The sequence below is a fragment of the Dysidea avara genome, chromosome 6, assembly GCF_963678975.1.
Source record: "Dysidea avara chromosome 6, odDysAvar1.4, whole genome shotgun sequence".
Taxonomy (NCBI): domain Eukaryota; kingdom Metazoa; phylum Porifera; class Demospongiae; order Dictyoceratida; family Dysideidae; genus Dysidea; species Dysidea avara.
In genome coordinates, this window is record NC_089277.1 from 30,901,587 (window position 1) to 31,045,765 (window position 144,179).

The 144,179-nt window shown below is 37.5% G+C and overlaps 5 protein-coding genes, 3 long non-coding RNA genes and 1 pseudogene across 23 annotated transcripts; 5 read left to right on the top strand and 4 right to left on the bottom strand.

The window, feature by feature from the left end:
• The first annotated feature begins 10,675 nt into the window (after positions 1-10,675).
• LOC136259398 (26S proteasome non-ATPase regulatory subunit 10-like) lies at positions 10,676-21,612 on the top strand. Its single transcript, XM_066052887.1, has 5 exons — positions 10,676-10,840; positions 13,015-13,113; positions 17,900-17,998; positions 19,610-19,690; positions 21,518-21,612. Exons 1-5 carry the CDS (start codon positions 10,676-10,678, stop codon positions 21,572-21,574), a joined length of 501 nt encoding a protein of 166 aa, XP_065908959.1. The 3' UTR covers positions 21,575-21,612.
• LOC136258356 (zinc finger BED domain-containing protein 4-like) lies at positions 13,822-15,490 on the top strand (annotated as a pseudogene).
• Positions 21,613-30,524: 8,912 nt separating the features above from the next.
• On the top strand, positions 30,525-67,286 carry LOC136258477 (uncharacterized). Its single transcript, XM_066051787.1, has 9 exons — positions 30,525-30,662; positions 34,298-34,384; positions 34,536-34,874; positions 37,894-37,980; positions 38,131-38,469; positions 42,037-42,123; positions 42,274-42,612; positions 57,280-57,619; positions 66,774-67,286. The coding sequence occupies exons 1-9, from the start codon at positions 30,542-30,544 to the stop codon at positions 67,096-67,098; spliced, it is 2,064 nt and encodes a 687-aa protein (XP_065907859.1). The 5' UTR covers positions 30,525-30,541; the 3' UTR covers positions 67,099-67,286.
• A 7,605-nt stretch (positions 67,287-74,891) lies between these two features.
• LOC136259154 (uncharacterized) lies at positions 74,892-78,805 on the bottom strand. The gene is made up of 3 exons (XR_010703229.1): positions 78,779-78,805; positions 77,852-77,943; positions 74,892-75,086 (listed from the first exon to the last, which is right to left on the bottom strand). It is a non-coding gene; the product is annotated as an uncharacterized lncRNA (long non-coding RNA).
• Positions 78,806-79,863: 1,058 nt separating this feature from the next.
• LOC136257869 (uncharacterized) lies at positions 79,864-83,542 on the bottom strand. 12 transcript variants are annotated; one of them, XR_010702235.1, is made up of 18 exons: positions 83,261-83,542; positions 83,005-83,207; positions 82,800-82,947; positions 82,609-82,707; positions 82,487-82,556; positions 82,352-82,419; positions 81,982-82,033; positions 81,758-81,914; positions 81,350-81,701; positions 81,243-81,307; positions 81,136-81,191; positions 81,017-81,083; positions 80,908-80,972; positions 80,793-80,856; positions 80,671-80,737; positions 80,204-80,281; positions 80,072-80,156; positions 79,864-80,023 (listed from the first exon to the last, which is right to left on the bottom strand). It is a non-coding gene; the product is annotated as an uncharacterized lncRNA (long non-coding RNA). The 12 variants fall into 12 exon arrangements; XR_010702238.1 differs by having other exon boundaries at positions 81,758-81,939; XR_010702241.1 differs by having other exon boundaries at positions 80,908-80,964; positions 81,982-82,099.
• A 203-nt stretch (positions 83,543-83,745) lies between these two features.
• LOC136257870 (uncharacterized) lies at positions 83,746-85,291 on the bottom strand. Its single transcript, XM_066051187.1, has 7 exons — positions 85,157-85,291; positions 85,024-85,101; positions 84,628-84,964; positions 84,519-84,580; positions 84,377-84,459; positions 84,221-84,318; positions 83,746-84,173 (listed from the first exon to the last, which is right to left on the bottom strand). Exons 1-7 carry the CDS (start codon positions 85,249-85,251, stop codon positions 83,814-83,816), a joined length of 1,113 nt encoding a protein of 370 aa, XP_065907259.1. The 5' UTR covers positions 85,252-85,291; the 3' UTR covers positions 83,746-83,813.
• A 2,196-nt stretch (positions 85,292-87,487) lies between these two features.
• Positions 87,488-99,800, bottom strand: LOC136258592 (uncharacterized). 5 transcript variants are annotated; one of them, XR_010702871.1, is made up of 5 exons: positions 99,671-99,800; positions 98,978-99,261; positions 89,832-90,298; positions 89,601-89,738; positions 87,488-89,551 (listed from the first exon to the last, which is right to left on the bottom strand). It is a non-coding gene; the product is annotated as an uncharacterized lncRNA (long non-coding RNA). The 5 variants fall into 5 exon arrangements; XR_010702870.1 differs by having other exon boundaries at positions 87,488-87,707; positions 88,066-89,551; positions 89,601-90,298; XR_010702868.1 differs by having other exon boundaries at positions 89,601-90,298.
• Positions 99,801-125,681: 25,881 nt separating this feature from the next.
• On the top strand, positions 125,682-127,477 carry LOC136258518 (probable serine/threonine-protein kinase pats1). Its single transcript, XM_066051834.1, has 2 exons — positions 125,682-127,381; positions 127,435-127,477. The coding sequence occupies exon 1, from the start codon at positions 126,017-126,019 to the stop codon at positions 127,370-127,372; it is 1,356 nt and encodes a 451-aa protein (XP_065907906.1). The 5' UTR covers positions 125,682-126,016; the 3' UTR covers positions 127,373-127,381; positions 127,435-127,477.
• On the top strand, positions 127,399-136,508 carry LOC136259399 (uncharacterized). Its single transcript, XM_066052889.1, has 5 exons — positions 127,399-127,477; positions 128,086-128,412; positions 128,472-128,549; positions 130,762-131,100; positions 136,337-136,508. Exons 1-5 carry the CDS (start codon positions 127,399-127,401, stop codon positions 136,384-136,386), a joined length of 873 nt encoding a protein of 290 aa, XP_065908961.1. The 3' UTR covers positions 136,387-136,508.
• Positions 136,509-144,179: the final 7,671 nt, after the last annotated feature.

The following is a 144,179-nucleotide window of genomic DNA, read 5'->3' on the forward strand; positions in this document are numbered from 1 at the left end:
ACTATTATGTGCTGTTTAGAAATATTTTAATGTTTTATGATTCTTCAATTATATTCACGAACAACTTTATCTTTACTTGTTTTCTCTGTTAGTGTATCTATATTGCCAAGTATGAGAGATTGTTCTATTAAGGTGTTTCATATTCATATTGTTTTGATTGTTCTATTAGAGTACTTCAAAGTTACAACAACTAACTTCATGACTATTCTATTAGAGTATGATCTTACAATGTACAGATCTACAAAAAGTGTGGCTTTATGATGATGTATTTAATACTTTTACCGGTGTATGTATCACATTATGTTGAGATAGTTTTATTTGGTATTAAACCTGTTAGTACAGATCACATGATATCTGTACAGTGTGTATGTACTATTACTATCAGTGTGATACATTGTAGACTACATACAAAAGAGATGAAACCAGAAACTAGAAACAACTTTACAAGCCCTCTATTATCTTTGGTACCACTCCTCCAGCTTAATCCATTGCATAACTGAGTAGTGAGATTGAGATACTCTAATACAGCATTCACAACAACAGTGTATTTTATAGCTATGATCTAACAAAAAGAGTTAACAAATTAGTACAACAAAATTTAATATAATAATGAAGTAGGGTTCTAGTGATTAAAGTAGTAGTGTAACAAGAGATGATGATAAATATGAGGGAAAATCCCTACTTGGTATTGTAGTTCCACATTGCTACACCATGTAGAGGTTTTCACTCATAGCTACCGACATCTCTACTGTTTATCACTGAAACCCTACTTCATTTTTAATTTAAGATTTTTTTGTTATACTAGTTTATAAACTTTTTCATAGACGGATCTAGGAGATACTGCTACAAGGGATGAGGGGGGGGGGGGGGGGGGAAGATAGAACAGTGTTTATTCCATTATGAGAATAATGGAACTCTAGTGCACAAGTTAACTTAGAGTCGGGTTGTTAAGCTCAAGCACTTATAATTTCCATAGTAAAAATAATACTATCTTGTAAGGGATGTACGCCTAATACCGTATAGAGGGAAACTTTGGCGGGGTTAAACTTTGGCGAAATGCCACCAGAAATCCATTTGGCGAAATAAACTTTGGCGAATTCACAGATCACACACGCTGGATTTTGATCGCGTTGAATTTCCGTATACGGGATCCATATTATGCACGAGTGCAACCCGTCGCGCATTAATAATAATCATAATCATAATATTTTAAAATACCTGTAAATCGCCAAGTGACCTGGACTAATATAGCCGAACATACATTAACATTTTGTTGTATTAACGATTTTTATACGACAGTATAATAACATGTTGGTCACGTGCTGCACTGAAGGATCGTGCACTGCTTTACTGGTACCGCACGTACGAGTTTCCGTAAAACATTATTTTGTTCTAATTGTTTCAATCGGCTTGTCGTTAACGATCTTGAAGGTGTTCATGATGTCTGTCTTCAGATTTTCTATTAATTCGAAGATTCGTGGATACCATGTTTATCAGACTATATGGAGCAATCTATATATCGGGAAAGAACTGAACTGTAAACGTGAGCCAGGAAATTCACACGATCCCCATGCGGTGGCCATGACGAAAGTAATTTCTGGAGTCTCAACTGTTGTAGGACACGTCCCTATTGACATGTTCAATATTTATTAGACGAGGTGGATCAATAATTAGCCACGTAAATGGCAGCCGCCGTCATTCCTCAGATTTGGAACAAGGTGGTCTCGAGATTCCATGTAAATTAGATTTTTCTATTGAAAGTGAAAAGGAAGCAAAAAAGACAAGAAAGCGTCTCGAAGCAACCTTATCCATTGTTGTTGCAATGGATACACTTTCAATTAGGGATACCATTGACCCTGCTACTGAAGATCAAGCTGTTGAGATCCAAGACAAATTTACTACTGACAACCAAGTTGTAGAGTTCCAAGACAGAGCTACTGAGGATCAAATTGTAGTCCACAGCAGAGCTGAGTTAACACCTGTGGTAGATTTATCCTTGGATTTGTCAGGTCAAGCCACTGAGCATGATGTGTCTCCACAAAAGAAAAGATTGAAGCTTATAGACTCAGAACATATTATAATGGGAGAAGAATTAACTGACACAGAGATCAATTTGGCACAGCAATTATTGAAAAAACAGTTTCCCAATCTGAATGGGTTTACATCTACACTGCTTCAAGACAAAAAGCGTGCACTAACGGAGAAAACAGTCAGAGATAAGGTGCAGATAATCTTCTGTAAAGGTAGACATCATTGGGTTGTTGCCTCAACTAAAAATTGCACCATTGGCCACGTAAAAGTGTATGATTCCTTGTTTACCTACCCTGATAAGGAAATGGAAAGAGTCCTCGTGAATTTATTCCAGTGGAATTCTACAGAAGTAGTTGTGAAGTTTGCCCGTTGTCAAAAGCAAAAGGGAGGTGCTGATTGTGGCCTATTTGCTATTGCGTTTGCTACTGCCATAGCATTTGGGAAACAGCCAGGCAAAATAAAGTTTGTTCAAGAAGAGCTAAGGAGCCATTTAGTCACCTGCCTAAATAAAGGAGAAATGTCTTTATTCCCTTGCAAATGAAGGGAACAAAACTAGACACTCTATCCCATAAGATAATATATACGAACTCTTTGCATCATATATGTATCGATCACATATTTTCAATGATTTGTAAATAATACAATAATAATATAACCAATCAATAAAATATTGTTCAAAGGCAGTCAAAAATCCCAGCTTCCTTAAATCCATTCCGCACCATATCAGAGTTTTTCTTGATATGGCTATGGAATGCTACCATCCATTCTGCACCCAAACGCTTCATAGTGCTGAGCCTTAAATCAACACCTTCACTCTGGTTTCCTTCATCTAGCTGTGAGCAAACTTGTTTCGCGTACCAGCTTTCAAATTGCTTACGAAGGAAATTTTTTGCTGGCTTATTAATACTGAGGTCTAGCGGTGTAACCGGTCAGCGCAGTTTGCAGGAATTAGGGCTACATTGATATTGTGGCTATCCAGTAGTGTTAAAATGGTTGACGTACACTGTGCTTTGAAGTTATCAAAGATTTAAAAGTGCACCCTGTTCATCAGGAAGCTTCAGATCTTCTTTAATTTTCCTGATGTATGGAAAAATGACCATCTCCATATATTCCTTCATTGTTTCTTCATTCGACCAGTGATTGGCTGAATAAGTAATGTTCCACGTTGAGGGAAAACTGTAAGTTGGAAGGCATCGTGTTGTCTTTCCTTCGTATACAAGCTGAAGTGGCAGGAAGTCACCTGAAAGGGATGCACCAAAAACTGCTGTTATCTGTCTCTTGTCATCTATCCCCATCATTTCTACCCTCTTTGCTCCTTCCTTCTCCATTGTCCAAGATGGTGTGGGGACATAATTGATTGCTGTCTGATCAAAATTTATGACCAACTGTGGTGGAATTTTGTCCATGCTTACAATGTTTGTAATATACATCAAAAATATTCTTTTCAATTCTTCAAAATGCTCCACATCAATTTTTGCCTTGCTACATGCTCTCCTTTTGACATAGCCCATTCTCTTCAGTAAGGATTTTGCCCATTCTTCAGTCAACTTGATCCCACCATTTTCACGCAGAATATTAGCATCTTTATTCATAATAATTCCCTCAGCAGCAGCAATCACTACACTACTACTCACTGCTGTTCCACGACTACGCAATTCTTTGATATACTCTTGTACCTGGCCATCTAATTCATCCCGCAACAATAAAGGCCTGCCACTTTTCATACGAGGCAACTCGTGAACTACACAATCAGGATTGTCGGTTGTATCTTGGGCACTGGAAGCCTGAGCTTTTTTAACTTCATCAAGTTTCTTCTTGACTGCTTCCTTATAAAGGTTTTTAAACCTTCTTACACTGGTTTCTGTTAGTGGAAGGCGTGGATACTTGTTCGCGTAATACTGAAGTGACGCGGTAACTCCATGTGCAGCTGCTCGTTTGCCAATCTCACATCGTTGGGTTGATGTTAACATCAAATATCCATTTGATCTTGGTTTACCACTGTAATTGCTGGCCGTTGCGCTCGAAATACCTAGTTTAAGGACTCCATCATTTGCCATTCTTATCGCTGAAGACCTCGCTGAGGACGGAACGCTCTTACTCAAAGTCCCATTAGGATCTGGTAAATTGTGGCCGATATCTTCCGATGACTTCGACGTCGATATCTGAGTTGATGTCACTTTCGATCCAGGCTTGAGTTTGTAGTACTTGAGAATAGACATCTTACGTGCGCAACGTGGCTCTGAACGTGAGGAAAATTTTCTTTGTTGCTGAGTAATTGGCGAATTTAAACTTTGGCAAATTTTTGCAATTCGCCAATTTCGCCAAAGTTTACCCCCGCCAAAGTTTCCCTCTATGCGGTAAATAATTATGTTGTTTTTAACACTGAATCACTACGTTGTAATAGAGTACACTGTAGTTCATGGTAACTGTGCTAGTGCATAAGAATATTTGACTCCATTTCTAGGTGAAATCCATGGTGATGACAAGAATTATCACAATTCAGAAGACTGATTTGTTGTATACAAAGCCAGAGACATAAGCACTCAAAGAGAGATTACTTTTCCAGCATTCTTCCTGTGTATAGCTTTGTCACATGTAAGCCTCGCATTGGGCCATGTGCACTTATCAGTCATGGTTATTCACAAGAAATATGTATGAGCTTAACAAATAATGTGCACTTAATAGACACATGCACTTAACAATCCAACTCTATGGTATATTCATTTGCATAACTTTGTCTGGTATAGCTAGCTGGATGAATGAAAGGAATACACTTTCTAAGACTCTAGTTGGATATCTTCTGAGAAAAAGTTTAAAATTAGCCCTCCTATGCTTGAATTCAGGAGCATTTTTGATAGCTATTTAGCTAACATAATGCATGCTTTACAAGGCATACAAAATTGATTATATCAAGCTGTTTGATGGTAGAGTGTACTAAACAAAATAAGGTAGTAGCTACTGTTACAAAAATTGTCAGTTAATAGCATTAGAATTGTGTTTGTTCTATTAAAGTGGTGATTGCTCTATTATTAGAGTATCTCAATCCTTAGCACAAAAAAACATTAAATTTATTTATCTTATTTTCTTCACAGTGTACAGTTTATAACTATTAAGTTGCTTTATATAACTGTTTTCTTCTATTTGCTTGTTGGCTTTCTGTACTTCTGAATATGGTGTGAATACATGATTCTTGTTTCTAGTGCCAATACAGTCTTGTAAGTACAAGGAGGGCAAGAGAAGGACCAGAGGAGCAAAGCTCTCTTTGGCCCCCTCAAGTCCACCACTTATGACCTTTTTGTTAGAACATAGCTATAAAATACACTGTTGCCATGACTGCTATATTAGAGCATCTTGATGTCACTACTCAGTTGCACAGTAGATTAAGTTTGGGGCATGGTACCACAGATAATAAAGGGTGTGTGAAGTTGTTTACTATGTTTGGTGGTATCTTTTCTATGGAACTAGATCATTTAGGGGTGTAACCTCAACAAGAGGTGTCATGAAGTGTTCTGATCATTTCAGGGGGCATGGTCTAATGCTATTATTACAGTATATCAGCTACTATGGTACTTTGTGTCTATATACACTCCTTCAAGTAAATTGTTGATACAGAAATTACTGCCTTTGTATGGTTTCCTGGTATGAAGAAGTAGATGACAATTTAATTGAGAATAGCAAAGTCACAAAAGTTAGATATTGACTGTTACCACCACAAAAGGTGCATCCCACCCATGAGTTTTTTGTTGTGACTTAAAGTGGTGGTGGGTGTGAGCTGCTTCATATGGTCTGTAGTTTTGTGAATGTGGTTATGCAGTGAGGCAGTCAGTTGGAGGTAGTCAACACTCTACTAAGTAGTGGAGCTAACATACGTGACTGGATCTGCAAGAACCCCATGTTAGTGCATTTTTCGAATTCCGTTTTATTACATTTTCTTTATCTAGATAGCCAAAGAGATGGTCAACCAAAGTTTCAGCTCTAGAAGGCAAGAACCTTCAAAGTTACAGTGCTACAAAGCGGCAACAACAGAAGTTGATTTATACAGTGCCAATATGGAAAATAAACTATAGGTGCTTAAGTAAACAAATATAACTTCCAATTACAGTCTCTACCAAAATGTAACTTTCATCATTGGGTTCTCCATGAACAGGTGAATCCATTGCTGCCTTTTCCATGACCAGGGCAAAGCAAAAACGTGAGAAGAAATGACCGTGAACCATTCATCCAACACAAGGCAGACTGACACAAAACAAAGATTTTGGAACTTCTCTTGCTTTATGCTAGCATTTATCACTTTCCTTCAGTGTGAAAAAGTGCTTAAAATTTACGGAAATATTATTTTATGATTTCATAAATACTACATTTTTTTTTGCATTCTACTATAAAATTATGCTTGTGCGAACATATGGGATTCTTGCAGATCCAGTCACATTATCAGCTGCTACTCCTGTAGGTAGTACAGTAATCACTATAATCACTGCTTGATGTTTGGTCAACAACTGTCACTTAATTACCACAAGACACTACATTCTTATCACCCAAAGCGAAAGTTGAAAAACTGAAATTGAAAAGCTGAAATCGGGTAAATCTTGTAGAATAGGTACTAGTGTTCACCTCTGGTTAATTGAGATGTCTATGAGACTAACATATAACTATGATTTGGTCTCAGTTAATGAGATCTTTACTTGATGTACACTGTTTAGATCTTTTTATGGCCAAATTCTGTATAATGAAGTGGGATGTTATTAACAAAATTATAGTATGTACGTGTTGAGCTGAATCCTCAAAAATGATTAATAACTCACGATTGTTACATTGCATGTGTTTCCTATATTGCTCGTTAGGTAGCACCTCTCAATCAGCTAAGAATGTATTAAAGGTGCTTCATTTGAATGTAAGAAACTCCAGTTATGACACTGTAAGATTATGGGAAGCCTCTAAAGTGCAGCCCTTTGGTGTTCATGTTGACACATGTTTGTGGTGAACTCAGATGTCACACTCCCGCACTCAACACACATGATTTCACTATCTGTTATGTAAGAGGCTGTAATACACTTTTGCAAGAAAATAAACCAGTTTTTGTGTGTGTAAAACAGAGTTGCATGAGTAGAAGAGCTGGGGCCACTGTTACATTGTATTTAGAAGATAAATGGCCTACTTATGTTCAGGGAAAAAACTTCTTCAGCCTTTCAAGAGGAAAACTCCAAATAATAACAGCTCAAAATCTGTTATGCAGCATTGGTGTACCTGCAAGTGAGCCGAGCGACATGTATTTTACTTCACATTTACAACAAAGCTGCCCATCATCTTCTACTCCCATTTAGTGAATTTGTCGTTTTAATCCTTTTCTCATCACTTCGTCACAGATGTACACAATTTTTCCAGCCAGCATTTTGTTTTTGAAGTCACATTCCCACAAAACTCTAAAAGTTTCAACAAACGAAATAACACTGTTTGTATGAATTTGGGCTGATAGTACCAATAGTGACTTCCAAACACTCCTGCACTGATCAAATCTACAAGGGATAGTATGTTCAACTTCTGTTAGCATAGTAAAGCAATAATATTTTTTTTTATCAAAGTGCACACACTTACACTTCATCTGTATTTTCATGTACTTCACAGAGTTTTATCCCAGTTACCTGAGGCATCATCAAGTTGCAACACCATTGCTGCAAATATCAAACAATCTTACATCATATGAAGTAAGGTCAGAAGACTTGGACCCACTGCTGCTGCTAGTAGAAGAGTCATCGCTATCACTGTTGATTTGGATGAGGAATTGCTCTAGAAGTTCTTCATTACCCAAGTCTTATCCAAGTACACAACTGGTCTTCCTTCGGTTCTGTTGCACTTCATTCATGTTAAATATTTATGACGCTGATGGACTATGCAGGGCTGCTCATAGTATACCCTGTGTATATGTGTAGTGACATAAAGCACAAACTGTTGCAATGCTAACCTCTTGTCATTAATCGTCTTGTACTTCAATCCCATATCACTCAACACTCTTTTAAGCTATGTTCTACCCCCAGAGAAAACACCATCATTCTTAAGTTTGGCCTAAGACGGAGTATGTGACAAAGTTCCAGGGTTCAAAATTTAACTTACCAAAATCTTTCAGAGTGATAGATTTTCCTTCCTTCCTAAAATGAATGGATCTTCCATCTGATGGCATCTCGGTTGAAACTGTCTGCATCAACACAGACTTGTGAATATTTGTACCTGTCGATTCAATTGAGCAGACTTGTGCAAAGTGCTTTTTGTACCTTTACTTGGCATAGATAAGCCGCCTTTCTTGTTGTACTCCATTCTAACCCTTACAATGGATATCTTTGAAATCCCTTTGTGGCATAATGTATGCCAAAACCCAGCAAAGAAGATATTATTGGTGACCTCTGAGATTCTCTCCTTGATGTTGGCAGAAAATTTACACTTCTTTGCTCCTTGTTTAAGGTACTCCCATAGTTTCATAAGTAGATGCTTCGTTTGGCTGTTTAACCTCTTTCCAAAGGGGTTTAATTCGCACTCGCTGATGCTGCACTGGATGCCATATTCTCAACACTTAAGTGTGAACCTGTAACATGAGCTTACAAATAAATACATCACGAACATCATGTTTAAAGCCTATGATCTTGTATGGCTTCTTAACCAACAACCCAGAACTCATCTCAAATCGTACGTACTATAGCTAGCTAGCTAGCTATCTTATCATAGCAAAGAAATGACTAGCACGAAGCTAATCCACCAGACCCTTTAACCAACAAGATAGCCATGTGAGGCTATGTACATTAATGTAATTAACTAGATATCCTCATGAGTCAGTATGACGGTCCCAAAACACACTTTATGGTCTTGTAAATTGTGACCATGTGCTGTTTTCATTGGTGTTTCTGCAATGTATGTACTACACATCAATTCATGAAATTAAAGAACGTCAGCCCCATGAAGTATTTTTTTAAATTATCTATCCAGACTAATCATCGAGATTGTTTTATATGTGGTCATGATTCTTAGAAGTGGTCTTAATATAATGGTGGTCCTTGTAAAGAGGTACTCATTATTAGTAATTTATACGCTTTGACCCCGCAATTTCATTTTTCAATTTCTAGTGCTTCAAATAGTCCTTTCAATGTCCCACACATACATCAATTGATAAGTACCTGTCTATTCATGTATATGTGTCTGATAGCACCAAAACACTATAGATAAAACATTTTATGTGCGGTACATTATTAAACATGTGAAATAAACTACTGCAATTTGCTTTATTTTTGTGCAAAAGTATATATTTTTGTATAATAACAAGTGCTCTATTAGAGTTGTTTGATCTTGTGTAAAAATTTTGGTGCAAGAGATTTTCAGACAAATTTTTCATCCAAAAATTATTTTACAATTGAAAAAAAGTAAATTACGGTAACACTTAATGGTACTTAGTGCTTAATATGTAAGGAGGTACTGATTAGATAAGGTTTGGACCAATTTCAGTTTTAAATTTCCAATGTTTACACTTCTCCAAGACAAGTTATAAAACACACAGTATTGTACATACAGTACTGTATGTACTTTTCTTGTGTTTACATGTGTCATTAGCTTTCTTGTACATATATAGCTAATCAATTAATTGGAATAAGAATAAAGTAGGCTTGCATTGATTATGTCGGCATCATTTTGGGCATAATAGGTGATGAAAAGCATGAATTAATTACCTAGCATAATGGAGCATAATTGGGAAAATTTCTGTGACATTATGTATATAACTCCTGCTAACCTGTTTTGGACAGTGAAGTGATTCCTGATGAGTAGTAAGAATGCACTACAGTATTAGGAATAATGTTACTCTCGACAAAATGAATGTTTTTCTAGGGTCAGACATGCAGCTATTACAATGTTTAGTACTATGTATAAAGTGTTATAGCAAAATAACAATTATAGCTAGAGTTTGTGAGTTCTGAACTGTTAATATTACAGAGTAGGGCTGGGACGAATATTGAAATTTACCTTCAAATATTCGCTAATAAAATGTTCGAACATTCGAAGTTTCGGTGCTGGCTTTCAAGTTACAGGTTTCCTTGTATTTATGCACATCCTTCTTAAGTTTTACCTATTTAATAAGTTTGTAATCTCTTCATTGGTTTTGTTCAGTATGTGAATCTACAATGCTCACTAAGCTCTCAAATTCCAAAAGTAAATCACCTGGCCCTCAAGGTATTACTAATGAATGTGAGGTTGCTAATACCATAATTAATGGAATAACAGAACCACTTAAGAACATGATGGAAGACTTAGTAAAGCCAATTATTGAGAGTCTTGAACTATTAAGAGGGCCTTCAAGACCTGCACAAGCTGACACACCAATGGAGACGAATACAACGTCTGGTGATGCCAGACCTTCAGTAATGAAAGACACTCCTGCACAAATCATTGATGAATATATAGATCGAGAACATAGAAAATGTAATGTTATTGTTCATAATATGGGTGAAGAGTCTTCCACTAAGGATCACGAAAAGCTTCATTCGCTATTTGAGAATTCAATGTACCAAAGTCAAGTGTAACTAATGTGCTGCGGCTTGGAAAGCCAGGTGGTAGTAAAGCAAGATTACTTTTAGTAACACTAAGTGATGAGCACCACAAGTGCTTAGTTATGAAACAGGCTTCTAAACTCCGAGCAACTGAAAGATGGAATAACATCTATGTAACACCAGATTTAACAATTAAGGAGCGGGAAACCAATAAGGCACTTAAAGAAGAACTAAAACGACCCAAGGACAACGGCGAAAAGAACCTAATAATCAAGAGGGGAAGAATAGTAACAAAGAATGGTGCTTCCCAGTCTTCCAATTGACTAGATAGCAACAGTAATAATATAGCTAATCATAACTTAGAAATTCTTGATTTATGCCTCCAAGTAATTTCCACTAATGATCATAACCACTCATGTATTAAAATTACAAAGTCTAATAAGTGCAGATCTCTTAACATACTATCACCCAATCATCACCCAATCATTTAACGAAGGGATCCTTCCTAGTAACTGGCTCCAAGCTAATATCGTACCTGTTTATAAGAAAGGGGATTGATCCATGCCAGTAAATTATAGACCCATCTCACTGACATCTGTATGCTGTAAGGTGATGGAACACATAATTTTCCATTCTATAATGTCACACCTAGAGAAAAATAACATACTTAACTCTTTCCAACATGGATTCAGATCAGGATACTCATGCACTACCCAGCTGCTTACCATTATTGAAGAATTAGCTAATAGTATAGATAGCCACGAACAAGTTGATGTACTTTTCTTAGATTTTGCTAAGACTTTCGACACTGTACCCCACCAACGCCTGCTTAAGAAATTGCAATATTATGGAATTAACGACAGGATACATTGCTGGATTTCTGAATAGTTGACAAAACAAACACAAAGAGTACTGATGAATGGTAACGAATCTGATTTTGTTTCAGTTATTTCTGGTGTCCCACAAGGTACTGTATTAGGGCCTCCTTTGTTCTTACTATATATAAACGATATTAACAGTAACATCTTGTCATCTATTCGACTTTTTGCGGATGATTGTGTTGTCTGCCGAACAATTAGTAATGAAGATGACGTGGTTCTGTTGCAGAAAGATATTGATGAAATTTCTAGGTGGACACAGAGGTGGCAGATGAAGTTTAATATCAACAAATGTGTCTTACTGAGATTTACGAGACGTCATCTACCTCTCATAAAATAACTATACTTTAAACAACCAGGCCATCAAATCCAACAGCACATATAAGTATTTAGGGATACTTCTAGACAATTCACTCTCATGGGCACCTCACATTAATAACATTACAAACAAAGCCACCGGGATGCTGAATTTTATAAAAAGAAATCTTAAGTAAATGTAACAGTAAGGTTAAATCAGACGCTTACACAACACTTGTGCGACCAATTCTTGAATATGCCACTCAAGTCTGGGGATCCACATCAACAGAACTTAATTTACAAACTTGAAACGGTTCAGGGGAGAGCAGCGAGGTGGGTGCAGTCAGATTACAGTTTTAAGAGTAGTGTAACAACAATGTTAGATAATCTTAATTGGACCACACTGGAACAGAGACGTGAAGCATCTAGATTATCTTTATTTCACAGAATTACTCACCAGCAGGAGCCAGCATTACAAATACCCAATTATTTTCTGCCACAATCCACCAGCACAAGACAATACCACTCACTCAGACTCATACTGCCAGCAGCCAACACCAACAAATACCAAATTAATTATTTTTACAGAACTATTAAAGAATGGAACAATCTACCCTCCTTATGCTATGACAAAGACTTTGTAATAAATGCACACACTCTAGCTAGTTATCTGTAAATATCCCCAAACCATTTTTATATCTCTTTTCTTTTATTGGATGTAATCAGCATTTTGCTGCCTTCCAATTATCATAATCATAAGCATTGGAAAGTGCATAGCAGCAGTACTGAATGACGCGATCGATCGATTGCAAATGGGCGTGTCTGCTACACTGCAATCTTGCATAGGTAAACACCGAGTAATGGCTAAAAGTACGCTTTCCGTGCATTATCTATCACTTTATAAGGTGTTTTAAGGCTGCAAATATGGTAGCAAGCTGAACTGCGATGGTTTTAAAAGTGGGCGTGGCACATGAAGATCGATCGCGAAGAGACGAACATTGATCACGCAAGAGGATTAAGCAGCTGCAATAAAGAAGACGACGTCTATTTGTAATTCTTTCGTAGACTATGAGTGCATTACGAAGCTTCGAAGGATACTTTTATAATTCGAAGTTTACTTAACCTTCGAACCCACGAAGCATTCGAAGCTTCGTCCCAGCCCTATTATAGAGTACTATAATATCGAACTTTAAAGATTCTTTCAACCTTACTGTGATGTTACACTAGTATAGAGTATGTTATGACATGTTGTGATTATACTACGTAATTGTTATCATTTTTTCTAGTATGGATGGACTGCACTACATCTTGCTAGTAATTCTGGATACCTAGAGGTGGTCAACACTCTACTAAGTAGTGGAGCTAACATATTAGCTACTAATGATGTAAGTATAGTACAGTTACCACCAGTATTATTATGTACTTCTCACATGATCACTACTTCATTATTTTGTTGCTAACTGTCACTACATTACCAGAGGACACTACATTCTTATCACCCAAGTTGGATAGAGTGAAAATTGAACTTGAAAAGCTGAAATTGGGTAAATCTTGTAGAATAGGTACTAGTGCTCACCTCTGGTTATCTGAGATGTCTATGAGACAAACATATTATGGTTTGGTCTCAATTAATGAGATCTTGACCAGGCATGGGGCGAAGTACTTTGGTACTTGTACTTAAGTGTACTTAAGCACACCTTTTAGAGTACTTGTACTTATACTTAAATACTTTTTGTACAAATGTAATGTACTTGTATTTATACTTAAGTTCCAAGCAATGTACTTAATGTACTTAGAAGTACTTATAAGTACTTGAAGTACTTTGAAGTACAATGAAGTACATTTACATGTATACAAACCATGCAAGTGAATAAGTTGTATATTGGCTCAAAGATAATAATTATGTTCCTGGATATGGGATTTTAACATGGTCAGCTTTTGCTTGAAGTTACCTGCCACTTGCTGAGTTTGCTTTGAAACAGTATTTAAAAGGTTTTCCATCCAGCCTTCCCCCATCATTTCTCTGATGATCTTGGAAATAGTGGGACTGCTGTTGGACTGTCATAGTTAATTTTATTAAGAAGCAGGCAGCTATGGCAGTTATGTCAGCTAAGAAGAAGGTTCCAGCTGTGCTCAAGCACTATGAAGTACCTAAAGTCTTGCCAGCAGAGAATTTTAAGGCTAAGTGCAAGTATTACACCAAGGAAATCACTGGATCTGTTAGGACTACTACAAATTGGTGGAAGCATATGCTAAGAATGCTGTTTATTGTACTTGCCCATTTTAAAATCTTTTAATAGAGACGAGTACACGCAACTCTCTTGAAAGAACAACAGGATGAAGATGAATTACAGTCAAATTCACAGCAAACATTGACACATTTACTGCAGCCCCAAAGAAAATACAGCTCACAACACCCAAAGCAGATTTTAGTAACTGATGCAGTAGTCGATTTCGTTGCAGATGACCTCATTCCTCTGTCTGTAGTAGAGAACAAGCGATTCAAATCACTGTTAAGGATCTTAGATTCTCAGTACCAGGTGCCAAGCCGTAAACAATTGTCCACAGTTTGTTGAAGAAGAAATATGATAAGTTAAAAAGTAGTGTACTAGACAAGCTGAAGAAGACTGATACCATCAACCTAACAATTGATCTCTGGTCAAATCGACAAATGCGATCTTATTTGGGCATTACTGGGCACTATATTTCAGATGACTGGAACCTTGAGTCAGTTATGCTTGCATGCAATCAAGTCAGTGGAAGACATATTGGTGATAACATTATGATGTGGTATGATGAAATCTTTTCTGATTTTGGTGTGAGGGAAAAAGTGAAGCACATAATCACTGACAGTGCATCCAATGTAAAGAAGGCGTTTTTGACTCTTCCAGGTTATGAAGATGTTGAAGATCATACAGCCAGTGATGATAGTGAGGCTGAAGGCGAGTCAGAGTTTGAGAGGTGTGATAATGTTTCCATTGATGAGAGCCAAGTCTTATTTGAACATCATGTCTGTTTTGCACATGTGTTGCAGCTAGTGGTAAAGATGGTATGGCAAAGGCAGGTCAGATCAACACAGTCATCAAAAGGTGCTCTAGTTTGGTATCATTTGTGCACAGGTCAACAGTAGCAGCTGATGTCCTTAAGGATGAAACTAGGCTACAAGCTGATAATACAACTAGATGGAATTCTCAGCTTAAAATGATACGATCAGTGCTTGCTGTTTCAGATTCGGTGTTGTCACAACTTGAAAATGCTCCCAAGTTAACTACTCATGAAAAAAACCTGCTTCAAGATATAGTGGAAATTCTAACTCCTTTTGAAGAGGCAACAGAATTTGTTCAGGTTGGTTGTGTTCCATCTGCAGGTTATGTTTTACCCTGTATTCGAGGATTATATCATCACATTGAAAACATGGTGTCCAAATACCACTCTGGATTAGTTCGTGGACTTAAACAATCATTACATAGGCGTATGCCATATCACGAGGAAAATGAAACATACATTGTAGCTTGTATCCTAGACCCCCGTTTCAAGCTTAGGTGGTGTTCTGATGATGCTGAAAGAGAAAGATCTTTGGATTTGCTTAAAGCAGCGTTAGAAAGATTATCTCCTGCTGCGTCAACTGTAGCTGTCCTTATGTATATTCTAGACATCATGTGCCCACAACATGTGACAAATAAACTAAACATTCATCAGATAAATATTCATCAACTCAAGCATCATCTATTCACAGTGTGTGCTAACCCAACACATGTATAACACAACCACTCAAGAATATCGCAGCTGCTTCCTTGTAATAAACCTCAACCTATACAGTCCTTCACCATTTCCACCATGCATCATGTGCACAATTAATCACATGATGCAATACTGGTTATTTGATTGCTGTAATGCGTGTGACTCTCAGTAGTATAAATTGCTTCACATTACTTCACATTGTGAGGTGCATTGGAAGTTCGTGCTCATGGTGCACACTAAGGAAAGTATATTATACAAACTGACCAGGGAATTAGTAATTCTCTGCATGCCCATCATTATGTTTCAGTCTTATAGCTCATGGTTACATATTAAACCATAGCCAGGGTCAATTACTTGAATGTGCTACTCAGGAAAAGAAACTACAGTAGAACCTGTATTAACAGTCACCTGAATTAAGCAGTCAGCCATGGTTACAAGGTCTCAAATATTTAGCCATACACAAATGTATGCATGTGTTTTAAGTCTAACGTGTGTAATGGCCAGAAACAACTAGTACCAGTGTTGAAACTGGGTCACTACTGCTGACCCGGATGACCCACTGACCCGGATAGCAATCCGGGTCAGACCCGGATTTACCCAGATGATAATTATAGCTGAGGCGTGTGATAAGATCTATGTTCCTGTTGAGTAAACGAACAGTTATGTGATAACTAAACCAGTATAAGTTTTAATATAATTTAAATCAGTCAGTGGGTTTGGTTCCACGTAGCTACTGTGAGTTTACAGACAGCAATTGGGTGTGGCTTCATGCATACCTAGTATTACAATTTCCCGATATATTAAAATGGTGTGGCTCGAAAAAGTACTTATCCTGCTGTAAGGCTAGGCTATATGCAATTCATACAACAATCGATTAGTGGGCATGGCTCCACGTAAGCTTGCAGACAGCAACGGACACATTTCCACATCGTGAAATGAATAATTTCGTTTCTCACGTTATCCAATCCGGGTCAGGCCCGGATGACCCTGAGAAAATGTGACCCGAATGACCCGACCCTGTTTCAACACTGACTGGTACAACAGGAGCATCAATGCATTAGAATTGAGTCTCATACAGTGGTCAGAATATACATAACTAGCTACAGTATCTGCACAGAAGAGCTCTTTTTAGTTTTAAAACATGCATTCGATGTCCAAATCTTTAAGGAATTTCTAGTACAATTCCTGCACCATTATTGTAATGTTCTTCTGTTATAATATTTCACAATATGTTACATCTTCATCGTGGTAAAAAGCCATTCTTGAAGATATTGTTTGGTACATGACCAGCAGTGCAGCCATCTTGATGATATCAACTACATGTTTGTCATGACAATTATTCTGCTCCTGTTTAACAACCAACACTTCACCAATGCTAGGTATCCATAGATGTTGATTTGCATGGTAACCACAAGAAACTGAACTAAAATGAATGATTTGCTTGTACTGACAATCCATATTGTCCAGTCACGAGAAATACAGCTGCTAATAACGAGATGGTAGACTCATTTACTTTACAGCTAAGAGAAGAAACTGTTTGTCATTGAAGGACATGGATGTACTTAGACTACGTACTAAAATATCACATAAAGTAGACATCTAGAGAATTAGCAAAAGCGTTCAATTGTGCAAAGACAAAGGATGAAAAACTAAGGATTACAAGTGAAATGAATACAACCATCCTCAGGCTAAGGCCTGACACTCCACATACAGATCACCACTGGCTTGGGAAAAGTAGCCAGCAAAATCAGACCACTCAAGTCTAGCTGATTTTGATTGTGAAATTAGTTAGTTTATTCATGTAACTTTGTGTTCTTGGTCAAAAAAATTGAATCTGCTGACATGGGCAATAAGACCAGTTTTCCCAGATCCAGTCACATTGGTGACTGACAGTAAATGTAGTACTCTAATGAATGCAAGGACATCAGAGTAGGCATGACCAATGAGGCCAGCACTTCACCACTTCTTTGATCAGTATCCAGTTTTATTATTAAGCACCTAGCTAACTAGCTAACAATAGCTCGTACTTTGCACAGCCCAAAATTAGTATATCAAAAGTAATTCTCAAAATTTCCTTGATGCCGTACCCTCAGATCCTCCTACACTAAGCCTTATTTACTACTTTCACTTTTACTCTGATGCCCTTAAATGAATGTAATAACTGTTCATATTATTGTTATATAGCTCTCTGATAATATGTTTCACCTGCTCAATAACTGTACAATACACAGTCCTAGTAGTGTAACAACTATTTTGTGTACTGTTGTAGTTGAAACATTAATTGAAATATTTCACCACATGTCATAAGGTATCTGGTATAGTTACATATCAGTGTACAACATTAGGTGGTTATGATTATGTACTCTATACCAGTATACAGTATCAAGTGTGGTAGTTAGTGGTACATGTGATAATTGTTTATTGTTATAGGTTGGGGATACTCCACTACACTTGGCTGCTTTCCATAATCAGTATGATGTGTGTTTAGTACTGCTACAAGATGGTGCCAGTGTGAAAATGAAGAACAAAGTAATTAATGTGTTAGTTTGTTACATTTTTCACTGTGTGACCTTATTTATGACATCATTAGTTTCTTCTAATTAATTAATGTGTTGAAATTAATTTTTAAACAATGTGCTTACCTGCACTCAGTACTGATAATAGTGTCATTATTGAACAAAACAATATAAAAATAATTTAGGATTGTATGTTTAGCATGTATCTCACTAATCATAAAAGGAGATATAACATGTTTGAAGCCAATGAAGAGGTAATAAACATGTTTCTAGTAAATTTGTCAACTTGGAAGTCTTGTGGGTTTGTTATTGTTGAGAGCCTTAGCATGAGATATGTAGTCTAGTAGCTGCTGTAGTACTGAACTTCTGTATTTTATTTATTTATCTCTTTATTTTTCTGTAATTGTTTGCAATAGAAATACACGATACAAAGTGTTGTGCAATTAGTTGGATGATGTAATGCAGCAAAAGCTATGTAGCTGTTGTACAATCCACTACATGTGAGGAGTTGTTTGATCTGGTGAACATTATTGTTGTTCAGCAACACTAGTAGCCTTACAAAAGCAGTGGAATTTAGTATTAAAATTTTAATTAAGGATGGTTTGTGGTGGCCATACAAGCAATCTTTCAGTGCTAGCCTACATGTGCTTGTCAGTTATGAAAGTGCAAAATGTATTTATAATCATGTTTTGCCAGTATTATATTTGACGTGAGGGATGAATGAAGCTTTATTAATAGCTTAAAGCATCTGTTTTACTGCTGTATGTACATACTTGAGTAGAAACAGTGTGTACATTGTGTTATGACATTGTAACCTTCTTTTGTGTTCGTGCATTACCCTGGTGTATAGTTCGAGCTAAAAAAATCTGATCAGTTACAATTGTGATAAGAATAGTGAAGCATCTGAGTACACAATACAATGTGAAATTTAAAAAAAATTAATGAGTAAGGTAAAAGGATGAGTTAGGCCAAGTTCTATTCAGGCCTCAAGACTAGCTAAAATAAAAGGAAATCCACAGCACAGGTCTTTATTCAACACCGTTGAGTTGTGTGGTCACATACAGCCACTGACCAGAGCTCAATTATGGCCCCAGACCACATGTATGGATTACTACTATGCTTGGAAAAAGCAGACCATTCATGTTTAGCTGATTTTAATAATGAAATGTCATAATTTAGTCATGTGGCTTTGTGTTCTCTTGGTGAAAAAAAGCAAATCTGTTGTCATGGGCGATATCCAGTTGCAATGGCCTACACATCATGATCTAGATATATCTCCACCACAGTCAATTTACCTGAAAAATAAACACCTTCTCTATATCTAAATATTATTTTCAAAATAATCTATGCATATTTGTAATACACGTGAGGTATACCATGAGCATGCATATCACCTAGTTATAACTTATGTGTAACTACATCAGTTTCAATTCGGCTTCTGGAAAACATCATTGAATGACAGTCAATGTGTCACTGTACTAAGTGTGTAAATATGAAGATGAATGTATCATAATGTAATTTATTTAGGAATGTCTCAATATGTAGCCATGATTCTGAACCAGAAATAGTGTGCATATATATCTGTTGATGTGCAATAAATGTCCATCTCTATTTCATAATGTAGTTCAACAAAACACCACTTGATGATGCTAAAACTAAAGGACATCATGAGGTGGTACAGTTGTTGGAGTCATATTCACAAAAGGTTTGTACAGCACAATCATATACTGTATACAACTGAACCTCCGATCTTTTCATTTGGACATCTCTGTTGTCCAGTCAGCTCAAATTAATAATTGGCTGACCCTGACAGTAATAAAGTTTGGATTAGATCAAAGCACAAGGAGGAAGCCTAAAGGGTGCTGTTTACCTGTTAGGTGGCTTGTTTATTTAATTACTAACATTTGATTGCTGGGTGATGACACAGTACACTTTACAGCTCAAAGGAGTGTGACCACAAATGTTTTGTAGTAACTTTCACACTGCCTAGTAAAGTGCATAGCACTAACTGAGAGTGATATACTTATAGTCTGTTCACGTTCACCTGAGCCCTCGTTTCTTGTTAATAACTCTTATTACATTAGCCAGCTGCCCAAACATTTAGTAGTGTTGTGAAGCTACTGGAACTGTTAATCAAAAAAGTGGTTGGAGAACAAGTGAGTTATGAGACTTTAAAAATATCCCATAATTTAGTATGGACGATTCAGGCACACAAACATGTTTACAACATGGAAACATGTTTGTTCCAGTACAAAACTATTGGGAGTGAACACATGTTCACCTCTTTGATATTACTATAATTGGTGGGCACAGGTGACAGGTGAATGCGTACTGACTATAGTGTACAGTATTTAGCATGTATGTCTTAGTTATGGACATTTTTGAGGTGTAGACTACAACAATGAGAGAGGTTCCACTATATACATGTGATCCTTGTGCTGTGTGTCTGACACTTGATGTTGTAATAATTATGTATTTGTTTAAACCATGTTCATATATTATGTGTCTATCTTGGCAAAAGTTTACACCACTTCTGAATTTCTTTACATATTTTATCTATTGTGTCCAAAGAATAGATCACTAAAGTTTCAACTTGTTGAGATACACTGTTAGTGGTTTTGAATTATAGTGCTAGACAGTAGGAAGAGCAACAAAATCAATTTGTACTGTGACTATACTTAAAATAACCTACAGGCACTTACATTCATAGCTGTAACTTCTAGTCTACAGCATTGGGGTGGATTGGCGGACAAAAAAAGTTTAGTTTTAGCCTCTACGTAGTCACTGGTGCATATACATTATGAGGGCTTTTCTTTGAAGAAATACGTGACAATCTGTTTATGTTTATCCAAATGCATGTGAAATGTATATCATTACTGCTATATACAAAACAATTTAAAACAAAGCTTTTTGAGCTGTCAATGAGCAGGTAAATAAGATGGTGTACTGTACATGTTATTCTGGGATATAATTGCTCAAACATGGAAAGATACCAACCTACCCAATTTGGGATATTTTGCACATGCATTGCAGTTTGTTGTGTGTGATGGTGTGCTGTCTCAAAGAGCTGTAATTGATGTCCTTACCATATGTGACCGGGCCTGCAAAAACAGGGCATGTGGGCACAAACTATACCCTGTCTCATATCAGGTCATATCTCAGTACTGGAGAAGAATATTTGTATTCTGTAACTTGCATCATAAAGCCAATTAAATGCTTACTAAGACCTAAAAATTGCTTTGCCATAGCATAATGATATAAAAAGATCTGAGTAATGGAAGCTTGCAAAATAGGCACAAATCATGTTCCCACATGCCCTATTATTGCAGGCCCAGTCACATATGTAGAAGCACTGCTGGCCAATTATTAAGAATTTAGGCTTGAGCCAATTACACATCGAAAATATCATTCTTTTAGCAGTGCTGGCATACCCTATCACAGCCACCTGCAGATGAGATAGAAGGAAATAAACTATGGCTTTTAGCTCTAAGTGATGGTGTTGGTAGTAAGTCATCAGTATAATTACTGGTAGGTGTCCATGAATCATGAAATTTGTCCAAGAATACAGGACTTCAAGCAGCGACTTTGATCCGGTCTAGTACAACAACCATTAAGGCACAAACTTGGGAGATTAGTTGGGTTTCATGCCAGATATTTCTACACCAATTTTCACATGATTCCACTTAGAAGTTTATGAGAATGAGTGTCCGAGTATGCATGATGTCAAAGAATGGATAGTTTACTTTACTAGTGAACTAGTGAATAAATTTAAGCTATGCATGATGTACTCAGCAGGGGCGGATCCAGGGGGGGGCACAGGGGGCACGTGCCCCCCCTCCCTCCCTTAAAAAAATGTATATAAGATTGAGATACTCTAATAGAGCAGTCAATCACCAATCACTCTAATAAAGCAGTCACAGTGTTCATGGGGAAGTGTAGCTTACTTAGGAAGCTATAAATAGGATTTTATTTTACATAACATACGTGATATAATATATTTGGTAAAGGATAACTAGCTATTATTGTTGTGACCTTTTTTTTTTGTTTTTTTTTTCTCTTCAACTTTTTTTCAGCAAGGTGCCCCCCTCTCTTTCCAGACTCTGGATCCGCCCCTGCTCAGATATGACATGTGCAAAGTGTGTTATCTCGTGTATACTGTTACCTGTGTTTTGCTGTTTTCTTGTATGTACACTAGCTTGTTACTGACCACACTCAGCCATTATTTTTCCACGGCACTTCAATAATAGCTGTTCTGTATTGTGATCATTTCCTAGGAAAAAATGGTTAAAGAGAGAAGTAAAAAAAATTGGCTGAGCCCCGAAATTAAACAGGACATAAAATTCTTCTTCTTTTCCAAACTTTCATGACTCATAAGTTTATAGCTACATATGCCATCTTGCTATGGTAATTTATTTCAGCCCTTATCTAACTCTTAATAAGCCTCACAATGCAAACTACAGGATACAAATACTCTAACCCAACACTGTGATATGACCTGTTGTGTGACAGTGTGCACGTGTAGTTTGTACTCATGTATCCTGTTTTTGTAGCTCTAATCATAAACAAGCATTGACTCTTTCCTTCCACAAGAAACTGCACTTGTCTATTGACCAAACTATAAAAAAGTTCAGTAAAACTCAAGTATAATTCTTGTGTTGCACCGATATCCAAATTAGTCGATTATTCCAATAACCAGTATTAAGCAACAGAATTAGCTGATACCAATAACCGATCCAATATACACTAACACTCATCCTCATCATTATTAAATGACTCATATTAGTGACATAAGTATTGATATACAGCTCATTCTAGGCTAAAATGTAAAGTTAGATGTATACCACAAGTAAACATTACTCATGATAAACAGGGACATTTTACTACTGCTATACAGCTGAGACAAGTGGCTGGTACTAAAACCTCAGTTTACTGTTGAGCATGGCCTAAACCCTGACAGTTTATTATGGGCATCGCTTGTAGTCACCACTAAACCATCAACACATAACTTAATTAAAATGTCAAATAACTTATGTGTAGCCTACTCCACATCATTATACTACACAGTGCAGTGGAAATTAACATCATCTTTGATTTAATCAGAACTGATTAATCAGCTAGTAGCCAATATCAGATACGCAGATACAGATACAATTATCAGTGCACAACTAATAATTCTAAAGTACCATTCATGTTGAAAATTATTCTCTTGACTTTTGGCTTTAACCGAGTATAAATATTGGAGTAAAAGTTAGTAGACATACAAACACTAAACCCACCTTAATTGCATTTATGTAATAAATTTTTCTATGCTTGTACTTTATAATTCACAGTAGATAGCCAAATCACTCTTATTCTATCATGGTGCCTTGCATGATGCCTGAATTATAAACTACTCTGAAAAAGCACTTCATGTACTGCTTAGCATAGGTCACTCATTCTGCAGCTGGTGGTATTAATCAAGGGCATGGCTTGACATGATGCATGAAGTGAGGCATGTAGTCTGTTTGTCAAGCTACTGGTGTAACGTGCATAAATTACTTCACTAAAACTATTTCCCTAGAATACTTGCTTGCACAAAGTCTCTGAACTTTAGTAGCTAGGCCACTTATATTAGACTAGTGTGATCATTGTACAGCACCAGTGGCCTAATACATGTAATGTAGTTAGTTGTAGACAATGTTATAGAGGAGTTTATAATTCTAATTAATAGAAACATCATGTAAGGCACACCATGATGGAGAAATCTTTGCAGGACTAGTTGCTGTAACATGCAGAGATGTCCAGTTCAAGTATAGTATGTACAAACATCATAAAGTACATAATTCCATGAGACGTTGGATCCCAGTTACAGTGGCGCATCCAGAGGGCACATGCTCCCCCCCACCCTCCCAATCCCTTTCAAAAAAACTGCATATAAGATCGAGATACTCTAATAGAGCAGTCAATCACTTTAATAAAGCAGTCACAGTGTTCACAAGGCAGTGTAACTTACTTAGCTATGAACAAGGATCTGAATAAGGTTCTTTATATACTTTATAGTATACTAGCATTGGTACCTGCCCTACGTGCAGGACACTTTCACATTAACCACCATCATGTAAGCTTATTAATTTAAACACTGAACAGCAGATTTGCATGTAAGCTAAACCAATAATTATCCCAATTATGTGGTGCTGTCCTATCAGGCAGGCATTGTAATAACATGTTGAGTATTTAAAGTAGCACTAATAATTTTCTCGTAGCTATACTGCAAGCAAAGGTTTGAGCAAAATTAACAGTTGCACATTTACTGGCTATAATTTAGGCAAGTAGTTATTATAGCATCACAAAGAATTGGAGTTACAAAGAGAAGGCACTTACTCTAATAAAACACACAGAGAAACGAACATTCACCCAATTGGCCTGCTAATGCCTACCCTATATCTATCAAATGTGCTACGGTATACTTTTCCGACAGTTCATATAGAATTACCCAGTTGCAAAGAACTACAGCATACCACACCTTGATCCTGAATCTAATGGAATACCCATCTCTTTTGCATACAGTTGCATAAATATATTTTCTTCTTCACAATACAGTTATAAAATGCAAAGGTAATTGATGAATGTCATACCAATCTCCTTCTGTGAGGTCCCTGGGGTTCATCTGAAGGCTGAAAATAAGTTCAAAACAATTGTTTAGAATGTAGAAACCTTACAAATATCTACTGTGTCTAGTTGATAGTATGTCAGTAGTAGAGCTGACAGATAATCTAAGTAATAAACACTGTATGTGATTATTGTTTGCACTTTATTGTTGGTACATGTTTCTTCTCCATCCAATAAACCTTGTGAACAAGTATTATTTCTATACATTTCTGATGCAGGCAGGCTATAAATGTATGTGTATCATACAGTATGATAGTACTGTATAATAGGGATCATGGAGAATAGGGGTTTTTGCCCAATTATTTCAACCCAAAACCAGCCTCACTTAACGTTCATAACAGCTTGGCAGTATTGGTTAGATGTAGCAAGCCCAAAAATGTTTTCAGACACACTCTAAACCCTTCCAGCATAGTTCTACAAAAATTTTAAAATATTGTATTTAACAGAATTTTCTACTAACTGACTAACTGCCAATGCCTTCAGCCAAGCATAACTCGACTTTGGTTAGAGCTACGAGCTTGATTTCTTCACTATTCGATATTGCTTCTTCCCAAGATGTGCCTTTTCGCCAACCACTGTAGCTACAATGAGTGCATCATGGACTAACCTTTGTCCTCCTTTGTGTCCCAATTCTTTTCACTGACACCACAAGGTGTCAATTCACAGTAGCACACTATGGCTTCTCAATAGTTTGCTATGCAAAAAATTGTCTGTATTTTCCGTAGCGAGTGGATTACTCGTAGAGGCAGTTGTCGTACTGTTCTACTAGAAATGCTGTGTAATGTGCTCAACATAGCTTGAAACAAAACATAACAGCTACTTCACTATTCATTAATTGATAGTTGGGGCATGCATCAATTTTTCTTAGTGAGTGATCGTGCTTGTAGAGGCAGTTGTCATACTCTTCTTCATTCAAAATGCTGTGTACCGTGCTGAACATCGCTTGACACAAAGCGTAACAGCTACTTTACTTTTCCTTAATAATGCTGATAGTAGGGGCATGCGTCTAGACATTATTCATAATGTCAGGCGCCATTCATTCTTTTGATATGGTATGCGCAGGTGAGCCAGTCATAATTATGTTACAAAAAAGTTTACAAACAAGTACAATGAAAAATTAGGAATTTCAAGTTCGATTAGGGATCATAGAAATAAGAAGTAAGGAAACAAGGGAGGTTGCCTATACCTGCAGGTATGCAATTGGATATTTAATCCCTAATTCAGTTATGGGTGTACAGGGTGAATTAGAGTAAATGTCCACTTGTATACTGAGGCAGCTTTAGAGGAGTTTCTGGGGTTTACAGAAACCCCCTCTGAAATAATGCTCACCCCTATGATTCGTCTGGGTGATAAAAATTACAAAGAGTTACACATACTGAATTATATTATGGCCTTTTCTATTGGCAAAACTTCATACTTTTCCCTTTGAAATCACCTTCACAGCATTCAAAACCACTTAGCGAACTTCTTTTCTTTTGCTCTTCAACTTGCAGCTAGGCTGAAGTTACAATTCCAGAGAACCTAAAACCTCCTCTGAAAATATCTAGATCCGCCATTGGTATACCTGCAACCTCCCTTGTTTCTTTACTTTTTATTTCTATGATCCCTAATCAAACTTGAAATTCCTAATTAATTTTTCATTGCACTTGTAGTGTTATAATACACACTGGGCTGTGATTTTCATGCCCCTCCACAGCTATAACTTTCAGTCTGGTACAACTTTGGTGAAAGGATGGTGCAGATGTGCAGACAGCGTCTCTCAGTGCCACAGGGGACAGTTGAATACTATCTTTGTACATTGGCATAGGCCTTCACAATAAACAAAAGCAATTGTCATGATGTATTAGCGATAGTATGTATTCTAGCTGCTAAAGGCTGAAAAGTGTCCCAAAAAGATAGAGGAGTTTATTCTACTTACAAAACCATGCATTGTTAATACAACAACCGCATGCCATATGCTTACCTGTTTTCCTGGACAATTTGTAACTCTATAAGAGTTTTGTTGTGCTCGAGTAGAAGGCAGCAATTACATTGTCATTTGTAAATTTGCACTCACTCCGCAGTCTTCGCCATAGTACAAGAGTTTCTGTGGACAAATATATTTTTTGCTTTTACACTATCCCATGTGCCCTGTTGCTCATGAGGCCTGTCGGCATGCATGGTGATACACTTCATATATAAGTATGCAGACACGAATAAACTAAAATTACAGTACGTTATGATTTCACAGACTGTGAAATCAATAAATTCTTAAATGGCTTCAACTTAGTTGCATTGTCCTTTTACTTAAGTAAACAAAAATTACTGGTTCTATTTTGTAGCTGTATGGTTACGTAGCATAATTTTTATATGTTGGCCAGTTTTTGAAACACATATTTGAATTTGGCTACTGTGAGTTAAGGCTACAAATTCAATACAAATACTATCTCAGTTAATTTTTCAGATATTTGTGTTACAAAATCCCCTCTTGTTTTAGAGAAAATCACTGCTGCAAAAAATAAATGAGGCAAAGAAAAAACATGGAACAATTGCAGTACGTTTTATAAAAATATTGTTTACTGGATCAGGAGCTGCTGGAAAAACAAGTTTTGGTCAACTCCTACTTAACAGAAAAATAAACCAAGAACATCACAGTACTAACATGGTACATACTAGTCATGCTGTGTCACTAAAAAAAGCTGCTTTTCATAAAGATGCATCTGACAAACGTAAAGTAGTTTGGGTAGAAATGGATTCCAACCTTGAAATAAAACACTTGCATACTGTGTTACTTTCTGAATCCAAAAGATCGACACCTGAGCATCACAAACAAACTGATGAGAAATCTGATGGAAACTTACCACATGACACTCAGCCAAAAGCTAAAGATTATAAACTACAACCGCTCTTTACTGCTGAACCCATACAGAAGCAAACCTCCCTGACTACAGTAGCTAAACACTGGTTTTCTGGACTATTTACTAAATCTGTCAATGTAAAAAACCTGTCTGTTTTCCAGCCAATCTTGACTGACAGTGTGGAATCTTCCAATGATTCACCAACTATGCACCAACCGGGCGATGTCCTGAACATTGTCACATTGTTGGATACTGGAGGACAGCCACAGTACATACACTTGTTGCCCACTGTCAATATCTATCCCACTATCAACTTTGTGATCCATGACTTATCCAAGGATCTCAATGATCCAGTGCTAGTGGAACATAGTCAACATGGCAAGCACATGTTTCAACTTTATCATCTCAGTTACACAAATCTTGACATGATTAAGCTACTAATGTCTAGCAATAATGATTGTTTGGAAAGGCCATCTCTAGCCCCAAATCTACTAACCCATCCCGGTACAGATAAAAATTCTTATTTGTGTTTTGTTGGAACTCATGTAGATAAAGTTAGCAAAGAAACTGTTCAAAAAACTGACAATACACTAACAGCTTTAGTAAACAAAGCCAGTAGTAAAGCATCAGTTTTACAACATGAAGGAAATGTGCTTTTTCCAGTTAACAACACCACTGCAGGAAATGAAAAGACTGAGGATCCTATTGCTGACGTCATCAGAAATAAAATTGAAAAATTAGCTGAAAATAAAAATGTTTATGAATTACCCATTACATGGATGCTCCTAGAACTCGAAATCAGACAAGTTTGTACTAAAAATATGAGCTATTACATCTCTTTCAAGGAGTGTGTTGCCCTAGCTAAGGCAAGCCGGTTAATGTCTAATCCAGAAGAAGTCAAGAATGCTCTAATATACCACCACCTGTTAGGTGTTCTACTTTTCTTCGATGACATCCCTGGTTTAAAAGAGTATGTCATTGTTGACCACCAGTGGTGGTTTGATAAGCTTAGCAACATCATCAGTTTCACATTTCAGGATGACTCCCTTTGTCTCAGTAAAGTCCTCAAGTTGAAGCACAAAGGCATACTATGTAGGGAAGTACTTCAAAAGGTTGAATGGGACAGCAGCATTAAGGAAGAGTATTTCTTGTCACTATTGGTTCATCTTAAAATTATTGCACCATTGTCGAGTAAAGGAAAGAGTATAGATGAATATTTTATACCATGTATTTTGCCAACATGTTCTGCTCAACAAAAAGATGAGATTACCCACAGATATGGGTACCTTCAAGGGGAACCGCTGTTGATACAATTTCAGTCTGGCCTCCTGCCAAGAGGCTTATTCTGTTGTTTAGTTGTTTACCTTTTGCAGAATCCACCATTAAACTGGCACCCTCATTTTACTACAAGTGATATTGATAGTGCTGTTCACCACACTTTCAGCAATTTGATTACTTATAGCCTACCCAATGGTTTTTCTTTGTTGCTTTTTGACAGTGTCACTCACTTGGAAGTACAAATAAGACACCCAGACCTCACAGATGTTTCTTCTAAAACACATTGCACCATTTTCCTAGAGATCCTTCATTCCTTAGAATTAGTTTGCAAGCAGTTAACTTTTAGCCCCCAAAGATTGCAAGTTGGATTTTATTGCAACTGTGGTGAAAGTTCTGAGCCCCATCTTGCTGTTTTACCTGAAATAACTTCTTCAGTTCTTTATGGAAGGTGTAGCAGTAATAGTGTAAAGCTAATGAAACTGACATCTTCTCACCTTGTGTGGTTCAATAAAGATGAACCATTTACTACAGTTGGTAAGATTTATGCTTGCACAACATGATATACAGTATATCTTTGACTTACTGTATTTACTGTATGATATTTAGAATGTTAAACATAACTATTATGTGGTTCAGGCATTTGTGTTGTGATATATAGGACACCATAACATCTATAGCTCATGCAGTAACTTTGTTATTAGTGTTAATTATGATCTGTGCCAATTCATGTGTATTAGCATCTTTCTACAACATGTTACTTGGAATGTGTAACCTGCACAACAATAGAAAATCACAAGCTTGTGATTTTTAAATTGTGTTATTATCAGTTTCTATGGAAAGAATATTTAAATATTAAATAACATAATGCATAGTGTAGAAAGTAATTATATGCAAGTATTGGAAAATTAGGTAGTGCATTAGCCGGCACATCAAATATTTTATTTCACAAATATGGTACATATGTAATGTTGATGGGTTTGCCTAATTTTGTGTATCAGACCTAGTATTAGTGCTGAGCAATAGTAAAAATTTTACTATCATGATAGCTACTCATTGAATATCATGATAGTGACTACTATCCCGATAGTTTATGAAACACTTTGCTCTTAAGAAAGTCTTAGTTGTATAGCTATGATTTGCAGTCATATAGAAAATTATTTTGCATGCACTGTACGTTTGTTTATTATTGGCGTGGGCAGCCGATGAATATGGACTTGTGGTATAGATTTTACAGGCCACTCCTTTGTACAAAAGCTAACTGTAAAACAGTATAGAAGGGCTGTTAATACCATTTTAATGCAGATCTGAGCTTATCATAACTATCGCGATAGTGATATCCCTACTATTGATATTGCGACAGTGATTTACTATAGTGATATATCACACTATGGATACTATTGCTCAGCCCTAATCAGACCATACAATCACCATCCACAAAAAAGATTCTGCTTTAAACAGTAGCACAAATGAATATTTGTTTCAGGAACAACCAGAGAGTTGTCAACCAATTCTGTGACCTGTCACACATAATTGGTATTATGTTAATGCCTGTATAATACAGTTTGCTACATTGAGTAGTTTTGCATTCAGCTATAGGTAACAGTAAAAATCCATCGGAGCTCAGAGTGTTCATACAGTTTTACAGCAAGTTGGTGGAGTGTTTACCTACCAAAGAGTTGTCACACTCTTTGATGTCTCAAGGTTTAATCACTCTGATGGACTATGAATATATCACATGTCCTACTACTTCACATCGTGGAGCAGCAATATTGCTTCTAAATAGAGTTTCTACCATGTTGAAAGAAGGCAGTGTAGTACCGTTTCAGATGCTACTAGATGTCATGCAGAAACATGGTAATGATGCCATTGTTAGTTTATCAAGTGAAATTCAAAGACTACTGAACAAACACGATGGTAAGAACCAAACTCTTTGGTCAAATGTTTGATGCGTGTGTGCATGCATTCATAAGCATAACTGCATTATTGTGCTAGTGCTACAGTACTTTAACACACTCAACATTTTCATGGCTGAATTTCCCAACACACTGAATCATGTAGTATAAGCCTCACTGAACACTAATCACTTAGTTATCACACTTCTAAATAAAAGCTATAAACTAACCGTCTCGACTACATTGTTTCTGTTTATGTAAATGGAATCACGATGTAATTATAAGACAAAAACTACAAAATAATTATGCTAAAAGCTAACAAATAGTCAGCCACAAATAAACTACCATATAGCAGGAAATTTTTGAAAGGTTAAATTTTCAAAAAAGAGTGCTTGATTGGAAATTCGAAAAAATATTTTCTAAACAATGCCTCTTTACTGCACTGCACCATAGATAATTAATTCATGGAGGAGCTAACAGTAGTTGCATTGATCACATACATAGCTAGAATTTGCTGCTTTGATTGTTCAGTATATAGCTAGATAAACGCCTTATCTGGTTTTGATAGAATCTCGTCTAGCTATCCTAGGGTCTTCCTTCATAAGTTGAACGGCCATGTTGCTTGGTGGATTTCGCAAGGGCTAATAAAAGGGGCTAGTTGTGGCCAAAAAGCTAGTTGTAAATGACTTTTGGCTAGTTGTAAATGGTGATTTGGCCAGTTGTAAAAGTCATACTAAATAGCAAGCTGCACCACAGAAAAGAAGAAATTCAAAAATTACATACATGTGCTGTGCATATTTACAGGGATTTGACAAAAGTACTTCAAGATCCAGTCTTGAGATTGCCATTTTCAAAAATTTTTCGCTATGGTCCACTAATTTAAAAATTGCAACTTATAGTTATGGTCATTTTCACAGTTCACTATTGATATAAAAATTGCCTTAAAATCTTATAAAACAATAAAGAATTGACTTGTACGTCACTGTAAGTTTGTTTGCTATATCCTAGTTCCAGATCTCAGTCACTTATATCTCAAATTGCTTCCAGATTCAATCTCACCACAATTATGTTTCAACTAGGTAAATATGTTCCCACACTCCCCTGAAATCCCTTCAATTATTCCCTTCAGTGACATTTTGCTACACAACAATCGTGACAATATAGAGCACAAAATACAAAATATGTGATTGAAACACAAAGAAAATTTTGTTAATATGTACTACCCCCCTCCCCCCCGTCTCAGGTTTAGGCTAGTTGTAAAAAATAGTCTTTTTAGCCACTGGGATTTTGCCTCAGTATCCTGTGGATCGAGCTATAGCTAAGTACATGGCATTTTTTAGCCCATATAGCTAGATGTTTGCTGATAATTATAGTCTTTCCTAGTAATTTCTGGTCTCTCGAGCTCTTATAGGCTTCAAGACTTGTGTGTCATTCGTGCTCACTCATATGTGCATGCGTCGTAGCTATAGCTATATGGCTAGCTACTTGTGTGTGGCCCAGTACCTAGCTATAAAATACATTAGGCCTATAGCTAACTGATATTAGTAGAAACTATGCATGCGTGCACTCGCAAAAATCATTTATATATACCTAGCTATACTTTCTTTGATTGTCACTTCAAAGCTGGGATGTACTATCTTTGACAACACATAATATATAGTTATTTTGAAATTTTTCAAAAATTTAAGCTTTCAAAAATTTCCCGCTATACGGTATATATAAACAGGTGTTACAATGCATGAAAATAATTTATAATGACTTCTTACTGAGCAATCATTTTCACTGCTGGTTTCTTCAAGTTTTGTCATAATTCCTGTATCACACATGTACATGAGTAATGAATCATACCACATGTCTGAAAAGCCACCAGCAGTCATTGTCGGTTGACTTAACATACCTATAATTATGTTGTTCAAAATGTAACTTTAAAGTCCATTATTAAGAAACATTCCTACTTCCCTATTGTAAAGAAACCTTTTACTGGGTTATGCAATAAACCTGCAATAGTGTGCAAGCAATCCAATTACCCAGAATCCCTGTGAATATACCAATTTCAGGGTAGACACATCATACTATGAAATATATAGGTACCAGCCGATTATGCCAGCATAATTTAAAGCATAATAGGTGACCAAAAGCATCAAGCATAATGCCGGCATAATAGAGACAATATTTGAAAATTTTATTAAAATGTGCAATACTCATGCCTGAAAGAAAGCAAATATTCACTTCCAATAGTATTATTAGTACATTTCATGTTTAAAAACATGTAATATAACTTATTAAACTGTTTCTTTGTTGGTTATTCATATTTTGCAGAAATAAAGATCGAGATACTCTAATAGAGCAGTCACTTACTCTAATACAGCAGTCAGGAAAAGCTGAAATAATCTAATAAAACAGTCAGTTCTAGAGCACAATTTTGATTTTGAAAGCATAATTTTGAGCATAATAGGCTTAATTTTTGAGCAATGCTCAAAAGCATAATAGTTAAACTTTTGGGCATAATAGGCCGTAGCCTAGAAATATAGAATAGAAAAGCTAGAGTGTTAGAATTGTACTTAGTACTGGTCTTATACATAGAATCATACTGGTGAATGGATTTAACTTGTATCATACAGTATGGTAATACTGTATAAATAAGACCATGGAAATTTGGGTTTTTCTAGCTCAAAAAATCACCAGCTTCACGATACTATCCTGACACCTTGGCAGTACTGGTTTGGTATGTATATCCAAACGAAAAAGTGCCTTCAGTTATGACCCTAAATGCTTTCAATTTTTATTCACTACAATTTTCTACTGCCTGCCTGCCTGCCTGGCCTGGCCTGCCTGCCTGCCTGCCTGTCTGCCTGCCTGTCTGCCTGCCTGCCTGTCTGCCTGCCTGCCTGTCTGCCTGCCTGCCTGCCTGTCTGCCTGCCTGCCTGCCTGATACTCAATGCTTTTGGACAAGCATAACTCGATAATAATTAAGGCTACGGGCTTGATTTTTTCACTGTTCAACATTGCTTCATCTCAACAGGTGCATACCACAGTACATACAGCACATGCATCCAGGACACTTCACTTTCAAGTCAGTAATTGATAGTTGCTACAAGCTTTCGTTCAAAAACATTACCTCTGGAGCGATCCTTTCTTTTGATGCAGTAGGTGCACATTCTCCAGTCATAATAATTTTACGCAATTAAGTATAAAGAAAAATTAAGAATTTTAAAGTCAATTAGGGGTCATAGTAAAGTAGAGAAACAAGGAAAGTTGCCTACACCTGCAGATATATTGTAAGCGTTCCAACATTAATCGCATGGCTGCAGGTCCGAGGTTGCCCAGGTCCAGTCATGCATTTTTCTCCTTTCTCCACCTTTTCAAACATACTTTCTGTAACAACTTTAAACAGGCTGTGAGACCAGGTGTCCTAGAGACCTTCAGCACTTGTGCTGTAAGGCCTTTATAAATATACTAGTGCTAATTGAGTCATGGTTATAGACTGAATCAGGGTACTAAATGCCCACTAGTATATCTGCAGATGTAGTTGACCTTCCTTGTTTCCCTATTATACTTTTCTATGACCCCTAATCGAACTTAAAATTCTTGATTGTCCTTATATTTGTTATAATGTGTATAATAATACCATAATTATACTATCTGTGTTTTCCTAAGAATGTACTGTAGATGCAGTATACCCTGCTACATCAGAACCAGTTTTACCAATGAATTTGATTAAGACTTCTGAGCCAGAATGTATCAGTAAGTTGATAGGATGCACCATCTTTTAGTTTACATATTGTGGAATACTTACTGTACAAACTTTCTGGGTTACAGTATGCATAGAAAGCAATGCAGTTCCTTTGCTGTTGTACCTAAACATTTACAAATCTAAATGTTATGTCACTGTTAGGTTGCCAATCAACAGAGTACACTGTTTTACTTGAATACTACAGCAAATTAGTTGATGTATTGCAAGTACAGTCTCTTGCACCATATTTGATAGAAGGACATGTGTTTACACCACAAGATGGGGAAAATGTAGGAACAATTACTTCAAGAAAACAAGCTGCTGAATTTTTACTTGCCAAAATATCAGCTCAATTGAAAGCGGGTTTTGAAAATTGCTCTGTTAGTTTTTATAAATTTTTGGATATTGCTAAGCAACATGGAAGTGCTGACGCTGTACAGTTATGTGGTGATATTGAGGAAAGGCTTGTAAAAATGAAATTGAATGAAAGTCCAAAAAAAGGTATAATATTGAAACCTATATTACATGTGCATGCTTGTGTTGAGTGTATACCATATTAATCCATAGTTATATCTATTATAAATATACTAGTGCTAATTGAGTCATGGTTATAGAATGAATCAGGGTACTAAATGTCCACTAGTATATCTGCAGATGTAGGTGACCTCCCATTTTTCCCTATCAAGACACTGTGTCGTGCGGCTCAAGAAGCCGGCGCTTTGAGTGAAATTGCTTCAGGCGTTCCAGAGATATGCGACTTCAAAACTTGGCTTAGTTTCTTCCTTTTTTTTCCTTCCTCTTTTCGCACACTTACAAAAACTGCTATAAAACGCGAACGCCTAATCCAATTGCCTTGAAATGTGGCACACAGAAAGGGGATATAAAGGCGCATCTCGGAACCAACTTTGGTTAGAATACCATATAAAGGCAAGGAGTTATGAGCGATTATTCACGAAAAATAACACTAATATGTTGTCACGCCTACAGGGTAAACCGCGTATGGGAAGAAGCTAAAAATCGGTGGGTGAATAGTTTAACTATTGAACCTCAAACCTTTTGTTGTTTGAAAGAAATCGAGCTAAAAACCAGGAAGATACAACGAAAAAACCAACAGTGTGTAACAATTACGCAACCGAGATTAGCTAATAAAAAACCACTACTTTCCACGCCTACCAGATAAACCGCTTGGGGTAATGCTTTGAAATTCGCTGTGCAGATGGAGTAATCATCTTAGAAAGGCTCATCAATGGTGTAGAAGAATCAGACTTAGAGCCACGGAGTTATAATACGAAATCCAACTTGGTGTAGCAAGTGCGAGATCGAGATACTCTAATAGAGCAGTCATCCTAATAGAGCAGTCACCCTGAACAAAATTCAAGAGATCAGTTAGAAACAAGTAACCTGTATAGAGATCAGCTACAAACAAATCACCCTGTAGAGAGTTCAGCTACAAACAATTCACTCTGTAGAGAGATCAGATAGAAGAAGTTACCTTGTAGAGAGTTCAGCTACAAAGAAACTATCATGTAGAGAATTCAGCCGCAAACAAATCACCTGTAGAGAGTTCAGCTACAAACAAATCTCCCTGTAGAGAGATCAGCTAGACGAAGTTTCCTTGTAGAGAGTTCAGCTACAAACAAATCACCCTGTAGAAAGATCAGCTAGAAGAAATCACCTTGTAGAGACTTCAGCTACAAAGAAACAATCATGTGAGAGTTCAGCTACAAACAAATTGCCCTGTAGAGAGATCAGCCATCTTGTAGCGAGTTCAGCTACAAAGAAACCATCATGTAGAGAGTTCAGCTACAAACAAATCACCCTGTAGAAAGATCAGCTATCGAAGAAATCACCTCGTAGAGAGTTCAGCTACAAAGAAGCCATCATGTAAAGAGTTCAGCTACAAACAAATCGTCCTGTAGAGAGATCAGCTAGAAGAGGTTACCTTGTAAAGAGTTCAGCTATAAAGAAACCATCATGTAGAGAGCTCAGCTGCAAACAAATCACCTACAGAGAGTTCAGCTACAAACAAATCTCCCTGTAGAGAGATCAGCTAGAAGAAGTCACCTTGTAGGGAGTTCAGTTACAAAGAAACCACCATGTAGAGAGTTCAGCTACAAACTGGTGACCTTGTAGAGACATCAGCTGGAAGAAGTTACCTTGTAGAGAGTTCAGCTACAAACAATTCACCCTGTTCAGAGATCAGTTAGAAGTTTTCTTGTAGAGAGTTTAGTTACAAACAAATCACCCTGTAGTAAGATCAACTAGAAGAAGTCACCTTGTAGATAGTTCAGCTACATAGAAACCACCGTGTAGAGAATTCAGCTACAAACTAGTGACCCTGTAGATACATCAGCTGGAAGAAGTTACCTTGTAGAGAGTTCAGCTACAAAGAAACCATTCTGTAAAGAGCTCAGCTGCAAACAAATCACCTATACAGAATTCAGCTACAAACAAATCACCCTGTAGAGAGATCAGCTAGAAGAAGTTACCTTGTAGATAGTTCAGCTACAAACAAATCATCCTGTAGAGAGATCAGTTTGAAGAGATTTCCTTGTAGAGAGTTCAGCTACAAACAAATCACCCTGTAGAGAGATCAGTTAGAAGAAGTTACCTTGTAGATCATTCAGCTACAAACAATTCACCTTGTAGAGAGATCAGCTAGAAGAAGTTACCTTGTAGATCGTTCAGCTACAATCAATTCACTCTGTAGAGAGATCAGCTAGAAGAAGTTACCTTGTAGATCGTTCAGCTACAAACAATTCACTCTGTAGAGAGATCAGCTAGAAGAAGTTACCTTGTAGATAGTTCAGCTACAAACAATTCACCCTGTAGAGATAGAAGCTAGAAGAAGTCACCTTGTAGATTGTTCAGTTACACAGAAACCACCATGGAGAGTTCTGTAATAAATATATGTGTAACTTATTATATATATATGTATAATTTGTACATTTACTAATAAAATCAGAAATACTTAAAGTACATCTGCTTCATCTATTCTTCTCCCTGTGGTAAAGAAAAAAAGATATGTTTAAAAAGTCCCAAAGCTGGCGGTAGGCCAGCTTTGGGGTATACAAATACAAAAAGAAGTGAAATCTAATCCAAAACAGCCAAGCTTTAAAAAAAAGAGTGCGGCCCTCAAAAAGGCTACGGTGAAAAAAGATGTGAAATCCAAGGTGGCGGCTAAGAAATGGCTATGATGGTAGGTTAATGGTAAAAATTTTAATAACGACAATTCAGGTGAATTTTGTGCCAATTGACCAAGCAGCACCAAAATTCACCTGAATTGTCGTTATTAAAATTTTTACCATTAACCTACCATCATAGCCATTTCTTGGCCGCCACCTTGGATTTCATATCTTTTTTCACCATAGCCTTTTTGAGGGCCGCACTCTTTTTTTTACTGCTTGGCTGTTTTGGATTAGATAATGACCCCTAATCAAACTTAAAATTCTTGATTGTCCTTATATTTGTTATAATATGTATAATAATACCATAATTATGCTGTCTGTGTTTTCCTAAGAATGTACTGTAGATGCAGTATACCCTGCTACATCAGAACCAGTTTTACCAATGAATTTGATGAAGACTTCTGAGCCAGAATGTATCAGTAAGTTGATAGGATGCACCATCTTTTAGTTTACATATTGTGGAATACTTACTGTACAAACTTTCTGGGTTACAGTATGCATAGAAAGCAATGCAGTTCCTTTGCTGTTGTACCTAAACATTTACAAATCTAATGTTATGTCACTGTTAGGTTGCCAATCAACAGAGTACACTGTTTTACTTGAATACTACAGCAAATTAGTTGATGTATTGCAAGTACAGTCTCTTGCACCATATTTGATAGAAGGACATGTGTTTACACCACAAGATGGGGAAAATGTAGGAACAATTACTTCAAGAAAACAAGCTGCTGAATTTTTACTTGCTAAAATATCAGCTCAATTGAAAGCAGGTTTTGAAAATTGCTCTGTTAGTTTTTATAAATTTTTGGATATTGCTAAGCAACATGGAAATGCTGACACTGTACAGTTATGTGGTGATATTGAGGAAAGGCTTGTAAAAATGAAATTGAATGAAAGTCCAAAAGAAGGTATAATATTGAAACCTATGTTACATGTGCATGCTTGTGTTGAGTGTATACCATATTAATCCATAGTTATATCTATTATAAATATACTAGTGCTAATTGAGTCTAGGGCTGAGCGATACTGCCATTTTAGTATCACGATCGATAATAAAGCCACTATTCACGATACTGAATAGTTCACGATACTTACAAATAAGTCAATCATAGCTGGTGTCACATAATGTATTGCTTAGCATTCTTGCAGGAATTCCTTATAGGTGATAGCAAACTAGCCACTATCATCCTTGTTTACAGTAACAGTTATTGTAACACATGCTGTGAGGTTGTTATGGTGTTCACACCTCTCTGCAGGGGAAACCAGATGGGTGGTCTTTATCATTTACAAGGATTCTTAGCCAACTACTGTATAACAAACGGTTTTTAATGATAATAATGTACAAGCATGGTATCACGATAGTTAATAACAAAATGTCGCGATATCGATACTTTCAGAATATTGCGTTATATCGCTAAAAAGGTAGTATCGCTCAGCCCTAATTGAGTCATGGTTATAGAATGAATCAGGGTACTAAATGTCCACTAGTATGTCTGCAGATGTAGGTGATCTCCCTTTTTCCCTATCAAGACACTGTGTCGTGCGGCCCAAGAAGCCGGCGCTTTGAGCGAAATCGCTTCAGGCGTTCCCGAGATATGCGACTTCAAAACTTGGCTTAGTTTCTTCTTTTTTTTTTCTTCTTTTTTTTCTTCCTCTTTTTGCACACTTACAAAAACTGCTATAAAACGCGAACGCCTTATCCGATTGCCTTGAAATTTAGCACACAGAAGGGGGGGTATAAAGGCGCATCTCGGTACCAACTTTGGCTGGAATACCATAAAAAGGCAAGGAGTTATGAGCGTGTAATCACGAAAAATAACACTAATATGTTGTCACGCCTACAGGGTAAACCGCGTATGGGAAGAAGCTGAAAATTGGTGGGTGAATAGGTTAACTATTGAACCTCAAACCTTTTGTGGTTTGAAAGAAATTGAGGTAAAAACCAGGAAGATACAATGAATAAACCAACAGTGTGTAACAATTACGCAACCGAGATTAGCTAATAAAAAACCACTACTTTCCATGCCTACCAGATAAACCGCTTGGAGTAATGCTTTGAAATTCGCTGTACAGATGGAGTAATCATCTTAGAAAGGCTCATCAATGGTGTAGAAGAATCATACTTAGAGCCACGGAGTTATAATACGAAATCCAACTTGGTGTAGCAAGTGCGAGATCGAGATACTCTAATAGAGCAGTCATCCTAATAGAGCAGTCACCCTGAACAAAATTCAAGAGATCAGTTAGAAACAAGTAACCTGTATAGAGATCAGCTACAAACAAATCACCCTGTAGAGAGTTCAGCTACAAACAATTCACCCTGTAGAGAGATCAGCTAGAAGAACTTACCTTGTAGAGAGTTCAGCTACAAAGAAATTATCATGTAGAGAATTCAGCTGCAAACAAATCACCTGTAAAGAGTTCAGCTACAAACAAATCTCCCTGTAGAGAGATCAGCTAGAAGAAGTTTCTTTGTAGAAAGTTCAGCTACAAACAAATCACCCTGTAGAAAGATCAGCTAGAAGAAATCACCTTGTAGAGAGTTCAGCTACAAACAAATTGCCCTGTAGAGAGATCAGCTATCTTGTAGAGAGTTCAGCTACAAAGAAACCAACATGTAGAGAGTTCAGCTACAAACAAATCACCCTGTAGAAAGATCAGCTATAGAAGAAATCACCTTGTAGAGAGTTCAGCTACAAAGAAACCATCATGTAAAGAGTTCAGCTACAAAGAAACCATCATGTAGAGAGTTCAGCTACAAACAAATCACCCTGTAGAAAGATCAGCTATCGAAGAAATCACCTCGTAGAGAGTTCAGCTACAAAGAAGCCGTCATGTAAAGAGTTCAGCTACAAACAAATCGTCCTGTAGAGAGATCAGCTAGAAGAGGTTACCTTGTAAAGAGTTCAGCTATAAAGAAACCATCATGTAGAGAGCTCAGCTGCAAACAAATCACCTACAGAGAGTTCAGCTACAAACAAATCTCCCTGTAGAGAGATCAGCTAGAAGAAGTCACCTTGTAGGGAGTTCAGTTACAAAGAAACCACCATGTAGAGAGTTCAGCTACAAACTGGTGACCTTGTAGAGACATCAGCTGGAAGAAGTTACCTTGTAGAGAGTTCAGCTACAAACAATTCACCCTGTTCAGAGATCAGTTAAAAGTTTTCTTGTAGAGAGTTCAGCTACAAACAATTCACCCTGTTCAGAGATCAGTTAGAAGTTTTCTTGTAGAGAGTTCAGTTACAAACAAATCACCCTGTAGTAAGATCAACTAGAAGAAGTCACCTTGTAGATAGTTCAGCTACATAGAAACCACCGTGTAGAGAATTCAGCTACAAACTAGTGACCCTGTAGATACATCAGCTGGAAGAAGTTACCTTGTAGAGAGTTCAGCTACAAAGAAACCATTCTGTAAAGAGCTCAGCTGCAAACAAATCACCTATACAGAATTCAGCCACAAACAAATCACCCTGTAGAGAGATCAGCTAGAAGAAGTTACCTTGTAGATAGTTCAGCTACAAACAAATCATCCTGTAGAGAGATCAGTTTGAAGAGATTTCCTTGTAGAGAGTTCAGCTACAAACAAATCACCCTGTAGAGAGATCAGTTAGAAGAAGTTACCTTGTAGATCATTCAGCTACAAACAATTCACCTTGTAGAGAGATCAGCTAGAAGAAGTTACCTTGTAGATCGTTCAGCTACAATCAATTCACTCTGTAGAGAGATCAGCTAGAAGAAGTTACCTTGTAGATCGTTCAGCTACAAACAATTCACCCTGTAGAGAGAGAAGCTAGAAGAAGTCACCTTGTAGATTGTTCAGTTACACAGAAACCACCTTGGAGAGTTCTGTAATAAATATATGTGTAACGTATTATATATATATATGATTTGTACATTTACTAATAAAATCAGAAATAGTTAAAGTACATTTGCTTCATCTTTTCTTCTCCCTGTGGTAAAGAAAAAAAGATATGTTTAAAAAGTCCCAAAGCTGGCGGTAGGCCAGCTTTGGGGTATACATATACAAAAAGAAGTGAAATCTAATCCAAAACAGCCAAGCTGTAAAAAAAGAGTGCGGCCCTCAAAAAGGCTATGGTGAAAAAAGATGTGAAATCCAAGGTGGCGGCCAAGAAATGGCTATGATGGTAGGTTAATGGTAAAAATTTTAATAACGACAATTCAGGTGAATTTTGTGCCAATTGACCAAGCGGCACCAAAATTCACCTGAATTGTCGTTATTAAAATTTTTACCATTAACCTACCATCATAGCCATTTCTTGGCCGCCACCTTGGATTTCACATCTTTTTTCACCATAGCCTTTTTGAGGGCCGCACTCTTTTTTTACAGCTTAGCTGTTTTGGATTAGATAATACTTTTCTACGACCCCTAATCAAACTTAAAATTCTTGATTGTCCTTATATTTGTTATGATGTGTATAATAATACCATAATTATACTATCTGTGTTTTCCTAAGAATGTACTGTAGATGCAGTATACCCTGCTACATCAGAACCAGTTTTACCAATGAATTTGATGAAGACTTCTGAGCCAGAATGTATCAGTAAGTTGATAGGATGCACCATCTTTTAGTTTACATATTGTGGAATACTTACTGTACAAAATTTATGGGTTACAGTATGCATAGAAAGCAATGCAGTTCCTTTGCTGTTGTACCTAAACATTTACAAATCTAATGTTATGTCACTGTTAGGTTGCCAATCAACAGAGTACACTGTTTTACTTGAATACTACAGCAAATTAGTTGATGTATTGCAAGTAAAGTGTCTTGCACCATATTTGATAGAAGGACATGTGTTTACACCACAAGATGGGGAAAATGTAGGAACAATTGCTTCAAGAAAACAAGCTGCTGAATTTTTACTTGCTAAAATATCAGCTCAATTGAAAGCAGGTTTTGAAAATTGCTCTGTTAGTTTTTATAAATTTTTGGATATTGCTAAGCAACATGGAAATGCTGACACTGTACAGTTATGTGGTGATATTGAGGAAAGGCTTGTAAAAATGAAATTGAATGGAAGTCCAAAAGAAGGTATAATATTGAAACCTTTGTTATATGTGCATGCTTGTGTTGAGTGTATACCATATTAATCCATAGTTATATCTATTATAGACACCTGGCACTTATTACTTGTAAACCACTAGAAACATCAGCAGCTGTTGTTGACATCCTTTTGACAAGATGTGGGATTCATTACTTGTACTAAGTCTAGTTCTACAAATTAGACTATGGTAATTTCTTAGCTGCCCTTACTGGCCATTTAGGACCAAGCATTTATTTGAACCTGGATTTAAGTTATAATAAAGCATTGCTGCATAGAAAGCACAGCATGAGGGGATATGTTAAAAGGCAAATACTGCACATGGCTAAGCTGAGTGCTGCATGTACCTCGAGACTCCCCCTGAATGCAGTATTTTTTGTACACGCAAGCATAAGTGAGCTTAAGTGCTATATGGTACTTCCTGGTCATTTTGCATGGGGTTATCACCATTGAGTGACAGAACCGCTTCAAGTTTCAGTGATCAGGTTATCAGTAAGTGTCCATATAATCTATTTCCAGTTGTAGAGCCAACTGGCAGGATTACTCTGGCAATAGTTTCAGCAGTTTTACAATGTCACGCATGTGATCAATTGTGTTGTAACATCTTACATAACTGTTCTGCATAACTGTACTGTACAATGTATTTTCCCAAGAGTCCTGTTTTATCCTATAATCCACATAGCTAACTGTACTCTATTTGTCTAAATGCATAAATATATTGTATGACACATACAGTACCATTAACTAGCTACTTGATAATGTCTGGAAAATACAGTTATGGAAGCACTTTCCACGCAAAGTAAGATGTGGTCAAATGCAGGGCACAACAATTATGACTTTGTCAAAGTAAAATTAGTAACTGAGTTAATCATGGGGAAACATGCATGTTTTGAAATTAAAATCCTTCAAAATTTCAATTTTGTGTCTTGTGCAAAATTTTCTGCTCTAAAAATAACCCGCTTTACGGTATTGTCGGACATTGAATCTTACATCAAATACATTAAAGATTTACCACTAACACCATCTGTTAGGGCTATTCATTAGTTATCAGCAGAGCCATGGTTTATTTCTATCTCATTTGCAGGAAGCTGTTTTCAGAAATGTGTGAGCATGTCACCACCTCTATTCTTGGACACGAGCTATCAGCTGGTTCTTGTACACGGTTAAACCAAATCATATGAAAATCATTGTGGACATACTTTACACCTAGCCTATCTACACCTCTAAGTTTGAGCCAAAAAGCTTTTATGGTTAGCTAAATAGAGTGGATTAATGTTCATTGGCTATCAGCAGAGCCATGGTTTGTTTCTTTCCATCCCCTTTATGGATAGTTATGATCAGAAATATGAGGTATGTAATTACCTCTATTCTCAAGCACATTGATTCTGTGCTGTCTGATTGAATCTTCGCTACAGCTATTTCTGGTGGTACAAAAATGTAGTTCACTGGCATTATATGTGACCCTATTTTGGAAAACCATACATTTGGGCACATTGGCCAATTTTCTTTTTTATAGCTACAATGAAGCACTGAGTGGTTATCTATCTTGTGTGAAAATTTTGTGATGATACGTTGAAGCATTCCAAAGATATGGCCAATTACCTGTCTAATACGTTACAAACTAACATTTTATTATCATTTTATAGAACTGTATAGTGATCAGATGCGACAAATTGATGACAAATCACTTTGTTGACAAAGATCACCATTCTTACAATCTAAAATTAATGAAAAGAGATCTTTGAGAGTTTAATCATGTGTTCTTTGTGCTTTTCCTCAATTAAATCACTTGTATTATTGTCTAAAGACAAGAAAATGTTTGGTTTTGGGAATGCACAAATCACCCAATTTGTAAGTTAATTGTTGTCCCACGCATTGTGAAACTACTACATGGTCTGATATAATTGAGTATATCTCCTGATAAAAGAAGCTATGGGTGTGAAATTTCACAGCAAGAAGGCTTAATAGTTGCTTTATCAGAATATGCAAAAAGTTAATTTTAAAAAATCACTGAAATTTTCAATTGAGAATTCCCACAAATTTTGCATGTGCCCAGATGTATGGTTTTCCAAAATAGGGTCACATGTGCTATTTAAAGTAGTTAAAGTCATTGAAAAGTACAACATTTTCACCAGAAATAGCTGGAGCCAAGATTCAACCAGACAGCACAGATCAATGTGCCTGAGAATAGAGGTAAGTACATACCTGCATATTTCCAATCATAGCTATCCATAAAGGTGATGGAAAGAAATAAAAAAACTATAATTCCGTGTACTGCTACAGGGCTGTATAGTGTAACACACATCAAAAAGTTGTTGTAAAAGGAACAAAAGCCTGGTCACCTGATCAATTATGGTAATTGGTAGGACCAGAAACTTATAATTAACTTTGCACAGCCTAAGTAGCAAGTTTTATCTGTTCCTTGCTGTGGAGCATGAAATTTTAAACATAAATAGACGCGAAATACTAAGATCAATATTTCTGTGAAGTCAACAATCATGCCTCTGGTTTCATGGTGGATCTAGCAATGGGATACTACAATGAACATCCCACAATGGGTGGGGAGTGAACTTGTAAAAGTAGATTTCAGACCCTAACTATATCCATTTCTTGTTAATGCATTCTAAGCATCCTCTCTCAGAAATCACCAGATTTCTTTGATGAACCGTGTTGTCTCCTTTGCATTAATATATTGACACTTTATAGAATCATTTGTGGGTTTTGGTTTTATAAAGGTGAGCCACAGGTAACCTGTGGTCTTGGAAAAGAGTGTTTTATTGAATGAAAAGTACCACATTTTAGTTAGCTACTGTATTGCTATTTTGATTGACAATAATACATGTGGTGCAATGTTACGAATAGCACTGGCTGTGGTGTTTGGCAATTAGCATTGTTTATCTATCGCTAATAAATTTATTCAATTATCTTAAACAATGTCTTGTTGTTCTTACGTAGGCTATTCACAATCAAAATTGACATGGTCACTTGCAAAGCATGTCTGCAATTTCTCACACTTGCATGTGAGTCACTCAAGTAGAACATGGCCACTTTGTGACTTGCCTGAAATATAGCCATGTGCACTTGAACCTAGTGGCCCTCATACTTGTGCATATATAATTTTAGGCAAATTACTCATGTACATGTTGCAACTATTAATTATATATGTAGGTTACTGAAGTTTGCTATGCTACAGTTTGTGCATATACTCAGGTATTTGAACCTTTTGGGAGCCATCGAAGACTAAGAACTGTGTGCAAAATTAATAGCAATTTATGGTTTTTTACAATGCTAATAGTACACTCTTACATCATTAATTGAGAACCTGTATGGGAAAACTAATTTGTCGCCTATTTTAAAGTATCAAGAAATGGCGATTTTAAGTCTTTAGTGTGTTATAGCTCACCAATCGTTTGAGCTACGTGTACCAAACTATTAGCACTAAAATGAATATTCTAAATGTCAGCAAAACAAATTGTTTTAAAAAGAACGATTTTTATAAATATTCACAAACGCCTGCAATTATGTTTTCTAGGGAATAAAACTTCATTTGTGCTGGTCTGTTGGTACAACTATCACAAGCCCAATTTTTATAAGAAAATGACAAAATATTTCATAAAGTTTTAAAGTCTATTTCTTTACAATTGTAAAGTATGTCTACAGAATGTCAAATCTACCCTCACAGCATCGAATATTTGATTTAGAATAAATAATGAACTATTCAAATTCTTTGTTTTAGCCATACAAATTTTCACTCGTTTTACACTAATTCCTTACCTTCCATTGTAGGGAAGGGGAGATGACGCTTCACGTTGATGTGATGTACAGGAGCAGGAGGAGTTGACGGACTACTAACACTACACCAGCACGTGTTGACTCTTCTATTCTTCACGTGACCCAAAACTCAACCCCACAAGCGAAAACACAAACAATTATACAATACATGCCTAGGCCTAATACAATGCTAATAATAATAGTATTATATGGGTTGTAGTTAGTCAATCATCGACATCCTCCGGGGCCACGGTTAATTGATTAGTCCAACTCTTAATTCGTACGCGAGCCCTTGCAGCAGCATCTCTGGTTGGTCTCTGGTGACAGGCTCAGAACTAACATCGTGATCATTGTCCTTATCAGTATCTCTGTTGTCATCACATGTTGTAGGCTCACATGGGGAACTCAACTCAAGAGGGTACAACTTGGCAATTGGTCGGTTTGTTCTCCCTGTGCTTGTCCTTATTTTGGCTGCTCGAGCATATCCATCAAGGCCTTCCATCAATTCTTCGATCACAGCCAAACGCCATTGTAGTCTGGGTATATCATCATGCACCAGAACGACGTCCCCCACTTTCACTGATTGTTTAGAAGTACCTGTAGCCTTGTATGCCTCTCGGAGGGAAGTTAAATATTCTCTCTGCCATCTCCTCTGAAAATGATTCAACAATAGTGTTTGTCTGTTGACCTTGTCACGCAGTGATGTACTGGATAAAAAGGTAGGGTCATGTTGTTCCTCTTCTACGGCTGGGTAAGGTAACATAGTCATGCGTCGTCCATAGAGCAGGTGCGATGGTGTCAATGGCTCAGGGTCAGTCACATCTGCTGATAGATAGGTCAGGGGGCGATCATTTAGTACTGCTTCAACTTCAACTATTAAGGTTTGTAGTACCTCCAATGTAATAAATGACTTTCCCAAGACTTTCCTCAATACCGTCTTCGTAATACCAATCAACCTTTCCCAAAACCCCCCGTACCAAGGGGCACGTTTGGGGATAAACTTCCATCTCACGCCCTTGGCATTCAGGGATTCTCCTAGCTTATCTGAGGTAAAAATCTGTTCCAACTCCTTACTCGCAGACACATATGTAGACGCATTATCGGATATCATCACTTGGGGCAGTGACTTACGTGACACAAATCGGCGGAATGCTCTCAGAAAGGTTTCAACACTCAGATCACAAACTACTTCTAAATGGACTGCCCTAGACAGACCGCACGTAAATAAACAGATATATACCTTCTCTTCAGTTCCATTGTTCTTCACGTGCAGGGCTCCGGTGAAATCTACACCCGTAACATCAAACGGCTTACCCTCCTTAACTCTATCAAGTGGCAATGGCGGTGGTTCTGGTACCATGTAGGGTTTTCCTGATACCTTACGGCAGGAGACACACTTTCTGATTAGTTGCCTTACTAACTGTCGAGCCGAGGGGATCCAGTATCCTTGTCTTATAGACGTAACTGTTCCAGTTACACCTGCATGAAGTTGCTCCTTATGAACAGCCAACACTATCAGCTTTGTCAAGGGATGATGTTTAGGTAGTAGGATAGGAAACTTGGTGTCAGAATCTACATGCGCGTTATGGATCCTCCCGCCACAACGTAAATAATCAGAGCTGTCCATGAACAAACGTAGTTGTCTCACGAGAGGTAATCTCTTTCCACGTTTAGCCCTAATGTTCAAAATTTCCTTGTGGAAGGTGGTGTGCTGACAACTGTGGATCCAGAGAGTAAGTGCCTTGTTAGTTTCATCCACGGACAGTGGACCAATATGTCGCTTGGTGGGATTCCTAGCATTATGGACAAATCTGTAAACATGAGCTGACACTCTTAATACTTTCATCAGTGAACTATACTTTGTAAGTTCAATAAGGTTGTGAATACCTGAGGTTACTGTGTTAGGTAGGTCAGTAGCACTGGTATTTGTCTCCATGACATCGTCATCCACTTGTAGGTGTAGGATCTCACTATGATTCCAAGCAGGCCAACGAGTTTCATCTGTGAGCCACGGTGGGCCTTGTTGCCACAAACACGATGAGTTTAGCTGAGCAGCACTCAATCCCCTTGTTAGTAAATCTGCCGGGTTGTCATTGGTTGGGCAGTAGAGCCAAGGAATATCTGGGAATGTCTTATTAATCTCTTGAACTCGGTTTGAAATGAACTGTTTTAAGCGTTTCTTACTGTACAACCAATGAAGCACAATTTGGCTGTCACTCCACAGCTTAACTGCGTATTTCTGAAGTAGGTGAGGAAGAGATGAAACAACGAATTGAGCCAGTCTTGATGCGACAACAGCAGCCATCAATTCAAGTCGCGGAAGTGTGTGTGGCTTGAGCGGTACCACACGTGATCTGGCCAATACAAAGCAGGTGTGCTCACCAGTTCTAAGAAATGCAATGGCACCATAGGCCTTCATACTGGCATCTGCAAACACATGTAATTCTACTGGCTGGGAGTATGTTGGTCCAAAGTAAAATCTAGGTATTGTAATCTTACTGGTATCTTGTAGATCCTCAGCTATCTTCCACCATCTGTTTGTGTGTTCTGGGAACAATGGGTCATCCCAAGCGATACCTGATCTCCATAGATCCTGCATTAAAATCTTTGCTTGAATTGTGACCGGTGACAAAATTCCTAAAGGATCATATACCTTTGATGAAAGTTGGAGTACTAAACGTTTAGTGACAGGTAGTGGTACTTCTGTGTTGGATAGAAACTGTTTAGGGGTGAAGCTAATGGTGTCAGTAGCTGTGTTCCACAACAATCCTAATAGGTTTACAGTAACATCACAATCAGCTGTTCCCTCAGCCACTGTAACAGCTTGCAGTTGTGAGCTGTTAGATGCCCATGATCTCAAATTGAATTGGGCTTGTGTCATTATGAATCGGGCTTCTCTGTAATACTTAATAGCTTCTGCTTCGGTACTACATCCACTAATGACGTTATCCACGTAGAGATTCTGCTTCATGTCCTGAGCTACTGGGCTATCCCAAGAATTCAGATGATGATGTAGTGTGGCCATAAGCATAAATGGGGAGCTGGTAGAGCCAAACAAGACAGTTTTAAATCGATAAATTTCAAGGTCACTTTCTGGATCAGATGGTGATGATAACCAGAAGAATCTGGTGTTGTCACGGTCGGACTCATCCAGCCTAACATGTAAAAAGGCCTTCTCTAAATCTGTAGAAATTCCAATGGCATGGGAACGGAAGCGTAGGAGGATAGAGCACATGTCTGTTGTGAAGGATGGACCAGTTAGCAAGCAATCATTAAGACTGGGGTGTCTAGCCTGACGGTAGCTACAATTGTACACGATTCTGATCGGTGTTGTCGAGGAAGCTTTACTAACCGGGTGATGTGGTATATAGTGGACATCCTTGGTAAGGTCTGGTGCAGTTACCTTCTCGATGAAACCTCTTTGTTCTTGTTCCATAATAATTTTCCCATATAGGTGCAGCAGTTCAGGAGTGTGGCTGAGTTTGCGAGCTAAAGAGCGGGTCTTGTTTTTGCAAACTGCATAGTTTGAAGGGAGGGGTGGATATTCTTGTTTCCAAGGAAACTTCACACGGTATGCACCATCCTCTTCTCGCCTGATGCAAGATTGTTGGTATCTCTCCAGAAATTCGTTCTCTACTTCTGCTGTCTCAGGCTGTGTGACATTAGCAGATTCCATCATCCAAAAGGTCGGAGCATTGTTACAGTCAGTAGCTGGTGTGGAAACATGAAACATACTGGCGTTAGTAGTAGGAGCTGGTGGAACAACAAGTGGTCCAGACAGAAGGTAACCTAGTTTGGACTGCATTGCAGTAGGTCCATTACCTCGCACAATGTGGTCACCCACGAACTGCCAGTAATAATCAGCACCAATCAATAATGAGATGTAAAAGTTACTGGATGTTGACACTGGGTTGGCTAGCTGAAGTCCCTGTAAGTGTTCTATGTTTATCAAGTGAGTATGATACCTGTTCTGTAGGGGTGCCGCAATGACTGGGACCAGTAGAACTGATATTGGAATAGATTCACCTGTCAGTGTCTCAACGTTGACTGTAGCATTGTCCAACTGTTTGGTCAGGGTTGGTTCTCCTCCAAAGGTAGAGATATTGATGTGTTCAGTTTGTTGAGGAGATATCATTAGCTTCTTGGCTAGTTGGTTAGACATGAAGGATCTCTGGGCCCCTTCATCGAACAGAATGTGTGCTTCCACTCGGATGCCATTCACACTAACTTGAGCAACTGCAGTTTTCAATAAGCACATAGAATTTGTACGTGTGGCGGGCTCTGGGGGAATAATGGCAGCATTCATTGCAGTGGATGATGGTGTAGTGGTTTCTGTTGTCTGAGATTGTACTGTTGACTGAGGTTGTACTGTTGTTTGGGGTTGAACAGAAGTGTGAGGTTGCACTCTCTCTGTTGTGATAGATGCCTGTGTAGTGACTGGAGTGGTATTAGACTCAGATGGCTTGGTAAATGCACCGCATAAGCTAGTATGGTGCTTCTGTCTGCACAATTTGCATCTCCACTTTGAAGGACACTGTGAAGCCCTATGGTGCCCCAAACAATTAAAGCAGTGTTTCCCCTTCTTAACTAATTCAAAGCGTTTTTGGGGATCCTTAACAACATCACAGCGACCACAAAAATGTGGACCCTTACAAAATACACAGGTGTTCTTACTAGTACCTGAATTAGCAGGTTGGGATTGACGTCCACTTGCACCGGTATGTAGAGTGGTAGTCATTGTAGACTGGTAGGGTTCCATTGTCTTGCACTTGTTGGACAATGATCCACATTCTAAAATAGTGATTTCCTTCCAAATGGCATCTCTTAACTCTGCGATGGTCCATGCCCCAACGCCGTGTTCTCGAACAAGGTTCTTATGTACATCACTTGGTAGCTTTCCCAGAATGATAGGCACTAGCATTGATTCATACGAGTCTTCTGTTTTGCCAAGTGCAGTCAATCCTCTTATGTGGGCTTCTATTGTGTCGTAGAACAACTGCAGACTGGACAAGGACGAGGTGGGACAGTTGGTTTGTGACAGAGCTTGCATGTGTGCCTGTTCGATCTTATGAGACTGACCATATCTCTGTGTAAGAAGGGCTATGGCATGGTCATAGTTAGCATCAGTGAGTTGTAGTCCAGCTATGGCCCTCAGTGCATCACCCTGCAACTGCGCTCTCAAGTAGTTGAACTTCTGCACTTTGCTTAGGGAAGGAGAGTTGTGTACGGCTGCATCAAACGAGTCTTTGAAGACTTGCCACATCAAGGTATCCCCCGAAAAGTGGGGTAAGCTTAACTTAGGTAACCGGCTTACCGGTTCTCTGGTTACTGGTGGTGGCAACGTGGGTACAAACTCTGGAGCTGTTACACTGAGAGTGCGTGCAGGTTCTCTAGTTTTCTCAAGGCGGTGTTTAATCAGACTCATATACTCAATGATGGTGTCCTGTATTTCTTCTGCTTCAAGAATCTCAGTTTCTAATTCCTCTGATGTCTGTATTGATGAGGCGATCTGCCCGTTCAGCTGTTGTAATGTATCCTTCTTCTGGGTTAACTGTTCTAAATTGCTGGTGAGTTTGGCGACTTGAGTGTCCGTCAATGGGGTTTCCGTCTCTAGATTCTCGTCTACTTTCTTAAATATACGAGTAACATGTGCGCGATACGCCGCACGTGATCCCTTTGCACGTTGAGTCTCCTCCATCTCCGTGAATGTTTTCTACAAGGAAAACGACACAAAACAAATGAACACTGTAGGTGAAGCGCTTGCCTTCCGGGGTACCGTTTAAGAAATGCTACGGTACCAAGCGTTTTCGCGAGGGGTTACAAGGTCCGGAAGTAGCTCGTTTGACGAAACGACTCCAGCGTCACAGCACCATGTAGGGAAGGGGAGATGACGCTTCACGTTGATGTGATGTACAGGAGCAGGAGGAGTTGACGGACTACTAACACTACACCAGCACGTGTTGACTCTTCTATTCTTCACGTGACCCAAAACTCAACCCCACAAGCGAAAACACAAACAATTATACAATACATGCCTAGGCCTAATACAATGCTAATAATAATAGTATTATATGGGTTGTAGTTAGTCAATCATCGACATCCATCCATCCACTCAACAAGTAGCCAACAACTAAGTTTCTTGCCATTTTAGGTTTTAAACCAAGGTTGATTCTATCAGCCAAGTTATGAAGTTTACTTGATTTTGATGTTGTAATTTAATTGTTTGGCTTTGTGTTCTCAGTGAAAAATCAAATCTGCTGTCATGGGTCAGCCTTGAAACCGGGTTGGGTCATCTGGGTCATCCAGGTCACATTTTCTCCGGGTCATCCAAGTTCGACCCGGTTTACAAATTATCTGGGTCTGACCGGATTAGATCGCGTGAGAAGTGAAATTGTTTGTTTGACGATGTGGAAACTTACTAATACCATCGCGTAGCTCTTTCATGAGCCACTCCCAGTTATCGCATTACAAACATATGCTCAGCCATGCCTATTTAGGCCACATCAAGACACACGATAGTGTGTCGTGCGGCCCAAGAAGCCGGCGCGCCACACCGTGAGTATATTAACAGGAAGAAAGAAAACGCAATTTTCACACCTATGAAGCTCTGTGATCCCTTATCCGATTGAAACCAAATTTGCTAGAGACGTGCCGACCAGCTAGGGGAGTCTACATACCAAATTTGAAGAAAATCGGTCCAGCCATTTCCGAGATACGAGCGAACAAAATTTCGTTTTAATTTCTTCGTTTTCTTCTTCTTCATTTCGCACACTTGGCAAAATTCGCCATAAAACACGAATGCGTGCTCGGATTGGGCTGAAATTAGGCACACTTAAAGGGCTCATTAAGGCGGATCACCGTACCAACTTTGGTAGGAATCTGATGAACATTCACGGAGTTATTACCGATTATTTGCGTAAAATAAGGTCGAAGGTCTGTCACACCTACAGGGTAAACCCCTTGGAGGAATCAGTTGAAAAATGATATGTAGATGGAGCAACCATCGTAGGAGTGCCTTTTTGTGGTTTGAAAGGAATCGGGATAAAGACCATGGAGATATGACACAAAACCCAACCTGTGTCAAAATTACGCGATCGATTTTTATGAATAAAAAAACTATAAGTTTTCGTGTCTACCAGGCAAACCGCTTAGAGCAATGAACTGAAAATCAGTATGTAGCTGGAATAATCATCATAGAAAGTTTTTGCAGTAGTACAGAAGAATCGGATCACAAATCACTGAGTTATGATTCGAAAGGCAACTACGTGCAGCAAATGCGAGATGGAGATACTCTAATAGAACAGTCACCCTAATAAAGCATTCAGCTGCATGTATAATTTACACAGTTATATTACATTGCAAGTTATTCTGTAGGGAATTCAGCTACAAACAAGTCACCCTGTAGTCAGATCAGCTAGAAGAAGGTACCTAATAGAGAGTTCAGCTACAAAGAAGCCATCATGTAGAGAGTTCAGCTCAAATAAATCACCCTGTAGAGAATTCAGCTACAAACAAATTGCCCTGTAGTGAGATCAGCTAGAAGAAGTTACTTTGTAGAGAGTTCAGTTACAAAGAAACAATCATGCAAAGAGTTTAGCTGCAAACAAATCACCCAGTAGAAAGTTCCGCTATGAACAGATCACACTATAGAGAGTTCAGTTAGAAACAAGTCATCCTGTAGAGAGATCAGCTAGAAGAAGTCACATTGTAGAGAGTTCAGTTACAAACAAACAATCATGTAGAGAGTTCAGCTACAAACAAATCACCCTGTAGAGAGTTCAGCTAGAAACAAGTTACCCTGTAGAGAGTTCAGCTAGAAGAAGTTACATTGTAGAGAGTTCAGCTACAAAGAAACTACCATGTAGAGAGTTCAGCTGCAAACAAATTTCCCTGTAGAGACAAACAAATCACCCTGTAGAAAGATCAGCTAGAAGAAGTTACCTTGTAGAGAGTACAGCTACAAACAAATCACCCTGTAGAGGGTTCAACTACAAACAAGTCATACTGTATAGAGTTCAGCTAGAAGAAGGTACATTGTAGAGAGTTCAGCTACAAAGAAACTACCATGTAGAGAGTTCAGCTGCAAACAAATTGCCCTGTAGAGAATTCAGCTACAAACAAATCACCCTGTAGAAAGATCAGCTAGAAGAAGTTACCTTGTAGAGAATTCAGCTACAAACAAATCAACCTGTAGAGAGTTCAGCTAGAAACAAGTTACACTGTAGAGAGATCAGCTAGAAACAAGTCACCCTGTAGAGAGTTCAGCTAGAAGAAGTCACATTGTAGAGAGTTCAGCTACAAAGAAACTACCATGTAGAGAGTTCAGCTGCAAACAAATTGCCCTGTAGAGAATTCAGCTACAAACAAATCACCCTGTAGAAAGATCAGCTAGAAGAAGTTACCTTGTAGAGAGTTCAGCTACAAACAAATCACCCTGTAGAGAGTTCAGCTAGAAACAAGTTACACTGTAGAGAGTTCAGCTACAAAGAAACTACCATGTAGAGAGTTCAGCTGCAAACAAATTTCCCTGTAGAGACAAACAAATCACCCTGTAGAAAGATCAGCTACCTTGTAGAGAGTTCAGCTACAAACAAATCACCCTGTAGAGAGTTCAGCTAGAAACAAGTTACCCTGTAGAGAGTTCAGCTAGAAGAAGTTACATTGTAGAGAGTTCAGCTACAAAGAAACTACCATGTAGAGAGTTCAGCTGCAAACAAATTGCCCTGTAGAGACAAACAAATCACCCTGTAGAAAGATCAGCTAGAAGAAGTTACCTTGTAGAGAGTTCAGCTACAAACAAATCACCCTGTAGAGAGTTCAGCTACAAGCAAGTCATCCGGTAGAGAGATCAGCTAGAATAATCACCTTGCAGAGAGGTCAGCTACAAAGGAATCATCCTGCTTCATCTTTTCTTCTTCCTGTAGTAAAGAAAAAATGACAGGTTAAAAAGCCCTAAAGCCAGCCATAGGCCGGCTTTGGGGTATACAAATACAAAAAGAAGTGGAATCTAATCCAAAACAGCCAAGCTGTAAAAAAAGAGTGCGGCCCTCAAAAAGGCTATGGTGAAAAAAGATGTGAAATCCAAGGTGGCGGCCAAGAAATGGCTGTGATGGTAGGTTAATGGTAAAAATTTTAATAACAATAATTCAGGTGAATTTGGTGCCGCTTGGTCTTGGCACAAAATTCACCTGAATTGTCGTTATTAAAACTTTTACCATTAACCTACCATCACAGCCATTTCTTGGCCGCCACCTTGGATTTCACATCTTTTTTCACCATAGCCTTTCTCAGGGCCGCACTCTTTTTTTACAGCTTGGCTGTTTTGGATTAGATAAACTTACTTATTAGTTTCTCATCCCTGCCCACATCACCATTTTTCTTTCCTCATCAAGGATTTTTTTGCACCACTGGTGGCAAAGGGAAGCCAATTAGCACCTTATATAGTTGGTTGGTGCCTAGCTAGAGCTGTCTAAGAAAATTACATTTCGAGTCATTTTAGCTAGCTAATTCAGCTATTTAGTTAGTAAAAAAAGAAAAAAATTAAAATCCGCCCTCCCGCACTGCTATTTTGAGTACAGGAGGATGAGAAACTAATAATTAAGTTTATGTGGCCTTAATAGAGTGCAATCTGTAGCACGAAACTGTGTTGGTTGGCTTACATGGAGCTATGCCCACTAATCGATTATTGTAAGAGTTGTATATAGTCAAGCCTTGCAGCAAGATAAGTACTTTTGTGAGCCACACCCACTTCAATATATTGGGAAATTGTAATACTGGGTATGCAAGAAGCCACACCCAATTGCTGTCTGTAAACTCGCAGTAGCTACATGGAACAAAAACCCACTGACTGATTTTAAATTATAGACTTACCGGCTTAGTTATCACATAACTACTCGTTTACTCAACATGAATCGAATGCTCAACATGAAGTGTCGCTCGCTCGAGACTACCCGAAACATAGCTCTTATCGCACGCCTTGGCTTTTAATTAATCCGGGTCACATCTGGGTCTGACCCTGATTGCTATCCAGGTCAGTGGGTCATCCAGGTCAGCAGTAGTGACCCGGTTTCAATGCTGTCATGGGTGATAAGACCAGTTTTCTCAGATCTAATGACACTACTATAATTTAAAATTATATGTAACCCAGTCTGGGTAAACTGGGCTTATCACCTATTTAAAAGTATCGGGAAATGCCGGTTTTAAGTAATTAGTGTGTTGTAGCTTGCTAATGGTTGAAGCTATGTGTACCAAATTTTCACACGTTTTACACCAATTCCTTACCTTCCACAGCACCTACTGTGCAAGTAGCCAACAACTAAGTTTCGTGCTATTTTAGATAGTTTCTAAACTGAGGTTGACTGTATCAGGTGAGCTGCAAAATGGGTGGGAGGAGGGGGGCCTGGATGGCAGGCAAGATGGTGTTCAAAAATTGAAAAGGAAAGCGTAGGGATGAATTAGGCCAAATTTTGGGCCATTGAGGTCTCAAAATTGGCTAAAATAAAAGGAAATTCACAGCAGAGGTACTTATTCAACACCACAGAGCTGTACAGCCACATACAGTCATCCCCAGGCTGACCAGAGCTCCATTACGGCCCCACACTGCATGTACAGATCACCACTGGGCTTGGGAAAAGCATCCATTAAAACCAGGCCACTCAAATCTAGCTGATTTTGATTGTTGAATTAGATAGTTTATTTATGTAGCTTTGTGTCCTGGGTGAAAAATTGAATCTGCTTACATGGACAATAAGACCCGCTTTCTCAGACTGGGTCACATATAACAGGTGTTCTTGATTATAGTTATGTACATTGTAGAAGCTGTTGGCTCCTTTGTTACTGAATGTTAACATCTACTGATCTCGTGGGCTGTTTTTCTTCTTCTGTAGGTTTCCAATCAGCAGAGTACACTGTTTTGCTGGAATTTTACAGCAAATTGCTTGATATATTGCAAGTTAAGGCACTTGCACCTTACTTGGCAGAAGGACATGTGCTGTCACCACCAGATAAAGAACATATAGACACGATTTCTTCACAAAAGAAAGCAGCTGATTTCTTACTTGCTAAAATATTAGCTCTACTGAAAAGTGGCTTTGTGAACCATTCTGTTAGTTTTTATAAACTATTGGATATAGCAAAGAAACATGGAAACAATGAGACGGCACAGTTGTGTAGTGAAATTGAGGTACAGATTATTATGATCAGATCAGGAAATCAAGGGAATAGAAGGTACGTGTGTTAGGCATTGTACATATAACATTGTACATATACCATATGTTAAATGCACTAATGATGCTATTACAAAATGTGACCTGGCCTGCAGAAACAGGTCATGTGGGCACAAACTATACTCCGTCACACTAAAGATCATATCTCAGTATTGGAACAGAATAAATGCATTCTGTAACTAGCATCATAAAGCCAATTAACTGCTTACTACATGCTATAAATTTAATTGCCATAGGATATTGTTATAAAAAGTTATGAGTCAAGGAAATGCAAAAAAGTAGGCAAAAATCATGTGCCAATGCCCTGTTTTTGCAGGCCCAGTCACAAATAACTATGTTGGAAAATCCCAACTTTGGTAGTGAATAATCATAATAATATCTAAGTACGGAGTTTCCGTGTAATACCATTCATCATTCTCTTGTTTCACTACTTTTTTACCTGTTTCCCTTTTAAATGAACAAGTACATGGAATTATAAGTTCCATTAGGGATCATAGAAAAAGATTAAGCAAAGGGTGGTAATTTACACTTCAAGATAATTATACTAGTGGACATTTAACCCCTACTTCATCTATAGCCATGACTGAATTAGAGATTAAACCTCCTCTAGTAATACATCAGCAGTTGTAGGAGGTCCTCTTGTTCTGCTACATTCTTGATGATCCCTAAGAATCCTAATATTTTCTGTTGTGCTTGTATTTTTGAACATTATGATGACTGGTGAAACCACGAATACAGTATTGAAAGAAAGAATGGTGTGAGACATAATCATAGTTAGTTTTGCACATGAAGGTGCAGTTGTGCACCCCAACCATCAATAACTGAAAGTAAAGTGGTCATTATGCTTCATTTTCAGATATTACACAGCTTTGTAAATGAAAAATTGTATGAGAAGTACCTCTGCAATAAATCCAGTCAAATGTGTACAATTTATAATGTGCTGAGCTGAACCCTTAAAAACATTTAATAACTCATGAATAAAATTACACAATTTTTGATACTTGGCTCATTTTTAGTACCTAATAAAACTATTCAAAATCTTCTCATTCAAATATCTGACATAATATTTACAAATATTTTGCCATGTATTTTCTGTGGGGAAAGTGCACAGTCTGTTATGGACTTTCCTAACTTGCAATGGATCCAAACTGCACATATCTGCTCTTGACACTTTTACTGTCACCACTAATCATCTTAGCTAAAATGTTAATTTTCTTGAGAAAAAAATCCATATTTATTTTCAGCTGTTTTATCAGGGTTCAACTCAAAAGAAACCATTTCCTGGTAAAAATCAACAATTTGAGCTTTTAATGAAAAGGAATACTGTAATATGCTTTACTTTCGTATAAAGAAATTTGCAATAAATTTCATGTAAAAGTTTGATTTATGTGAGTGACTGCTCTATTACAGTATCTCAATCTTCCCCAAAGTTCTAACGTGCTAGAAATTTTTGTTCAACTTTTACATACGAAAAATTATTTTACAGCAAAAATCTAATTATGGTAGGTCACAAAAGAGCACACAGGTAAGTCCATGTACATAGGTATACTGCAGCATGCTAAAAGACTCTTGTAGAGGTGATGTGACACTTGACTAGATCAAGCTCATACCGTTAGCCATTATTGAGTTGGAAAGCTTCAGTGAGTCAATCAGTCAGTTGGCCAGTCAAACAGTCAACAGAAATTTCCATTGCATTGAAAAATCATTTAAAAGTAGCTACCTACTTGAAGTTTTTTGGGTTACAATGAAGGCATTTTTGGGCATAATTATGCCTACTGTAGCCTACACTTCCAAGGTGCCATGGATGTCTGATTTGTTGTCAATATTTTGTGAGAGATGGTGCAAGCCTTTGTAATCCTTGGTATACAGTACTGTGTGATTATGTTTGAAATACACTGGTACGTATACAAGTTTTGGCAATTGAATTCATCACTTTGGAAAATGAATTTGTTCCCTTGGTAATTGAATTTGTCATTTTTGGAAATTGATACCATCACTTTAGCTGGTCGTGTTTGCACAAGAATTCATCATAAATTGCATTCAAGAAAGCAACTATAGTAGGACCTCAATTATTTGGATCTTGATTATTCAAATGTTCGATTATCCGAACTAGTATAAGTGACTGCTCTATTAGAATATTTCATCATTAGGTGAACGTTCTATTAGAATAAGTGCATGTTCTATCAGAGTAGTTGAACAGAACTCTGTATATAAAGTCAGTGGGCTTCATTTATCCAAAAAAATTTACTTATCTGAACACATTTATGATTTAACTGGCACACAGGTGTTTGGATAAATATATAAATGGAGGTTCTACTGTACTCACCACAACATGAATCATTTTCACCATACACTTGAGGCACTATATAGAAAGTAATAAGCTGGTTGTACACAAACTTGATTGCTGTTTGGCAAGTTAATTAGGTTGTTCACAAGTGACCGCACCCATCACTATGATGAAGTACAGTAACGAATGTTGCTGAAGAAGTTGTAGTGGATAAATTATCTCGTTATAAGAATCATTTTCTACAATTGTACCTGGACAATTTCTTGTAACAACTGATCTTGTTCACTTGTTTTCTCCAACTAGTAATCTTGTTACAGATGAATTCTAATGTCAAAGTGACAAATTTTGTCGGGGTATGATACTTCTACAAATTACATACACCCTTCCACTATCAAATCACAGATCAACAAATCTCGAGCAATTTTGTCATGCAAATAAATAAACTGCTTGAAAACTTGTCTCATAAACCTATTTCTAAACAACACAAGCTCACAGTGATACAATACTAGTTTTTAATCATGAACTATTGTCCTTCACACCCAGTAATAACCGCTCAAATCACACTACGGTAATCACACATGAAGTTGCAAATCAAGTTTCAAATCACAAATCAGGTTTCAAATCAAGAAATGATTTCATATCATGTAAACATTGCAAAGTGTCACACCCCTCGAATTCAATTGCTAAAGTGACGAGTTGTCAACAAGATGAATTCAATTGCAAATATTATTTTTGATTTCTTCTGGCTATGCCCTTAATGCCAGAATAACATAAGTACTTGTGATCTACCGGCCACAAATCTATTCATGGCACATGTGATAGAAAATATTAATTTTACTGCATTTGTTAATTTTCACTGCATTCCAATCAGAATATGTAATAATATTGTCAAACACTTTTAGTAAGGCAGCTAAGACCTTTTTTGTGCACTTTTGGATAAAAGCATGAAACTTGGCACATAGTTTGTATTCATCATAAAAGTCAATTTTCAGTAGGGAGCCACCTCATATTTGACCTTTTGTGACCTCTACAGGTCAATTAAGCCCACGAAAATACATTATCTTGCATTAACACCAGTTCCACAAATAATAAACCTTAAGTGTTGGGTATCAAATGAAAGCTGAGATTTCAGGGAGTGTAATGAAACCAAAATTACACCTGTAGCACGTACCAAATCATAGATATGTTTTTTACTGCCTATTTTTTAATTTTAAACATGACCTGTGTGAAGGTATTTCAATAGCACAACCTTCTCTTGACTTGATTTTTCATGCCTGCCTGATTTTTCATGCCTGCCTGATTTTTCATGCCTGCCTGATTTTTCATGCCTGTCATTCTAAACATTCCAACACCATAGTCTTCAAAAATTTTAAGAGTGGATTCTGTAAAGTTGTGCTCTACTAAGTCAGGTAAGGTATGTATTGTATGTAAGTTAACAATATTGCAACATACACTCTTAATACAGGATATGGCCTCTAAAAAGTATTAATAATGCTCTGTAATGGCAAACACCATGTGTTAGTGGATATTGAGACTCCCACACCAAAAGAATTGATACAGGGGGCATTAATTGGGAGTTTTGTATACTGTGCCAAGAGAAAAGGGACAGGACTGCAGTGTCCATATGCAGTTAAAAATAAGAAGATGATTACTGGTAGTGGCTATAGGTCTTTAGCGGAACAGCTAATTAGCTTTAATGAGCTTGGTCACATGCCAAACAGCTGGATGATGGTGGTGGTATTGAAGCCACATTGGCAAGGAACCGCGCTGGATGACATAAGTCCTGTCATCTGAAATTTAACCAGACAAAGTTAGAACGACTAAAGAAACAACAAAATAATGAGAAAGTTAGTACACCTCCATCTGTACACACACGTTCAAGTCACAGATCTATTGACCTTAAAGATGACAAGTGTTTTCTGTGCGATAATCCTGGTGGATCTGAAGATCTACACAATGCTTCAACATACAACATTGATGCAAAAGTACGCAAATGTGCCATAGCTTTGAAAGACACTACCCTTCTAGCCAAGCTTGAACCTGGGGACATGATTGCTCTAGAAGCCAAGTATCATTGGAAATGTCTTGTGGATCTATACAACAGAGCTAAGGCACTGGTCAAGAAAAAGATTGTGAGGCTCATTTACATGGAATTGCTTTAGCAGACTTAGTTGCATTTATGGAAGACCTTCGGAAGGAAGATATTGCACCAGTTTTCAATTGACAGATCTTACACAGATGTACAAGAATGGACTTGAACAGCTTGGTGCTGTTGTTGAAGGTTGCATACATTCTTCAAGGCTCAAATACAGGTTGCTGTCAGCACTCCCAGATCTTCAGGCACATCTACAAGGCAATAGTGTCATTCTCAGTTTTAATGAAGATTTTATTGTAGCTCTTACAAAAGCTTGTGATTTTGATGATGATCCAATGCACTTAGTACGTGCAGCGCAAATAGTGCGCAAAGAAATGTTTGAAAAGAAAAATTTGTTTGATGGATTTTTCAAGCACTCAACTGAACAAGAAGCTGTAGCACCATCACTAATGGCCCTTGTTAGAATGATTCTAGATGGCCCTAGCATCAAGCATCCCCTGCATGTCCACCTCGAGGGCTGCTCTTTCCATATCTCAAATCCTTGTGTTCAACAGTGTGAAATATTGTCGAGGCGCAGATTCTGTTAATCACAGTCGTGAACGACATAATCGTGATCGTGAAACGCCACTAGCTTTGTATGTGGCATTTAAGCTCCATGTTGCTACTAGAAAAAGATCTCTTATTGATGCATTTTTCAATCTGGGTATCTGTATTTCATATGACCGCCTTCTGCAGTTGACATTTGATTTAGGCAATGGAGTGTGTTAGCGATTTGAGTTAGATGGTGTTGTGTGTCCTCCAAAGATGCGTAGTGGACTTTTCACAGTAGTAGCAGTTGACAACCTTGAGTACAATCCTAGTGCTACAACAGCAAAAGACTCATTTCATGGCACAGGCATTTCACTCATGCAACATCCTTCCCACACATTCGGAGGTCATGATCAAGGTGTGCTAATCATTGATCAAACTGTTTCTCATGGAAAAAGAATTACTCCGCTTCCTCAGAAATATACTAGTGTACTTCCAGCTGCTTTTAAAACCAAAGAATTTAACGTTCCTCCTGTCAATGGCTCTGTACAACCTACCAATTTCAATGCTACTGATGAGGGAACAAAGGCATAATGGATATGGCTTGAAGTAGTGAAGGAAAATCTCAAGAAGAGCCCATTACAGAAATCTGATTGGATAACCTGGTCTGCCTATCATTTCAACATGCAAACTGCAGTGATTCCACCAGCTACAATCAATGCACTGTTACCCTTGTTCTTAGACAGTGCTCATTCTGTAGCAATGATTAAACATTCAATGGAAATGGTCAAAACTACTGTACAGTATCTCAACCCTGGTCAAACTCCTATTCTTTCTGCTGACCAGCCGTTGTATGCACTTGCCAAGCAGATTCAGTGGGCTTGGCCAAATGATTTTGGAGAAGATCACTTTGTGCTGATGCTAGGTGGTTTGCAAATAGAGATGGCAATTTTAAAGGTAAACATATATGGGTACATACATGTACATCATACATATACATACGTCATGCATACATACAAAACCATACATATGTATGATGTACATAATTCAAATGTATTATGCACACATCATGCTATATCTTCCACACTGGAAAATAACTACACCTATTGTAAACTTAGGTACTAGGAGACTGGCTGGATGGAAGTGGATGGACTAGTGCACTAGTACAAGCAGGCATTGCAGGCACTGGTACAGCTGACTCCTTCATTAAAGTATGCCATGTTGCAAGAACTAGACATGCTCACCAAGTAACAGCTGCAAGTCTCTATGCACTGCTGAAGGAGGCATATGATGAGTATACTTCTGAGTCAGGTTCTCAAGTGACATTAGAGCAATGGTGTTTGGCACAAGCACAGCAAAGCTTAATGTTTAACTACTGGTTGAAATCATTGTCGTTGGAGATTCTGCTACTATTGTACATTAGGTCCATTCGTGAAGGAAACTTTCAGCTTTATATTGAATCTCTGTCAAAGATTACCCCCTGGATGTTTGCACTTGACCATGTTCACTATTCAAGGTGGCTACCTATACACATCCGAGACATGATGTCACTCACTAATAAACACCCCGAAGTTCTAGAAGAATTCCATGCAGGAAAGTTTGTCGTCCACAAAACCATTTCCAAGTTTTCAGCAATGGCTATTGACCAATATCATGAGCAGAATAATGCAACGGTTAAAAAGTCTGGAGGAGCAATTGGATTGACAACTGATCCCTGTGCATTAAGGCGCTGGATGGTGGCTGGACCTGAAGTTGCTCGAATCGTGACAGAGTATGAGGAGTATGCAATAGTGACACATGCAGATGCAAAGCATCTACACCATCAACAGCATCCAAGTGCTCAGCTTGCTTTTCAGAAAGAAGTGCAGTCACTAGTTGTGGTTTTTGAAGGAAACCACAACTAGTGGTTTCCTTCAAAAACATGGAAACCCATGGAAACCCATTCAACATGGAAACCCATTTCAACATGGAAACCCATTTCTTGGAAAGGGCCAAGATTTACTGGTTCTTGATATACGAGATATCGTCGACAGCTCTGTCGGAGAAACAGTGTTAGGAATTGAAGCACTAGGTGCTAATCTGTATGCAAAGTTTGTAGAAGAACGACTTGTGAAATGTGAAAAAGCCATTACTGAACTAATCAGCAAAAACAAGCTAGCGCTTTACAGTAATCATTCAGTCTACTGTCATCCTACGAGGCAGAAGATTCAACTAATGTCATTAAAGAATGATTGTAATCTGTTTTCTAGATTGTACATATCTTGTCAAACTAGAGATGGTGATCTGGACACATTTTTTGCTCATGAAAACCAGGCCACTCCACCATCATTATCAGTCGGTGGTAAACTAAGACAAGGTACTAAGTCAGACCTCCTCTGTTGCCTTGAATTGAAAGAGAAACAGTTATTACAGGCACCTAATGTTGATGCCATACTCCTAGATGGTACTGCTGTCGTTCAAATGCTTAACCCTGGAGGAGCAAAATCTTTTCAAGAATATTCAGACATGGTTTTTACTTCTTATGTGTTGTCCCAGTTGCAGAAGGCTGATAGAGTTGATGTAGTTTGGGATGTGTACATCTCAGACAGTTTGAAAGCAACAACTAGGGAAAAAAGAGGAAAAGGTGTTCAAAGAAGAGTTGCTGCTTCCACGACCCTACCTTCAAAGTGGAAGGAGTTTTTACATCTAGATGATAACAAAACCAAGCTTTTTAAGTTTCTGTCTCAACAGGCTGTAAAAGTTCCAACTGCTGATGGCAAAAGTGTATATGCAACTGATGGCAGCAATGTATTGTGTTCCTCAGCTGATGCTGTTCTAAGTAACTTAGTCCCTTGTTCCCACGAGGAAGCAGATACTCGTCTTTATTTCTCCATGCTGTTGATGCTGTAAGGAAAGGATGCAGAAAGTTGTGTATAAGGTCAGTAGACACTAATGTAGTAGTGTTAGCTATTTCCACTTTCAATGCGATTAATCGTGGCTGGCTTTTGGTACAGGAACAAAATTCCGATACATACCTATTCACGAAGATGTGACTAACATGGAACCAAGAATTTGTTCTACTCTTCCTATGTTCCATGCACTTGCAGGATGTGATACTGTCTCTTCATTCTGCGGCAGAGGTAAAAAGACTGCATGGAATACGGGGAATGTTTACCCTGATGTTACAAGAGCATTTGAGGACCTGCAAATGATGCAAACAGAAATTAGTGAATTAACTATGAAAACTCTGGAACAGTGGGTGGTACTGCTCTATGATCGTACATGTGACATCATGAGTGTTAATGATAGTAGGAAGCATTTGTTTAAACTGAAGTCAAGGAGTCTTGATGATCTCCCTCCTACTCAAGAAGCACTGAGGCAGCACATCAAACGAGCCACTTACCAGTCTATTTGCTGGAAGAGGGCACTAATTCCTATGCAAGACCTTCCTGATCCTGCAAATTGGGGATGGAAAAGAAGTGACACTGTTTGGGAGCCACTATGGACTATTTTATCCGAAGCATCTCGAGTGTGCCATGAACTGATTCATTGTGGATGTAAGAAAGGGTGCACTAGGCAATGTAAGTGCATGAGAGCTGCTCTAAAGTGCACTGCTCTATGCTTCTGTCAGGGAGAATGCCAATAAAACAAATGATAACGTGATTGTAATGCATGCTATTATTTGATTGTATAAAAAACTTTAATATACATATGTTAATATGAAATACATGCTGCAGGTGTAATTTTGGTCTCATTACACTCCCTGAAGTGTCAGCTATCATTTGATACCCAACACTTAAGGTTTATTATTTGTGGAACTGGTGTTATTGTAAGATAATATATTTTCGCGTACTTAATTGACCTGTAGAGGTCTCAATAGGTCAAATCTGAGGTGGCTCCCTACTGAAAATTGATCTTTATGATGAAAACTAACTATGTGCCAAGTTGCATGCTTTTATCCAAAAGTGCACAAAAAGGCCTTTTTTAAAGGCTTAGCTCTCTTACTATTTCAAAATAACTAGATTTGAATTAAGATTCTGCATTATACCACATGACTTGTGTACAAGTTAACTTTGTTTATACACAGATGTACCTTTTATCCTCACTAAGTACTGTAAGTTACAGTTGGTATAAACTAATCAGGTCAATAATTTTTAAAAAGTACTATATATGGTCATGTAATATTTTTTAGGCACAGTTATTTTTATCCTGCAAGTATTTTTATCCTGTACCTATTCTATAACTATTATTTTTTTACCTTGCTAGTTTAAAGATCATTGAGGAACCAGTTTCTGGATCATTGCCAATCTTCAGCAAGTGTGATGAGTGTATTAATGAATCTACTTGTGAATTTGATACTATGGAATATAGTTCACATTTGCAGGAATTAGAGAAACAAAATAATGAAAACCTGTATGACATTTTAGCAATGATTTTTCTCATTTCTGATCAGGATAAGCAAAAAATAGAGGACAGCTGTAGCTCTACTATCTTAAGATGTCTTGATGTGCTCCACAGAATGTACCATCGTGATAATACACTAAGTATAGAAAGAGTGAGAGAAATGATAATTGAGCACAAAGCTCAATGATCACTACCAACATACAGTGTAAATTTTAAAACTTTAATATATTATGCACATTCACACATTATATAACCGTAGGAACTGAGATATTTCCCCTTTAGTATCAAATGTTTTAGTTACTGTAGATACATGTATGTGCATTTATACAGACATTATCAAGTTGACTTTGTTGCACTTTATATTTGCTGCACTTTATATTTGCTGATATGTACATACAAAATGTTGTATTAGTCTGGCAGACAGCAGGGTGAAGTTTGCAAAATGGTCTATAGTTTATTTTAATGTACTTTTGGATTGTCCTGTATACCTAAAACAATATTTCACCTGCTGGACAGGTGTTAGCTTGGGCATTTCACCATAGCAACCAAAGCTTAATTAGCTGCATAGCAACCATACAAATTTCACAAAATAGCTTCTGTGGATTTCAGCTGTACCCAAAATTGTTTGATAACCTGACCATTTAACAAATTTGAGGTATTACAATTAATGTCAGAAAAAAACTGAATAATTAAATAGTCCCATTAACCCCTGAAGACATCATTATGCATACCATAGTTACGTATGTCTCAATGACCGTCATAGGCCTTGCGGGCACAAACTACACCCTGTCACACAACAGGACATATCTCAGTAGTGGAGTAAAATGTTTGCATTTTGCTACTTGTATTATAAAGCCAATCAACTGCTTAATACCTGCTTAAATTTTCAAAGCTATGCATAGCACATTGGTACATAACGTTATGGGTGATTAGAGTTTGAAAAGTAGGCAAATTATATGTGCTCACATGCCCTATAGTCACAGACCCAATTACATTTGCTCTCTTGATTTTCTTTAGTCTGCTTATTTAAAAAAATGTTTCAACTTAAGCTTTACTATAATGATTACCATCACTTTTAGACTTGAGAGAATAAACACAATTTTCTGGTAGGAAATTTAATTCTGGCCTTTTCCTGTTGAACGCTTCTAAATTGTTATGATAAAATCAAGTGTCTTGGTGATAATGATTTGCTTCTTTTTGGTTTTGCTGGTGTGGAAAAGCTCAGTTAATATACCCTTTCTCTAGCTAAAGTCCACGAAGTGCAAACAATTTATCAGGTGCAGTATTATAAAATGTTCCATAACATTGGTGCTAAAGATAGAATTTGAGTTTTATACATAAAGAAGTTAATGTACATGTATGTAGATCATCAGTGTAAGCTCAATAACTAGTACTTGCTATATACTTGCAGATTATGTCATAAAGCACTCGCTATACAGTGAATAGCGTACGTGTGTTCTTAATCTATGTTTATATTAACTGCCTGGTGTTTAGATTCTTCACACCTGTTCCACTATCATCTAGCTCACTTAGCATGTTTTCAAGAAATAATGGAAGTTATGCCTTATTTGGGGCATCATATGTGGTATCCATGCAGTACAGTAGCTGCCTCATATACTCTGAAATGTGGACACAGTGATAACCAGAATAATATTATTTTGTCTAAAGTCCCATTTGTATAAAACACACATACAATTAAGCCTTTGAGATCAGGACAACTTTCCAATAAGGACAGTATAGTCATAGAGTGGAGCTTTAAGGTGTCCAGAATAGTGTTGTGAGAGCCTCTAGCTATATTTTATATAGGATACGTGCACATGTATGTATGACTGTGTGCTACCTCTTAATCAATATTTTTTATGTACAATATAAATAGGTCATGACATGCCCTTTGTACTGAAGTTGCTCAATCACTTCTGTCTGTACCTTTTTGCTATTTTCACTGAAATGGCCATCAAATCAAATTCTTTAAGGTGTGCTATTCTCCTACATTTGCATGCTACTCCGAGTCCTCTTGCATGAGAATTTTGGTAACCTTACAATTTGGCATGCAAGAGAGAACTTTCAATGATATAAAAGTGCTCAATGTACCAGCCATTTTGCGACCAAATTTGCAAGAAAGGTCTTCTACATACACACCAAATTGTACCACTTTAATGATTCATAGCCTAATCTAGGTTTGTTATAAGTTATTGATTGAAATTTTGTCAGCTGTGGACCATAACATAGAGCATTGGAGGAAAAAAAAATTCAGAAATAAAGTTATCCATACAATTGGCAATTGTGTGTGGAAGACACAAATCCAGCCTTTAAGAGCATCCATCACATTACATTGTATAAACGAAACTAGACTTAAAAGTCCTTCCTGCAGCCACTTGTTTGCTCCACTAATGATTTCCCACTGGACAAAACTTATCTATCCTTGATTATCAGGCCAAGGATACACACCAGGATAGTTCAGATGTACCTATCCTATGTTACATGGGTGTATACACACCTCCTCAGTATTCAAGGGATCTGGAGCAGGGGATGTACCTTGTAAGTTAGTATTTAGTGGCCCCGTGAAAGATTATTTCAAGCAAAAGGTACAAAGGTTACTGCAGAAGGCGCCCAAACTGGAACGTTTCGCTTGCCTTGGAATTACCCCACTAGCAGCACAAAGTGATAAGAATAACACCCAAACTACAACCATTAGTGGGGCACTTAGTGCCTCGAGCAGTGCAGCACAAGCTAACTGTGTACCAGTTCGTAAGCTAACTGTTCATGTATCTAGCACTCCCTCTATTGAAATCGATGATACTGGCTCATCTAGTGACGAATCTGATGGTGAAGAGGAAGAAGGCAATCCTAAAAAGAAGGTTCATGTTGACAGCGAAGAAATTATAAATCTTTTGGAAGGATGGTGGTTACAAATAGAGAAATTTATTCTTACCCTTTCAGACCGGAATATACTTGTACAAGGAAAGCGCCTTAATGACCACCATATTAATTTTACGCAATTTTTGCTTAAAAAACAATTTACAGCCATTTCTGGATTACAACTATCTCTGCTACAAGGCAGCAAACAGCAAGCAAAAATTAAGAATGGTATACAGATTGTTTACTTGAATAATCGGTTTCATTGGTGTGTTGCATCAACCATCTCTTGTGCCAAGAATGAGGTTAAAGTATATGATTCCGTGTTTTCCTCTCCGGACTCAGAAATGAGAACTATTTGTTTAAATCTCTTTGATATCACGAAGAAGCCCATCCAAGTTGAGTTATCAGCCAGTCCAAAAGCAGGAAGGTGGAGATGATTGTGGTGTGTTTAGCATTGCTTTTGCCACAGCTTTGCTACATAAGCAAAATCCTGTCAATGTACAGTTTGCACAAAGCAGCATGCGTTCACATCTGTTGCTATGCTTTGAACAGCAGGTATTGACACCATTTACAGCAACTGTGTTGTAGCATTATGTACTGAAATTTTAGTATACACATTGTAAATTGATTGAATAATAATTATCAAAGATAGATATTGTATATTAATGTACAATAATTGTGTCTATTTTGTTCATTCACTTTTGATGCCACATTTGTGAAATACATTTTTTATAATGTCTGGCCTACTGGTCATGTATTTGTACACGTTAAACATCCATTGGATGCCAAGGGGCTTCACGATTGACATTTTTAAGTCTACTGGTACTAAAGGTGTTTTTTCATCAGGACGTAACCTCATTTGTTGGCACATACGTGAGGCATACCAATCTTGAAATTGGTTTCTTAAGAATGCCTTCACTGCCTTATTGACGCTAACATCAAGAGGTTGCAGTCGATCAGTGCAGTTGGCTGGTACTATAACAATGTAAATGTGCCTCTTCTTCAGCATCGAAGTGATTCTAGGAGTGCACTGACCTCGAAACCTATCATAGACAACCAAACAAGGAAAGTCTGTACCCAACTGCAACTCAGCCCTCTTTGCTTCAAAGTATGAGAAAAGGATTTTTTTCTAGGTATCTCATGACAGTCATTTCGTTTGCCCAGTGATTCTCAGTAAAGGTTACATCCCAGTCAGAAGGGACATCATCCAGGGGAGGTAAACACTTTGGTGTCTTGCCTTGATATATCAATTGAGGTGGTAAGAATGTTCCATTCATATATAGCTCCAGCAAACACAGCAGTGATCTGTTGCTTATCATTTGCTCCTGACCAGCTATCGCAACTCTCTTGGCACCAGTCTTTTCCATTGTCCAGTCTGAGACAGGGACATAGAGTATGCCAGTTTGATCCCAATTCACAACTAGGTCATCAGGAATTTCTTCCAACTCTATGATTGCTTGAGCATCAAATACAAACTGAGCTTTGCGCTCTTCAAAGTCTACATGAGTTAGACTAGCTTTTGTCGTGACTCTTCTCTTTGAAAATCCAAGTTTTCTTAGCCTTCCCTTTGCCCAGTAGGTTGACAGTTCTAGGTGTCCACCATTCTCCTTTAGCCAGTTGCTGTCATGGTGTAAAACTAACCCCTTTGCTGCAGCTATAAGGACACTAGTATTTAAAACTAGCCGACCCATTTGACGGATTTCCGTGACATACCAGGGGCGGATCCAGGGGGGGGGGGGGGGGGGGGGCTTTGGGGATTGAAGCCCCCCCCTTCATATTTAGGCTTTAGTTGATCAATATGCTGAGTATTATAATGAAATTTTGTCTTAGCATAATTATATGATCACTAATAATACAAATACTCATAAAACCACCTTATAAACGTACGTTTTTCCAAGGTATTATCAGTGGATTTATGCTAAAGTTTATGCAACAAGGATCCGGATCAGCATTGGAGGTTTACAAGATCGAGATACTCTAATAGAGCAGTCAGCTAACTACTCTTAGAGAACATTCACTGGAAGCATGTAGTTGGCTCTGTTATGGAATTTTTCCAATTCTGCCTGCACCTATACATACAATGAAGTGAATTGATCTGTTTAAAGGGCTTCATACATCTACTTGTGTAGTTAATATGTATGGCAATGCTTAATTCAGGTTCACAATTCCATTGAAATGCTCTCAGATTCAATCTTGTATTGTTCAAATTTCAAAATTTTCAACATTATTATTCTAACATGTACCTATTCAGTGTTGTGCAATTGTGAGAGAGGTGCATCATGTACTTGGTTGTCTGTACCTACCCCCCATTACCAAAATGCTTCAGAGCCATACCTATAAGGCCACTCCAATTGGTAATTATGTTTCTGGTCCACCGCCCGCATCCTTTTTGGAGAATGTGAAATTTCAGAAATACATGGGTAAAATGCCCGCATCAGCTTTTTGAAAAAGCTGGATTTCAGAAACAAATATTGGGCTGCAACAAGTATGCTAAATCTAACTATCTAAGTGTCATAATTTGTATTTTATCATTGAAAACCTGCAAGAAATGGGCAGAGTGCATAGTACGGATCGATATACTCTAATAGAACAGTCAGTAAATCACAAAAAGTACTCTAATTGAGCAGTCACTTCATTGTGCTTTGTTGCTGAATTCCGCCCGCCCGCACCTAAAACTGATTTTCAAAGGACCAGAAACATAATTACCAATTGGTGTGGCCTAATCTAAAGGTAGTATATAAAATATCTACAGGCAGAAAATATTATGAACTTTATGTGGAAATGTCTCCAAATTGCAGTGTTTTAGATTCTATTTTTCAAACATTTCCTAGGGGGCATGCCCCCAGACCAGAGGCGTAGCTAAGGAGGGGCAAGGGGGGGCATTTGCCCCCCCATCACTAAATGATTTTTTTTAAACCTTCGTCACAAGTTTACCAGTATTAAACTGACACGAAAATGACTGTAAATTATGTACACTACTACGCGGTATCACCAGGGGTTGCTAGTGAATGCGCACACACAACATTCAACTCGCTCGTGAATCCATCAAACGAAAATATTAGAGACATACTTCTATATTTAGCCTAGATTACCAGTGTTGCCATGCTGTGAATAAAGTTCATAGATTTATGAACTTTTTGTCTTGTTTGTGAACCTGAAATAATCTATGAACTTTTTATGAACTTTTGGCTGGTTTGTGAACCTGAAATAATCTATGAACATTTTTATGAACCTGGAGTAATCTGTGAACTGTTTATGAACTTTTGGCAATTTTAGGTGGTAACCTTTTTTTTTTTTTTTTTTTTTTTTTTTTTTTTTTGCTCTTCAGTGCCCTACTAACCCAGAGATCCACCTATTTATAATGTGTAGGCTAGTTTTCGGAAAGTGACTATGGATTTATGAACTTTTTATGAACAAATTTATTTTTTCACATGAACATTTGGAGCAAATCATCTGGCAACAATGTAGATTACTCGCGTGATAGAACATTTTTGAATCTGACCCGCTTCTCCGCAGCAGGAGTCACAACTCACAAGTGACAAAGGAGACCAGATGACGCTACGAACCTGCTGCCTACGAGGTGATAAAGTGTTAGCCAAATAAATGTACCAAGTTTATTTTATCGAATCGATCACACTGGACCTTTGTACGTACGGCAGTGCAGTCTGTTTTTACTTTGTCAGTCAGTCAGGTGGATCAGTCAAGCTTACAAGTCCTGCTAGCAAGACAGGTGGGATTTCGTGCAATACATGGCATTTGAATTTCGCCGAGTGAAGTGAGTGAATACGTCATCCTGTCAGCAGTGTGCTAGGACTGTAGCACAGGCTGTAGCTAACGTAAAGTAACTTGTATTTGCACTAAAGTATTAGCTCTACCGGACTGGATGAATTTGTTGGAGTACAGTTGTGGCACGTGCGATGATGCTCGACGAATATAGCTACCTCGATTGGAAGCAGTCAGTACTGAAATAGTTACGTAGCTAGTTATTTAAGTTGTAATAATACAAGACCGTATTTTGGCTAGCCCCCCATTGGGTCATTAGCCTTTTTTGCAATCATGAATGATTTTGAATGTTTCGTGGGGGCATGCCTGCCCCTCCATCACCTTCTGGCTAGCTACGCCCCTGCCCCAGACCCCCTAGTTCCAGCATGCGAAGCATGCTGGGAAGTGTGCTTTGCACACCTCTACCCAAGAGATTAGTACCATCCTAGATCCGCCCCTGCATACGCTTGCAATTGCCTATCCAAATAGTCTCCCAGAAGTAATGGTCTACCTCTTTTCTTGTATGAAAGCTTCTTTACGACCATTTCTCTTTCTTCCTAATTTGTAGATCTTCCAGATACTTATCTCTCCACGTGCGCACACTGCTTTCTTTCACCTTGCGCGTTGGAAATAGCCTTTGAAAGTGTCTCACTGCAGCAGCTACTCCATGATCAGCAGCAAATGACCGATTTGCGCCCTCAGTCTCTTCATCATTAAAGTGTTCATATGCGCCCCTCTCACTGGGAAAATAATGAGATTTCTGCACCAGGGTATATGCCTGAAATTCCAACGGCATACCAAATGTACTTTATATGGCTGTGAAATTTCCTTTTAAAGGACAGACACGAATCTTTTCAAATTTCTTGGTACAGTATAGGGCAGAATTTCCTGTAGTGTTTCCTTCATCTGTTGTGTACAAAATAGGTAACATTCCAGGACATTTCCAATTAGCCACCACAAGGTATGGCAGTATACTTTCCTATGAGCAGTAAATATCTACTTTCCTTGTGAAGAAAATGTGAACATTCCTTGTATACTGATATTTCACATTCCATCTACTTTCCTTGTGAAGAAAACGTGAACATTCCTTGTATACTGATATTTCACATTTCCTATTATACCGACATTTCAAATTTCCTTGTATACTGATATTTCAGATTCCCTTGTATACTGATATTTCTAATTTCCTTGTATACTTATATTTCACATTTCCTATTATACCGACATTTCAAATTTCCTTGTATACTGATATTTCAGATTCCCTTGTATACTGATATTTCTAATTTCCTTGTATACTTATATTTCACATTTCAAATTTCCTTGTATACTGATATTTCAGATTTCCTTGTATACTGATATTTCAAATTTTCTTGTATACAATCATTTCAGGTTTCCTTATATACAATCATTTCAAATTTCCTTACATAGCATACATGAAATGTCCCAATACAGTACATGCTGATATATACATTATAATACACACACATGCACACAGAGTCATGATTAATGTCAATGTTCATTGGCTACTTGCTGTGTATATCAGAATACCTAAACCTGCAAAAATAAAAAAAATTATTATGTTTTCACCTTAATTGATCGCACATCTGTAATTATAAATTGTGTACTTAAATGCATTTGCATTGCTCAACAACATAGATGCGTGCACAACAACATAGATGCGTGCACATTGCATATATACGGTACATATATAAACAAATGGTTGTGCATAACAGACCCACATGTAGTGATAAACAAATCTATTGAGGATTCGAGGGTTTGATTAAAAATTTTAATTATGAATTACATTTTTAAATTAATACCAAAATTAGTTTCTAATCTATTGTTTTATGAATTCTCAAGCTTATAAAGCACTTTCTTGCTCAAATAATTGAAGTTACAGACACCACAGCAAGTGAAAGTAAAGAACAAAGTACATCAGGTGCAGCATTCTACAATGCATTTTCATTGTATACTCTAATAGAACATACACCAGGGAAAAATGCTGTATTTTCTAATTGAGAAGTCACTACAACTACATAATATAGAACTGAAGCTTAACATACTTGGGTGAAATTCCAGCTAAAATCCATTTAACAAAATAAACATTGGTACATTTTTTATAGTCCACGGATAATGATGTAAACTTTGGCAAGTTTCGCATGATTCAACAAAATTTCCTTTTATATGGTATGACATCTACATGTGTGCCAGTTCAATGTTAAGACAACCCATTGCAGAGTTGCATTCAGCTACTCTAATAGAACATACACTACTCTAATAGAACATACACTACTCTAATAGAATATATAACTCTAATAAAACATACGCAACTCAATCATCAACAAGTTACGTCACGACTGGATGCTGTGGTTGCCCTTAAAAATGTATTGAAGCCATTGGGAAAATGATGGTAACCAACATTACAACTTCTGTTACTTACACAGTATACAGAATGTTCCAATATTATGTAAATGGAGAGTTTGGTTTCTCTGTCTTCTTGTGGTTGTCTGCTGTGAATAGAACGAAAGATGCCAGGGTGATAGGGCAGTGAAGTTAGAAATGTTACCATACAAGGCTTCTTACAGCTGATTTTCTCAAGTTAAGCATCAGAAAATCATGGAGGAATGCTAACACATCTCAACAATATAGTGTTTGTTACGAATCGCTTTGAAGAAAAACACTGAATCAACATGATCAGCCAATGAAGTTAACAACATGTTTAGCGAACCCAGAAACATTATCCAGGTGGTTCTAATGCTTGCTCTTGTACTGTACCACTGGGAAACAAGGGAAACAAGCAGCTCCTTGTGTGCTTTGTCTCCATAAAACATTTCATCGCTCATTCTGAATTTCACTGACTCATAACTCGCCAATGCATGGCTTTAGCATATTTACAGCAGACAAGTACCACAGGGGAAGAAATCAATGTAGTATCCAGTGCTGCTTAAAAAACTGGATATCTTCTCCAGATTCTACACGACAATAACTTTTATGTCCATAGTTGTCCGTTTCCCAATGGTTTCTGTACAATTTTATGGCTAACCACAGCATCCAGTGGTTGCACAAATGCAATTAAAAGTTCAATTAAAATACTTTCCCTTGTATGCACCTGGTCTATTTACGGACTTTGACGCTTCATAACTTTAGATTAGAAAAACAGTTATTGGCTTGAAATTTTGGTCAGCAGTGAGCCTCAACATTGCTCAGTAGATACAAATATAATTATAAACACAGCACTTCAAAGCATGAGGTAGAACATACATGCACTACTCTAATAGAACATACAGTACAGTAGAGTCTCCATTATCTGAACACCTGTACATGTGTGCCAGTTCAATCACAAAAGTGTGCAGATAAGTGAAGAAGTGAAGCCCATTCATTTATTCACTAAGTTCTGATGAACTACTCTAACGGAACATTCAATACTCTAATAGAACAGTCAGTTCTAGCGTTCGGATAATCAAGGATTCGGATAATCAAGGTCCTACTGTAATTGTTAAAAATAAACAAATATCTTACAAGAGGTTTTATTCATGACTCTAAATTTTCATGTTTCACAAATCCAGCGTGATTCGTGAAAAAATCAAACTGCACTACTATTGCCACCTATTGGAACCAAGAAGGACATTTGTGAAATTTTAAATGTGAATTATCAGTTTATAACCACTTCATGAAATCATCACAAAAAATATCCTGCGTATGGTAGAATAAGCACCCATTGTACTGGAAATCAACTTCAACTGTGAAAATAAGGGCTCTATAAGCATGAAATTGAGGGTGATTTTGAATAGTCGCCACATTGATTTGGGACTAAGGCAGGATTTCAGTTGGGGGCGCTCACCTCTCCTTGACAAATTCTTGACCCCCTTAAATTTTAAGGAATAGTTTAATGAAACTGCCTCAGAATGCATCAGAAGCAATCTGGGAGAGTCTAAAATACAAAATTTCCTGGGGGTATGTCATTGTATAGGTACCTGAGAGAGAGTCTGAAATGTAAAAATTATCTGGAGCGGCATGTTATCCTTCCCCCCCCCCGAGTCATTTCCTAGATGAAGGACTGCTAAGGTAATAAATGCCAAGGCATTTAACCAAAACAAAAAGAGGTGTACCGATTCGATATACCTATACACATTGTCAATATGGAGATTCCAGTAGGACCGATATTGTTTACCAAAACCATACACCGATAAATTTCTCACCAAGTTAAAGATAGTGTGCATGAACAGGGTGTTAGGGCCTCTTTTTGTCAATGTGGATTAAATAAATTGTTATGTGTTATCTATCTCTACCATAGAACATGGCAGAACATGTAAACTCACTAAGTTGAGTGGCAGAGGAACCAGCAGCTTGACAAAACGTTGTACATCTTAAGCGTCATTAGAAACTCATCACTGGCAATGACACAATTAAGCTACATGAAATATACACAGCTACAGTCAACCCCTCACTGTGATACAAACCCTATGCATACCTATTTGTTGTATGTTCAGTAAAAATGCATGTGATGCCAAGTATATCCTCAAGAAGTTGCTACAACAATGCACAATTACAATACACTATTTAGTGTGTAAAGCAATTGAATTATTATTGCTGCTGTGAGTGGTAGTGAGACTCACAGCGAAAGACTTAAGGTAAATATTGTATTTGTACTCTCTAACTAGACAGCATTAATAGTTTTATTAATAGCAGACTTATTGAAGCAAGTTATTTTATAAAGTAGTTTGCTGTCAAAGGGGGTTTCCTGAAACCGCAGAAACCCCCCCCCCCCCCCCCAAATATACCCTTGGATATGAACAAAAACAAAAGTTGCAGAAAAGACGTATATACAAATGACAGAAATACAAACACCCATGCAATTTATTCACACACACATGCACGCATGCACGTGCACACACCACACTTCTAACCACATTGATAGTGAAAGTCTCTAATAGAGCATATACACTGACAGTACACAATGACAATATACAATATAAGCCATTTAAGTGTTTTCGGTAGGCTTATAGCAACTATTGGAAGGGAAAACCTGGTGCAGTAGAACTTCCATTATCCGAACACCAATGTGTCTGTTCAATCAAATAGTGTTGAAGCCCAGTAATTTCAGTGCTATACATCCAATTTTGGTTGGTCAAAGTGCTTAAATACAAAGCACTCTAATAGAACATACACCAGAGTCAAAATGTTCTAATAGAACAGTCACTTCTGCTGTCTGGATAATCAAGGTCCTACTGCAAGTGTATACTCACCAAATTATGCTAATCAGCTTCAGAACAACTTTGTGTTCAAGAAGGACACAAACCTAAAATTTTCTCCTTCCATTAACCTAGGTAGGTGCACACTACTGTCCAAATTTCAAGGCAATAACTTATTCCAATCTGACGTTATTATTTAATTTATTTATTTATTTATTATGAATTGCCAAAGTTTGTAAATTGGATGTGTGTGGAAGGCCCCTTTTTGCAAATCTGGTCACATATGTAAACATACAGTGTACGTGTTTAGGATATTGTGAGAGCACTGTGTGATGTTCAAGTAATGTTAAATATGTACATACCTCTACAGAAACTTGTACAGCCGTATCTGCTGCTTGTTCACTACATTATACAAACAAAGCCAACACAGGGTATTTTCAACAGCTGATATGACTATTGGGTGCACCTATAATTATTAAAATAGTAAATTCAAAACATTTGTATGAACTATAGTTGGACAAAAAAATTACCAGGAAATAAATTTTGTTTCACAAACGATTAATAGTAAGTAAATACTATAGAAGTTTTTGCCTACAAGTAAAGCTTCAGTTTTGATAATATGCAAATTTTTATCAGAGGAATGAGCAGCAAACGGACAAATCCATTTCCACATTGCTAATGTTACTATATGCAACTCTTCTTGTCAATACCAACTGACACTAATAGTGGACAAGACATACAATGAGTAAAATCGTGATATGGCCATTAACATTCAGTATGTAATACAAGAGATAAGACATAGGATTACCCATATTGTTACCAGTATACGTAGATGCACAGTGGATGTATTGGTAGACTACCACTGTGAAAAAAGCTCAGAATAATAAGGTCTATAACAGTCTTGTTATGTTAGTATTAGAATGAAATAGTACAGCATATATTATTAGATTAGGGCTTTAATATAACAAGCTTATTGAATACATTTAAGATAGTCATATACTAGAGATTAAATCACTAGTATAGTGCAGTGTATTATCAGACTATACTAAGCCTATTTCAACCATATATTGGCTACTATACTATTGTACTTTTTTACTTTCCTATAATTTGTGGCTACCTTAATTAAATAATTTCTATAATTATATTTGTAATGAATTTAATTCTGTAACTTAAAACCACAACAGGTACAGTACATGGAGTATATATACAGTTTCAATGTCTCCGGGGTCATGATGGTATCCAATCAGTATCGTCGTTATTTTCATGTTAGTGGCTACTTGCAGCAACTGTATGCTCCAACTGCAGGTAAGACAGTAAATACAATTCACAAGCTCCATTAGTAATCACCTGTATTGTTGCTATTACAGTATGACTACAAAGGTATCAGTCAGTAAATTCCAATAACAGAATCTATAGCTAGAGATGAGATGATCTACAGACAGATTTACAGACTGGCAACATTATCATATTTTGGCTTACATTTTTGATCAAAAAGACAACTGTATCTTTCTTGTATGCCATTTGACTGAAAATCATATTCCAGCATCACCATTGTACCTTAATGAAAATCAGGCGTACATGTGCAGTACTTTTATAATTAGTAAAAATAATAAGTAGCAGGATTTTCCAGTCCATTGTCACGCATGCACTAAAAGCGAGACAGCTGAAGGGCCATTCACGGGTGATAAAGAACACGATGCATAATATTTTCACCATTTTTACAATTATACATCGTAACATGACACTTAGTTACATAAATCTGCCAGTTTCCTCACACTACCCAAACGCATGAGCCAAGATATGGACTGGAAAATCCCAGTACACAACAAAATAATGCCTAGCAACCAACAAAATTACATGATATGAATTAAATAACAGCTAATTCCTACACAGCCCATGAATCTGAATAAAATGGCTGGAATGGTGTAGTGGATGGTAAAACTAACCAACAGACAAAGATGTAATCCATCAACACTTCTGTTTTTCACTTCAGGTTTGTGACCCTGCCATGTCCTGATTGGTACGACACAATTGGCTGTTAAAGAGTTGAAATAAAATGATAACTCACTGTATATTCTTTGTATGGAGATCAGCACATCTATACACCTCAAAAGACGGTACATGTCAATCATCTAGTGTGACAAACAATGTTCAAATATTTGTACATTATATGCAACACTCACCTATGCAATCTGGAGATTACATGATGTGATATGAATTCGTGGGTCAGCTGTGTTCTCCTGCGGGGCTAAATAGAACAGCTAGAATAAAGCAGTGGCAGGAAAAACTGACCGATGGACATGCTGTTATCCATCTACAGTTCTTTGTTATTTCTTTTCTCACTCTGGTAAACATTCCACTAAACGGTTCAACAGGATCAGCAGAGACACCCTCAAATGATGGTAACTTACCACAAATCAGCATGCATAATTATGCATGTCTGCAAGAGACTGCATGTCACAATCACCTAGTATGACAAAAAAAGGATGAATACCCATGCATTATAGAGAGTACTCACTTATGTGCTCTGGCAACCAATGAGATGATATGATATGAAAAGCTAATTCCATACTTCCTGCCAGGCTAAAAACAGCAATCTTAAATGAGGTAACTAATAAAACTGACCAATGGAGAAAGCTGTAATCCATCTGTGCTTTTTTAATTACGTACATCATTTTGCCACTTATGGCACCACCATGCATGTCCTGATTGGTTCAACATAATCAGCAGAGACACCCGTGAAACTGTTTAATAAAAATAATATGTAAATGGGCATTTGCAATTAAATTTGTTGCATTGGCACAAAAATTCATAATTAAACTCTCTTCCAGAAAGCAGCCACTCATTACGAGATGAATATTTTGCCTGGATAGTTACACTTGACACACTAGAAGGTACATAATTGAAGCTGGTTGTACAGACATCTGTTGGCAAATCAATCAGTTTGTTCACGAGTGACCACATCCATTGCCAATGACTAAACCAAGCACAGATGAATTATCACTTATGAAGAGTTGTTTACTACAGTTGTACCTGAACTTTTATGTAACAGCTGCTACATTTTGTGTTTGTGTTTCTCCAGCTGCCAATCTTTTTACGTGTAAAATTCAATGGCCAAAGCAACAAATTTAGTTGCCAAAACCAGTACGTAACTCGCTGCACATCCTCTCAAAGTCCGTACACTTCAAGACTAGTATTGTACACATGTCAATCACCTAGTGAAATAAAAATGGTTGAATAATTATGGTAGCACTCACCTAGGGGAAAATTGCATGATGTGAGAAGAGTGTAGGAGTCAGCTGTGCTCTCCTGCACAAACGGGTGGAATGTGGTAGGTCATGTAAAAGTGACCAATGGACAAAAGCTGTAATCCATCTAAAAGGGGTAACCGGAAAAAGGGGACAAGTGACATTTTAAAAATAAGGTGGCCATGTGGTGGGCACCAAATAGCATTTAAAAACCATAATTGAATTGTTGTAATTTTTCTAATATATTCATCTAGAACTCTTAAAAATCTGTCAACTTACTAACAACATTTTTTTGCATGCCTTAAATAAGTCATTTCCATTTTTAAGAAATAGAAAAAATCTAAATGGCACATGTCCCTTTTTCCATTGATCCCTTTACCTGCACCTCTTCGTTATATACTTGCAACTCTCCCTTCAAGTTTGTTTACATTGTGTAGTCCCAATGTCCTAAATTGTCCAACAGGATCAGCAGAAACAATCATTAAACAGCCACACATTAATAGTGATGACTTACTGTAAATCATCATGTGTGCCACCTCTGAAACTTTAACAATGCACTACTGTATAGTTCTATGCCAAGTTACCTAGTATGACAAAAATGGACAAATAAATGTGTGCATTATATAGAGTTCTCACCTATGTGCTTTGGCTGGCAACCAATAAGATTGTGTGATGTAAAGTGGAAGAGCTATAATTTCCACAAAGTTCCTAAGCCCCACTATGCTCTCTTGAGGGCTAAAAGCAACAAGTTCAAATGAGGTAATGACAGGTACTAATGGACAAAGCTATAATACATCCATGCTGTTTTCATTATTTCTGTTTCTCACTTCAGGATATGTGGCCCAGTCATCTCCTCATTGGTCCAAAACAGTTAGCAAAACAACTGCTAACCAGTTGATAATTCACTGTATATCCGAATCAATGTGCACCAGCTATGCACATCTGTACACTGCTAAGACTGTACATGTCAATTATCTAGTATAACAAAACAAAAAAAATGCTAGTGGTAGCTACATTACAGCTAGCACCTACCTAAGTGATATCTAGCATATGAGTGCACGGGTCAACTGTGCAATTAACAAACCAACTGGATATAGAGACAGGTAAAACTCAAAGTAGTAATCCATCTGCACTTCTTCATTGTTCCTAATCTCACTCCATTTTAGCTTGTTAAACATTCCACCATGTCCTAAATGGTCCAACAGGATCAGGAGAGACAACCACTAGCTAAACAGCTGCAAAGTTAAAATCATGTACATGTCAATCACCTACCATGACCAAAACGGACCAATAAATGTGTAGAATCAGTTGTGTGCTCTGGAAACCAGTGCCTATTTGTGTAAGGTTTACTAGAAGAGCTCGCGAGTTGGGATCTGAGGCCTACAAAAGTGCCGGAGTTGTAACAACCATAGATAATAGAGGCTTCTCTGTGACAACTGAGCGCGCAAACTGGTAATCCATCTGCGCCTCGTTACATACCGCCTTTTCTATTTCTCTTGACAAATATTAGTATCCACCGACATCTTCAGTGCCACTACAACTCCCGTAAACTAATGTGCACAAGCAGGTCCAACAGTTCGCGGACCACATTATAGTGTTTGTGCATTCTGAGCGCGAGCCCAACTGGATACGGAATATAATACAGAGTGAAGCACAGTGCATTTAGGAAACTGATTGATCTTCGTGCAAAGTGCTGTTTGCAACCTATCACGAGTACCTATTCACAGCTATATAACTAGTTACAGCTGGCTACTTCATCCAATCCTTTTCATAATAGCTACAATCATTATACTGTAGAGTACAAACCTACACACAAAAAATGTCTAGTCTAAAATCTATGCTTAAACATCAGACTCAATTCCATCCTCTACGTAGTCATTATCTCCACATCCACTGCTGCTTTCTGTAGTCAGTGATTGGGGGGCATTAGTAATCATCCACGTCTTAGCCTTAGGTGGTGGTGCCCTTTCAACTATCTCACCTTCTTGGCGGTTTTTAGCAAGGCTTTCTTTTCTCCCTTTGTCAAGATGATCCATCAGTTTATTAAAGTCATCTGACCTCCATGATTGTCGATGACGTACAAACCCACCTTCGTCATCACTTTCCTCTTCGGTCATCATTTCAGCAGTGACATGCTTCCATAGCTTCTTTATTCGGGATGACCTACTGTTTTTCACAACTTTGTTGCGGCGGTCATATATCTAAAAAAAAACTTGATGCTTGGTAACAATGAATCAAAATGTTGTACCCTTTGTTGACGAGATCTAATTCTTGTCTTTTTCATCGTTTCTATTGACTTGTCCTTTTCTTTGCTCTGGAGTGTCTTTTTGTATGTTCTACATCCATCTAAAATTAATAGATTATAAAATTTAAGAAGTAGCTAACATAATGGAGCTCCACACACCTCTTATTTGTTGTATTGGATAGTCCTTGTGTAGCTCTTTTATCATGATGCTTACAATCCTATTGTTATGCTCACCATCAATCCTAATAAGTTTATAAGATATAAATGAAGCTGTATGTCTATAGCTATTTATACAGCATACCTTTCATGGCAATGAAACTGATTTGTTTCATCAAAGTTGGAATGCAGGACTCGTATCTTATACTAAATAATGTATGTTAGATATACTAGTATATATTCATATAAAATACCTGTAAATCTGGTGGAGTTCTTTTACATCTTCCTGCTCCACTACAACTTCTTGTCCCTGATGATGATGATGACCCATCATACAATGATTGATGCGATCCAGATGAGCTTTGTTGCCTTTCTTCTATGTTAGCCACTTTTTTCTCAATGGTTATCATCCGTCTGTCCAGTTCTTGAAAAGCCGATTCCATGCTTCTTTCAATTTGCTGAAAAAGCTGGCAGACTGAAGACTCAATGGCTTGGCCTTGGTGTGAAAATGTGCCTGAGTAATTCGACAATTCACCCGGTCCCCATGATTGCCTTGTCCATGACTCGCCAACATCACCACATTCACTAAAGCTGTTTTTTTTTTCAATGCAGATACATGTAAAGAAACCACCTTACGGTAACAAACTAACCTATGATCCATCTCGTAGGAGTCAGCAAGGTGACTGCTGTCAGAGATACTGCTGACATTTTGACTCTCGGGATTACTCCTTCAAGGCCGGGACATGCAGTTAGAAATAATGCTAGCTAATTGTGTGTACTCACATAGTGCAAAGAGGTTCTCTTCCATATCTTCTAGGAGTTGACGTAGAAAAAAAGGAAGTGGTATTGCTTCGCGGCAAAGGTAGACTATCGTCCATGACACTGTTCAAAAAAAGGCGCCAAAAATGAAAATTTGGCTCAGTGCACTTCACTAACCTTAAAACTTCCGTAGCAGAAATCCTGCTGCCCCTTTGGTCAGGGGCGGATCCAGGAGCTGGCTAGGGGAGGGGCACAAACAGGGTAAGTTGTAGGTGGTTGCATGCATGGGGAGAACCATATTCTCTATAGTTCAGTGCTGCTTTTTTAAAGCAGCAAATAATCACCTCTTAGTGGTGTCTCACTGTTGATATTTGCCATTTTGGCCTTTTCAGATGGTTGTGAAGTCTTAAAACTGTTTAAAAGGCTCTGAATGTCTTAAATAACAGCAACACGATAATTATTTTTAGAGGCGCTTAGTACGCACGAAGGTGCTGGGTGACTATTTTACAGTTAGTTTGACTTCCGTTTCGCTTTGGTCTCAGATGAATTTGTAATAAATGCTAGTAAAATGTGCATATTTTTGTAAGTTTAAACTAATCTTGGTTGGTCTGACATAAAATTTACTAGCTGTTTTAATCAGAAGCATGGCTGGCTCCTCCACAAGGAGGAGAGGGGGGGGGGGGGGGGGGGGGGCATTTGCCCCAAATGCCCCATCCTGGATCCGCCATTGTTGGTGGCGCTGAACAGGCGCTGGAGTTGAGCTCCTCTGTGGTACATTAGATTTAGAACCATGGCTAGAAAGAAACATCATGTCAATTCGCGCGCAGCATAAACTATTATAGTCTCGCGGCGCCCTACCCCCAAAAAGTATCTGGTGAAACTGTGTACAAAAGTTTGGCGTTACCGGAATGTTGGGGGCTCCAATCAGATCGCTCCATTTATAATTAGTGACGCAACCTAGTAGCTAATTCTTACGTGGCTGGTCTTATGGCTTCGAGGTTCAACTGTAAAATTTAATACATTGCAGATAGAAGGTTGTTACTACAGTGGCATAGCGACTTGCCGATTCACTGAATTGAAGCCGTGTCAGCAGAGTACAGTTAAGTCTTTCGTGCTAGGACAGGATTTGTTGTCTCTTCCTACTGGTACTCGAGCTTACCTCCATGGGTTTAGTGTCTAAAAGAGAACGAAGAAAGTCCATACTCAATTACCATTGTAGTAAGCCCTTTACAGGCACTGGTCTCTAGTACAGAAGGGTGTACAATCCATTTATGTTCAATAAAAGTTCGACAGTCCGCATGAAGATGAAACTATCGAAACTAGCTATATAGTTAAGTGCAAATGACTATTCTGTAATATTTATAAGTCCTGAGTTACTGCTTGGAGACAAAAGCTGGGTAGTCTAAGACATCTTCCATTGAAAGACCTATCATGATCACCTAGTAGGTATAGCTGTGGACGAAGTATCATGTAGTGTATGTTTCCACTCATTTTCTAGGGGTAAAGAACTCCCAAAAGAGTATTCAAATCTTGGTGAAACGAGAGGATTGTTGGACACGTCTGTTTACGTAATGGTAATGACAGCCACTGTCACTAGACAAACAAGTAAAGATATCTTTAAATCTCTTGGTTTTAATTTGGCAAAGCCAGTAATGACAATAAGATCCCCTGAGAAGCCAAACGTTGTGTATAAGTAACAAGGAAGATTGCAGATAGTGAAGAAACATTAATTTTGCTTCCCTAGTGGAAGAGCTCAGAAAGAATCGCAGAAACACCAACAAAATAATTTTCTGTAGGACATGTGAGGACACAGATCATATATATCTATTCTTCAAAAGCATGCTAGGTAAAGAAATGATGGATCCTATTGGGTACCCTGATACTTCTCGATTTAGGCTGATGGATATGTTTACAGCTTGTACTAGTGTTGATGTGAAAAAGACATTGTCAAGTCTTTTACATAGCCTGAAGGAAGGCTTAGGATAGTAGTAGCTACGTATACAGTAGCATTTTGGATGGGGATGCACTACTGTCCAAAGAATTTACATTGGGGGACCACCCTCCAATGCAGAAAGTTATGTACAAGAGACTGGACGAGATGGACAGGTAGCTCATGCTGTACTGTATTTGTCCAACAATCTTGGACTAGGGCACATTGAAGACAGCATGAAAGATTACTATCATAACAATCTCCATGTAGGTGACACACTCTTTTCCAAGATTTCGTCTTGTACGATGGAAGTAGACCAACAGGCTGCCTGTGCTTGATATTTGTGCCACAACTTGCTGTTGTGGCTTGTGTTAACAATATCTTACTTATCTATTTTACAATGATTATCTTACTGTTCACCACAGGTTTTGATTAATGAAAAATAAATATAATATTAACTGCCACACACAACAAACTAATGACTGTCTTGAACACAATAGTGTAAAATACTGCGAAGTTGATATGTCATCCAGTCCCTAAGTTCATGTGTATCCTTGCACTCTCCTTCATTGGCATAATCAGAATCTTCTAATGATGACATACCAATAGCAGACATCACTTCTTGAGCATCACACCTAACGAAACCTACATGGCAAAACTATTGAATAAGCACATCTATTTTAATTTGGTACAGTAGTGCTATAATGATAATAATAATATAGCTACATACACACATAATTATATACTGTATTCATCATCATCCTGACATACATGTACAGCATGTACCGCTCAAATGCAACATGTCTTGTGAGAGAGCGATCTTACTAATTCAAAGGGGGTGGCACCAATTTTGTTTGCATCTCAAACAATACAGGATGAATACTTGAGAGTGCCATTGGTTAGCACGTTTTTTAATCACTTGCACTCTCACAAGGTGATGTGTATGAGCAATACTGTACATGTATTACCTATACATATGCATACACAGTAATGAACTTCTTACCACCTCAGATATGCTGGGTAGTGTCTAATCACTGGACTGGACTACTGGACTGACATTTTTTTGGTTTTACACATTTTTAAGGGTGGGATTACTGTATATTTGGGTTGACTTGTGACAACATTTCAGCACTGAGTGGTGATTATGATCCTAAAAAGTAGTTGTGATAAGCCAAATGGGTTAAATTAAATGTATTATATTCACTGCTAGTATCTACTCTACTGTATAGCAGATACTGACATGTAGGTATTATTAATACCCAGAAATGTTTCTCTTAGGCACACGTGATTACTGTGATACAACTTCTCTATAACATACGTACATTGTGAATTGATGACTAGTCACTGAAGTCCATGATACATGTATGTAACTGTGTGTAATGGGGGCACATAAAATTTACCTACTAAAACTTTTATGTACTGTGTGCCATTGTGCTATGACCATGCAATCTTCTACTCCTATTAACAGCTAAATGGCATCTTAATACAATTAACAGAATGCAGACATTTCATTCCAGTAATGAAATATGACCAATCATGCAATGGGATCTAGTTTGTGTATTCACACACACCATCTATGTAACTATGTTATAAAAAGTTGTATCATAATACTCAGTGAGAGAAACACTTTTGGGTACACCAGTATATCTGCTATACAGTAGAGTAGATACTGTCAAGCAGTACACTTAACTGAACCCATTTAGCTACATTTTGTATTATATTCACCACTCAGTGCTGAAATGTTGTCACAAGTCACCCAAATGTACAGTAACCCCACCCTTAAAAATGTGCAAAACCAAAAAAAATGTCAGTCCAGTAGTCCAGTCCAGTGATTAGACACCACCGACTTGTTGGACATCTCACTTGAAAACTGATGTTGTATGTGTTGAGGGACTTCTTTAGTCTTTATAACATTGATATGTTTGCAAAAGAATGGCATATGCGCTCTAATGGTTCTTGACAGAAGAATGGTCAGATTTTCTTTCAAGCCATAACACTGTTTCAGAAGTTTACTGATGCAATATCAACAGAATGAGGTATATCACTTAGGAATGAACAGTCAACTCTATCTTTAACTGCCATTATATGTGTACAGTGTAAAGAGTATAAGCATGATGGTCCAATGTTTCCTGTCTGAGTCTAATGTAAAAATCTACATTATCAGCTACAAACTTAAAGGTTGACATGGACAATTCAGAGCAAAGAAATTAAAAAACTCTTTTGTCCCAGACGACTCTGCAGTGTCAGAAGCTGTAAGTACAGGTGAAAACTGTGGTGCAGTGGGAGAAGATAATACATCACAAAAAGTATCAGAACTACTGCCTTGAGATGATTGTACATTACTGTTCCATTCATCATTTGTCTCATCAGCCCTTGGATCACAAATCACATTGGATTCAATAGTTATCACAGTAGTAGCACCAGGAGTTACGGTGCAACGGTTGGTAGTGTCACTGCATATCTGTGGTAGGATTCTGGCACGATACATTCTACAATGATATAAACAGTAATCTGGCACAACAAAATGCTTTTGCAAACCTTTAGCAATCGTCTTTCAAATATTTCATCACGCCAGATATTGACAGGCTTATCATGCTGCTTTCCAAAATCATCCACAAGCTGCACTGTGGTTCTATGTGACAAACACAGGCATGCTATGTGCAAACGCCTGAATATCTAGAAAAAGCACAACAGCTATACACATGTCATTAACTAGATTTGGATGTATAGGCTACGCCTCTATCCAAATTTACAATTACAACTATGAACCTGTTTTGGACAATGATTAGAATACAAAAGCAATGAAATTACAGATAGCAGGAAATTAGCATGCTGACTACAATTTCTCAACATCACACCAGCAATAACTGCCACTAAAACATTTTTGTCAGGCTTATAGACATTCTGTTCATTATAGTTTCTAAACTCTTCTGCAAGATGGCTGATAATAGTGGAGCTGTTCTTTGAAGGTCGGTGCAATGACTTTTCCAATGGTATGTTGTAAGAGTACCCTTGATTTTGGTTCTAAACAGAGACTTGCTACTGGGACTTGCAGATGATGCCAATTCATGATGGATCTTTTACCAATTCTTTCTGCAACAAGCGTGACTAACTTATTATTACATTATTTGAAATGAAATTGAATTCTGATTATGACTGCCAACAGCTTTTCCCAATTTGTTCAAGGAGTCAGTAAGATGGTTTACTCTGGACCTTTTCTTGTTCTTTTGCACAACCTAGATAATAATTGTATACCATGCACTTTAAGTATATAGCAATAGAATAACGTGTCTTATACACTAGCTACAATGCAACAATAACAGAGGAACTTTTCTTTCACAGAAATTTTGATTTCAACAGATCTTATTAACTCCATACACTATTAACTCCTTCATAAAATTGGCCAGAGTCCAAAAGTCTCCAGAACAGAGGGATTCTACAAGCACATGCATGCATCCAAATCCATTGTTTAACAATGATAACTATTAACACTGTGTATTTAACAATACCAAACAAAACAAAGATAGGATGGCGACCCATGCAGATAGCAATACATGATATACACAGCAGACATAACAACTTTAGACAATCAAAGTGTGATATCATAACAGAACTATTACAAAGCTTTAACTTTTTGATATTGCATGGGTCAAAGGATTTATGCTCTGACCACACAATTGAACAGTCCAATTACATCTATTCAACACTGTTCATTAGTATAGTGAGGAGGGAGTGTATAAACAGTGGAATGGACTACTGGAATGAAATTTTTTAAAGCTCAATATCCTTTTTTATACATCCAAATAAGTATAACTCCTCCCCTTAGGTAAGCAATTAAAAGGATTCCCCTTAAAGTCAGGTCATTTAGCATACTTTTCGTCACTACAACACTTGTATGACTTTTAACTCAATACTTAATTACTTGTCTGAAACTAACTGTCTTAAGGCTTGGTTCAGTGTGCAATGTGGCACTGCCACAACAAACTTTGGCTTAAATTTTTATACTATTGTGGGAAAGGTTCACTGTAAACACTTACAAGATAGTCCCGTTTCACTTTTACCCAAAATTTGTTGCTTAGGCTCCTAGGTTAGTGGTAAACACATTGTACAGGCTCTGCCCTCTGTGTTCATCCACTGACAAAGTTGAATGAATACTTCATTATACAGTGAATGTACTTTTACAATGCATGTATACATGTAACTTTTTATCATTTGGAAACAAGGGTTAAGTCAAGAATCTTCTTGATATTCCCAATAAACTGCCATTGTGCATGTTCATAACTGACTTTGCAGTACATTACATTGGTAACATTGGTAAATTTTGTCTATGGTGAGGTGAATTATGCTGAGGTGAATTATGCTAAGAGCTGACTCAAGGGGTATCCTATTTATTAGGGGAGGAGTTATTTGGATGTAAAAACTGATATTGAACTTTTAAAAAATCCATTCCACCATTCCATTCCACTGTTTATACACTCCCTAGTAAGGAGTATCATTTTATGCATATACCAAAAACAGCTAATTTCAACATCAGTGGTTCTTAGACATGCATCTTGCATCATCAGTACACATCTTGGGATGCATGCAGTACATGACATGACTTTACTTCCACCAATCCCACTTTATGGCAACCTTTGAAGCAGCAAACCGTCAAGTGGATTTATGCACAATGTATATCAAAACACCATGCATTAATTTATATGTATATTATATAGTTATACAATGGCCACGAGTGCTCTGCCTGATATAAACGCACGAGCCTGAGGGCCGTCAGGCCCATAGGCAAGTGTGTTTATACAGGCAGAGCACGAGTGCACGTTGTATAACTGTTATGTACCACTCACCTAATTGGTGGGGAGAGTCTCACAAGACAGCTGTAAACACTTATAAAGGCCAGGTTTCTAACATTGATTGTGGGTAACCAAGCCAAACATTGCGATGACGTTCCCTCTGCAGTACTGCAGCCACCTGAGATATTGAAAGCTAGTACGCTATGGGTTATATCACCAACTTGCATTCACTATTCGACTCTCATCATGTAGTGCTCAGCATGCCAGCGTGATCACTCAATCGCCATATAGACTAATCGCCATAGTGATTCTCTCGAACGAAAAAAAGCAGCTATATATACGGTTTAAGTGAACAAAACCTAACTACTAAACGATACTAGTCTAATTCTTACTATTCACACTGGCTAAACTCGAATCTGGTGGCATGACAAAACTGGTTACCACAATTGAACGTAAAGGTGAGTATTATTTAGAATAAATTAGTTTTATTGAGTCATTGTCGAAGTGGACTACAGTTTAATCTGAGCTAAGCGGATGGTACCAGACTAGTAAAGTATATAAGTACGTTTATATATGTGTAGACTAGAGCTGTGTCCACCGTGCTGGCTTTTTCGATCGCCATTGGCTGCTTGTAAACATTATACGTATTGGTGACGTTATGGCCAACAATCGACCTTTACATGTCAGGCTATAAAAGAATTCTAGTGATCTGTGAAGTGTCTTTTCACCTATTAGGTGAGGTGTCGTAGTGGTCTTGGCCACCGGCACTTGTGCTATGCTGCACAAAACCGCAGCCAGTGCATTATAACTTATAATGCACTTGATGCGGTCTACAAAACTGCAACCAGTGCATTATACGTTATAATGCACTCACTGCGGTCTACAAAACTGCAACCAGTGTGTTATAAGTTATAATGCACTCACTGCGGTCTGCAGCAATGCAATATACAAATTATGGCACTGGTGGTGCCTTTGAACTTCCCACGCAGCCGGAGTGGTACATACATATATATAGCACTAACAATTGGTCTTACATAAAACTGTTGACCTTCTCAAATATGCTGTGGCCAAATCATCAGCTCCTATCCCACTAGCTTGAGTTAATCTACCACTGCGCAGTACTTTCCGCACGTAATCTTCAACTACCCGCTTAATATTATTTCCTTTATTCAACAAAACACTTCTTCTGCATTTAGATTCTGGTAAAGCAGCTCCACGTAACAAACAGCAAGGCACGCGGGTAACGCCATGAACTACATGCAGAACCACCTACTAGTTGAGTACATATACCACCGCATAATTATCCGATTCATTTTCAGTTATATGCAAATAATTCGCGAACGTCACACAATTTAAATTCCTGGGGGGTCGGGCGCCGCGAGACTAAAGCGAGTATTGCAACTGATGAACAGGATATCGCTAGCTAATGAACAATAGTTTTGGTTTCACGTGACATACAATAGTTTGCAATTGTAAGAAGCGTTTCACAGCCTACTCCAAGCAGAAGTTCAAGATTATTGAGGTATATAACTGTATGTATGTATTCTATACGTTATTCATAGTATATTATAGCAAGCTAGCTAAATATAGAACATGCATTTCATCACGGAACCACACCGCATGGCTTGCAACATGGAGATCCACGTGATAGGCACTATATTAAACAAATGGTTGAGTTGAGCTCCAGTATGATAACCTTGTTTGTTTAGCTATATGTTCAATGAATACATGCTTGGCTAACTTTAAGCCTTAGGCCATGCATCGTTGACTAAAGCTGTATATGTTACGCGTAGCTAGCGGTAGTTTAGTTTTGCGTACATTAACACATGAGTTGATTGTGTTTGTGCCTTACAGTCGTTTTTAGTTCTAATTGCAGCTATACGTACTTGCAGCTATACGTACTTGCAGCTATACGTACTTGCAGCTCAGTATACGTAGTTAGCTACTTATCCTCCTATAGGATCTTCAATGCCCACTCGTGAGAGTTGTGGGATATTAAGGAACTTTTCACTGTTTTTAGTTCATGTTGTATAATTGTGTGTGCTGTAATTTATGGGTTTGTTTTGCCAGGGATCCAGCTATGTGTGTTTCAGGTAGTTGTGTATCCCTGAGTCTAGGCTCCTCTTACCTTGTATATAGCTATTGCTGTATGTTGTCATTATCATGCATGACTACTTTAGCATGCATAAAGTTAAATTTTAAATTTTAAATTACATAGATATGGCAAGCAATCCAAAACGTCCCAGAATCCAGTGCCCGTTTTGCAAAGAAAAATTATCATATTTTGCATATTGCCGGCACCAGCAGACAAAGTCTTGTATTAATAGCACTGGAGATTGTGACATACAAGTAGAGCAAGTAGATGAAATTTCCAGCAGTGACTCTTCTGATGTTGTTCAGTGTGAGGCTACTATTATGGATGACCACTACTGTATGGAAGAAATACAGGGAGATGACAACCTTCAAGCATCGAGTGATGAGAGCTTTGATTCAGCACCTGAAGTGTGGGAAAATGATTTTGAAAATGAGGTCAGCGATCAGGACCCAAAACCTGTCACAAACATTAATTATCTATTAAGTTATTTTCTTTTATTTTTTCAACTGTGTTACCGTGTATCTGATAGAGGACTCCAGCACATTATTAACCTAATTTCTTCTCTCTTCAACTGGATATCTGCAACCTATAACATGCAGCCTGCCATATTTGAGGACATCCCTAAAACTCTGTACTCTATAAAAAAGAATTATGGAATGGAATTCCAATTTGAAAGATATTGCGTTTGCCCCTCATGCCATAAACTATTCAAGGAAGAATCAGCCGTTGTAGCAGGGCCTGGAAACTCAGAAGTGAGTCGTGTTTGTGACTACATAAAATTTATAAATCATCCTCAGAGGGTACACAGAGTTGAATGCGGTGCTACTTTAATGAAAACAATTAAAGTACAAGGAAAAGAAAAGCTTTATCCTCGGAAAATGTTTCTTTACAACAGCATAAAAACATCCTTAGAAAGGTTTGCAACTCGTCCAGGTTTTTTCAAAAGTTGTGAACACTGGCGGCAATTAAATAATGTTGAAGGTTACATGACTGATGTGTATGATGCAAAATTCTGGATGGATTGGAAAGATTTTTTAGAAATGCCAGGGAATTTACTTCTTATGCTTAACATAGATTGGTTTAGACCATACAAACATACTGTATACAGTATTGGTGTGATATATTTAGTGATACTGAACTTGCCACGCACTTTACGATTCAAGCCAGAAAATGTTATTATCATAGGTACTATACCAGGACCTAACGAGCCTAAGTTGACTGTTAACACTTACATAAAGCCTTTAGTGGATGAACTGAACCAGCTCTATCATGGCATTCATATTAACAGTGGTCAAGTCACCTTGGGAATTAAAACTATACGTGTTGCTCTGGCTTGCATTAGTTCTGATATTCCAGCAACCAGAAAGATATGCGGTTTCTATGGCTTCAAAGCAAAACGTGGTTGCTCTAAATGTTTGAAAGAATTTCTGACAAAAGAATCAACAGATTATTCTGGCTTTCAACGAGATGAATGGCAATTGCGTGATATAAAAACTCATCGAACCAAGGCTTTAGAGGCAAAAAATGCTACAACAGCTGCTGCACAAGAGAAGATTCAACAAGAAATTGGAGTGCGTCATTCCGAATTATTAGAGCTAAAATATTTTGATATAGTGCGTTGCCATATGATAGATGCCATGCATAATCTATTCTTAGGCACGGCCAAAAATGTTACTAGTTTATGGAAAACCAGAGGCATTTTATGTGAGTCAACATTAAATGCCATACAAAACAAAATGGACTTGATAGAGGTTCCTGCACATGTAGGTAGACTGCCTGGTAAAATATCTTCTTCTTTCTCAGGATTTACAGCTGAACAGTGGATGATCTGGACTATAGTTTATTCACCTTTTGTGCTACAAGATTTTTTACCACCAGAACACTTTGATATGTGGTGCACGTTCTCAAATTTCTGCTCTATTTTATGCCGTCCTTTTATTCATGAAACAGAAGTAGCTGTCGCAGACCATCTGGTACTTGAGTTTTGCCATAAATTTGAACGACTTTTTGGGGAAGCTTGTGTCACGCCCAACATGCATTTACATTCCCATTTATGTAAATGTGTAGAAGATTTTGGACCTGTATATTCATTCTGGTGTTTTTCTTTTGAACGCTACAATGGCATACTTGAATCTTTTCAAAAGAGTTGGCATGCACCTGAAATTCAGGTTTTGGAGAAATTCATCTTAATGCAAAGCCTGAGTGTCACAAATGTATCACAACTGACTCCTCCTGAACTGTTACCATGTATTAGCAGTGTAACAAACAACTATGCAATTATAGATGACAGGAATGAGATATTTGATAGCAAGTCCTATTTTGACTATGAAAAAAATCTCTTTTGCTCACCTGCCACTGTAACTGCTAACTTACAAGACTGTCATCATACCATACCTCCCTTTCGTGAAAAATACTTTACTGAATCCCTCAGAAATAAGCTAAAGGACGCATACTGTCGACTGTCCATGGGACAATCAGTGATTCAACATGTTCCAATGAAGTATACTGAATTTTATCAAGTAAAAGTTTATGGCCATTGGTATACATCATTAAGGTCACGTTCGCACAAATCAACTTGCATAATGGCTATATGGCCTAACTGCATAGGAAAAATCATTAGCCACGATCACAACTGCTTATCAGAGGATGTTAGAACAGGCCTTATTGAATATTTTGTTTTGCACAATCCCACCATTGATGGCATAGATGATGAAACATTCATTTTTGCAAAGGTAAAATGGTATGACGATCACCCTAGAAAATTTTGGTTTAAAAACTCTGTTGTAGTATCCTCCACTCTATTTATTGAAGAATCTGAGGCAACCTTTTTACCTCTCAGTAGAATAATGTCTAATTGTGCAATAGTAGAACAATCCACACAGTTTGACTATGGTATTGACAAAGTTAATGTATGCATACCCCTAGTTAGAAGGATAGATTAGATATTTATCTACTGAAGTTACTTGTACTATTTAATGTACGTATACAGCTTTTGTCATCCCAAATGATTTCAGTGTTGAGTTGGGAAACAAAGAGGGTACAGTGATTTTTATATAATACGTGTGTGTGTATAATATGGATTTTTGTGTAGATCGATACAAATAACATTGAGGTTTCACGTTCTATGATCACTAATTCCCAGTTGCTGTTAATAGTGCTGTGTTATTGTTGAGCAGCAAAGTTTATTTACATTGCTCCATGCAGTATACCCAGCTATATAAGTCCACCCAGCAGGTCTGTACCTAGGAATATTAAATGTCAAGTGTCAATGCTTCATATAAGGCAAGACTCAAGTACCCACACCTTCAAGAACCTATAGAAACAATAGAACCATACAACAATGAAACCACCATGAGCACACCAGAACCCATAATATTATCAGATTAGCTATAGTATGTTCACGTTGAGCTGAATCCTGAAAACATTTTTTTCTCAACAGAGTTAACATTTCAGCCAACCAGATGATTATTGGTAACAGCAAGGTGTCAACAACAGACACGTATGGTTTGGCTCCAGTACAAGTTTGGAAAAGGGCTGTAATGGACACTGTATTTATATGGCTTCCCCATAAGAAATGTATTGTGAAAATTTTGATTGGTCGTAAATATTATGTCAAACATTTGAACAACAAGATTTTGAAATACTTTTAGCGGGTCAAGCAGTACTACAAATGAGCCAAATTTCAAGATCATGTGTAATTGCATCCATGAGTTATTAAATGTTTTTGAGGATTCAGCTCAACGTGAACATACTATAGTCTGGTCTAGATCTGTAGCAATACTTGTACAACTGAAGGTTGATAGTAATGCACAACCCTTGTGCTTCTATATATATATATACATTTGATGTCTAGTCTGTGATGTGTAGTTTTAAATCAATACAAATTTATGATTTTCTCAGCATTGCTTGTAAGTTTTACCATTTATGGTAATAGGTTTAGCTTTAATATAATCATAAGTGAGGTGGTGATCATGAATACACATAATGTCAATTATATTCATACATTTGTCTTTCTGTCTATGGAGTTGTGTGGTTTGTGTATGATACTCCTATCAGTCAATTGAATAACTTTAGAGTTCCATATCAAGAAGTTTGCAGACATTTGCTATACTTTTGTTCATGACAAAAATGTTGGAACAGTCATGTCCTATACATTTCAATTTAAAAAACCATTAAAAATTAAATTAATTATCATGTACCGCCTACCTCAAGTCTGTTTAGTTTTGATACATGTAGAGCAACTCTCTGTGAGTATGATGATGCCAGAAGTCCAATTAATGGAAATGTAAACGTGTCAAAATTGTCTAAACTGACCGGGTGTAGAAAACTTTCCCATACATTTTGGGGGCATGCAATAAAAGGTGTAATAGCCCACAACACATGATAGTGCCCAACTGGTAGACTTAATAATAATAGTAGAGCCCCATGGCCTTCATTTAGGATCTGGAATTTATTTGGACCTAGCTTTCAATACGTACGTGCATGGTAGTTATTTCAGTGCTTGGCAATGATTTGAAAATGATTCATATACTGATAACTTATTAACTAGAAATAGACCACAAGACCCCACAGACAGGTTCATAGCTTGAGCATGTTTACCTTTATAACCACCTCTACCTCTTTGCACAACAGTTTTAGTTTTAGTGGTGTGGACTGTCTGATAATGTCCACCACTAATTCATTGACACTGCTAGATATAACAGCATGAATGATGCAACACTGCTTGGGACAAAACAACCGTAGCAAAGCAATTCTTATAGGCAAAAAAAATTGTTACAGTACTAACCCCCTCACCACCAAATTTGTAGCTTCTAAACTGCTATAACATACAAAACATACTATATATCAAGTGATTCATTATAGAACAAGGAATTTAATTATCAATTTGCTTTTTTTTACACAAGAGCAACCACAGTGTCGCTATATAGCTTTAAATAGCAAAATTTGGCCCAAGTGAATGAATCCAAACCCGGAATCTCACAACTTTATAGGCTAGTACTGTTTGCAATCACACAGTAAACATCACTAACCTGTTTACAGTTAAAGCAATCAACTCCCAAGTCTAGTTTTCGCAAGCACGCATGTGCATGTAGGCACGAGGTCACCGGTTTGAGTTGTACTTAAGTAGCAACATTCCACTCCGACCTATACAATACCTCTCCTTACTGTTTCTCTTCAATATTAGTGCCACTATCATTGTGTACAATGCTGACATTTCAGAAGTTGATGATGAGATCATCTAACCATGCCATCATGAGTGGAAGACCAGTTATTCCTGTTCCCATTCTCTTAAGGTTCCCGTTCACTGTGGCCGCTACAGGAGAAGCGCAGGGGCTACTAAAACACTTGACTGGTGTTACAGAGCACTTAGAAAGTGGCAGTTGTGGTGGTGAGAGGGTAAAGTAAAATATTGCCCAAAAGTTCATTACCAGAAATTCACACCCGACCATACACTCTAAAAAAAATTTGACTTATGAAAGTACAGTCTAGTATCCAGCCCTATTTCTCCCTTTTGTGTTTAGGTGCCCTCAGGTCATTTTCATTCTGATCTATGGGTCGTTTGAAAAAAAATTGCCCTGGACACTAGACTATATTCTAATAGTACTTTCTCAGCCACGGTTCCCGGTAGGCCTACACATAGATAATATATGCCTTAGCTACCATTATCCATGGCCTACGTATTACGGAGAACATATACAACCCACTGTATGGTTCACACTCACTGTTATAGCGTCTCGTGCACCCAAGGGAGACTACACTCACTCTGTTACCTCACTGCTATTCTTACGGCAAACGGGAACACTATTAACAAACATTTTGCTCGTGTTGCTCATTAATTGGATATACTTTGGATTGATTGTGGGTTTTATCGTACCATAAATACCTACGAGGATACTGAGTCTCATCAGAGGAGTACGTTTGTTATTGTTATTAGCGCTTTACAGTGACCAGCACTGATGGTCTGACAGCAACATGTGCTGAAACCTTTGGATTACCGGCCTAACCTAATTGCAAGGACTTAAACTTAGTGACTTATAGCTGAAAAGGTGTAACAGAAAAGGGGCCAAAGTAGAGGTCAATTCTTGGTTCATTCACTAATGGAGTACAGCGACAAAGTCGATATGGTAAGGGCGTAGCTAATTAAAAACAGTTTTTATTCGGCGTACTGTGCATGCAGGTGCTCAGGAAAATGGGCTTGAGTGCACACGTTACTCAGATTAAATTTTATTGCTTGTCCTAACAAATAGTACCTTCGTCACTGTAGTACTCACCGGATAGCATGTCACACAACATATTCACAGATGTGTGTCATGTTATTGCATAGATAGTATCTATGGTTATTGCTAATTGACCACACACAAATATCCAAGGAGTCCCCTTTCAGTCTTTATTTTCATTCGTACCCTTTAAGGACAGATGTTACTAATTTATCACCTTCAGTTTCTCTGGAACAATATTTAGCATTCTATCTGTGTCTTAAGTGTAACGTTTTTCGTTGTTCAGTTAAGAATTACTTTTTTGGTCCCATTTAATATGTTATATGCTTATGTGAGCTGTGTTTTGTAAATGTGTGTTTTATAAGTTGTGTGTGCTGTTGTAGCCTTTGTATTTAGCTAGATGTTTATGTTTTGGGTTGTGCAAGCCTAGCCTTTTGGTGTCACCCTTTTCACAGACCACATAGCTTTTTTTTGGAAGAGGAGAAATGAGATAGTAATAAATACACATTAAAAACAATTCAACGTACATGTGATGGAAGCTACGTACAAAGTCAAATCCATGCATTTTTGCATCTGCAATATACATAGCTACAATGTAATACCACAAAAATAGCAAAAGAGTTCTTTGGTGTTGATTTATAGCTGTGTAAATTAGAGCATGCATGAAAATAAGATTGCTCGACATAATAGATCATAAAGTGCTACACCAATATATAGCTATATGTTCGACAGCCACTTTTCTGATGCCCAGTATCATGTATGCTGGCCAGATCAACATGTGGCCATCAAGCTATCCAATCCAGAATCAGTGGGTATTATGCTGCAGAAATAATATACAATTAAACACCATGCATAAGCCTATTTATGCACATACATAGTCTAACCTATGAGTGGTATACTGTAGTTCAGCTAGGTTGCCATTCTGTTGAAACTATTAATCATTTCACAAAAAAAAATATTTTAATGTGTTAACTAAATGAAGCCATATAGTATTATATACAATAAATATAGCATGGGCATTAAACTAGATATAATCTAGTTTGGTAATATAATATGGGGAATATACTAAAATATAAGATGGTTAGTATAGTACAAACCTATACTAAGATTGTTTGTATAGTTTAGGCCATTGGATATAACATCTTATATGCCTCTTTTTTCACAGTGTACATCAATAACGAGCCTATGAAAGCAGTGTTGTCTTGAAGTTTTATCCCTCTATAGTATGTATATTCACGTTGAGCTGAATCCTGAAAAACAGCTAAAAATTAATAATGGATTTTTTCTCAACAGAGTTAACATTTCAGCCAACCAGATGATTATTTGCAACAGCAAAGGTGTCAACAACAGACATGTACGGTTTGGCTCCATTACAAGTTCATAATGGACACTGTACTTGTATGGCTTCCCCATAGGCAATGTAGTGTGAAAATTTTGATCGGCCATAAATATTATGTCAAACATTTCAAATGTTTTTAGCGGGTCAAGCAGTACTACAAATGAGCCAAATTTCAGGATCGTGTGTAATTGCATCCATGAGTTATTAAATGTTTTTGAGGATTCAGTTCAACGTGAACATACTAAAGTAGTGACCTGGCAAGTTAACAAAAAATTCAGACTGACTTAATTATCAGAGTAAAATGGCTCTCTATTAGAGTATCTTGTAAGGCTATTCTGATAAGCACTTTACTTCCCCGTTGCTACTACATGTACCTTGAAATAGACTGACTTTCAATTATGCAGGTTGGCCAGCAGTCGTTATTAGTTTTGATTTTATTGCAGTTTCTCATGCAAAAGTAAGAGTACTTCCGGCCATTCTCACTAACCCAGTTGGTGCAAATACTAGTAGAACAAGTGATAATTCCACTTCACTACCGGACATGATATTTCAATTAACAAACCAACTACTGGGGTCGAGTCACACACTTAAGACATCCACGTGCAAGCCAGATATTCATGTAGTCTCAGAGCATGCAACCAACAATTGCAGTTTAAACTGTCACACCACATAGACTATATTCAATTTCACAAGGTTCACTATTAATTTTGTGACACGTTCTTACGAGTAATGCACTTGTCAATTTCATGCCCCACCCCCCCCCCCCCCCCCCCCACCCCAGGTGGGGATTTGACATTGTTTCTTATCCCCACCTCTGGGGCAATTGACAGTTGTCCAATTCATTGACCGATTTTCGGTAGTTGCATTTCTAAACAATAAAATCGCACTTGCTACTATAATTTTACTAGCTACAGGGCAGGTTTATTACTAGTCGCATGCATGAAATATGCAGTGCGCTTAGTCATCCTTGAGGTGTTGTCAAATCCCCTACTATGGGGGAGGGGACATAGTGGGGATTTGACAGCCGATTTTGCCCCAGTAGTGGGGAATTTGACACCACGATTTGTCAAATCCCCTATGTTCCCCCACCCCTCGGGAGTGGGGGGATTGGCAATGGCGGATCCGGGATGGGGCATTTGGGGCAAATGCCCCCCCCCCCCCCCCCCCACCACCTCGTAGACCGGGAGTCATACTTCTGGTTAAATAACAAACTTTATGCCAGGCCAAGATCAGTTTACAAAACTCACGAAAATATGCACATTTTATTAGCATTCATTACGAATTCACCTGAAACTATAAAACAAACCGGGCCAAGGTCAAACTAACTACGAAATTGCCACCCAGCACCTTCGGGCGTACTAAGCGCCTCTAAAAATAATCATCGTGTTGCTGTTGTTTAAGACATTCAAAGCCTTTAAGAAGACTTCACAACTATCTGCAAAGGCCAAAAATGGTAAAAATCAACAGTGAGATACTACTAATAGGCGTATTATTTGCTGCTTCAAAAATGCAACAACTAACAAGAGGATCTGGCTCTCCCTAACCATTGTTTGTGCCCCTCCCCTTGCCAGGTCCTGGATCCGCCCCTGGTTGGGGCATGAAATTGACAAGTGCATAACCTTCATTCCTTCACTCCTGTCTAGTCTGGCCTCAGTCATCCTATGGCCATGTGTTGCGAGAATATGTGCCTTGCTGAGGAAGGAAATGTTCACCTACGTAGAGAAGACGAGGAATACACTGGCTATATCATGCCATTCAACGGAAATGTGACTCCGTAAATGAAATGAAAACGGTAAGTGTACAAAACGGCTATCATTTTGTTCACCTATAGATAATATACCCACCATTATCTATGGTTCACCCATGTTGAGTCCATAAGTAGAGAATAAGGAGCGCCCCTATTTGATCGCATACACACACTGTGAAAAAGGTGGGATATAAGATGGTATTTCCAGTGGCTTATTGAATACAAATAAGCTTTAATATAAATCCTGTGTTATACTCATCTTATACTTTAGTATAATGCATACTATACTATTGCATGTATGGTTTCAGTTTAATTACCACAATACTTGAAATAGCTTATATCTGATATAATGCCCACACTATACTATCACATATATGGTTTCAGTATGTTTAACACACTAACTAAAGCCTTATGTGGGATTGTTAGTATAATACATGTTATACCAAGCTTTTTTGTATTCAATAAACCACTGGAAATACCATCTTATATCCCTATTTTATCACAGTGACAGTTCAAATAATTTATTGTCAACTGGACACGAAATCAATGACAAGCACAACTAACACAATGATACATCTCAGTCTATTTATATGTCAATGTTCCGGTTATCATCCGTATTCTCTATCTCCCCCCAAGTCTGTATCATAATCACATGGTAGAGACTAATTTAATAAAGGATGATATCTTCTGAGGTTTGCCATTTAGGGGGTTGTTTGATCTGGGTAGAGCGCCGCAACTTGATTGGAGAGGTCTGTGGTTCAACAGGCGGCTGTGGTGAAGTCTCCGTCTGGGCTGGCTGTGGTGAGGCCATCAACTGAGGTGAAATAATTGGAGTTGTTGAGGGTGGTCTTGGTGACAATGTAGGAGAGTAACTTTGTGGAGGGATCGGGGCTACTGGTTGATCCTGTTCAACAGGAGGGGAGGTCGATATGTGCACCTCAGGTGAATTGCCTGGAGAGGAAACATCAGGATGGATGGGTACATCATCAGTATGTGTAGTGGAGGTTGATGGTGACTGATCAGCAGAGCAGCTAGGTGGCAGGTACTTCAAGTCATCCAGTATCAATCTTTTCCTATCAGGTTTATACACAGGAGTGTATTTTCGTAGAAATTTACGATTTCTGATAGTAATTCTGCCTGAACCATCCACTCTAACAACATACTGATGATACTGACGCACTTCAATGACAATTCCAGTTTTATCCCATTTTCTGGGGTGATTACCAACCTGATTCTGAATCCTTACATGATCCCCGACAGACAGAGGTGGAAGGCGTCTGGTATGCTCTTGCCATCTTTCATGATTGGCTATGTGACGCTTCCTCAGTGCTGCCTCTCTAGCCAGTAATGACTCTTTCCACACTGGATGTGGCTGGTATTTGCCAGGTAGGATTGGGATGAGATCTTTGATAGGTCTGCCAAATATGCAAATTGCAGGAGATAGTTTGGTGTCCTTGTCTGGAGTGTTGCGGTATTGCAGAATTGCTTGTTGGAACTTGTCCACATCAAGGTTACCTCCAGGTCCAACATTGTCGACAATCAGTCGCTTGATTGTTTTGACTCCAACTTCTGCTCTGCAATTGCTGTGAGGAAAGGCCACTGAGCTAAGTCGGTGATGAACGTCCCAACTAGATAAAAACGATCTTGTTATGTGGGAGACAAACTCAGGCCCGCCATCAGAAGACAGCTCATCTGGGATCCCATAAGTGGCGAATGTCCGTCGAAGTACCACAATGAGGCCTTCGGATCCATTCTGCACCCTTTCAACTATTGGCCAATTGGAATATCGGTCCACAATGACAAGGTAGTTCATTCCCTGTTGGTGAAAATAATCAGCACATATACATTGAAAAGGATACACTGCAAGAATTGGTGGTGTAGGTGGCAAAGCAGGTTGGGATGGTGCCATCTGGTTACAGTGGCTGCAATTGGCCCTAGTTGCTTGAATGTCGTAGGTGATACCCGGCCAGAAGATTGAAGCATCCGCTCTAGAAATCATTGAGGAAGTGCCCTGATGCGCTGCATGAAGAGCAGACAAGCAGCGTTGCCGAAGAGATGGTGGAATAACGATTCTATCTTTGTACAGAATTACACCATCTATACTGTACAGATGCTCCTTAAATTGGTGATAGTCTCTAAGCTGAGATGGTAGCTGGCATCTTTGGTCTGGCATACCATTTTCAATAATAGAGAGTAAGGAATGCATATCTGTGTCTGAACTTGTGGCAATGCGGACTTGATTCCAATCAACTATTTGAATGTCCTCAAGTTGAGCAGCCGCAGAATGCCTCAAAGCAGCCTCCATGTCATCTGATGGTAGTTGATCATCACAAAGTACACCTGCAAAAAGTTGAAGAGGAATGTTAAGTCCCGGAGACACGAGAGAATCCGAGGTGATGTAGGAGATGTCATCATCTGATAATTCCATCTTGGATGGGATTGGGTCACCAGAGGGATACCTAGAGATAGCATCGGAAGCTCTGTTCTTGACTCCAGGAATGTGTACCATTTTAAAACTATAGCGGAGAGTTTTTTCCTTAAGGTTACGTAGTCGAGGATTGCTTACTTGATCTAAAGATCTATCTCCAAATATCTTCAATAAAGGTTTGTGGTCAACTGCAACCACAAGATTATCACATCCCAAAACAAAGTGCCTTGCCTTGTCGAGGGCATCCGCCACTGCCAGAGCTTCTCCCTCAATTGGTGCATAACGGGATTCTGCAGGGTGAGTGAATCTACTGCCCACTAGGGTGATCTTCCATCCCTGACGACAACAGAAGAGGCCAATTGATGGGCACGAGCAGTACTTCTGAAAAAGCCAGAAGCCTATGCCATGCCTGGACCAATCTGTAGCAAGGCAAGTTGGTTTGGTTTTGTCAAAGATCTTCACCCCATCAGAAATTTCAGAAACAATCACAGTTTTGGACTCCTCAAATAACTGATTAAGACTACCATCCCAATGAAACGGTGTGGCTGATTTCTAAATGGGAGCATCCGTTCAGCCATGCTAAAGGCATATGCCACTTGATTGAGTAGGCCGAACCATGATCTAACATCTGTAATGTTTCTAGGTGTAGGAAACTCCACAATAGCTCTAAGGTATTTCTTACAAGGGCGAACCGTATCACTTGTTATCTCAAATCCAGCAAATTCCACATTGTCTTGGGCGAACACAAACTTCTCTGGGTTGAGGATGATACCATTTCGTCCACAGATGTCAAGCCATTTGGCTGCTTGAAAGAAACAGTCATGGATAGTGTCTGACCACAAGAGCGTATCGTCCACACATTTAGTCTTCTGGGGGAACAATGCTACAACTTCATCGTAGCGCCTGGAGTAACCATCCCCTGAAGCAATGTATTGAAGCAATGTATCCTTGAGGTGCAGTACAATATCGGTACCTGCCCCACGGAGTGATAAAGGTGGTATAATGACGATCATCAGGGTGAAGAGGAACACTGTGATAGCCATTCCAAGCATCAAATACGGTTTTCTTCTTTCCGTGGGGAACAGATCTAGCCTGATGAAAAGGAGATTGAGTATGGTGAGTTTCCCGAGTGGCATGACTGTTGAGTGGTTGAAAGTCAATGGTCCTCCTAGGCTTTCCATTCTTTTTGGCACAAATGACCATTCTGTGACACCAAGTTACTGGCTCACCAATGGGGACAGGTTCTAAAACACCCAGCCTGACATCTCTGTCCAATTCTGCCTTAATGTCATCTTGCCAATGAATAGGGACCGGTATTGGTGAATTATAGGCAGTTGGTTTCGCCTTGGGGTCAATCATTAGACGCATAGGTGGTCCCTCCATCGTGGGCAGAGGTTGATGTTCACATGTATTAAAAGTGCTGGAGCCATAATATTCTTATAAGAATTGCTTGAGCTTCACTATGTTTTCTTCAGTGGCAGCACAGGGGAGGGTGGTGGGGAGAGGCGGCGGTTTGGTTCTCCTCGGACAATCACATTTCAGAGAAGCCACTTCCCGAGAGGAACTGGTATGGTCAATACTAAGTACCTGGTGATCCACCCGTGGAGGTATCTCACCTACAATTGGAAAGTGAGTTGGTATAATACCCAAGTCCATACAAGCTTCCCGACTAAGAAAGAACTTATCTGTATTGTTGGTGATGTAAACCATCTGTCGAGTCACCCTCTCACTACCTGATCGGTCCCTCCCAGATAGCCTAAAAATCGTAGCACCCAGAATCGGGATGTCACGATTGTCGGCAGAATGCATCCACATGTTAACCGGGATGAAATCCTCACTGGAAAGTCCTGACTTCTCAGCCAGCTTGAGCCCTGCCAAGCAACTCTGGCACCCTGTGTCTGCCATGGCATCGATTAGAATATTGCTTGGTGAGAAGGATAAGTGAAACCCAAAACGTTTGTAGTCATCCTTCTCCACTCTCACTGATAACCTGACAAATGGCTGGGGCTTTGATGGGCGCCGCAACCATTTGTTTGATGGTTGATCATAAACATGATGATCTAGGGAAACAGATGTCAAATTATGCTGTATTGTTAACTCACATAAGGCATCAAATATCGCACTCTCATTAGTGGTATCCACTCTGACCTTGACTTTGCTCTGCAGACACTTTCAAAGTGATGGTCCTTGCCACAATGGCCACAAACTGTGCCATATGCTGGGCATTCTCTACGTCTCAGACGTGCGGGTGCACTTTTTCCATGACCTCTCTTTCCACAATATGAGCATGAATCCTGCTCCCTTGGTGGTCTCTCCGCAGCGTCCCTTTTCTGACACTTATATGTACTGCCAGCAATGGCATCAGTTGCGTGTGGCAAAAGGAGCTGGGTAGCTGACCTCTTACCAGCTTCCTTAGCTTCTATAAATCTAAGCATTTGTTCAAAGGTCATGTCCTGGTTTTTATCACCCAATAGATCGAGCTGAATCTCAGCATCTTCCATACCCCGGCACAACACGTCCCGCAGTATGGCTTCAGTATAACCTACATGAGTGTCACAATTTGTACATTTTTGTATGAACTTACATACACTGGCCTGCCCTCGAAGTCTAGCTCCAAAAGCACGAATTGGTTCACCTCTGTCTTGTTTCATATTGTGGAGCGCCACTCTGGCCACCATAACATTCTCCTCCCTGACTGCCAGGGTCTTCACAGCCGCAAGTACCTCTTCTTCTGACTTTCCCGTAAGAGTTCCTCCAGCATTTCGAGTAAGGTCCCTTCGTAGTTGGTCGTCGCAGCATTCAAGTAGTTGGATCACTTTGTCCACACCTGATAGGTTAGTCGCTCTCACATAGTCGCTCCATCTGGACTGAAAATACTGCCATTCTTCCGTCGTTCCAGCAGACGATATACACGGGCGTTTCGCCTTTTCAGCTTTCGCCGCAGGAACAACAGGGTGGGGTACAGCATGGACGCTCGCATGTGTTGTGATAAGGGCAGCAGCCACCACAGGGTCCACATCCGGCGTTTGGTACACGCAACCTTCAATTGGACACCGGATGGCAGGCATCTCTTCACAATAGCGATGCTCTTTAATTGGATCAGCTGACCTTTCGCCAGGTAGATTGCCAAGCTTTTCGTCCCGGTATTGAGGAAGCCAGTCGCCAGACAGCCGTCACCCTGAGTGTTGAGTTGTGCTTGTCATAGAGAATAAGGAGCGCCCCTATTTGATCGCATACACAGTTTAAATAATTTATTGTCAACTGGACACGAAATCAATGACAAGCACAACTAACACAATGATACATCTCAGTCTATTTATAAGTCAATGTTCCGGTTATCATCCGTATTCTCTAATAAGCGCCTATAAAAATTATTACATGCATATTACTGAGCGCTATAATTAGAATCGATATTTGAGTTGTCTGTGAAGTCTGATAAGCCCAGTTAGAAGCAAGCAGCAGAACTGCCACTGTCAGAATAACTGAGGTATGGGAAACTGTGTGCATTTGTCTACTATCATACGAGACACACAAACACCAGCTTGGACACAAAAGAGAAGATATATTCAACTTGTACCAAACGTGTATTACACGATAATTTACCCTGGGGGCATTATTTAAATATAGTCTATACTGTGACAGACCCTTTGTAGTCATGGTTTAACTTGCACAATCTGCCTTGGCTTATACAGGTGTGATCAACTTAGAGGCTTGGCTAAGGGAAGTGTTGTAATGTCTGAGCTTGGCACAATAGAGCAGGCAATGATTCTTAAGGTCATCACTTTAATTTTATCATGCTAAGTACACATGTCGCACATTGGTGATTCCAATTGATGTGCTGCAAGATGAGTTTTTGGAGATACAATGTAGGGTTGGAACGAATGTACAGATACATCCTCCGAAACTCTTGAAAATGTTACCGAAGCTTTGTTACAAATGTCATGTCAACAATTAATGCACACAGCTGATGGTTATTAGGGGTACTATACACTGTAGTACAAACTCCTACGCTTCGTTATAGCTCCAGTACAACCATTGTTTAAACATACAGTGGAACCTGTTAATCAGGACACTTGAAAATGAGGACGCTTGTATAATCTGGATGCATGGTAATGGTCTCAAAATGTCTGTTTGCATGCAATCTGACCTGGAAAATCAGGACACCTTGATAATCTGGACACTTTTGTTCGGTATTAATACACAGGGGTTTCACTGTATAACTAACCAAAAAATATGTAAATGGCAGCTCCCACAAGGAGTGACTATACTTGTGCAACTGACTTAACTTGTTAGTATCCATGGTAACGAAGCTTTGGTGGGGTAAAGCAGTATCCAAAAGTTATATTGTCTTAATGGGCGTTACTATTCAGTGGACTGGAACACTGGACTGGACTACTGGACTGACGTATATTTGGTTTTTGCACATTCTATGGTTGGATTTACGGAATCTTGCTAGTGAGTACCCTTATGGCACCTGCAGCCCACTTCTAAAGGTTGAAAACGAACCGTGGAATATGCGAAAGCCGTCTCTGAATTTCACTACTGTTCATTATGCCACTATACTCCACTTCCCAGTATTTAGTAATGCTGCAGGTATAAGTGCAGGGAATTGAATGTGTTAACTAGCAACCAACTTGCCAGTAGACAATATCCTTCAAGGTATCCTTGTTAGAGCAGGCTTGAGGCGCAAGCTAGTCTCACCAGCGTGGCCAAACCTCTAGTAGACTCGCCTCTAATTCAGTGCAGGGGCTTACTATTGATTTAGAGAGTTTTAGCGTGGATGCTTATAATCTTTAATAGATAATCCCAACAGAAGTCTGGCAGCAAGACTAGTGAGACTAGCTTGTTCCTCAAGCTTGCTCTAATGATATCTTGAAGGAGTAAGTTGATCGAATTGCTGTCATATTCTCTGCACTGCCTGCCTGTGGCATAATAAACAATAGCAAAATTACCAAGACTAGAGACAGTTTTTGCATATTCCACTGTTCGTCTTCAGCATTAACAAGTGGGCTGCAGGTGCCCTAAGGGTGCTAACTAACAAGACTCCGTAAATCCAACCATAGAATGTGCAAAAACCAAAAATATGTCAGTCCAGTAGTCCAGTCCAGTGTTCCAGTCCAGTAGTCCAGTCCACTGAATAGTAACCCCCTTGTCTTAACCCTAATACAAAGTAGTCAGGATAAATTACCTGCAGCATTCTAACATTTGCGCTAGTCTTTTAAGGAGGTAAATGGTTGTTGGAAGTTTTCCAATTGCCCTAAGCAGTCTCTGGTGTGTGTGGCCACAGCACCTTTTTTCTTTGTCATTGAGTTGTATAGTATCTGGTACAGTTCAAACCTCATACACACTCGCATTCGTACACTACTCAGCTTATATTATTGTGTAATAGAAAGCAATATGATGAGCAGCAGTCACTGAGAGTAAGAATACTTTGTTTTTTTTTCTCCCATGAAACAAGCATGAGTTATGTGCGTTTGATTACGTTGCGGTATAACATAACTTTATCATTGCTGTTTCTAAGCTACTTGCTTAATAGCATTGATGTATACAACTGTACCTTGATGAATGCCCCAGTTCATGGTGAATAGATTGACACAAGTCCCAACTCTGTAGCCTATTGTACTTGAGACTTGTGATTGATTAAACAAAGTGCCTGTAAATTTCTGTACAAGTCGATTGTTTTGCCCTTCTTGATGTCTATTGCTACAACTCAGAAATTACTTACCGGATAATGCTGAAACTAACAGCCAATTATTGGTTTTCCAACTAAAAAAGTCAGAAATTTGAAAAAATGCAGACAAGTCGATTTTTTGCTCAGCGGGTCACTTATTGTCTATTATCCTCCAAGATTAAAAGATGCTAGGAGCTGATTATAATAATTCCATTCCCTAATGTTTTTGCACTAACTTATGTAAACTATCTGTATGTTGTAATGCTATATATGGTACTGTAGCACCATAAACAATTATTACTTTTGAAAGAAGTATTGAAGAAATGCTGGCTAAAAATGTGCTGGGTGTTACCTTAATTAAATACAGTTGGCATGCATCTCACTAATAGGGCCATGTGGCTAGAGATATAAATAATTATTATGGCCTCAACAATGGAGCAGTATGTCCCATACACATTAACGTATGCAAGGAATTTTGATGTCAGAAAAATTTGACGAATCGACAAATTCATATGTTTATAAGCACCTTTAGAAGTACAGGTTTTGTCTACAATTTCTTGATTTTCGTCAACATTTTATTTGTCAAATCTGCTGAAGTGTGAATTCATCAAATTTTTCTTACATCAAAATTTCCTTGCATACGGTAACTATGTATGGAGGTGGCCACTATATCAAAGTAGTCTTATTAAACACATGGCTTCTAAGCGAAGTGTTATGAAGTATAAGCAACTACAGTGGAACCTCTCTAAAAGGACCTCCGTATAAAGGGCACTGAACATTCAGTCTCCTGATAGTGTACAGTTGATAGTGTACAGTTTTAGATGTCCCTATACAGGCCTCTACCAATACAATCATACCCCTGAAAACACAACTCCCAATATAGTTTCCACACAGGAATTATTCACCACCAGATCCAGATAATAAAAGATCCAGATAATAAAATGTGCCTATTGGAAGCTAAGCATTGTAGATATCTAGATACATAATATTATTTATTTCATCGTTGCAGATGGATTTTGTACTTACAACCATAATACCATCTACTTGGAACCAGGGATGATGTCTTTCGGTTGTAATAATTACATACTGAAAACTTCCAGATGTCCCTGCTCTGAGTCACCAGGTAGGGATGGCTGTGCTAGCACAGTAGCCAAAGGCTTTGCTTTGTGTGTGTGTGTGTGTGTGTGTGTATTCGATATTTATGTGATATGATAGTGTACAGTAGTTGTGTCCACACTAGGTCTTGTGTAACATGTGACCTGTAATGAACTCAGACTTTTATTACTTAATCATGTTGTAGTTATTAGGTTTTGTATGGCATCATTAATGGTTACCACTTGTATGTTATGACATTGTAACACTATTTTGTGCATTTGTTTCATGGCAAATTCATGCATTACTTAGATGTATGATTCAAATTAATATCAAGCTGAATATATAATACTGTACAAGTACAAGAAAATCTAAACTAGAGTATGTAATACCACTGCAATAAAAGTACTGAATAAAGCTGGATTAGAGAAATGTCCAAATATGGTAAAACAATTGGAGAAATGTTGAAATAATAAAACAATAAGAAGTTAGTATCATTTCTGTGCTACATGGATTCTACAATCGAAACGCACAGTTGGGACATTCAATTCTTTTGGATTTACAGTATCTGGACAATATGTACTACTCCAATCCAGCTTGTTTCAGTACTTTTTGTTGCACATGGTCCCTACTCTACTTAAAATTCCTAATTTTCTTATATTATTGTGTGAAGTTTTTTTTTGGAAATTCATGACCATTATTCAACAGCTCACTACCTCCACATATGTAGTACAGTACAATGCTAGTTTTGATCATATTCATGAGTGAGGTCATGATCTGTAGCAATATGAATTTAAAAAGAACTGTCCACTTACATTCCAGCTGCACTGGCCTATTACTGATATATACACACCAAGCAACAAACTGCCAAACTGATTCACTTACAACAGTATTATTCTCTTTCATGCACACGCTTTGTGCATACCATTCTAAAGCAGTCTATTCTATCCTGGTGGCAGGCGACCTCTCGTCTACAACAAAGAACAGCTCACTTTCTTTGTGCATCGTACCATTCCAAAATCAGACCATCTCCTGGTGGCAGGTCCATCTCCTGATGGCAGGCAACTTCTTGTCTACAATGGAGCACAGCTCACCAAACTACCCAGACATGTGTGTTCCAATGCAAAGACTTAGTAAAATGTGCATGCCCATAGATTAAAGCTGTACTGTTCTATAGCTGCTATTGTATATATATGGAAAGATAAAAGTAAGACAATAGAGCATGAATTGTATGGTTATCAATCAATATGCCGAAGGTTTCTTCTTAAGTGTTTCTTTGAAAGAAGTAGGACTGTAGATATAGCAACATTTCTGCTACACTTGACTGAATGCATCAGGAAGGCAGTAGAAAATTCCATTGAAAAAAAAAGAAATTAATTCTGTGCAATAGCAATGTGATGAAAACTAGACCTGCACCAATTATGCCAGCATAAATAGGTGAGTAACAGGCAGCCAAAGCATTGAGCATAATGGCAGCATAATAGGCACAAATTTTGTGCATCGGTTATCAGATAAGCTGAAGCACTACATATTTTGCATGATGCAGAATGCTAACACAGTAAAGAAAAATAATGAGATTGCTCTAATAGAACAGACACCACATGTTGAATTATTCTAATAGAACTTTCACAGATTCATTGGATACTGTAATAGAGCAGTCAAGGTACAATTCTATATGAACATTTTTCAAGCATATTGGGACACAACTGGGCATAATTGGAGCATAATGGGGGAAATTTTGGAGTATTGCTTAAAAGCATAATAGGCAATTTGCAAAGCATAATAGGCTCAGGCCTAACGAAAATGTTCGAGTTGATCTAAAGGGGGTATCATCACTTCTTAATTAAGTCTGTTTGCATGAGCAACAAAACAATATATGTGACCGGATCTTGGAAAACCTACCTTTTGGGCACAAGCAAACTTTTTGGGAAAACTCAAATGAAAATTTCAACACTTTCTTTTAAATTCATTTTTTCACACATTTGGATAAAGCAACTATTAAACCTTCTTGCTGTGAAGTTTCACACCCATAGCTTCTTTTTCCTAGGAGATATGGATAATTATATCAGACTATGTAGTAATTTCACATGCGTGGGATAACAATTAACTTACAAATTGGGTGATTTGTTCAGCTGCTGGAATGGCTAAAACTTAGTCTTAGACAATGACACATGGCATTTAATTGCAGAAAAGTACGAATACTACTTCACTAATCTATCAGAAATGTATTTCAAAGTATTTTAGATGGTAACAATGGAATTATTGGTAAACAAAGTGATTTGTCACCATTTGTCACCCTTAATCACTCACAGAATTCAATACATTACCATAAAAGTTAGTTTGTAATGTACAGGACAGAAAATTGGCCATATCTCAGTAATGCTTCAAGATATTAAGCTGAAATTTTAACATAAGATAGATGAGCACCTAGTACCTCATTTAAACTATAAAACAGAAAATTGACCAATGTGCCAAAAAGGTAGGTTTTCCAAGATCAGGTCACATATATTATAAGTATTCAATTTACAATTGTATACTTTTTACCCTATGTTGGCAATGATGTGACAATTTGAATTGGATTCTCACATGCTGTAAAGGAAACCCAGGTTACAAATGTCTCAGAAGAGCTTCTTAAAATGTATTATCACTGAATATATACAATGATAACCATACTGTCCAACACTGTTTGGCTGCAATGTTTAGCTCTACCACACTTTTGGTAGTAAATGTGCTGCTGTGAACAAATGTATACAAAGAGTGCATAATAGTAGTGGGTTTATTTTCTTAATTGTTGTCTTGGAATGACAAGCTGTAATTGTGAACTTTGGTATACATATGGCCAGGCTTGAATTTTGAAGCATAACAGTTGGCAGTTCGAAGTTTCACTTGTAACATGATGGTCACTAATGTGTGATGAAAGTTCTTTAAAATATTTGTCCAGCCTGAGTTTATATGCAGGGACCTATAGAATATGATGAAATAATATTGGGAATAGATTAATCAGGAATATTTCTAAAATAATAGGTCAATTTTCAGAAATAATTCATATCATACAGTACATTAGTACTGCCCATGAAATGACAATACCAAAAAACAGCCTCAATTTGCCCTGACGATGATGAGGCACTATTGGTGAGGCACCATTGGTTAGGTTAAACTAAACCCAAACAAGCGTTCAGGTCGACCCAAAACAAGTTGCTACGGAATTAAAAAAATATTTATTTAACAGAATTTTCTAGTGAGACTGACTGAGTAACTGACTGATGCCTTCAGACAAGCGTACCTCAATAATGGGTAAGAGTACGGGCTTGATTTTTTCAATGTGTGATGTCGCTTAAGTCCGAGAGGTGCCTTTTGACTTACTGCAGTATGTACAATGCATTCTTCATTTGTGTCCCATTCATCTTTGCTGACAGCGAAAAGTGTCAGTTTGGTGAAAGCTGTAATGCCTTCCCTTCGTAAGTGAAATCATCGATATTTTTCATGGTGGCTATTTTGTTAGCAGAGGTGCTTTTCGAACTGTTCTTGATTCGTACTGCTGTGAAACAGGTTGAACATAGCCAACAACAAAGCGTAGTGGATACGTCACTTTTCAGACGATAATTAACATAGCTGGAGCATGCAGCACCATTCCAGATGTGGCATGAGTGTGTTCACCAGACATAATAATTATTTACAAAAAAAGTTAATGAACAGGTACACCAAAAATTAGGAATTTTCAACTAGAGTAGGGACCATAGTACAGTACATTGATAAAAGGTACTGAAACAAGTTGGAGTAATCCATGATATTATATCACAGTAGAATAATAAAAAGTGTTATATCACTACTGTGTATTTCCGTCATGGTATCTTGAGCACAGTAGGCATATAACACTTTCATTGTTCTACTGTAATCTAATATCATGGACTACTCCAACTTGTTTCAGTACTTTTATTGATGTGCTATGGTCCCTACTCTGGTTGAAAATTCCATTTTTTGGCATCCTTGTTATATTTTTGCTGCTAGCATAAATCAGAATGAAATATTGAGAGACTCTAATATAGCATTCATCTACCCTAATAAAGCAGTCACCTAAATGTAAAGTGACTGCTATATAATTTTTCAAACTATAATTCATGCATGCTAGTAATTTTCTCTATGAACAATGATGTATTAAATAAAGTACCAGGAGCATAGCCAGCTGATTTCTGATGGTTGGGCATAGCCAGCTGCAGTATCAACTCTACACAAAGAGAAACATGCTCACATTCATGTTAGGAATACATTTATGAAAGTGTATGCATGTAAAGTCTGCAGCTAGCTGTGCTATAATGCTACTTGCATGGAATACAAATTAATTGATACACCTTTTACTACATGCTATTCTATAACTTATAGCTTTGGTCTTCTTCACAGGTAGCTACAGTATCCATTGGCAAAGATCATTGTAGTTGAACATCACATGACATTATCAAGATGAACCTGGGTCAAGAATCAAGCATATAAGCAATTTGTCATATCTGAATTACAACTGGCTACTGCATACAAAGGCTGCTTAAAAATCAATGTGCCTTAAATGAAGGTCAGGGGGCACTATTGTATGAATGTGGCATAAATAGCATTCGCCTTATGCAGCAGGCAGTTTAGTAAATGATTCAGTTTGTTCTCACCGAATTATGTATGCTTTGCATAAACTGCATAAACAGTGTGTGGTACTTGTGACACTTCACAATGACTTGACCTTCTCTTCATTCCCTGTTCCAGTCAACCTCCATGGCATACATCGAGCGTATCATCATTCTAGACAAGCATTTGCTTCTTTTCCACTTGACAGCGGTGTTTTCCATCGTAGACTAAAATATGCTTGACAACTAAAACATCATGGAATGTAGTCTCTTCCTTCTACAAGACTCAAATCTGTACTTGTGTTTAATTGTGGCATAATAATTCATTTTTAAAAAACCTCAATTGTGTGTCTACTGGAGGTGTGAAAGGGACTTTTGAAGGGACTTCCCTTAATCATATCTCATAATCTCTATGTTTTGTCATACAAGTTCCACATTTTTACTACAGTATAATGTATGTATACAAGAACAATTTCATGTCTTTCATGAAAGTGTTACATTGTTACTATGACTAATGTATGTTGCATGCCTGTCCTAACTTGTGAAGGTGGAACACTATTTTAACAGCTGTAATAAATGTTTGACCATGTGAGGTACAGAGTATTTGATAAGGCAATATGGCACTCCGTTGGCCCAGTAGTAGAGCGGCTAAGTGAAACAAATCATTTACTTTTTTGATAAAATTGTTCACTTTTGATAAAAGCACCAAACTTGGTGCAACATTAATGTTTGCTTAATTCATATTATTTCAAATCAGATGTGTTGCCATTAAAATTACCAATATCATGCTCAAAAAAACCTGAAAAGTAAAAATTTATGTTACCAAATTTTAGAAACCTGATCCAAATTGCAAATCAGGCAAAATCAAAATCAAACCAACACCACCAGTAGATAGTCACACTATCATACTACTAGTTTTGACCTTCAGTACTACTCAAACTACTCGAGGTTGGTATTAACAGATGTGTTGTCCAGGTGGTGTGGAGAACTCGAATGATGGTTTTTGGCCTTGTAAACTGTCTGGCTTGGCATGAACCAGCAGTTTACTGATGGATGACCTGATAATGTTGGCCAAATGATTTTTCTGTTGATTTCGCTACATATCAGCCACTAAGAAACCTTGTAATCTTGTGTCTGGACTCCAATCATGGTCTGTCTCCATTTTCTTGCCCACCTTTCCTCCTCCCCTTTGTGAGCACTCATGGTACTCATCCAACTGTAAATTTCATATGTGTGCTTGCTATCCTTGGAAAGTTATGCTGATTTGAATTCTTTAAAACCGTTTATCTCGAAACTTCTAATATTCTATTTGGAACCTTTTTTCCAAAATTCAGTCCAAATCATAGAAAATATATTGGGAAAATCATAAAAGTGATCAATAGTAAATAATATTTAAATTTTCATCTGAAAAGATGAGAAAGGTATAGTTATGTCTGAAATCTGATCAAGGAAGGTGTCCATTCAGGTCTTTAGCTTGCCATGTTAATATACAGAGCCATAGAAGTGCATTATGTTGTTTTTATTGGATTGTGTCTGTACTTTTACACTTAAATATTGGCTCTATTAGAAGTGTTTAAATACAAGGTATTTTACCACATTTTGTAAGATTTTCTGATTGCACCTGTAAACTTGAAATACATTCATGCGATTTAAGCAAAAATAAAGATTTTATATGCACCTGTATGGTTGACTGACCAGCTACAAATGGGCTTATAGTCTAGTTTAAATTTTCAAAACATGCCCTAAGGCAATGATTTTGACATGGCATGATATCTCTAATGATTTTTTATACCTTACTCAACTTTCACAGAAAATTTGGTGCTTTTATCACAAAGTAAACGATTTCATCAAAATTTGTTGCTTAACCACTCTTAGGGACCCGCCGATTATGCTGGCATAATAATGAGCATAATAGGTGCCTGAAAGCATTGAGCATAATGCTAGCATAATAGGCAGAACACTTGTGCATTACCATAAATTATTGCTTATCAAAATACATATCATAGAAAAAGATCGATGTACTCTAATAGAACAGTCAGAGAATAATCAGACAGCTGACTGTTCTATTAGAGTATATCGATCTTTTCTGTGACATGCATTTTGACAAGCAAGGATTTAGAGTTTGTGCTTCAGCAACTTACTGTTTTCCCATAAGGTGCAAATTTATTAGAAAAACATAAGAACTGAGGTATAAATATTGAGCATTAATTTAAGCATAATAGGCAAAAATTTGAGCAGTGCAGCATAGGATAATAGGTAAAATAATGAGCATAATCGGCGGGTCCCTATTTGTGACTAATACACACCAAACATAAGCTGATTGGCCCAGTGGTGGAGCAGTAGCAGTTTGTACTGGTGGAGCAGTAGATGTCTGGGTTGGGCCAGTTTGGATCAGAGTTGAAATACTTACAGGTGTATCAAAAATCATGGTGAGGTAGTTTATTTGTACTTACGATTTAAGATTAGGTACTGGGCAGTCAGCTCAGCTGGTTTGCCAGGGGGTGAAAACCCCAAATGGTACAATCAAATACATACATACAGTTTGATAACTAATTGCTTTGTTGGTGTACCAAATCCCTGTAAACATTGTGATGGGCTTTGTTATGTGTTGCAGACATTTAGCCATTCAGTAACACTTCAAAGGCAATGAAATATTCAGGTTGAAAGTGATGTGGCAAGCAAGAAATAAAAATCATCTTAGCCACCTTTGTTTGTACATTTAATATGATAGACAAAGTACATGTATAAAAAAAATATAATGTATACTTGTGCCTCTTAGTGCATCAGCAAAAGTAGCAATGTCACAATCTGGGTTGTTGATGCCAACCATAAGTAACGCTTTCTCGATATCTGCAATGAGAGCAAAAGAATATGATCAAAATCTGATTAATACGTCTACTCCTTAAATAAGAGCTCCATATATAGTGTTATGTGACCACAATTCCTACTGGATGACAATAATAAACCTAAACCCACAATTACATGTGATTTGTCACACTATAATTGTGACTGGGCCTGCGATAATAGGGGATGTGGGCACATGATTTTTGCCCACTTTTTCAAACTTCCATTATACATAACGTTTTTTACCATTATGACATGGCAATACAGTTTTCAGCTCTTGTTTAGCATTTAATTGGCTTTATGATGGAAGTTACAGAATGCAAATATTCCATTCCAGCACTGCGATATGACCTGTAGAGTGACAGGGTGTAGTTTGTGCCCACATGCCCTATTTTCGCAGGCCCAGTCACAATTACAAGTTTAGTGTGTAAATATGTGAAGGATAGGTATAAACCAATAATGGTTTGTGATTGATTCTTGATTTTTGATAATTTTTAATACAGTACTTTGTTACCAAACTATTATGGTCAATATGGTGTTTCATGTTCATCTTGTTTGGACTGTTTAATTTATTAAAGACATCATAATGTGTATTGGACAATAGTGTTCATGGAGCAATAAAGAAAGTTACATTTAAAGCATTTCTTTTGGAAAGTATACAAATATCCTGTTACAGTTTACACGTACTATACAGTGACAAGCTATGCACACTTTTCCTTCTATGACTTTCTACCATGCTTGTTGAGCAGTTTTATCTTATGGAAAGCTAGCAACCCACCTTAGCAGGGGTGCTGAACAACCCGTTTACACAATATACAACTGTTACAAGACTGTCTATTTACAACCTACAGGACAAGACATTTTCTGTATTTACAAAAGGAATGCACATAAACCTGTTGTGCTCTCTGTTTTACTGTACAGTGCAAATGGATGTTATAGGCTCCTGATGTAAGAAGTCAAACAATGTGATGTATCGGTGTAGTAGCTGGTGTATCATGTTACCAAGAGGGACCATATTACTGTGCTACTAAGTATTTTCTGCCAGTTTAATTCGTATGCAAATGGTTTCATCATGGAAAGGTGCTTGTCTTTATTGATTTTGTTGCCTTGGTTGTATAAGTGAAAATGGGGTGCTTAGGCAGCCATTTAAGCATGTAATCATGATATAAAACATATTATACACATGGCATATTATTGCGCTTCTGTTAGTAATTTTGTACATCTGCTAAGACCTCCATAGTGTAACTACTTTAATTTGATCTATTCATTATTGTGTCCAAATATAATGTGATTTGTGACATTATATAAGTTGAGTGTATAATTGCATATAGCTATATAGGTATCCTAGTTCAGTGTAGGTTGCCTGCCTGCCTGCCTGTGTATGCCAATTAAGTATACCACTAAGGCTACTGGCTTGGTTTTTTACTGTTAAATGCATCTGACGGGTACCTTTTTGTGTACTGCCACACATCCAATGTATGCATCATGGACTTAACTTTTGTTTTCCTTTGTTCTTCTTGCTGACAGCTCAAGGTGTTGATTTGTAGTAGCTAACTATCACATGATGACCTCCCTATGTTTGTAACAGTAATTGTCCACATTTTGCGTACTCACTGAGTTAATTGCAGAGGTGCTTCTCATAACGTTCTTCTTTTATGATGCTATATGTAATGGGCCAAGCAAAGCTAAAAAACATAGCATAATGGCTACTTTACTTTTTCATAAATTGATATCACAGGTGCACGTCCAGGTGAAACCATTATTAACATGGCATCATTCTTTTTATGTGGAATATACACTGGTTTACCAGCCATAATAGAAAGTAAGCAAATAAGTAAGCAAAATTTAGGAATTTTAGGGATATTAAGTAGTGAAACAAGGGAGGTTTCCCCTACACCTGAGGATATACTAGTGGGACAATTAATCCCTAATTCAGTCCACTAGTATATCTGCAGGTGTAGGTGACCTGCCCTTGCTTCACTGCATTTTATGGCTATGATCTTAAAATTCCTATGCTTGTACACAGTGTGTAATATGAAGATTAATGTGGTGTGTTCACCACAACACATGTATATACTCATAAGACATACCTCAGTATATAGCCATTAGTCTGAACTGTAGTAGCAGTATACTTATGGCATTGTACAGTACATTCAGCACATTTCACTATATTATACATAGGACAATAAAACACCACTTGATATAGCAAAAATGGAAAAACATGATAACGTGATACAGTTATTGAAGTCACATGAACAAAAGGTTAGTGCAGTACCATAATGTGTGTAATATCTGTACTGCATGCATGTCTGGTATGTGTATAAGTGCTACCTTGAACCACATACTTATACAAATGTACGGTATACTGTGTATGACTGTAGTTAAGCGTTGCCTCTTCCAAAGATTACTTAATACGTATACATATACATGTTAATACTACTCCCAAATTTCCTGCAATATCTCATACGTATTTAAAGAAGCTTTGTCAGTTTTGGAACTAATGTGGGATTGTTATAATTATATGTAGCTGGATAATACTTCTTCTGAAAAGTTGATCATTTTGTAGCAAAGACCAAAAATCTCTAAATAACACCAGAACTACATAAGCTTTTGGCACTGCAGTATATAATAGTTTCAAAACAGCAATATTTACGTATTAAGCTGACTAGCTTTATTCTTCCAGTGTTACTAATTTCATTTATACATTCTTATTGTAAGTGAGACAACCCTAGCTTGTTTTGCATCAAGTGTGAATTTAAAAATTCTACTGGAATAAAACTACATGTAGTATCTTTAACTTTTAAAGCCACATAGGCTAAAGTATCATCGCTATACATGGATGATGGTTGTAAACAAAGCTCTATAAATTTTGATGCACTTATCCTATGGCTATGCAATCAAAGTCATTTTACTCATGTAATAATCATTAAATGATGCCTAGGGATTTACACTACAAAAGTATGAAGACCAAAACACACTGTAAATTTAAGTTTCACTTTATAAGCACAGTAATGTCTTATGATTATTACTGTCATGGAGAGAATTGGACATCAAAACTTGTGATTGTGTGTTATATGACTATATACTAAATTAATCCTGTCAAAAATTAATGTGTAGGAATTTGAAGTTACAGATGACAAATTCACTGATCTGAATCAGTTTATAGTACCCCACATAGAGTTAGTATAAGTATACAATAACATTTATTGTAGCAATATGTGACCTAGTCTGGGAAAACCAGTGTTATTGCCAATTTAAAAGTATCAAGAAATGCCAGTTTTTAGTGTTTAGAGTATTGTAACTTGCCAATGGTTGAAGCTATGTGTACCATATTTTCACATATTTTACACATATTCCCTACTTTACAGAACATCCACTGTACAAGTAGCCAACAGCTAAGTTTCCTGCCATTTAAAATAATTTTTAAATTGACATGATCACTCAGGCAAGCTCCAAAAGGGGTAGGAGGCAGTGGCTGGAGGAGAGCAAGAGGCTGTTTAAAAGATTAAAGACAAAAGCATAGGGATGAATTATTATAATAAGCCACGTTATTGGCCATCCAGGTCTCAAACTGGCTAATTTGAAAGGAAACTTGTACAGCGCAGATTCTTTATTCAATTCCATAGAGTTCTACAGCCACACACAGCCATCCCCAGGCTGACCACAGCTCCATTAAAGCCCCAGACTGAGATGTACAGATCGCCACTGTGCTTGGGAAAAAGTAGCATAAAATACAGACCAATCATTGACTCAAGTCTAGCTGTATTTTTTTGATAGTTTAATTGTGTATCTTTGTGTTCAATTAATCAAATCTGCTGTCATGGACAATAAGATCACTTTTCCCAGACCCAGTCACATATGATAATGGTGATACAGGGGGTCTAGCAATAGAAAGTGAAGTCTGACGACAGTCAAAATGTTTTACTTTTGAGGAAAAAAATAATGACAAGGCTGTTATGCTTAGCATGGGCAATGTGCTTAGCATGGGCAAGTAAAAGAATTGTTAATGCAATGATTAGTCTCACACAATATAGCGGGTTTTTATTGCGAGGACTTTAATCTCATGTTTTGAGCACTCTGCAACATTAAAATTTGCGACATATTTTATCGCGTGGAGTTTTGTTTATCACTAGATTTTTAGCACCTGTAGAACTATAGTGTTCAGCAAACCAGGTGTTTATTTGTGTACATAACAGCTTGCTGATTGTTTTGTAATGGCTTGTTCCCCTACACAACACATGTTTCTTTACCAAACATCGCTGAATGTGGCTGCCCTACCTGTTTCCTGGCAAACTTCAGGCATCTGCATCAATTCATCGTGGATACAAGCACAGATACAAAGAAACAACAAATTTCACTACTTTCCATCTCATACGTGAACACTTATTATAATGAGTAATAAATTCGTGTGAGGAATTTAATGTCACGAATTTGTCACCTCGCGAGATTAAGTGTCACATGATTTTATTTTCATAAGCAAATTTGTCTGCAGGAAAAACCCGCTATATGGTATTAGATGAGTGACTTACTATAGATATACTGATTATTTGTGTGTAGTATCGAGTTGAAAGGTTTTTTATCCATGAATTAAGGCATTGAAAGTCCCTCTTGAGTGACGATTGCAAAATTGTTGCTACATGTAAACAACTTATTGCAGGATTTTTATTTGACGAATCTGACTGCATGACTCATAATTATATCACATATTACACACTTTGCCATTCTACTATAATGAGCTGAGCTCTGACAAGTGGCAAGTACATACATATGCATAATATATTTTCTGCTACAAAAAGTCCAAATGCTTTCTTATTTAATGCATGGCACAAGTACTGCTCTAAAATTTTGTGCTCATTATAGTTTTGTGCTCGTAAAAGTTTTGTGTTGTGGTTACTTCATTCATTATGTGCTTCAGTGGCAACTACACAGGACAAAAATAATACCCCAAATTGCGTGCAAAGAAATGACCAGATCTGTGAAAAGAAATCTTATAGCATTTCTAATAACATGTGCTTGGCAACTTATAACTTGACTTGTGAATGAGGTACCACTGAGATTGAAATTTGGTCATGCTATTTTGCCTAATGTAATTATTTTAAGTTGGTTTGTTAAAATGTAAAAGTTTTGATTAGTCAGATTTTGAAATTTTGAAAGGCTAAGACCTCTTTTTGTAGATCTAGTTGCAAATATTGTTACGTTAAGTATACAATGTCAGTTCCAATACATTATGTCATATCTTTGCTGATATTCTAGTATTCCTATGTATGTACCATACAGTAAAGTAATATTCCGTAATCATTGTTTCTATAGAGAAGAAATTTGCTTGCATTGCTTCAGAAAAGCTTAAATAATGCTAAGAATCAACATGGAAAAATATCCATCCGTTTTATTAAGATTTTACTAACTGGTTCTGGAGCAGCTGGTAAAACAAGTTTCAGTAATTTACTAATGAAGAAACCAATCAATAAAGATCATCACAGTACTAAAGTGGTTCAAAGCAAACATGCCATATCAATCACAAAAGCTGCATTAGTTGAGTCAAAACATACACATGGTCAAGAGATTCTTTGGCTTGAAATGGATGATAATGCTCAGATTACTCACCTGAGACAAGTGCTACTTCCATCAAGCACTCCTGAACACCAGAAACGTCACCCACAGAACACACCACCACAGAAAAGGCATAATGAATCTAAGGTAACTGATAATAGGCAGATAAGTGCAATCGATGCTAATATCAAACAAAAATATGAAATAAAACAAGTCACACAGTTTTCAATCACCCAACGATTTGCTGCTTTGTTTCAAAGTTCAGTGAAAAGTGAAAAATTAGAAAGTTTTAAGGCTTTAGCAAAAAATTCTACTTCTAGTATTAGCACACATACAAGCAATTCCACTCCACTAACATATCACCCTGGAGAAGTGCTGAACATTATCACAATACTTGATACAGGTGGGCAGCCTGAGTATATACATTTATTGACCACAGTAAATATACACCCAATGATAACATTTATTGTTCATGACTTATCCAGAAATCTTGAAGATCAAGTGTTGGTGGAGTACAGTGAACATGGAAAACACATTTTTTAGCCTTATCATCTCCAATACTCCAACTTTGACATGATCAAATTTCTCATGTCATCAAACAATGATGCTTTGGAAAGACCTACATCACAAGTTCCACAGTTGGTGACAGTACCTGGAAATGATACTAATTCATATCTATGTTGTGTGGGGACTCATGCTGACAAAGTTTGTTCAGATGTTGTTCATAAGATTAACAGTAGGCTGGTAAACATGGTTGAGAAGCTTGACTGTAAAGCTACTGTATGGCAAAACAAAGATAGTGGTGTCTTATTCCCAGTAGACAACACAACTGCTGGAAGGGAGAATACAGAAGACCCAACGGCAAAATTAATTCGCAATGAAATTGAAACATTGTCTTTGAAAAAAGATGTCTATGAATTACCCATTACCTGGATGTTATTAGAACTTGAAATACGTCAGGTGTGCACTGGAAGAGGAACAGCTTATATTTCTTTTCAAGAATGTGTCTCAATTGCTTCACAAAGTAACCTGATCACTGATGTGGAGCAAGTGAGAAGTGCTCTACTCTATCATCACCTGTTAGGAGTTTTGTTGTACTACCCTGAGGTGTCTGGTTTGTGTGATTATATCATCATTGATCACCAGTGGCTTTTTGATAAGCTTAGTAAAATAGTGTGTTTTACCTTTAAGAAATCACTTTCAAACCTGTCAGCTACAAACAAGCTTAAACACAGTGGAATATTGTCAAAAGAACTTCTACAAAGTTTGCAGTGGGAGGATGACTTGAAACAAGAGTATTTTGTTTCTCTTCTTGTTGTAATGAAAATAATATCTCCAATACCAAGAGAAGATGGTGATGGAGAGGATTACTTTATTCCGTATGTTCTACCAATGTACACCAGTCAACCAACAGGTGATCTCATACTATCCCAATATGGATGCCTACAAGGTGAACCACTACTGATTCAGTTTGTTTCTAACCTTCTCCCAAGAGGATTTTTCTGTTGTTTAATAGTTGAGATAATGCAACACTTACCAAGAGGCTGGAGTCATTTATTCACCCAAAATGAAGTTTGCCATTCTTTCAGTTATTTGATAACATTTCGTTTGCCACATGCATACCTTCTGTCACTGCTGGACAAATTGTCATATTTGGAAGTTCAAATACGACATGAAGAAAAAGATTATCATAAAAAGTGTCCTATCCACTTGTCAGTACAGGACATTCTTGCTAGTGCATTAGAGAATGTTTGTGAGCAATTAAATTTTAACAATGGTCGATTCCAATATGGATTCCATTGTCAATGTGGAAAGTCAGATGATAAACATATAGCAATACTCACCACTTTGTCTCCTCCATTTGATTATGCTCAGTGCAGTCATGGTAGAGTAACATCCACCAAGTTGCAGCATTCTCACATAGTTTAGCTCACAGAGGTGAAGTGTTACAAATTATGTGTTCACATTATGATAAACTGTTTTTTATGCAGAAGTTTGATGAAACAGCAAACAGAGCAGCAGTAGATCAAAATGGTCAGTTATTTGGATGCTATTTATACTAACAAGTACACAGTAGCTATGCATTGTTAAAAGCCTCACACACATTCTATCTCTAAAATGTCCATCTCACATATATACCTCTGACTCTTTAAAATATGAATATATGTACAGTAGGACAGATAAAAGAGCTAGTGTTTATTGGAGCTTGTCTGAAGGTTTTTTCATAACACAATTTCAGAGTACTATCAATAGGATTCAACCTCCATTATAACTTTGATTATGAAATAATTATGATTACTTTTTGGCCATAACATTGCTCAGTATAGAGAATGATATGCAAATAAGGATGTACAGTAATAATGTGACATAAAGAATGAGTATTCATATAACCAGTAGGTATTAATTTTGTGTAATTTTAGTAACAATAGGATTCTGGTACAAAAATAGTGTTAGTATAGTAAATTTTGCATTGTGACTCCTGGACCAGTATTCCAGCAAGTTATGCATCACTAGCCTTCATGTACATATACATACAGTACGCATGATACATTGTATACATGAATGTGTGCAGTACTTATGCATGTATGGTTGTGCATTTACATGTTGCAATGGATATGTACATTGGTGTGATTTCTTTACAGATTATGGATTACCAGAATACAAGGTGTTTACCGACTATCATAGTAAACTAGTGGACACCATACCTGCCTGTGATCTCTCTCATTACTTTGTATCAGAGAATGTGATCTCACTGACAGATCATGAGGAGATTATTAAACCAACAACTCCATCACACAGAACTGCTCAACTGCTACTGAACAAAGTGTTATACATGCTAAAGGAACATAAAAGTGTTGACTGTTTTAACAGGATGATTTCTATCATGGAGCATCATGGTGATAGTGCCACTCATGCTTTATCACAAGAAATTCAATCAAGACTTTTGAAAATTAATAGTTGTCAACAAGGTATTATACACTGTACTAATCAGCATTATTGAAACTACTTATTGTATGTAATATTTTAGACTTGTTAGAGCCACATTCTACCACTCTGGAAGCAGCTCCTCCACTGAATATTGTTCCAGGCCAACTTATCATCGAAGGTCAGTTTGGTGTGTAACTATACCAGTGTATGTGAAATATTTTGTGGCCAGAATAATGAAATCAAGTATAAATGAGTGTATAAGGTGTATACACACTATAGGTGCTGTGGTTACAGGTAGAATGTGCACACCACCTTTATTAAATCCACAACTATGACAGTCCATCTATGTGATGTCCATATACTTAATACAGAATAGTTGGTAACACATAGCCATTTCTCCTCTTGTTCAGATATGAAAACTACAGTCAGAGAATTCAACACTTCAACAACCACCAAAATCTCTATGAGCAGTAATTGATTTTACAGTTTCTATTAACCCTTAGTTTCCCACACCATAGAAAAATGGACAACAATTAATGGGTTTAGTGTTTTTAATAATTATATGAAATAATATTATGTAACGGAAATGGTCATAATAGAATTTCTTTTAATAAACAACAATAATTATACATGTAAGCCATCATTGGCCATGTTTCTACTACATATTGACCTCTCAGAAATCATAATTAATTTTATCGTATATCCCGTTTTTGGTTCTCCCTTGATCCAGCATTCCATGTACCTTATAGTGTGAACAACCACTTATAGACTTCTGGATTTGACACTGCCTATACATAACTGATGCTTTATGTAGCTAGGAACCAGCCTCTTATGCCTATTTTCTCCTGTTTGCTGTAGTGCTCATAAATTTATACTAAGTATTGTGCTCTCAATACGTATCACATTACGTTTAACGTTCAATGTCTTTAATGCAATATGCAATAAAAGGCAGTTACAGTTCAGAGGTGTTGCCAGGAGTTTCTGGAAGGAGTTCGAGCATGGATGCCTTTGTGGAAAGCCTGAGTGCTTCCCCTGGACCACATTTGAATGAAAATGATGCATACACAAATTGTACCCTTGGGCAGAAAGCGTCTGTTGTCGTATAACTAGCTAAACCTACATACTGTTGTTTATGCAGCTTATAGAAACTATAAACCTATTGTAATACTAATCTTCTCTTCCAAATGGCAACATACTGACAGCCAGCTTCACTGAACTCCTTAGCACAAGGTAGCCCTCCACATTTTAGTCCCTTAGTTGGCAATACTTTCTCTGGGTATATATTAGTCTCAGTCAGTCCTCTTGTTGATGGTCAGCAACTTCACACTTGGCTTGTACTCCAATACTTATTTTAAAGACATCACGTGCCTGCAACATGTGACAAATAAAATAAACAAAACATTCATCATGTAAACCAACTATTCACAATTTGTGCTAACCTAACACATGCATAATCTGACCACTCAAGTTCATCGCAGCTGCTGCCTTGTAATATGTCTGAATGGTCATTCATCATTTCCACCGTGAATCACATGTGCAATTGATCACAATACTTGATTCAGCATTAATGCCCTCAAATGTAGTGAATAGCCATGCCAGTGTACAAGTAGTTACCGGAGGGCTCCAGGGCTGCATAAGATTTGCTGTAATCACATAACATGACCACTCAAGTTCATCGCAGCTGCTTCCTTGTAATATGTCTCAATAGTCATTCTCCATTACCACCATGCATCACGTGTGCAATTGATCACGTGATACAACACTTGATTCATGATTGATTCAGGATTAATGCGACCCTCAAAAGTAGTAAAGAGCTGCGCCAGTGTGCAAGTAGCTACTGGAGGGCTCCAGGACTCCAGGGCTGTATAAAATTGCTGTAATTATTACTTTTTAAAAAAATCTGCTTCTGAACGGGAGTTTGTCCTAACCATCTAAACCCCACTGGCTACACCCTTGCAGTTGCTATGTTTTAGGTTAGAAATTGGTTTATGCACTCAAATTAAACAAATTAGTTGGTTGTTATTTTAAGATAATCGATAATTCTGCAATCAGAGATGCATGTACACAGACTAAGTTTCCTGAAATATTCTAAACATTTTGCAAGCATTATTTTTCATGCTTTCAGGTACCTATTATTGTCAAAAATCTGCCAAAATAATAGGCTGCTTGCTGTATGTGTACATGATTAGTAATTTCTTGTATATTGAGTTGATAATATCAATGTGTGCAAGGCTGTGAATTATTTTGAAAGTATCTGTTTACATTACTTGTGCTGCTAAACTACTGTACCTCAAGAAATATTACATTTATTGTATTTTAAGTGGGTGTTTGGTGAGGACTGTTGTAAAGACTGTGAAATAATTGGGTATCCTCAACTCTACTTGTTATAGACCTCCAGTCTCCAGAGTATTTGGTGATCATCAAACACTATAGTAAACTGGTTGATACTCTGACTGCTAAGACACTAAGCCATTACTTTGTGTCACACAAGATCATATCAACAAAAGAGGAGGAAGAAATCACAAAGCCTACTACATCATCAGTACGAGCAGCTACTCTATTGCTCAGTAGGGTGATTAATCCCTTGAGGGCAGGGTTTGAAAATTGTACTGACAATTTTTATATATTTCTTAACATCACTGAGCAATATGGAAATGGGGATATTAGACATCTATCAACAACCATCAGAAAGAAAGTGAATCAGATGAAAACAGAAGCTGAAGTGAAAGGTGTGTATGTGTAATGTGGCCTCAAATCAAGTACCCTGTCATAATTGTTTACTTTCCAATATATTTATTCACAAGCAAGTAAATATACAGTTTGTGTAACCTTTGCATAATCCATGTGGATCCTACCCATCTACCTTTTAAAACTTAAGATTAATTATTGATACTGAACCATTTTAATATCTTCTGGTACAATGCAAATACTTGGTCAATTGTTGGCATATATTTATAAAGAGTCATGTGTATATAGTTTGGTCAGTAACAGAAATTTTGTATAATTGGTTTTAAAATGAAATCTGCTGTCTATTTGTATCTTATATGTGTTGCCACTGTGACAGTATACGATACATCGATAGTAGCGATATAACAAGGTGGTGATATGATATTATATAGCCAGTGATTTATATTGATGGTTGTGCAATAGTGGCGCCGCATAGTATAATAATGTGGGGGAGGCCAGACCTATGGCATTTGGCATTTAATTAAGTTATGTGTTGATGGTGAAGTGTGGTAAACAAGCTAACTCCAAAAGTAAACTAGGAGGTTTTTTAGGTTTCAATGTAATGCCAGCCACTTGTCTCAACTGTAAAGCAGTAAAACCTGATAAACAAGAGTAGCTTTTGCTTCTGGTATACATCCAACTTAAACTTACAATGAAGAGTATGCATATGCAAATGTTACAGTTAGTTCTATATTGTGATATACGTTCATATTGTGACATAAACCTTGGTGATATATGATATAGAGTTTTTCTATATCATGGCAGCACTAATATGCATCATTACAAGTTCACATGTAAAGATCTTTGTCAGGAACAGATTTTGCTTCGCGCCACTGGTTTCCATTACCAAAGCAGAACAGTCGCTGTTTCACTCATGCAAGTCATAACTATGGGAAGCTTTATTAATACATTAAATAACACGATTACCATTTTCAGAGGTGCTTGTACATTGGAAGGTTCTGGGAGAAGGGTAGGTAACGACCAGAAATTCATAGGTCACTTCTGAAATTATTTCTGAAAGATGAAATATTGACTGAAATTTTGTACATTTGAAATATGAAAGTTGTTGAATGGATGTTTGAATGAACGTAACAGGAGTTTACAAAAATGTACAAAAATTTAATTATGAATTTGTACTTTTTAAGTATATAAAACAAATGCATGACAGCAATTACTACAATTAGACTCCACAAAACAAACTATACTACTATTAAGAAAATACAACTATGGGGAAAAAGGATCAACACCTTGCAGATCCCAATGTCTTTAAGATTTTGTAATTAACAAATATCTATTTTGGAGTAATGGAGTGAAATGTTCTTGAAGGGTGAAAATGGACACATATCTTTAAAAATTCATAGACGATTTTGGCTCTTTACCTACCTCTTCATTCTGAGCAAAGCAGTTTTGTAGTTATATTTATGAGGTACTTTGTACAATAAGCAATCTGCTGTATTTAGTCATTAACTTAGCCATAGCCAAGAATTTTGGCTTCAAATTGTGTTGACTGTTCTATTAGAGTATATCGATCTTTTCATTGAAATAGCTGACTAGTTTCCGGAAATCAGTAAAACTCCTTAGAACTGCACCTGGATAAAACAAATAGCACTTCATTATCTGAGCATTATTCTTGGTATCAAGACACACGGTAGTGTGTTGTGCGGCCAAAGAAGCCGGCGTGCCACACCGTGAGTATATTTACAGGAAGAAAGAAAACTTCATTTTCACACCTTTGTATCTCGGTGATCCCTTATCCGATTGCAACTAAATTTGCTACAGAGTTTCCCGCCAGCCAGGGGAGTCTACATTCTAATTTGAAGGAAATTGCTCCAGCCATTTCCGAGATACGAGCTGCCAAAGTTTCGATTTTTTTCTTGGTTTTTTTTTCTTCATGTTTTCGCACACTTGCAAAAATTGCTATAAAATGCAAACATGTACTCCGATTGCCTTGAAATTTGGCACACAGATAGGAAGTCCAACGGCAAACCTTAGCATCAAATGTGGTGCAAATCCGATGAATGGTTCAGGAGTTATGACCGATTATTCTTGTAAAACAACTAATATCAATTTGTTGTCACGCCTACAGGGTAAACCGCTTCATGGAATGAGTTGAAAATTGCTATGTAGATGGAGTAACCATTGTAGGAGTGTCTTTTGGTAGTTTGAAAGGAATTGAGATAAAGACCATGGAGATATGACACAAAACCCAACCTGTGTCACAATTACGCAATCGAGTTTTATGAATAAAAAATTATTAGTTTTCACGCCTACTAGGCAAACCGCTTAGAGCAATGAGCTGTAAATCGGTGTATAACTGGATGAATCTTCATAGAAAGTCCTCGCAGTACTACAGAAGAATCAGATCACAAACCACTGACTTATGATTCGAAAGCCAACTCCGTGTAGCAAATGCGAGATGGACATACTCTAATAGAACAGTCACCCTAATAGAGCATTCAGCTAATTTATTTACTCCATTATAGAATTCTATTGCATTACAAGTTATTCTGTAGGGAGTTCAGCTGCAAACAGTTAATAGACAGTTCAGCAAGAAGCAATTCACCCTGCATGTGGAGAGTTAAGCAAATATATCACTGTAGAGATTCAGAACATTACAAGTCACACTGAAGAGAGTTCAGCTATAAACAAGTCATGCACCCTGTAGAGAATTCAGCTACAATTAAGTCACTCTCTAGAGAATTCAAGTCACTGTGGAGAGAGTTCAGCTACAAACAAATTGCCCTGTGGAGAGAGTTCAGCTACAAACAAATTGCCCTGTTGAGAGATCAGCTACAAACAAAACACTTTGCAGAGAGTTCAGCTTACAAACAAATCAACCTTTAGAGCGATCAGCAACAAACAAATCAGCTTGTAGAGAGATCAGATCAACCTGCAGAGAGATCAGCTACAAACAAATCAGCTTGTAGAGAGATCAGTTACACACAAATCAACCTGTAGAGAGATAAGGTAGAAACAAATCACCCTGTAGAGAGTTCAGCTACAAAAAATCACCCTGTAGAGACATCAACTAGAAACTAGACACAATGTAAGGAGTTCAGCTACAAGCAATCACCCTGTAGAGAGTTCAGCTAAAACAAATCAACCTGCAGAGAGATCAGCTACACACAAATCAACTTGTAGAGAAATCAGCTACAAAAAATCACCCTGTAGAGACATCAGCTAGAAACTAGACACAATGTAAGGAGTTCAGCTACAAGCAATCACCCTGTAGAGAGTTCAGCTAAAACAAATCAACCTGCAGAGAGATCAGCTACAAACAAATCACCTTATAGACAGTTCAGCTGCAAAAAAAAATTACCTTGTAGAGATCGGCTACAAACAAATCAACCTGCAGAGAGATCAGCTACACACAAATCAACTTGTAGAGATATCAGCTACAAACAAATCACCCTGTAGAGAGATCAGCTAGAAACTAGACACAATGTAAGGAGTTCAGCTACAAGCAAATCACCCTGTAGAGAGTTCAGCTACAAGCAAATCAATCTGTAGAGCGATCAGCTAGAAACAAATCACCCTGAAGAGAGGTCAGCTACAAAAAATCACCTTCTAGAGAGATCAACTACAAACAAAACACTTTGCAGAGAGTTCAGCTAAAAACAAATCAACCTTTAGAGCAATCAGCAACAAACAAATCAACTTGTAGAGAGATCATCTATAAACAAATCAACCTGCAGAGAGATTAGCTACACACAAATCAACTTGTAGAGAAATCAGCTACAAACAAATCACCCTGTAGAGAGATCAGCTAGAAACTAGACACAATGTAAGGAGTTCAGCTACAAGTAAATCACCCTGTAGAGAGTTCAGCTAAAACAAATCAACCTGCAGAGAGATCAGTTACAAACAAATCACCTTATAGATAGTTCAGCTACAAACAAATTACCCTGTAGAGAGATCGGCTACAAATAAATCAACCTGCAGAGAGATCAGCTACACACAAATCAACTTGTAGAGATATCAACTACAAACAAATCACCCTGTAGAGAGATCAGCTAGAAACCAGATACAATGTAAGGAGTTCAGCTACCAGCAAATCACTCTTTAGTGAGTTCAGCTACAAACAAATCAACCTGCAGTGAGATCACCTACAAAAAAGCACCTTGTACAGAGTTCAGTTACAAACAAATTACCCCGTAGAGAGATCAGCTATAAGAATTCACCTTGTAGAGAGTTCAGCAACAAGGAAACCACCATGTAGAGAGTTCAGCTGCAAACAAATCACCCTGTAGAAAATTCAGTTACAAACAAATCGCCCAGTAGAAAGATCAGCTAGAAGAAGTTACCTTGTAGAGAGTTCAGCTACAAAGAAACCATTTTGTAAAGAGTTCAGCTGCAAACAAATCACCTGTACAGAATTCAGCTACAAACAAATCACCCTGTAGAGAGATGAGTTAGAAACAGTTTCCTTGTAGAGAGTTCAGCTACAAACAAATCACCCTGTAGAGAGATCAGCTGGAAGAAGAGTTATATTTCAGCTGCAAACAATTCACCCTGTAGAGAGATCAGCTAGAAGAAGTCACCTTGTAGAGTGTTAAGTTACAAGGAAACCACCATGCAGAGAGTTCTGTAATAAATATATATATTATATATATAACTTGTACATTTACTGATAAATTCAGAAATTTTTAAAGTATTTAACATCTGCTTCATCTATTCTCTTCCTGTGGTAAAGAAAAAACCATAGGTTAAAAAAGCCCCAAAGCCAGCCATAGTTGGGGTATACAGATACAAAAAGAAGTGAAATCTAATCCAAAACAGCCAAGCTGTAAAAAAAGTGTGCAGCCCTCAAAAAGGCTATGGAGAAAAAAGATGTGAAATCCAAGGTGGCGGCCAAGAAATGGCTGTGCTGGTAGGTTAATGGTAATAATTTTAATAACGACAATTCAGGTGAATTTTGTGCCAAGACCAAGCGGCATCAAATTCACCTGAATTGTTGTTATTAAAATTTTTAACATTAACCTACCATCACAGCCATTTCTTGGCCGCCACTTTGGATTTCACATCTTTTTCACCATAGCGCTTTTGAGGGCCGCACACTTTTTTACAGCTTGGCTGTTTTGGATTAGTTACATTATATATTATGCAATTAAATGATTGCATGGAAGCCTATAATATTGTTTCCCACAAGTATGTGCTTGTTGAAACATTACATATGCACTAATGATAGTAGGTTTTGTGAAGGTATTCTCAATTATATGTGATCATTGTGTGTTACAGGTAGTGGTGATAAGAGTGCAGTACTAACCAAACAGATGGACAACAAATAATCACAACTGAACAATTTTACACATGTTTACACATCATTTAGTAGTTTAGTTATAAAGGGTTTTTTCCTCAGCTGAGGTTTTTCCCTACAAAAATATATTGTTGTTATAGTAACATATACCTACAGCCCATTGTAATAATTATTTATTGTTTTTCACATAATTATGTTATTGAGTTGCACTTTATATTACAAGTTGTGTATCTATATCAAAACTTAAAATGAAAGAAATCTACTTATGCAGGGAAGATTAAGTGTGGAGGGTGCTTTGGTGATTAAATACCTCAGCCTCTTCAAAAACTTAATTATATGTGAGCAGGTAGATATTGGTGATGTATGAGGTCTAGAAAACCTCCTCCAAAACTTTAGCAAGGACGATACAAGTACAATTACATTTTAAGCATAGCAATGAAATGATGGATTGGGACCCACAGAGTATGCTAGAATGATTTATAAATATTATAATATAAGTGGCAAGAATAATTCCAGAGCAATAGAACAATTTTCAAAAATAATTTCATAAAATAAATTTTACTTGCATTATAATATCTCTTGAAAATATTTCTCAAACACTGCTATTATAGCATATACGTTAGGGACCCGCCGATTATGCTGGCATAATTATGAGCATAATAGGTGTCTGAAAGCATTGAGCATAATGCTAGCATAATAGGTAGAATATTTGTGTAATAGTATGAATTCTTGCTTATCAAAATAGCTATCACAGAAAGATCGATATACTCTAATAGAACAGTCAGTAACTCTAATAGAACAATCACATAGCTGACTGTTCTATTAGAGTATATCGATATTTTCTGTGATATGCATTTTGACAAGTAAGTTTGTGCTTCAGCCACTTATCATTTATCCATAAATTGGAATTTATTAGCAGAGCATGAGAACTGGGGCATAAATAATTGGGCATAATTTGAGCATAATGGGTAAGTATTGAGCATAAATTTAAGCATATTAGATAAATTTTTGAGCAGTGCAGCATAGCATAATAGGTTTAATTATGAGCATAATCGGCGGGTCCCTAATATACGTATATATACCTGAAATAAAAGATTAATCATGAGATACTTACTGCAGCAGAGTGCTGCATGCGAATAAAGTAGTCAACCAAATACAGTGTGACTGCTCTATTAGAGTATCTCAATTTTTAAGCTACAATTATGTGAATTTTTGAAAGCCACCCATATTGGCACAGTTGCAGAGCTTTCATGCAATCGACAAAGCATGAAATTGAGAATATACTATATTCAGCTTCACAATTATCGAAGTGTATATTTAGCCGGTACCGGTTTGCAAACACTAACGGCTATTGTGCCGGCACTAGTAGGTTACCCCGAGCATTCAACTTTAGGGCACGCGTCTAGTAGGTTGCCCCGAGCATTCAACTTTAGGGCACGCGTCTAGTAGGTTGCCCCGAGCATTCAACTTTAGGGGATGCGAAAAGTAGTTCCTTAGCGTTAGGGGTAGGCTAGGGTTCAGCTTTGGTTTCTTCTTCACTCTTGTTCACTTCAGTCGGATGTTTATAACGTAGAAACTAAATAATGTGACTAGCTGCAGCACCGGTGGTATAATCGTTACAAACATTGCTTATGAATACGGATGCCCGGGTTCGAACCCTCGCTTAGACAACTTTCTTTTTTTCGCTTTCTTAGGTTTTTTGTACAAGTTTTTTTTAATGCACGTAACATTCTAAGTATTATACCCTCCACTGCCGGCAAAATAGCCGGCAAAACAGTGTAACCGGTACCGGCTCTATGTAACCTGCCTAATTATTTTCTGGAATTATTCACAAAGTTTATTCAGGAACTTACAGCAGCTAATTATAGCAGTTATAATGAAAGGCTAGTTGTCATGGCAATATGATATCATACATGGCATGGGAGAGAAAATCATCAAGCATTATGCCAGTACAATAGACAAATAATTTGAGCATAATAAATTGAATCAACACTTGCAATTATATAGTACAATGCATACAACATCTAATATTGTATACTTTTGATCTCTGAACCTTAAACTTCTCTTAACTGACCTTTGCATTGTATGTGCACAATATATGTAGTAATAGTACCAAACATCCTTGTTTTATTTTGATGTTGAAATTCTAATTCTTATGCTTTGTAAATCTTTATTAAGAGCTTTTGGAATACCGTTCCAAAGGAAACTTATAAAATCTTTCAGTTTTAGCTACATATTAAATTGTTGTGGCTGTTATAAGTGTGCTTTCATTAACAGCTGCAGCTTCAATGATATAAAGTTGAAGTTCAAGCGGTCTAGGAGTTGGTTATAGGTTAAAGAATATTATGGATGTTCTATTAGTGCAGTTGACTGTTCTATTACAGTATTTCAATGTTTAGCAGTGTACCAGTTTTACCCATGAAATATAATTTGTGACCGGGTCTGTGAAACAGGGCATGTGGGCACAAACTACACTCTGTCACTCTACAGGTCCTATCTCAGTACTGGAACAGAATATTTACATTCTGTAACTTGCATCATAAAATCAATTAAATACTTACTATGAACTAAAAATTGCATTGCCATAGCATTATGATACATAACGTTATGAGTGATGAAAGTTTGAAAAAATCATGTGCCCACATGCCCTATTTTTGAAGGCCCAGTCACATTTGTTCCCCTCTTGTTGAATTCTAGAAGAGATTCTATCATAGTTTTTCTCTCTTTTCACTCTTTCTATCTTTGCAATGCCCATATATGCATATTTTAGCTGCTGTATACTGTAGCTTCTACTATATAGCACATAGTAAAATTTAGGAGGGGTGCTTCAACCCCCACCCATGCTCCCCTAAATCTGCCCTGTAATAATGCACCAGTGGTATCAGTGGGATGATTATTAAATCTAATAAGATTTCATTGAATTTGCAAATTGGGTATATATATATATATAATTTAACGTGTATGATTTTATTACAATAGATGCCACTCTACAACTTTTATTGAGAATTTTTGTAGGATTGCTACACCATTAATTTTAGGCACCGGCAGATAAAGTTATGGACAAAAGATTGTTGTATGATGGTTATACAACAAAACTACTACCATGACGTAGATGAGGGAAATATAAAAGCTCTTGCTCTAATAGATTTGTATAAAGATTGCTGACCCAATAAAATATTATGAATAAAGTTGGTTTCATTCTTAAGTCAAAAAATGTATAGCAGAAACTATTGGTGGGAAAGCATGGGATAATGAACAGAACAGGCACTAGGTGACTAACTATTCATCATGGTTTATTAGAGCATATTTTTTTGATTATCAACTGATTGAAGGTTGGTTAGGTTGATTTGTAGCAATGTAACTATTAAACAGTTGCGATATTATTGTCATTCAAAAAGTGCAGATTTAATAGTCAAACATGAGTAAAAAGTCATAAAATTAATATTGAGCATAATTATGAGCATACAGTGTAATAGACAGGATATTTGAGCACAGGTGAAGGCTTGTGCTTATTTTGAATGCAATCACCTAGTTTTTTTTTCTATGTACAGCATACATACCTAATTATGAATGATATAGGTATTTTCTTTTAACCATTGCACATTAAAAATCATAAAATTCTCCAATTCCAAACTGTTGGAACAGGCCAAGTCAATGGCTGGATCTTGTAAATTACACCTGTGATGGCTTGATCTGGATCCTCTTACATATCACTGCAGACCGAAGTAAGGAATAAGACTATAAAGTTGACCATGTTTCTCAGGGATCAGTGTTGCAAGCCTTTTGTGACAACAGTTGCAGCTGAACCAATCCCATCACAGGAGGAATATATCAATGGAGACAAAGTTCCCCTCAGTCTCCACTTCACTTACTCACTCATGACTCAACATACATACATTATCTTCTTATCTAGTAATTATTTGTTTTCCATACTATAATTATGAATCCATCTCCGTGCAGTATTATATTAATTATGATCAATATTTCTGTTTTAGTTCTCATGGATAGGCTTAAGCCAATTATACTTTGAAAATAGCCTATTATGCTTTTGAGTAGTCCCGAAATTATCCTTTGAAAATCAAGATTATGCTCTATGGCTGGCTGTATATATCAGCCTTTCCTAACTAGTGTATATTGACTGCTCTAGCAGAGTATCTCCATCTTATGTTAAATAATTGACCAAAAAACAATTTCAAACAATGTAAAGTAATATTGCACATTTTCTTGATATGCAATGAAGTAATAATGTGTAGTGTGTATGTATTTTTATTAGTTTTTTTGCATTGTGTATTTTTTATTAAAAAATCTATTCCTATTTATAATTATGCTGGCATAATAATAATGCTTGATCCCTATTATGCTCAAAATCATGCCAGCACAATTGGCACAAGTCTATGTACCAAAAATAATTTTGCACTTCTCAATGATAGTGTAAAGGTAATAATAATTATTGTAAAAGCTATAAAATTACGTATATAGGTAAATGATACAATGTAAAATGTAATATTAAAAGGTGAAAGGTAATGTTCTCTAATAAAGCATGATCATGTCAACCAACTACCTGAATACTCTATTAGAGTTTTGACTGTTCTATTAGAGTAGATTAATCTTTTACCATCAGCCTGTGACATGCACACTCACAGGATAATTGCTAGCATTATACTGAACACTTAGGCATACACACTATTCTCAAATAGTTTAACCAGCATAATAGGCAGATGTCTAATCATCAGGAGACCTCAGTAGAAGTCATCAAAATATTTGTATTAACTCTAGTTTTATCATGACTACTACATAAAGTGTATACAGAACAACAATCTTCAACTTTAGTACACACAATTGGAGTGTACATGTATCATTGCTGATTTATGAATTTAAGATTTGATGAAGGCCTAACCATCACATACAGCACAATTGTTGACCATCATTGTATTGTGAAGTATTATTGTTCATCATCACATGTACACTGGCAGAAATAGTTTATTGTATCTATCAAATATTTCTTTTAGGAACAATCTGTGTTTACAACATGTATCAGATGTCTTATAGATTTACTCTACATACCAAGATTGTACCAAATGCACATTGTTAGGCTTCACCAAAATCATTGTTTTGAGTCTTCTACATGTGTGCATGCATCATTTGCCATGGATGATGATGGATAGTTAATGGTTTATGTGGTATTTTGCTTTAAACATTCTGGCCACTATAGCTAATATAACCTATCTATGATTATTCCTTGTTTACATCAGTAATAATATTATTATAATCTTAGTGTCTTTTCAGCAATATATTTTATCATGTTATGTTTGCTTACAGTATATACATTACCATGCATGTAGCTAGCAGGTTGGTTTAAACAGTTATTGCAGTAAGGAGCTTTACAGACAGATATATACAAGCAAAATACTTACAAATTAGTACAACAGGAGAGAATTTCAAAGAGTGCGTAACTCAAAGTCAAGGTATAGATGCCACTCTGGTTACTGGAACATTGACTACAAGTTAACCACAACAGCTAATTACAAATTCAAAAATATTACATAAGAAAATAATTTCTACTGAACATTTGATCAAATTATTATTTAAATGTGGGAATAATGTTTGAAGAACAATAGGTCTGGGGAATCTATTTCCTAGAATAAAAATGACACTTCAAATTATAGCCGCTATGCACGTATGATTAACTAGTTGGTAAGGAAAACTACTACTGTAATTGATAAGCAATCAGTCAATATACTGATAACCTATAATTAGTATTATAGAGCTCATGAGATGTTATATATAGGTCACATAATTACAGTGATAATGTTCACTTGGATAACTACTGATATAATATACTATAGCTTATGTGCAAGCTATATGGTGCGTACATCATGTGTGTACTATAATAAATAATTCCCATGGCCAGCTTGTGTATTCCAGACCTCCTAGGATTTAGTTTACAATTTTTTTTCTATTTATTAAGGCTTTACAGCACAAGTTCTGAAGGTCTGTAGAACACATGATTCTACAGCATGTTTAATTGTTACACAATAATTGTTTGGAAAGGAGAAAAAATCCATGACTGGATCTGGGCAGCCTCGAACCTGCAGCCTTCCAATTGTGACTGGATTTGCAAAAAGGTACCTTTTCCACACATTTTACAGGCGAGCAAACAAAACAATGTAACGTTTGACTCCGTATACTGATCAACTTGCTCTTAGTTTCAAAATGTAGCCAGATACATCAGCTACACTCATGGAAAATTTCAGGCAATTTTATGCAATGACTAAAACGTTTTGAAGCTTCAAAGATCAAAAAATGAGTCAAATTTTGTGTGTGAAAAAGGTACCTTTTCCAGTCACAACTAATGTTTGAATGCTAACAAGAGTCTGCCACGCGGTCAGGATGTTTTCTCCTAGTCAATGAATCTTTCGATAATACAAAGCTGATGTGCAGGCTAGGTAGCTAATAGTCTAAAATGGCTTAAATATTTTATTTATATTTTATTATTAAATATTTATTTTATTTAATTGTTTAAATATTTTATCGGTTTCCACATAAATTTGTACTTTCCAACTAAGGGATAATAGGTGAGTAGCTCCTTAATATTATACCAGGCCACCATGATAATTATTATATATACCATTATCTCAATATTTATCTACAGTATGTCAAAAATACGTATATAGCTATGATATGTGTATAAAGTACATGTATGGCAATTCTATATTCATTTGACTCAATGTCACTATGACATGGGATAAGGTGTTGACAATAATTATAACCCTTTCTGAGGGAAGTATGTACCAAGCTTATAGCTTGTGCATGTGTTAAACCAGTTAAGTATAACTGAAAAATATCCTTAGTATCCACTATCAAGCAACATTGTCGACACTGATTTGCAATTTGTAGCTACGTATATGAATCAGTGCCAATGCTGTTGAGTATCAATTCAACAATTTCAACATTCAAACGCATCACTAGGCATTTTCTCTATGAAAATAGTATGAAAATTCATGTAATGTTCATGGAATATTCATACCGCCATAGTATGAATTTTAACAGATTCATGATCAAATGCGGCCATCGCAAAATTTTTTATGCAGATTTCATGCAATGCTTGTTATGTATAAAAACATTCTCATGGCATCATTTCATATACTTTTATACCATGAAATTAGCTACATGAAATGTGTGTCGGTCATATTTCATGTAATTTTCATGGTAAAAGTGTATGAAATGATGCCATGAAAATGTTTTCATACACAACAAGCACGTTGCATGAAAATTAAAATTTTGCAGTGGTATGAATCTGTGAATTTTCATGCTATTTTCATAGAGAAAATGACTAGTAGTGTGCACATGTATCTCAATTACAGCTTCTCTGTGCATGTTTTGTATAGTCTCATTCATGGATAGCACATATAGCTACACTTAAGGAGCTGTAACATAGAAGGGGAGAGAAACTATTGCCTTACACTGGATCTCCCTTTACTCAACAATCATGGGTTCATGGCTTTATCTGTCTAACACAATTTTTCTTGGCAGTAGCTATATATAGTATACATGCAGGCACTTAACAGTACATGTTCTCAACCCCATCATGAATGGGAGGCTATTAAACTTGGACTGGACACTGGACTGGATTTTGGAGAGTTGTCATCAAATTGAGTCTCTCACTGTTATTTATGCCTACCAATTATGTGGCTGCTACTTAATCAACATTTCAATTTAATCACCTATAATTAAGTAGCCATAATATTCACTGAAAATCAGGTTACATTGATATATAACTCTATTGTAATATAGTTTCCTCAAGCAGCTTCTTGTGTAGCTGTG

Excerpts from the sequence above, each read along its gene's own strand:
- LOC136259399 (XM_066052889.1), top strand. The coding sequence starts at position 127,399 with ATGTGTTCACATTATGATAAACTGTTTTTTATGCAGAAGTTTGATGAA. Across the intron at positions 128,413-128,471 it reads AATTAATAGTTGTCAACAAG|ACTTGTTAGAGCCACATTCT; the intron begins GTATTATACACT and ends GTAATATTTTAG. Across the intron at positions 131,101-136,336 it reads AACAGAAGCTGAAGTGAAAG|GTAGTGGTGATAAGAGTGCA; the intron begins GTGTGTATGTGT and ends TGTGTGTTACAG.
- LOC136257870 (XM_066051187.1), bottom strand. The coding sequence starts at position 85,251 with ATGGACGATAGTCTACCTTTGCCGCGAAGCAATACCACTTCCTTTTTT. Across the intron at positions 85,102-85,156 it reads AGAGAACCTCTTTGCACTAT|GAGTAATCCCGAGAGTCAAA; the intron begins GTGAGTACACAC and ends CCGGCCTTGAAG. Across the intron at positions 84,965-85,023 it reads TCCTACGAGATGGATCATAG|CTTTAGTGAATGTGGTGATG; the intron begins GTTAGTTTGTTA and ends AAAAAAAAACAG.
- LOC136259398 (XM_066052887.1), top strand. The coding sequence starts at position 10,676 with ATGAAACAGGCTTCTAAACTCCGAGCAACTGAAAGATGGAATAACATC. Across the intron at positions 17,999-19,609 it reads GTGTGAAAATGAAGAACAAA|TTCAACAAAACACCACTTGA; the intron begins GTAATTAATGTG and ends TTCATAATGTAG. Across the intron at positions 19,691-21,517 it reads TGGAGTCATATTCACAAAAG|GTGTCCATGAATCATGAAAT; the intron begins GTTTGTACAGCA and ends AATTACTGGTAG.
- LOC136258518 (XM_066051834.1), top strand. The coding sequence starts at position 126,017 with ATGATCAAATTTCTCATGTCATCAAACAATGATGCTTTGGAAAGACCT.
- LOC136258477 (XM_066051787.1), top strand. The coding sequence starts at position 30,542 with ATGTTGAAAGAAGGCAGTGTAGTACCGTTTCAGATGCTACTAGATGTC. Across the intron at positions 34,385-34,535 it reads TTCTGAGCCAGAATGTATCA|GTTGCCAATCAACAGAGTAC; the intron begins GTAAGTTGATAG and ends TGTCACTGTTAG. Across the intron at positions 42,124-42,273 it reads TTCTGAGCCAGAATGTATCA|GTTGCCAATCAACAGAGTAC; the intron begins GTAAGTTGATAG and ends TGTCACTGTTAG.